Source organism: Halichoerus grypus, chromosome 2 (assembly GCF_964656455.1).
Source record: "Halichoerus grypus chromosome 2, mHalGry1.hap1.1, whole genome shotgun sequence".
Classification (NCBI taxonomy): Eukaryota; Metazoa; Chordata; class Mammalia; order Carnivora; family Phocidae; genus Halichoerus; species Halichoerus grypus.
The window spans coordinates 33,968,597-34,112,775 of NC_135713.1; the positions used below are offsets into that span (position 1 = coordinate 33,968,597).

Sequence of the window (144,179 nt, forward strand, 5' to 3'; positions counted from 1 at the left end):
TATTTTCTCCCATTCTTTTCTTTTTTTTAAGATTTTATTTATTCGTTTGACAGAGAGTGAAAGAGAGCACAAGCAGGGGGAGTAGCAGAGGGAGAGGGGGAAGCAGGCTCCCCACTGAGCAGGGAGCCCTATGCAGAGCTTGATCCCAAGACCCCGGGCTGAGCCAAAGGCAGACGCTTAACCCACTGAGCCACCCAGGCACCCCTATTTTCTCCCATTCTGTAGCTTGTTTTTTAATTCTCTTAATCTGAACCTGGTCTTTTGCAGGTTTTCTCATTTTGATGAGATTCAATTTATCACTTTTTACTTTTATAAATCATGCTATTGGTGTCAAGCCGTGCCCTAGACCCTGAAGATTTTTCTCTTATTTCTTTTAAAAGGTTTTGTGGTTTTGTAACCGAACCAACAGGAGTTTGTTCCTTGGTGAGTCAGAAATTGCACCAGGTTGAGTTGTGGCACAAAGAAAACTTTCATTTGTAGCAAATGAGATCATAGGGAATGGCTTCCAAAGCTGTGACTCCCTCAGAGGGTGAATGGGTTCCTTTGGGTTAGGGTTAGGATGAATATTTAGATAGAGAAGCCTTGCCATCCTGCAGAGAGGAGGGCATAAGGTCATGCCTGCGCCTTCAGGAAACATGCCTATACACACATTGTATGTTATGTAAATGAGGCTGAGGATCCTCCTGGGGCAGAGATTGTAGTATTATAATTAGGTGAAGGTAACCGTAGGTCATTCCCTAGGTCAGACCGTGGCCCATCTGCACAGGTGTGAGCCAGGTTTAGCTCAAACAGTCTTGGTGGTCTGGGCAGCGGGGAGATGATGTCAGTGCATTTGCCATCACCAGCTGGGGGGAGGGAGGGGGGTGGTTTCAGGTTTCCTGTGCCTGAGTCTAGAGGAAAGCCTGAAAGAAGAGCTTAGGGGAAAACCTAAGACCAAAGTTAGTGGGTACAAACAGGTGGGCAGTAAAGACCAGGTCTTGGGGTCTAGCGGGTGACAGTTTTATTTACATTAAAGTCTGTATTCCATTCTGATTTAACTATCATATAAACTGTGAGACTTAGGTTTAGGTGGAGTGTTTGTTGCCTATGGATGTTCAGTTACTTCAACACCATTTCTTGAAAAGGCAAATGTTCCTCCATTGAATTGCTCTTGCATCTTTGCCAGAATTAAACTGGACACACTTCTGAAAATCTATTATGGGCCAGACCCTGGGCTATCTTCTTTACAGTAGTTTTTTCTCCTCTTTACAACAACCTGCAAAATCGTTATTTAGCATCTGTTCTGTGCCAAACACTGTGCTAGTTTGGAGAACTGAGAGAAGAACAAGCCTGCCTAGAATGCTTTACAGAGGAAGAGACAAGCATGAGCACGTCTGCAAAGAATAGGGAGAACAGGGAGAGCTTTCTAGACTGAAGAAAAAGCATGTCAAACAGCTAGAGGGTGTAGAACAGCTTTGTACATTTAGGAAGCAGTAAGTATATTACAGCTAGAAGGAGAGGAACAGGAGAGAATTTTCTCGTGTTGAGTTTAGAATACCTGTGGATATCTCATTGGAAATAACCAGTAGGCAATTGCCTACATGGGTCTGGAGCTCAAGAGAGAGATTTGGGCTGGACACTAAGCTTTGGAAGTTGTCATAGTACAGTTGACATTGGACTGCCAGGGGAAAAAAGTATTAGAGTTAAAAGAAAAGAGGGCCAAGGGAACATTTGAAACATTTGCACATTTAAGTGGCAAAAGAACTGAGAATGAATGGTTAAGGAAGTAGGACATTCTACTAGAGTGGTATGTCCACAAGCAGCAAAGGTGAGAAATTCTGGTTTTTGCTTTTCTGTTATGGGTAACATCTAGCATAAAAAAAGATCTACAAAGAGATTATGTTTCACAAGACTGCTTTAAAAAACTGTTTATTTGAGCTAGAGTTTTCATCAAAATGCAATATCTAAAAAGTTGAATATAAACATGTTAACTGTATTATGGAGTTTTATAATCAAGTAACTTGAGAGTGGTAACTATATAACATATAGTTATATATGTTTAAAAACTGAGGGAAAAAGGCAATTAGGTCAAGTCTTTTTTTTTTTTTTTTTTTAAAGATTTTTTTTTATTTATTTGCGAGAGAGAGAATGAGAGACAGAGAGCATGAGAGGGAGGAGGGTCAGAGGGAGAAGCAGACTCCCTGCTGAGCAGGGAGCCTGATGTGGGACTCGATCCCGGGACTCCAGGATCATGACCCGAGCCGAAGGCAGTCGCTTAACCAACTGAGCCACCCAGGCGCCCACAAGTCTTTATTAAGAAAAGCAAAACAAGGGGTGCCTCGCTGGCTCCGTCTGAGGAGCGTAAGACTCTTGATCTTGGGGTTGTGGATTGGAACTCAACGTTGGGTGTAGAGATTACTACAAAAAAAAAAAAGAAAGAAAGAAAGAAACTTTGAAAAAAAGCAAAACAAGTATATTAGGAAATTCTTTTAGTTATTAATACAAAATAACTTCCACCTGAATTTCCCCAAAATAATTTGGATTTCCACTTTAAACTCAAGAACTGGTAAATCCACGTATGTTTTTAAAAAAACAACAAATAACTACTCCTCTTTATATTGTAGTACCCTTACTAACACAGAATGCCCCTGCAGTGGGTTGAAGAGTGTCCCCCGCCCAAATTCATCACCACCCTTATTTGGAAATACAGCCTTTGCAGTTGTAATTAGTTAAGGATCTTGAGATGAAATCATCTTGGATTTTAGGGTGGACCTTAATTCCTCTGACTGGTGTCTTTATATGAGAAAGGACACGGAGATTTGGGCACAGAGAGATACACATAGAGGGTGGCAATGTGGTGAGGAGGCAGAGGTTGGGAGTCTTGTGTCTGTAAGTCAAGGAACACCAAAGGATTGCTGACAACCAGAAGCTTTCTCCAGAAGGTAGGAGAGAGGTGTGGGGCAATTTCTGTCTCAGAACATCCAGAGGAATCAACTCTGCTGACACCTTGATATCAGACTTCTGGCCTCTAGAACTCTGAATGAATGCATTTCTGCTGTTTTAAGCCACCCAGTTTGTAGCAATTTGTTACCCCTATCTCTCACCACCTTCCTGGGCCCCCAAAGGTATCAGTAGATAAATACTTTTTTATGTTCTAAAAGAAAAAAAAAACATAGATTTTTTATCATTGGCACTTACTATATGGGGAGAACAATATCCACAAAGGTTTGCTGAGTTAGTTCTAAACAATTCTTTTTTTTTTTTTAGGATTTTATTTATTTGACAGAGAGACACAGCGAGAGAGGGAACACAAGCAGGGGGAGATGGAGAGGGAGAAGCAGGCTTCCCGCGGAGCAGGGAGCCCGATTCGGGACTCGATCCCAGGACTCTGGGATCATGACCTGAGCCGAAGGCAGACGCTTAATGACTGAGCCACCCAGGCGCCCAGTTCTAAACAATTCTAAATGCAAAGTGGTGTTTTTTTTTTTTTTTTTAAGATTTTATTTATTTATTTGAGGGAGAGAGAGGGAGAATGAATGGGGGGTGGGCAGAGGCAGAGGGAGAAGCAGAATCCCCACTGAGCAGAGAGCACTACATGGGGCTTGATCCCAGGACCCTGGGGATTACGACCTGAGCCAAAGGCAGACACTTAACCGACTGAGCCACCCAGGTGCCCTGCAAACTGGTTTTATTTAAACAAACTGCCAGTTATTTAGCTTTGTGCTGGCTATTTAATGTCAGTTTTCCTCGATCCTCTCCCAATTAATGTTGAACGGTGTAAGTTCATTTAGTCGGTTAATATTTGTTTCCTAAAATCAACACAATCTTGATTGGTCTGTTGGGAAAAAAGGGCTGAGATTGGGGTTAGTGATGATTGCCTTAAAACCAGTCAAGTGTCTGCATTATTCAAAATCCCTGGAGTCTAAGGAGTCTAAGAATACTTTCTCATTGGAGTTGTTTACTTTGCTAATATTTACTTGTAAAAGGGAAGCTTGAAACCATAAACTACTGATAACTGTTTAACATAATAATCATAATGAAAACACATTTAATTGACCCATCTCTGGCCTGGTTTTAACTGGATGCAGGGTTTTGGTAATGTGTCCTCTTTAGGATTCAAGTGGTTTTTATTTTATTTTAAGATTTTATTTATTTATTTGACAGAGAGAGAGGGAGCACAAGCAGGGGGAGCGGCAGGCAGAGGGGGAGGGAGAAGCAGGCTTCCCACTGAGCAGGGAGCCTAATGTGGGGCTCCATCCCAGGACTCTGGGATCATGACCTGAGCTGAAGGCAGATGCTTAACCAACTGAGCCACACAGGTGCCCCTAGGATTCAGTTTTTGATCGCATATCTTCTCAGGCTCAGTCTACATTTTGATTTTTGGCTATTGGTCACCTCTCTGGGTTGAGGCTCCAAGCAGACCCTAATGGTGTGTTACACTCCTCTAAAGATTTTATCTTTTTTGTTTCTAATAGATTAGGACTCAATAGTAAATACTATCTTTAAGCGTTTGTGGGTACAAAGTCTCCTAAATTTCAGAGGGTTTAAATTTGGATGTGTTTAAAATTGGATCTATTCAGGGGTGCCTGACTGGCTCAGTCAGTAGAGTGTGGGACTCTTGATCTCGGGGTTAGGTTTGAGCCCCATGTTGGGTGTAGGGATTACTTAAAAATAAAATCTTAAAAAAAATAAAATTGGATTATCCAAATTTAAATTATTTATTAAATATTTATTATTTAAGTTTTTATTTATTAACTTAAATTAAGTAATTATTAAAGTAACCAAATCATAGACCAATCTGTAATGAAAATTTACATATATGTGAAAGGTATCTTTTTTTTTTTAAAGATTTTATTTATTTATTTCACAGAGAGATAGCGAGAGCAGGAACACAAGCAGGGGGATTGGGAGAGGGAGAAGCAGGCTTCCCGCCAAGCAGGGAGCCCGATGTGGGGCTCGATCCCAGGCCCCTGAGATCATGACCTGAGCCGAAGGCAGACGCTTAACGACTGAGCCACCCAGGCGCCCCTCTTTCTCTCTTTTTTAAAAAGATTTATTGATTTGAGAGAGAGAGAGAGGAGAGAGAGAGAGAGAGAGAGAGAGAATGGGCAGGGGAGGGGCAGCTGGGGAGGGAGAGAAGCAGACTCCCCTCTGAGCAGGGAGCCCAACATGGGGCTCAATCCCAAGACTCTGAGATCATGATCTGAGCCAAAATCAAGTGTCGGCCACTTAACTGACTGAACCACCTGGGCATCCTGAGAGGACAGGTACTTTTCTAAATGGGGGTTGGGGGCAGAGAAAGCCAAGGACGAAGAAGCAGATATCAAAGTGGACAAAGCCCTCACAAAACCTAAGAGGGAAAATAAAATTTTTGCAAAAATTTTATACAAGGTATTTTCTAAGATTCAGAAGCAACTAACTTACAAACTTTTGGAACTTAATCCAGTTTTCTTTGGGGACTCCTATGAATATTTTGTAATTACTATGTAGGAGATTAGGGCCTAAAACAGAACCTTCCAAATGACAAATGTTTTCATCTGGAGCAATGGCACCAAGTTATGTTCGACAAATGAGAAGAATGAATTTTAAAAATTATCATATACTTACTGTTTAACGGTAAAAGTGAAAAATGGTATGTCATCTTTGGATTTGTTCTGATGTGAAATAAGGTGAAATTAAATAACCCATTGAGCATTCATTTAAGCCAGGGTTTCTCAGTCTTAGCACTGTTGATGTTTGGGACCCGATAATTCTTTGTTGTAGGGAGCTGTCCTGTGTAATGTTGAGTGGTTAGCAGCATCCCTGGTCTCTACCCATTAGATGATTTCCCTTTGCAGTGTGACGACAAAATGTCTCCAGACACGGTGGGACAAAATTGTCCCCAGCTGGGAACCACTGATTTTTAAGTCTTGAAAGAGAAAAGCAGCAAACCCTTGCCCCCAGTGTTTTAAAACAAGTATTTGTTTTCCCCAGTTTTATTGAGATATAATTAACATGTAGCACTGTATACATCTGAGGTGTACAGCATAATGATTTGACTTACATATATCATGAAAGGGGCTTAGTCTTAATCCTTATGAATTACTTCTGCCTCATTGAAACTGCCATATCTTGAACCTTTCTCTATGGTTACATTTATCACAGTTCATTATATTTTTTATTTTTTATTATTTTTAAAAATTTATTTATTTGAGAGAGAGAGCATAGAGGGGAGGGGCAGAAGGAGAGGTAGAGAGAAACCCAAGCCAACTCCGCACTGAGCATGGAGCACCACTCAGGGCTTGATATCATGACTCTGAGATCATGACCTGATCGGAAATCAAGAGTCAGAGACTTAACCGACTGAGCCACCCAGGCGCCCAAATATTTTATTTTTTTAAAATTTATTAAGAGAGAGAGAAAGAGAGAGCACATGAGTGGGGCAGGGGCAGAGGAAGAAAGAGAATCTCAGGCAGACTCCCTGCTGAGCCCGGAGCAGATGCCAGACTCATTTTCAAGACCCATGAGATCATGATTTGAGCCTATGCTCAAGAGTCCTATGCTTAACTGACTGAGCCACCCAGGTGCTGTCCCCCCACCCCCATTATATTTTCTAAAATACGAAGCTTGTGTCTTTTCCCGTCGGTGAACTCTTTCGGGAGAAGGGCAGTATTTTCCCTTGACATCCTCTGGATGTCAGTGGAAATTCATTAGTTGAATGACCTTTTATGCTGGTTAAACACAAGAGATGGATGTTCTTTTTTTTTTTTAATTTATTTGTCAGAGAGAGGGAGAGAGGGAGCAAGCACAAGCAGGGGGAGCTGCAGGCAGAGGGAGAAGCAGGCTCCCCGCTGAGCAGGGACTTGGATGATCTTGACCTAGAGCTGAAGGCAGAAGCTTAACCCACTGAGCCATCCAGGAATTCCAGCACAAGAGATGTTCTTAAAGGAAGGGTTTCTCTGAAGTTTCTTTTTCTTTCTTTCTTTTTTTTTTTTTTTAAGATTTTATTTATTTATTTGAGAGAGAGAGAGAGTGAGAGACAGCATGAGAGAAGAGAGGGTCAGAGGGAGAAGCAGACTCCCTGCTGAGCAGGGATCCAGGGACTCCCGGATCATGACTTGAGCCGAAGGCAGTCACTTAACCAACTGAGCCACCCAGGCGCCCACTGAAGTTTCTTTTTAAGGAATATCTGTTTTGCCTATCTTAAATATTTCACTTAAAGTAAAAAGCAGTGATCATGCTGACACTTCATGATGATTGAGCTTTGGGTAAGTGAACCATTTTATATTCCACATTTGATTCTTCCCACTTTTAATCAGAAGACACCTGCAGACTGACAGAGGTATGTGCAAAGGACAAGCAGGTCCTTATGTTTTGGGGTCCTTTAATAGTTTTGCGGCCATCAACCCAGGCCTTGTCAGGCCACTTCATGTCCACCAAGGGCGCTCTCTAGCGCTGGATATTAATACTACCAGCAGCACGCGGCTTTCTCTGGGCCCGCTGTGGGAAGACCAATACGTAGATGTGTGTTAATTTTCGGGCCTTGACATCGTTTCCGAGGAATTTAACTCCACCTCTTCGGGCAGAATGGAAAAACAGCGCCCTCATTCCCGCCCTTCACAACCCCTCGACCTCCTCCCACTTTCCTTTTGGTCCTCTTCTGTTACAGAAGTTCTGATTTTTCCTAGAGAGCTAGAGGAAAGGTACCAAAAATGGAGTTATATTATCCTTGTATTTGCTCTAGTGGAACACTGGAGAGGAAACCACACTTTGTAACTGGTTCTCCAGCTCCAAATGTAGCCCTGAAAACTTCAGCGCCGGCGCAGGGCTCCAGGTTTGATTGACAAGGACGCGCCGAGGGAAAGCGCGGAGGCGGGGCAGGGGGCCGCCGGTCGAGCCCGAGACAAAGAGGTTTTGGCTGCCACTGAGGAGTGAAGGGCCCCTTGGGGTAACTAGCCTTTGCGCTCTAAAGGGGCGTTTGGTGAGGTCGTGTTCTTGTCCGGAGAGAGGGCGGCAGGCGCCGGGCCGAGCGGGCTGAAGGGCCGGGTGGGGAGGGGGCACGGGGTGGGCGAGGGGGCGGGGTGTGTGTGTGTGTGTGTGTGTGTGTGTGTGTGTGTGTGTGTGTGTGTGTGTGTGTGTGTGTGGTGTGTGTGTGTGTGTGTGTGTGTGTGTGTGTGTCGCCGTCACGTGGCCTCCGCCGCCGCGGGGTTGGGGCTGTTCTTCCGGGTTGGAGGCTCAGAGCCTTGGGGCCCGAACCCGGGTCTGTCAGCGCGGCGTCCCCAGCCGCGCGCGCCGCCCAGGGCCGCCTGGCCTCCTCGCCAAGGTGAGCGGCGCGGCGCGGGCAGCCGGCGCGCGCGATTGGGGCGCAGCTGGGGAGGGGCAGCGGGACTCGCGGGGATTGTCCGGGCCCCCGCCGAGGAGGAGACCTGTCAAGGAGCAGAAGGGGGCGGGGTTGGCAGTGGCCTGGGTGCGAGGTGCACCCGGGCGCCCGCAGGCCAGAGGCTTGCGTCCGGAAGGAGAACCTCGCCTCGAGGGCCCTCTTTCCTGTCTCTTGCTGGGGCGACGTGGAAAGGAGTGGGCGGGTGCTTGGGGAACTGGGTACTGGCAGGGGTCAGGGAACAGGCAGCTGTGCAGGTGCAGATCTTGGAGCTTTGGCGCGCAGCGGGAGTCGTACGGGGTCATTTCGGCCCGCAAGATGGGGGGAGGAGGAGAGGTCATAGAGGACTTTTGATAGAGGGTGCACCTAGAGAAGTGGCAGCTGGACGCCCCGAAATTGCGCTTGAACCTTGAGGGAATTCGGGGTCGGCGATCAGCTGGAGACCTAGGAGGTGGCGAGCGAACGTTGTGAGTGTGTCTGTCTGTGCCGGCTGGTGGTGGTCCGGGCAAACTTCAACCGGGCAGAGTGGGGCCCGGGGTTGGCGACCGGGAGGAGACAGCGGTGGGGGCCGAGCTGATTCGAACCCTGGAGGCGGAATGTCTATTATTCGGCCTTGGCCAATCGGCTTCAGGGGAAGGTTATAAATAGCGGTCCCGGCCAGTTGCCAGCCACGCTGCAGTTTAGTGGCCGAAGGAGGGGCGGTAGTTTGGTGGAGGTCACACTGCCTGCCAGTCTAAGCTTCTGTAGGGTATTGTGTCCTTGGTTGGTATGCTCTGCTTTAAAAGCGTGACTTGTTTACGGTTGCAGGCGTCCTTTATTCGCCCTGTGGTGCAGGGCAGTCCTAGAGAGATCGCCTTGTAAGGAGTCTTGTAGGACAGACTCCGTTTGGATGGGACTTGCATGCTTTTATTTAAAATGCTCCCCTCTTCTCCATCACACCCCTTTGATTTGCATACCTGGCTGTTTTTTTTAAAATTTTATTAAATGTACAGTTTAGGATTACTTTCTTATCAACAAGTGTGCTCAGGCTGTTTACCTTTGCTGATGGAATCAGTTTTCCGCAAGGATACACAGCATTTCATTTTCAAAGGAAATTTCCTGAAACTCTGGAGAATGTGTTCCTTAGATACCTAGGTTTCAAGTTACCTAGCCCTAGTTATTCATTCATTCAGTCAAAAAACACTTGCTGTTTTCCTATTTTGTGCAAAGCACTGAGCCAGATGTAATACCAAAGTGAATAATAATAGCAATTAAAATACTGTGTCCTTTTAATCCTCACAACAGACAGGTGCTGTTATTATCCTCATTTTAAAGGTGAGGGAATCAGTTTCAGAGGAGTTAAGTGAATGACTTGCCAAGGACACAGCTAATAAATTACAGAATGGGGGCTTACAACACACAGGTCACCTTGTTAGCCTCTAGGCTGCCCTCTCTCCCTGCCCTCAAGAATTTTAGTACCTACTGGGGAGAAAGTTGTCCGAATAACTTACATTACAGTGCTGTATCAATGATATACTAATTTTTTTTTTCAATTTTGAGTTGTAAAGCTTTCCCCCATTGCTTCAAAGTCATAGAAACACATGGATAATAAAGTAGCAGAGGGCTTTTTAAGTTAAGAGAGGGACAAATGTGACAATTAGGCTAGTATTCTGTGTTCGATATAAACAAGTACCTGTCTGTGATAACACGGTTTCAAATATTCTCCGAATATCTTTCAGGGTCATTTGTATTTGATTTAGGCTTAGTGGTAGGGACCATTCTTGCCAATAAACTACTTTCTGATCACTGTTCTGTATGTTCATAACTTGCAGTAAGTGGAATTTTTTGGCAAGATCGGCCTCTGAAGGCCTTGGCCTTAACTGATGCTTGATGCCAGGGATCTATTCAACATCAAATTCCCATTCTCTAAGTAGGCAGGACAGTTTTTCCAGATTTTATGAAATAGGACTTCAGCTTTAAAGCACTGTAAAATCTCATCATAAAAGTTTTAGAGCCTAATGGGGTCTAACAAACGAGCTTTCCTATGCTTTTATAGATGAGCAGACTGAGATGCAGAGAGATTCAGGAGTGAGCGGCAGACTTAGACAACACACAGGCTCTCTTATAGCTAGCTTTGTTCTTTCCCTGATGGGGTCTGGGTAAACCTCATCAGCCCCACGAGAATGGTGGTTGTTGGGGAGGTGGATGATCCAAGAAGAGAAACTAGGGTAAGTGGGGAGGTTGGGATAAGACTAGGTCATTGGTCGGGGTGCCTAGGTGGCTCAGTCGGTTAAGTGTCTGCCTTCGGCTCAGGTCGTGATCCCAGGGTCCTGGGATCGAGCCCCACATCGGGCTCCCTGCTCAGTGGGGAGCCTGCTTCTCCCTCTCCCTCTGCTTGCCACTTCCCCCCGCTTGTTCTCTCTCTTTCTGTGTGTGTCAAATAAATAATAAATAAAATCTTAAAAAAAAAAAAGACGAGGTCATTGGTAATGGTAGGACAAATCTCCCTCAAGGCAAGAATTTTTTATATCTTTGTATCTTTTATATATCTTTTATATATCTTTGTTTCTCCCTTGTTCTTGGCATAGATTCTGTGAATGTTTTGAATTCGGGGCTGGATTTCAAACTGTTGCTCTCCATTCTCAGCCATGACTAACCCTAGAAGTGACCCATGAATAAATGAGGAGAATATTTATGGGATTCAGGAATGCCTGGGATTGAAATGAAATGACATGTGGAAACACTGAAAATATAAAACCTATTCAAGTGCAAAACATTGTTCAGATACATTTCTGATTGCATGCCTGAACCCATCTTGCATGCTTCCGCTTCCTTAGCTTTTTTCACATTACGCTCTCCATCTCAAATGAGTTTCTTTTCTTTTTTCTGAGCTCTGTAGGAATACATAATCTCCTTCTTTGATCCCTCAAAGAACTTTGGACTTCCCTTACTCTGCTTTGTAGTGTTATTACTTGTTGACTTTTCTTATCTCAAAGTGTGTGACCTATTCCAGTTTGATTCTACAGATGCTTCTAACGGCTGTGCCTCTGACTCAGCCCTCTATACGTGTTTGTTGAATTAAAGGGCATTTTAAGAATAAGCACCATCTGGATTAAGGATTTCCATTCCCAGTGTGGCTTTCTGGTATTTGTAAGAAGTTGCTTCAGGGAGTTGTAGCAATAGTTCTGAGTAAGCTAGACCCTTCTTCCTCTGGACGCTGGAAGAATGTTTATGGAGTCTGCTGGGATTGGGTGCTGGACCCCAACAGGGCCCACACGATGGGGCAGAGCTTAAAGTAGTTGGTGGAGTTAGCTGAGCTTGACTGATAGAATTCCAGATCTTCTGCTTCTTCCTGATTTTGAAGGAAAGAAAAGAAGGATGGGGGAACATTGGGAATCGAGGGAATGGTGGGGGTGCCTTCAGTGCAGCCCTGGGGATCTGCCATGGAGAGCAGTGGAGGTAACCACTGAAGCTTAGGTCAATAATAACAAAGGTCAATGACACTTCATCCGGCCCAGTTAGAGCTGGTAAAGAAGTAGCCACTTGTGAGAACCACTGATGGAAGAGTTCCTAGTTACACCCACACCTACAAGCGCAAACTTATGTGATAATGGCATTTTTCTTTCTTTTTTAAAATTGGAGTCAGGGCGCCTGGGTGGCTCAGTCGTTAAGCGTCTGCCTTCAGCTCAGGTCATGGTCCCAGGGTCCTGGGATCGAGTCCCGCATCGGGCTCCCTGCTCAGCCAGGAGCCTGCTTCTCCCTCTCTCACTCCCCCTGCTTGTGTTTCCTCTCTCGCTGTGTCTCTCTGTGTCAAATAAATAAATATAATCTTTAAAAAAAAATAATAAAATTGGAGTCATATCTCACACATGTTTAATTTTCTTGAGATGTATGTGCACTTAGCAAACATGCATCTCATGTTCACTCAGTCTCAATTCAGGGGTCTTACAGGATAAGCATCTTGCTGCACTGAATGGGTTGCCAGTGTTTTCTGTACATGGTGGCTAAATAGCTTGCTACTATACAGTATTATAGACAATTTAAGGGAAATTCAAGGATAACTGTGCAATTTTTGCTGTATGTGCAGATTTAGAAGATAACTTTCATGTAAGATGTGGTTGGACTCTATAGCAATTTTCTTTTTCAGCTTTCTAGCTACATTAAGGATCAATTAGACTTAGGTGATCAAGGCTTAGAATTGAATAGTGGGTTTATAACCACAATTTAAGTGGGAAAATGGATTTCAAGTTTTACATATCTGAGTCGGAAACAAAGTTTTGAAGCATCTTCTGCTAAGTAAAGGACTTGGCAAATGAATTCATTGTAGATGCCCACATAAAACTTTATATTCCAAGCTCTTTGAATTAGTATTTTTAAAAAATGTTTTTGATGTTCAAATGACAAAGTATGTTTTTCTTAGCACATAAATACTTTATTTTTCTTTCGTTTTAGTGATTTACCCTCAAGGAAATTTGGGATTCAGAAAGTTGGGAGCTCATACGAACATGGCGAATCTACTGAAAACCGTGGTGACTGGCTGTTCGTGTCCTTTACTTAGCAATTTGGGGTCCTGTAAGGTGATACCTGGGAAGAAGGATTTTTTACGAACATTTCATACTCATCAGGCTCTTTGGTGTAAAGCTCCTGTAAAACCAGGTAAAGTCTCACGTCAGTGTATGTAAATCAAACCTTCAAGTCGTAGGAGCTAATAGATCTCCTGATGATTGATAAAAGGAAAAGTCATGCAGTGTTACAGCCTGGTGTTTGTGAGTCATCATTTTGCATTAAAAAAAGAACACTAAGGAGTGCTTTTTAAAAATATTTTCCATGTATAGAAGTTCCTGATTGTCAGTGCTAATAGAGAAGAAAAGAAAATAGAAAAAGAGAGAAAAAGAGAAATGATAAACCAGTTGAGTTGTACCGGGGGAAACTATTGCTCAGAGTAACCATTTCTCCCAGCAGCTCTTCCTCTTTCCTTGTCAGTATGGAGGAATTGTAACATACATTGCTCATCTCTGCTCAAGAATTAGCAACTAAGTATATGAATTAATCTGAAGTAGTGCTTCTTGATTTAGTAAATGGCAACTTCATCTCAGTTGCTTAGGTCAGAAACCTTGGAGTCATCCTAGATCTTCACAGTTGGTACGGTTCAGCTCTACCTTGTATCCGGAGTCTGTTCTTCTCACCATCACCGCTGTTATCTTCCTGTTCCACGCCACCATCATCTGTCACGGGACCACCATCATCTGTCACGGGACTGTTGTGCTCGTCTTCTAAATGTGCTCTATGCTTTCTGCCTCTGCTCCTGCTACAGTCTGTTCTATACGTGACAGCATCATCTTTTAAAAATGAAAGATCATGTACTTTTCTATTCAGAATTTGCCACAGTGTCCTAGCCCATGCAGAGTTAAGAGCTGAAGTCTTTCAGTAGCCTACAAGGCCTTCCCTGCTAGGATCCCCATGCTTCTGTTCTAGTGTGCAGGCCAAAAGGAGAAGCTAAATAAGGGCTTTCTAAGCTGAGTGAGATCCCTTTATGCACTTTGCACAAAGACCCTCCTAGGACTGTTTATATACCTCATCGGTCAAAACTCAGATAGGTGGCCATTATGTGGTTGTAAGGGAGACTTGGACATAAAAGAGGTCCTTTGTTCTAGATGGCAACATATTCCATTAAAATCGGCATTCTGTAACTAAGGTGGAAGAACAGGATGGACATTTGGTGGGGGGCAACCTAAAGTTTTTGCCACATAGAATAATGCCCTTCTTTTTACGTTTGTAGGACTCTGTGCATTCAGGATCCCGACACCGCTATGCTTTTTGAGTTCTTATGTCTGTCTTTCATAGAATTCACAGCCTCTTTTCTTGTTCTCACATGACAAGTGACTGTTGGCCAGGTACCTGCCCCTGAGAGTCCTCAACTTTATCTTCAGATTTTTATTTTAGGTGTTCTAGAAAGCCAGATGATCCAAGCGTGATAAAATTGTGTATAAGATAGAAGTAAGTAACTGCATTGAGGACGTGAGAATTGTCCTTGTGACTAAAGGCTGGACATCAAGATCTCTGTATTGACTATGCAGGAGACTTTTGTTTATTCAATTTCTGGCTCTTGACTATTTCCTAGATAATCATTTTTTATATCTAAAAGATAATGATTCTATTTAAAATGTATAACACCACAATTTCATTACCACATTGAGAAGCATGAAAAGTAATCCAGTTAGTATTCATACTTAAAAAAAGTTTTTTTTTACGGTTGCCTTATCCAAATAATGATCCAAACAGGATCCACATGTTGTATTTGCTTGCTACATCCCTTCTTTTGATCTCTATGTTTCCTTTTTTCTCTTTTTAATTTATTTGTTGAAGAATGTCGTTGTTGCCCTGCAGAATTTCACGTTCTAGGTTTGGCTGGCTGAATTCCCTTGGTCTTATTAAAACCCAGTTTCTCTGTCCCTTGTATTTTCTGTACCATTTAGCTAGATCTAGAGGCTTGATTAGACTCAGATTTGTTTGTTTGTTTTTTCTTTTTGGCAAGAATACTTCATAGGTGATGCTGGGTGTATGATCTATTGCATTACATCAAGAAGGTTAATCAGTGAGTTTAGATGTTGTTGGTATCCATCTATTAGGAAGCGCCCATCCCTGTTTCACTCAAAGGCTATACAGACGTTTAATGATCATTAACTAAATCCATGGTTTTATGGGGGTTTTTAAAATGGTGATACTCTATCATTTTATCTTCATTTATGAGCTAGAATTTTTCTGTAAAGAGAAACTTTCCCTCTATTATTTAGTTACCCTGAGGTTGTGGTGCCAAGGTGGGATAAATGCTTGATTCTGTCCCATTATTTACTAGTTTTGGTAATAATGTCTTGGTTCCCTTAAGTATTAGTTTTCTATTTCTGCTATAACAAGTGATCACAAATATATGGGTTTCATACAACACAGATTTATTGTCTTGCACTCCTGGAGGCCAAAGTCTGGAATGGCTCTCACTAGGTTTATATGAAGGTATTGGTGGGGCTGTATTCCTTCTGGAGGCTTTAGGGGAGGTCTTTTTCCTTACCTTGTCCAGCTTTTGGCTTGCATTCTTTGGCTCGTGGCCCCCTCTTCCATCTTCATAGCCAGCAGCATAGTATCTTCACATTACTATTTGACTCTGACTCTTCTGCCTTCTTTTTCTACAGTTAAGGACCCTTGTGAGTGCATTGGGACCACCCAGATAATCCAGGATAATCTCCTTATTTCAGGGTCATTTGATTAGCAACCTTAATTCCATCTGCTCCCCTAATTCTCCTTTGCTGTGTATCCTAACATATTCACAGGTTCTGAGGATTAGAATGTGGATATCTTTGGGAGACCAAAGACTAGTTGACTAGTGAAGCTTTTAAAAAAATACTTATTTTTTGAGTATCATAACTAACTCACTTGGATGTGTTTTATTACATTGCAATTAATTATTCTCTTTCATGCTCAGATTGTTTCCTATTTGGCCAAGTGGATGCCCTTTCAGGTTGGCTCCTAAATCTGTTTGATGGGACTTCATTTGTCTTTGGTAGCTTCCTTGGCTTATGGTATATAGGGCCTAGGTAATTTGAGATTGTCAGATAAGTAAACCCAAAATGTGTATGTGATTTAACTTTGCACATCAATCCAGAATATTTTCCCTCTTTCTATTATTTTCCTTCCTCTTCTTCAAGTAGAGGGTAAGATTCAGCGTATGTTTGCCTTTGGTTTACTATCAGTTATTACCGTTTATCGATTATGGGGTCTGAGACTGTGATCAAGTGGTGGTATTTTTAGGTTGACTTCATTTCTCTGAGGCCTCGCTCACTTAATGATTATTGTTATTCTGTGGAGATAATTTAATTTTTTTATTATGTATATCTAGAGTTTAGGTTGTTAGAGTAGATTTCCTAAGCTTTAGTAAAACATATAAAAGCAGATCTTTATTTAAAAAAATCTATTTATGCCCTCATGTTGAGTAAAACAGAAGAAACTAATGTACTGTAGTTAAAGCTGTTCAGAACCATCTATAAATACTTTATATATATCATGCAGGCTCTTTTGGGTTGCAAGGAATAGGATCCCATCAGGCTATATTTTGTGATGAGGGTTTATTGTATGTGATCTTGGGAAGTACAGAAGCCCAGGAAACTCTTCATTTACTTCTTGGAAAAGTGGAATGTTCTTCTGAATGTCATAGCTGTGGCTCATCTTCCCTCTTTGTATCTCCACTCCTGATCTTTCTACTACTATGGCTGTATACCTCCCTTTGATTACCTCGTGGTTGCTTACAAATAGCTTCTGTACCATTTACTCCCTTGTCCTTTTCTGTGGGTCACAGACTCCCTGAAAAAGAACCTGAATGGGTTGGGTCATCACTGGCCAACATAGAGTGTCCTTAGATAGTTCCTGTGTAAGTCACGTCAGAGGTTGTCTGGCCTGTAGACTATTATCTTTGACCCAGCTGTTGATCCCTGGTCTAATCAGTGGGGGCCAAGAATGTAGGGTCTCATGATACAATCTTGGAAATCTATGAGGAATTGCATTGGTCAAATTGCCAGGAAGGAAACTCTTGAGTGTGGCAGGCCACCAAATTATCTAGTATAGGCTTGTTCTTCAAAACAGCAAATTACTTCTGTCTTCCTTAAAGGTAAGGACAAGGAGACCATAAATCCCAGAGGGTTAGTTTGAAGAGTGGAATTTGCTTGTTGATTGATCTCTCACAACCCATTTTTTCCCCCTAAGGATAAACTATTCTAGTCATGTGATTTGAAGAGAGCCATTTGGTTAAATGAAATATTTGGAATTTTCAGGAGAGGTGGCAAAAATATTTCCCATGATTGATCAAAAAACTCAATTATGATTATGAAGCGGGAATATTATTTTGAGCAGCAACTTGTATGTGTGGTATATTTTGAACAGACTGCCTATTTTTGTTTTTATGTTGTTGTATTTTACTAATTTTTTTTTTTTTTTTGCCTTTGTAGGAATTCCATATAAACAACTGACTGTTGGTGTCCCCAAGGAGATTTTCCAAAATGAGAAACGGGTGGCATTGTCTCCTGCTGGGGTTCAGGCCTTGGTCAAGCAGGGTTTCAGTGTTGTCGTGGAATCAGGTGCTGGTGAAGCTTCCAAGTTTTCTGATGATCACTACAAAGCAGCAGGTGCCCAGATCCAAGGGGTGAAGGAAGTGCTGGCTTCTGATTTGGTGGTCAAAGTAATTATTCCTTTCCCCCCTCATTTATGGCATGCCAACTTTTAAAAAACTTTTCATAGGAAAATTAAACTACTCTATTGTTATGTCTCTTCATATTTTCAAACAATGTCTTTCCTCAGAGAAATGCTTGTATGTTGTGAATATTCTTCATATTCCAATAGAACTTTTATCAGGCAATGTGATCCATGTTTATCTATGAGGGGAGAAAGTGATCTTCCTTTTTACATTCGTCATATGGAAATTCCCTTCTTATTGGCTAGGGAGAATTTGCACTTCCTGGTTCATATATATCCAAAATACCTACAGGTGAGTATTTAAGTGCTACTAGAATAGAACAAAAGGCATGGAATTCCTCCTGGGACTGAATGTACCGTGATCTTCTGATACATGGAAGGAACAGTGATGTAGCTGTGATCTTCTGATACATAGAAGGAAGAGTGATGTATCTGACATAACTGCTATTTCTAGAGAGGGCAGGGCTGCCCTGGAGAAAGCAAGAGGGGCCTGAGTAGAGAGTAGCCTTACCTACTTTAATAAAAGGTCTTAATATACAATAGCAATCAATGTGCTGAAGAACTTTAGATGTAAAATCTGAAGCAAAAAAAATCATATAGAGAAAGGAAGAGATTGCATCACAAGTCTAGCAGAGATAATTACTAGAGGGGAGCATTAACTTAAATCCTAAGCATTCTGCAACCAAGACAAGGAAGGAAATAGGGATTGTAGAAGCTTGATCATTAGCCTGAAAGAAGCTCCTTACTTTTTCAGGAAATACCAGCTTTGTGTGTGTGTGTGTGTGTTTGTATATTAATTTCTAAGGTGAATCAATCACATAATTGCCTTTTTTTTTTGCATAAACTCTACTGAATAAGTTGGGTAGGGTTTTAGTGATTTTTGCAGAAGACAAAATTTTTTGCTATAGATGTTAATAGTAAAATTTATGGTATGTAGGTAAGTTGTAATTCAACTCAAGCTTTTAAAGTGTTTAGGTTTACAGATACTTGGGGATATAACTTAGTATAGTAAAAGAGCTTAGGTACAAAAATAAGTATAATCCATTCCAATATATGCTCTAGGGATCAAAAACTTTTGAGATGACCCACAGTGAAGGGTTGGTAGGGTACACATAAGTTTTGGAAATGCTTTGTGTTCCTATTAGAGATTCACAGTGTATATGAGCATGTTAAAAGCACTGAGAAATCCTACAATATAGAAACTTATATAACTTTACACTTGCATTAATAAACTGGTTGGCTCTGGGACCTAATTTCTGAGTCAAGCCTGTTAATATCTTGAGCAACTAGGGATCCAGAAAGCACATTCAGGGAAATATCCTATTGACTTAAATCACTCAGATGCCAACAGTTTCAGCTGAGATTTGATAGGGGCCAGTAGAATTAATTCAAAGTTGTCCTCTAATTTTTACTAAATCTATATTATAGATTCTCACTGAGGAAAAATAGACCTTGCCAGAGAGTCTTAATTAAAGTCCAGAACCTTAATTAAAATCACATGAATCACCAGAGCAGCAACTGACATGGGAGTAACAAATAAAGTGTCTTATAGGTAAATTGAGATGAAATGCTGTGGAATGAAAATATTGACCCAGTGTTTGTGTTTCTGTTTCCTTTTAAAACATAAGTCCCTGAGCTATTGCTTTCTGGGCTTACTTGCCTAAGAGCGCTATTGCGAAATAAGAGCTAATGAAAGGATACATGTTAATTGAAGATTGATTTTTAAACTTGGATATAAAACACATTTTAAAAGCCAGCCAATGAATCTGCTTACCTGAATGCCTGCAGGAACTTAGGAAAAGCTGGTGATAGTAAAGCCATGTTCCGAGCCTTAAAGACATTGAAGTCGTTAAGGTCCCTGAAAATGGCTGTAAGAAATTAAAATAACATCGCTTCTTGGCCTTTTGGCTAAGATCAAGTGAAATTAAAAAAACAAAACAAAAGGCACATTTTAAAATGTGGGATTAAAAAAAAATTGGCTTCGAAACGTGGACATTTGAAACTTTCAAACATATGGTATGTGCGTTCATTGACTTATTTGATACTTCTTCCTGGAACAAAATTATATTATAGCTTTTTACTTAAGCCCAATTCAGCAAGCCTACTAGTTTGAATTGTGCTCATCTAGAAATATTCGGCTGGAATTTTAAGGTGACATAGATCTATACATACGACAATGGAGAGTTTAGGTTAAAATGTTCTTAACTTTTTTTTTTTTTAAAGATTTTATTTATTTATTTGACAGAGAGAGACACAGCAAGAGAGGGAACACAAGCAGGGGGAGTCGGAGAGGGAGAAGCAGGCTTCCCGCTGAGCAGGGAGCCCGATGTGGGGCTTGATCCCAGGACCCTGGGATCATGACCTGAGCCGAAGGCAGACGCTTAACGACTGAGCCACCCAGGCGCCCCAATGTTCTTAACTTTTTGCCACTCCAAATGTTTGTGCTTGCCAAAATTTGCAAGAATTGAATCTTTGAACACACAACAAAAACTCCCTGCCCGTTTATTCTAATATCTCTTAATCTTACCAGAATAAAAGCTCAGATATATAAATAATGTACTCAGAACAGTTCGTAGGTCATCAATCAGGGGACAGATGGCAAAGATCTTTGTGTTCCTTGCCTTGTTTAGGAATTTAGTCAGAAATTTATTGCTGAAAGATTACTTCTGGAGTGTTATTTCAATCATTGCATATTATTTAAATTGTCCTGTTTACTTAAAAATATGATTAAGATATTTACATTTTTAATCAGTGACGTGACTTTTTTTCCTCAGGTGCGAGCCCCCATGGTTAATCCAACTTTAGGTGTTCATGAAGCCGACCTTTTAAAGACATCAGGAACACTGATTAGCTTTATTTACCCAGCCCAAAATCCAGACTTGCTAAATAAACTTTCTAAAAGAAAAACTACAGTTTTGGCAATGGACCAGGTTCCAAGAGTCACAATTGCTCAGGGATATGACGCGCTAAGCTCCATGGCCAACATTGCTGGGTATGTTGATTCTTTTCCATTTGAGTTGAACAAAAGCACAGCGGTACTCTAGAAACATGCTCATTATAGCTCTTCTCTCTTACAGGGATTTTACTTGTAATAATTGTTGGAGATTGCAGCTTTTTGAGAGTTTGCTTATTTTTTTATTTTATTTTATTTTTTAAAGATTTTATATATTTACTTGACAGAGAGAGAGAGCACAGGTAGGCAGAGCAGCAGGCAGAGGGAGAGGGAGAAGCAGGCCCCCTGCTGAGCAGGGACCCCCCCCCCCGATGCGGGGCTCGATTCCAGGACCCCGGGATCATGACCTGAGCCGAAGGCAGATGCTTAACCAATTGAGCGACACAGGCGCCCCGAGAGTTTGCTTATTTTTTAAGGCTCATTTTATTATTTCACAGTTATAGGAAATGACTCTTCATATTGCAGTCTGCTTTATATCCTTTTTTAGTCTTCATAGGTAGAAGCCTTATTTCCTTTCACCAGAGCAAATGATTGTGAAATTATTTGTATGAGGAATAGACTCTCTTCTGTATATGTGTGGATATGTGTGTATATATGTATATATTAGGTTGAAATGGCTGTTTTTTTCAAGTTTTATTGAGATATGACTGACTTATAACATTGTATAAGTTTAAGGTATAAACATAATGATTTGATATATCAATATATTGTGAAATGATTATCACAGTGAGTTTAGTTAACATAAATTGCTGTTTTTATAGGTAAAAGATGGTTGGATATTGGCAGTTTTATATGGTTCAACCTAACATATATATATATTAGCATTTACCATTTTAATTAGGTTTTGCTTAGGTAAATTCATAAAATATTTAATGAATAGGGAAAATGTCTAGACTTGAGGAAGTTTCATCTGGTGTCAAACCCCATATTGCTAACTGAGGGCTAACTATGTCCTCTTATCTTTGCCCGCCACTCACGCATTCCCAGGGTACTGGTTGGAGTGCTTTGTTGAGAGGAGACTAAGGTGCATTCTGCTCAGAAGAATGTGGCTCAGACTGAGTAATTGTGCCTGCCCTGGGGAGGGGTGGGAGTAGCTGTATGAGTTCAGCGTATTGCTGACTCTGCCTAGAGAGTGGGAGAAATCTGGAAATAGATGATGCTTATGAAATCAACTCCTCTAAGAGACTAGTTGAATTAGATTTTAAGCATGAAAACCATTGGTAGTGACAATTTGCTAGTATGAATGGGGCACCAACAGATGAAAATGGTTAAATAGTGCTTGAAAGAGAGCCTAACTTGAATAAAGCCTTTTACGGCCTGACACATGAACTGAAGGTTTTCTTAGGTTTTATATCTTAGGTGTAGCATATCAAATAGGCCAATAGAGCAAATGGATTCTACTTTGGGTTTCAACTGTTCGTTTTTGATAGAAAAGCAGAAAACAAAATGGACAAGTTAAAAACACATTTTGTTATCCTTACTATAATATGGCAAATGGTTGATTTGGAAGACATTTTTTTGTGATATAAAGTATACACCAAAGGACAAAATTTTTGCCATATTATTTAGTTCGTAGAAAAGTTACATTATGTATTATGGGACTAAAATTTTTCTATAGAAAATGTACAATATAATGTTTTAAGAGTGTTGTTGATTTTGTCTTGTGAAATGCATATATATGAAAGGTTATCAAAGTCAGTGGCTCTAGATCAGTGGTTTTTAACTGTAGAATCTTTTGAGCAAATTAAATATTATGAGGCAATATAAACAAATCCAGTAAGAGCAGAGTGGCCTTGCTTGAATCGAGGGATGGAGGGGTGTCCAGAAACATGTTTATTCTCTACCCTACCTGGAATGGCCCCAGAGCTGGCTGAAATTTGAGCCTTTGGGGATCCATTGGGCACAATTTAAAGAATTACTGTATTATGTCCTGAGCTGATATATGCAAAGGGCATAGTTTGAGGTCAATCTTCAAGTATGCTTATCCACACAATATGTGATAAATCATTATCTAACTCAGGCACATAGCCATGGTACAGTGAAGACATGCTCCTTCCAGTTCATTGATGTTCATTCTGAGCTTTTTTGCTCTCATCAAAAAAAGGGCAAACTGTTACCACTTTTTCCCACCGTCAACGTTTTCTTATACATTTCCTGTGTGATCCATCTCATTTTTGTTATTTTCTCAGTATAGCAAATGAATCTTTTAAAATATTCCAATTTCTTACAGCGGCCTTTGAATCTTTATTATGTTTGCTTTTTGAAAATTTCTATCACTTTGATTCAGAAGTAAGACTAACAACATAATCTCTAAAATATTGTTTTCTTGCTGCAATATGATTTAACTTAAAGTAATAGTGGTTACCGTTTTATGCTTTTGCATCCATTATTGTATCAAATATTATTTTATAAAAAATAGGATCAGGGAAAGGTTTTATTGTCAGCTAGCAGGTAGATCTTATTACATAGTTGCATTATAATTTTAATTATATGTATGTTATCAAGTGAGAATGTGCAAAAGTGCCTTTTAGGTATAAAATGATCTGAAAATCAACTTAGTCTAATATGTTAAAAATATCCTAGTAAGGAAAGATGGTGTATTTTACTAGTTTTTGTTGCACAGAGTGTTTCTTTGGCCAGAAACACTAATATTTACCAAGTATTTATTGTGGCAGGCTTTGTGCTAAGCGCTTTACCTGCATTATTTCATTTAGTCCTTGTAACAACACTAAGAGACAGATGCTCTTTTTGCGCCCACTCTATAGATGAGGAAACCAAGCATTAGAGAATTATAGAAAATTACCCAAGGTCACAAAGCTAGTTAGTGGTAGAATTGGGACCTGTGCTGAGGGCACTCTGCCTCAAAATCCCATGCTTTCAACCACTGGTGGTCAAAGGAATTGTTTTTCTGAGGTTGGAATTTTATTATGTACAAGTATATAGCTACATCTAATTTCTTTTTCATTTTGAAGTTTTTCCCTGTTATATAAATACTACATCATCATCTAAGAACATTTGGACAGTAGAGTGAAGTAAAACAGAAAGTTTGAAGTATCTGTAATTCCAGCACCCAAGGAAAACCATTGTTAGCATTTTTTCGTCCCAACTGATCTTGTGCAATATTCGTTGTGAAGAGGTCAGGGAGCGTCCTGGGTAAGAGTGTGCTTCTGGAGGCAGGATGCCAGGGTTAGGCTTCTGGTTCTGCCATTTGCGAGCCGAGTGACTAGCAAGTCTCTGCATCTCTCTGTCTCTGTTTACTCATCTACAAAATGAAGGTAATAACTGTACCTTTCCACAGGATTGTTATGGAGGTTAAAGGAGTAGGTTTACATGAGACACTAAGAACGGTTTTTGACACGTAGTGGGTACTACAAAATATTAGCGATTATTCTTTGACTATTAAAGAAAGTTTAATTGGCGGGGGGGGTGGGTGGGAAGATGAGTTAGCCTGGTGATGGGTATTAAAGAGGGCACGTTCTGCATGGAGCACTGGGCGTTATACGCAAACAATGAATCATGGAACACTACATCAAAAACTAATGATGTAATGTGTGGTGATTAACATAACATAATAATAAAAAAAAGTTTAATTGGCAACTTCGGATAATATATGAGTCTAAGATCTTTCATTTTATGGAAATATTTATTTATTTTTTCAGTTATAAAGCTGTTGTACTAGCATCAAATCATTTCGGACGGTTTTTCACTGGTCAGATCACAGCTGCTGGAAAAGTTCCTCCAGCTAAGGTAGGTAAAACTTTTAATGTTTCTTCATATTATGAATTGATTAAAAATGAGAGTATGTGTAGTACTAAAATATAGTTATTTTAAAAGTTTTGTTCTGTGTTGACTTCACATTGATAACCCTGTGCATGTACACGGTGGAGCCTCGAGGCTGTTTACAATTGCTTGACAAAAAAGAATTTTGACGTTTCTGGAAGTTCTAGTTTTTTTCTGTTTTTGACTTATTAACTTGAATTCTTAAAGGGGTTTTGAATAACTCATTCGGGGTAGTGTGTTTATTACTAATTTTTAAAAAAGCTTCAAGATACCATTCAGTAAGTTCTCGATTTCCCAGTGTTGTGACACTTGGTTCATAGGAAAGATGATCTTAGTTCAGCAAATTCTCGATTTTCCAGTTGTGACATTTCACTCATAGAAAAGATTGTCTTAGGTTTTTGACTTTTTTTCAAAAATGGGTTAGGAGGAGGGGTGAGGGAAGGGAGGTGGCATAATCTGGGTACTTCGCAGAAGGAAAGCGTGTGGCTTCTTTAATCTAGACTGAAGGCAGAGAGGAGCAATTGAGCAGTGGGGATGGTTAGGTGAAAGAATAGATTACATTGTAACCCTTCAACACTGCATCCACTAAATGACAATATAAGCACATCGTCTGGGTAGAGGAAATAGGACTGAAGAGTATGTCTGTAGGTACAGGTTTCCTTGGTGCTTCCTGCTCTTAAGTACTTTGATATACAAACTGAGAACTCATATGAAATCAATCTCCTAGAAAAAATGAAAAAAAAAAAAAAAGATACTGGCAGCTTTGAGGAATCTAGTGATATACTGCTTTAAGAACAGGCCAGCTGAAGAAAATGGCAAGTGGTTTAAGTGGAGGCCAGAATACATAACAAGGAAATTTAGCAAAAACAACAGCGATGTGATATGTGAAGTGATTGCCTTTTTTTTTTTTTTTTGAGTTTATTTATTTATTTAAATCATCTCTACAGCCAACGTGGGGCTTGAACTCATGACCCGGAGACCAAGAGTCACATGCTCTTCCTAACTGAGCCAGCCAGGCGCCCCTGAAGTGATTCTGTTTGACTTCTTTGTCAGGATCATAAGAATAGGTCTGGCACTCATGGTGGCCAGAAGTTGAATGCTGTTTTTAAACTGGCTGAATGCTTTGATGCACTAACCGACTACTCAGTTTTGGTTAGACTCTTTTCCTGAAGTATGTGGAAACTGAGAGGAAAGCTGTGAATATATTAGAGATTAAAAAATGAAACAAGGGGTGCCTGGGTGGCTCAGTCAGTTAAGCATCTGTCCTCGGCTCAGGTCATGATCCCAGGGTCCTGGGATTGAGCTCCGTGTCGGGCTCCCTGCTCAGCGGGGAGCCTGCTTCTCCCTCTCTGCTCTCCCTCTCTCTCTCTCAAACAAATAAATAAATAAAATCTTTAAAAAAAATACAATAAAAAGTGAAACAAAAGACAAGAGGCTTAAAGAGAGGAGAATCAGTCAGCCTTTAGAAGGTAGAGAAGAGACTGTCTTTACTGAGAATTTATTTTATTATGTTATGTTAATCACCATACATTACATCGTTAGTTTTTTACTGAGAATTTAAATTGCAGTTTACAGGACTGTGGTCATGTGTTAGAAATAGTTTTCTGGTATTGAAGAATTAGACACTAGGGGGGCTTATCAATGTAGATTGAATAATATTTTTTGGGGGTTTCCTGTAAATATGGAGGGTTCTTGTCTAGAATGAGCTAACAGCCCATCATTTGATGGCTTACCATATGTCAGGCACTGTTCTGGGAGCTGTGGAATCCAGGAAACAAGATCCCTGCCACGTGAAACTTACACTCTAGTAGGGACCACAGTGAGGCGATAAATACACAATGAATTATATAATTTTAAACATAAAAGAAATGATGTGATAGTGAGTCAGAGGGGCAAGCTGCTTTTGCTAGGGTGATGGGAAGGCTCCTTTGACATTTGAGCTTAGACCTAAAGGATGGCGAGAAAGGAACCAGGTATTTAGGATTTCAGGCACAGGGCACAGCATCTATGAAGCACTGAGATGGAAAAGAAAAGTATAAAGAAGGCTATTGGTCTGGAGTGTGGTGAACAAGGTGGAGAGGGATTTGAGTTGGTGGAAAGGTAGGTTGGGGCTGGATGATACTGGGCTTGCTCAGATTCTCTTACAGATGAGGGAAATGCCTGATTCAGGATTGTTTTGGAAAAACCCACTTTTGCTTCTGTGTCTCTACTTTCACATAGAACACTTCTGACACTTTTCCTCATCAAATGTGTGGGGGTTTCTCCACACCAAGCAACTCTGTGACACCAGCAGGGTGCCCTATAACTTAATTCTAATACCGTCTCCCTAGAGATAGTGTGAGATCCACAGGTTAAGGGCTCAGTCCCCCAAGATGCCTTCATCTCCCTTCGCGCGCCAACTGCCAGTCTAGTTGTTACCCGTTTTTCTGACAGATAGACTATAAATCATTCAGAGATCCCCATGACCCCGTCCCTGGGTTCAGTTAATTTGCTAGAACTGCTCACAGAACTCAGGAAAACAGTTTCCTTACCGTTTACCAGTTTGTTATAGAAAGATATGATAATGGATACAGATGAACTTACAGATGGAAGAGATGCCTGAGGCAAGGTATCTGAGAAGGGGCATGGAGCTCCCATGCCCTCCTTGGACACACCTCTCTCCTTGCACCTCCCTGTGTTCACCAGCCTGGAAGCTCTTCAAACCCTGTACTTTTGGGGTTTTAAAAGGAAGTTTCATCACATGGACATCACTGATCACTAACTCCTTTTCCAGCCCTTCTCCTTTCTCTGGAGAATGGGAGGTGGGGCTGAAAATTCTCAGCGGCTATCCACAGACTTTCTGGTGACCAGCTGCCATCCAGGAGCCTACCAAGGGTCAGTTTGTTAGAACCAAAGATACTGCTATCACCCCCGAAATTCCAAGGGATTTAGAAACTCTGTGTCATGAACTGGGGTCATAGACCAGGTATTAGGACAAAAAATGTTCCTAGTGCTCTTCTCACTTAGGAAATTACAAGGGTTCTAGGAGTTCTGTGTCAGGAACTGGGGACAGAGACTAATATATATATATATATATATATATATTTACTGTTATCTCATGAGGATTTAAAAAAATCATCTGGAAGTTCTGTGGGAGAATGGTTAGTAGGGGGAAGAGTGAAGGCAAGATCTGTTCGGAATTGATTGCAGAAGTAGTGCCCTGGGAAGGGAGTGGCAACAGAGGTGTGGAGAAGGGGATGGATCTGGGAGATCTTTGAGGGTTGACACCAAGAGTACTTGCTAATGGATTGGAGGTGGAAACGTGTGCAAAGAGAAGCCTCAAGATGACCTTCCTGTTTTGGCTTGAACAGTTGTGTGCACAATGAGTGCCCTTAAAGGAGATGGGGAGGCTAAGCGAAGGAACAGGTTAAATGACAGGAAATCAAGAAAATCCCTTTTTTTTCTTAAGATTTTATTTATTTATTTATTCAGAGTGTGAGCGAGGAGAGGGGCAGAGGGAGAGAGAATCTCAAGCAGACTCCGTGCTGAGTGTGGAGCCCGACACAGGGCTCGATCTCATGACCGTGAGATCGTGACCTGGGCCAAAATCAAGAGTCAGAGACTTGACCGACTGAGCCAACCAGGAGCCCCGGAGATAAAGAACATTCCTAAAGGTCATTCCTTTCCCACGGCCTTTCCCTGTTTCTTGAGTTTATGTTTGTGGTGTGCCAATTAGCAGTCAGTGCTTTGGATTCCATCATTTAATATAACTGCCATCTGGGAAGGTGTTTTTTTTTTAAAGATTTTATTTATTTATTTAATTGACAGAGAGAGAGAGAGAGAGAGAGAGTGTGAGAGGGAACACAAGCGGGGGAGAGGGAGAGGGAGAAGCAGGCTTCCGGCCGAGCAGGGAGCCCGATGCGGGGCTCGATCCCAGGACCCTGGGATCATGACCTGAGCCGAAGGCAGTCGCTTAACCAACTGAGCCACCCAGGCACCCCTGGGAAGGTTTTTTGACTGCTTTATTGCAGATACTAAGTAGCTTGCTCAAGGTCACCCAGAGCCAGGACTGGTAGTCGAGTCAGGACTTGACTGTGACCCTTAATTTCTGTGTCTTTTTCTTCACCCCATGCTGCCCGGAAAGAGTAAATTGCTGTTGTAAGATCTACATAGCTTTATTATTGTGTGATTATGTCTTTTAAATGATTGGTTTTTTGTTGTTGTTGTTATTTCTTGGGTCAGGATAACTTGGTTCTAGTCCTGTGATTTTTACTTATTTTTATTTCACATTTTCTCTTTTTGTTGCTTTTTAAAAAAGATTTTATTTATTTGAGAGAGAGCGAGCAAGCAAGAAAGAACACAAGCAGGGAAGAGAGGGAGAAGCAGACTCCCCACTGAGCGGGGCTCAGACTCAGCGCTTGATCCCAGGACTCCAGGATCATGGCCTGAGCCGAAGGCAGACGCTTAACCAACTGAGCCACCCAGGCGCCCCTTATTTCACATTTTCCTAGTGTGGAGTGGGGTGGGTGCCTTTGAGCCCAGAGCCTCCTTGGTCCTCCTTTGTCCCCTTTTCTGTGGAGTAACCCTCCAGCCCCAAACCATCACCATCAAGATGAATTCACATGATCTCGAAAACACTCTTTATGGGTCACTGGAGCATGGGTTGACTTGGCTTCTTAATTAAAGGCAGAAGGAGATGTGGACATGATGGGTAGGTGGGAATTTATAAGCTTCACTGTTCCTGTGGGTGGCTTTTTTTTTTTCTTTTTCTTTTTACACAGCCACAAGGAGTTGCCTCAATTGACTGGGAAGTATAATAGGACTTTTTTTCTGGAAGGCCCATTCCAGACTAGAGACAACACTGCTCTTATTGTGTTTCTTGGAAGGCGGGGGAGACTCTTGTTTCTGAGGAATTCTTTGGTTTTCTTGGCTCTGACCCTTCCATGGTTAGGGAGATTCATTGTGTTGCTGTGGTGCAGTTCATTCATATTGGTTCAAAATTACATAGTTGGTCACCTGCTGTTCTTTCAGAAGCATTTGAGCTCAAAATACAGGGTAGAGTGGATATTTCACCAAAGTTGTACCCATCTTTGAAACTTATTTTGACATTTTATGAACATAGAGAAAGCTTCACATCTGAGCGGGGAGAGCTAGCTAGAATGCTACACTGGGAATTTATTTCAGTACGCGTAACTTTTATACACTGGAAAAGACCTGGTAATCTTTAACATATGTAGTGCTCATCGGGCTGTATGTGGCTTCCACACAGAGATGCTGGTTGTCTGACTGTTTTTAGTGAAGGTTGTGGGCCTTTGCCAGCAAGTGTTTGTTTGATAAATTTGTAAAAACGGTGGTTCCGTGAAAGCGTCGCCTCTCCACTCAGTGTATTTACCGAGGGCTTTCACCACCAGCACATCTGGTGTCTTATTGAATTAACTGTGTGGCACCCTGTGTACCAGCCGCTGACAGTTCTTAGCTGATGGTTTTTCATAATCAGTTGATAATGAACTTTATTTAAAACACACCGTTCCGCCTTTTCCCCTAGATTCTGATAGTTGGTGGTGGTGTTGCTGGGCTGGCTTCTGCAGGTGCAGCCAAGTCGATGGGCGCAATCGTTCGAGGATTTGACACCAGGTAAGTACTTCACTAGTGATTGCTGTTAAGGTAAAAACATTTTGTTTCAGGTGGATATTATGTTTTCTTTAGAATTTATAAATGGAAGTTGCACATCAAAAACTGCTTTGTAAGCTCTTTACACTTTTTATTTCTACTTTTTCAAAGGTAACTCAAAGTGGAAAAATATTATCTAGTGGGGAAAAAAATTTAAGGGCCTAGACTCAGTACAGCAGAAATAATTTAAAAGCAGAGGAATTGAAAATGAACAACTCGCATTCAGTTTTGTTTCTTCATGTGGACTAGCAGTGGGACCAGGGTTAATCCTAGCCCGAGTTTGTAGTGTGTTGCTCTACCATGTCCTATTTCTGTTCAGAATGCATTTACAAATCAGGTAGGACGTGAACCAATGTGTCTGTGAGTTTGAAGAAAGAAAGTAGTATAGGAGATATTTTGGGGGCACCTGGCTGGCTCAGTTGGTAGAGCATGGGACTCTTGATCTTGGGCTCGTGAGTTTGAGTTCCACATTGGGCGAAGAGTTTACTTTAAAAAAAGTCAGGATTGGGGATATTTTGGAGAACAGACAGGGGGCAGAGAGGTGAGGGGTATACTCTGCATTGTATGGTTGGAAGCAGATAAAGCTGATTGGGCAACAGTAGAGTCCCTAGGTGAAAGTAGTCAATTATGTTCATAGTATAATACTTTAAAGCAGACATATCAATGTTTTCTAGACTCCTTTAAAGAAAAGTTTGATTAAAATTGTTCTTCATTTCAGAAGATATTAGTTAGTGGATTTTATTAAATGCTTATTGAGAATGGCTATCATTTATGTGTATGAATACTATTTCGAGGTTGAAACATGTAGTTATTATCAGCTGAGACCAGTAGAGGAATGATACCCTGGCTAATCTTGAATATAGAATGATCCAAAAAAATTTGCATTATTCAAAGTTGGAAAGAGTGTTTGTTTCTGGAGTAAGGAATGTTCCATAGAACATGGTTTCCAGGGCTTACCTGGAGTTTAGAGAAGTGATGTACTGATAGAAAGCTGTCCTGCTGACATGAGAAAAGACATTTTTGAAGTAACCAGGATGTAAGACAAGGATAGCCAGAGTCAAGCTTGTCAGTAGTGCTGTCTTTTAATTTTTAATGTTTGCTGATGTGAAGTCTTCGAAGACAGCCAAACCCAGAGAGAGGAGGTTGTGCAAGTTTTCACTGTAGCGACAGTAAGTGGCATTAAAATGGAAATGTGTATACTTGACTTAGAGATGATTTGAAACTTGGTGTTGGGTCAGCTACTGAGAATTTATTAGGTATTTTGATATCATTGGTTTAGATTGTGCACACAGCTGAAAGCTTGAGGATGGCTGTTGCTTAACTCCATTTACCATTTATTAGGATAGCTCAAGCATGCAATGAAGAAAGATGTGCCTGAACGGACATAATACTTTTCTAAGAATTATAGCTCATTATTCACTATTTTGAGACTAGGGATTGGTATCATATATAAATATGAAATCCAAATGTATTAGAAAACACACTTAATTATAAATTCTTGTTGGAAGACTGAATAATATATATTTTCAGATAAATATCCTAAAAACTTAAGGACAACTCATTGCCCAGTGATATTAAAGGGGTGTGATTTTTAAATTTTTTCAAACAATAGCTAAGAGAGTCCCCTTGTAACAATAGTGAGCATCCTACCGAATGCCTGTATTGAGAAGTTTAGAAATATAATAGCTTTACTTTTTTTAATCTTTCTTTGTGTGTGTGTGTGTGTATGTGCGTGTGTTCCAATAAAGCTTTATTTACAAAAACAATTGGCAGGTCAAGAGCTGTAGTTTTCTTCGGACACCTGTACTAATGCTTACTCTCTTCCAGGCATTATGCTATACGCTTTCTTTGTTCTTTACAAAACTCTATGATGTAGGGATAATTAGCCCTACTTTACATATAAAGAGATATAATCAATTTTATAACATTCAGTTTCTTTTCTTATCATAAATATAACACATGCTTATTCCCCCAATTCAGAAAAATATAAAAAAGTACAAAAAGTGAAAATAAAATAGCCTATTCCCTGGAGAGAACTATTAACATCTTAGTATATGTTCCCTTTTCTACACGTTAATTAAAAAGATAATTTTACTAATAGTATTATTTAACTGGCCTTTTTTTACTTAACAGTAGATCGTGAAGATCTTTACTTACCTACAAATACACTTAATGGCTGCACAGGATTCCGCTGTGTGGAAGTTCAGTGACCTATTTAATTAGTCCTCTATAAATGGACATTTTTACTGTATATAAACAATGCTGCATATATTGTCTATGTAAGAACATATGTATTTGGAGAGATTTCATTATTTTCTTAGGATAAATTCCTAGAAGTGGAATTTTGAGGTAAAAAATATTCAGGTCTTACATTTTGATACATTATAATAGTTTTAAATGATAATTATTTTGAAGGCAAAGATTCCAAAATAGCATTTATGGTTCCGATTATGCATGGTCATTATTGAAAAATACAGAGAAACATTAAGAAAGAAACTAAAAATACCTTTTATAATTCTCCCAGCTAGATATAATTGCTAATGATTTTTTGGCATCATTTCTCACGGATATTTATGTAGATACCTTTTGATCAAAATTGTGACCACTCACACACACGCACACACACACACATCATTTTATTTTATTTATTTTTTATGTCATTTTAAAGTTATCTCATTTTAAAGTTATCTTATTTCTTTAAAAATAGTACACATTTCTAAAACTTTGTAAATAGCAGTATCCCTTTGGCTGTAAGGAATAGAAAACAACTCAAACTGGCTTAAACTCTGAGAAAATGTTTTAGCTCTGCTAAATGGAAACTCATGGGAAGGGCTCCCTTTTTCACACTCACGTCAGCAGTGCACTGGTGCTCTCTAGGACCAGGTTCTTTCTGTCCTTTCTGTTGTCTTCAGCGTTGGCTCATTCCCCTGAGTCACAAGTTGGCCTCTGCAGGCAATCTGGGCCAGAAGTTTCCTTGCTCAAGCCAGCAGAAAGGGTGAGGACCTCTTGCTCAATCCTGTCCTAACTTTTGTGTCAACTCTCTGACTGTGACGGATGCTCGGGACTGGTAGGAGAAGACCACAGTTTCCCCAATTTCCCCGATGGCCAGAATTACCTGCCGCTCTTGCTAAAAATAAGCTTCTGGCCTCTCTGCTGGCCCCTGGGAAGGGGCCTGCGAATTTGAAGTTTTAACAAGCGCCTGAAGTAATCGTCATCAGGGAAGTTTGGGACTCACTGTAGTGGGATGGATGTTGGCAAGTTAAGCACACCATCCACCACAGAGCTGAGATCTTTGTTGGTTCTGGTTTTCCAACCAGTACACGGTGCACGGCTAGTGTTTATTTATTTATTTTTGTAAGATTTTTTATTTATTCATTGAGAGAGAGAGAGAGAAAGAGAGCACAAGCAGGGGGAGCAGCAGAGGGAGAAGCAGACTTCCTGCTGAGCAGGGAGCCTGATGTGAGCTCAATCCCAGGACCTGGAGATCATGACCTGAGCCACCCAGGCACCCCTAGTGTTTAATTTTTTCAAAGTGAATGTATTTTTACATAATTTAAATTTGTTGGCTCTTTATACCTTTTGTAGGTTGCTTTTTTCAAACACAATTTAATGAGGACACAGGACAAAAATCACTTTGTTAAAATACTTCTAAGAGTCGTGAGAGAAGTCCCCAGAAGTCAGAACATTTACAAATGAAAACCTCAACCTGAGTGATTTGAATGAGGTCAAGTCTTTTTTTTTTTTTTAAAGATTTTATTTATTAATTTGACAGAGATACCTTGAGAGAGGGAACACAAGTAGGGCGAGTGGGAAAGGGAGAAGCAGGCTTCCTGTGGAGCAGGGAGCCCGATGCGGGGCTCGATCCCAGCACCCTGAGATCAGGACCTGAGCCGAAGGCAGATGCTTAACAACTGAGCCACCCAGGCGCCCCTGAGGTCAAGTCTTAATGTAGGTCAGAATTCACATCATCATTGACAGTGGGGCCCCAAGAAACGAATTGATTGTTGGAGTTATCGGTAGTGAAATTCCTTTTTTAACTGAAGTAAGTAGAAGTTGGAATTCCCTATAATTATTATTCTTTCAGAAAAAAAATTTTCATAGAAGTGGCACATACTTTTGGAAATAACTGAAATGGTCCAGTCAGAGATATCAAAAGAAAATCTCCAGTTTTGCGTGTATACAGTTTGCTCTTCTTAAAACTCGACACCCAAAAAACAAACAATCCAATTAAAAAATGGGCAGAAGACATTAATAGACATTTTTCCAAAGAAGACACACAGATGGCCAACAGACACATGAAGAGATGCTCAACAGCACTGATCATGAGGGAAATGCAAATCAAAACTACAATGAGATATCACCTCACACCTGTCAGAAGGGCTAAAATCAACAACACAAGAAACAATAGGTGTTGGTGAGGATGTGGAGAAAGAGAAACCCTCTTGCACTGTTGGTGGGAATGCAAACTGGTGCAGCCACTCTGGAGAGCAGTATGGCGGTTCCTCAAAAGGTTGAAAATAGAATTACCCTACGACCTAGCAATTGCACTACTAAGTATTTACCCAGAGAATACAAAAATACTAATTCTTTTTTTTTCAAAAATACTAAATCAAAGGGATACATGCACCCCAATGTTTATAGCAACATTATCTACAATAGCCAAATTATGGAAGCAACCCAAATGCCCATTGACTAACAAATGGATAAACGAATGGATGTGGTATATATATGTATACAATGGAATATTGTTCAGCCATAAAAAAGCATGAAATCTTGCCATTTGCAACGACATGGATAGAGCTAGAGAGTGTAATGCTAAGTGATATAAGTCAGAGAAAGACAAATACCATATGATTTCACTCATATGTGGAATTTAAGAAACAAAACAAACAAGCAAAGGGAAAAAAAAGAGAGGCAAACCAAGTAACAGACTTTTAACTATAGAGAGTGAACCGGTTACCAGAAGGGATGTGGGGGGGTTGGGAAGTGGGTGAAACAGATGTTGGGGATTAAGGCGTGCACCTGCTGTGATGAGCACCAGGTGTTGTATGGAAGTGTTGCTTCACTATATTGTACATGTGAAACTAATGTTACACGGTATGTTAACTAACTGGAATTTAAATAAAAAATTAAAAAAACCCCAAAAAACCCCCAAAAATGTATATGTAAAAGATGATCCTGATTTCTATTAAGGGCCTAAAATAACCACTGCTTTCCCTTCAATCATTACCAGAGCTGCAGCTTTGGAGCAGTTCAAGTCTCTTGGTGCTGAGCCCTTGGAGGTGGACTTGAAGGAATCTGGTGAAGGACAAGGAGGATATGCGAAAGAGATGTCCAAAGAGTTCATCGAAGCTGAAATGAAACTCTTCGCTCAACAGTGCAAGGAGGTGGATATCCTCATCAGCACAGCACTTATTCCAGGTATGTCCTTAAGCCATGCTTATCAGTAAAGCACTTTGACTAATGATATTTTAGAATGAGAGTGAAAGTTGTTTAACATTTGAATTTCTTTAAGTAAAGATTGATTTATTTTCTAGAAAGTAAGAAAGCACATGATAGGCAGAAAGTACAAAAATCACGGTAGCCCCTAGATGAAAATGATCATTAATAGTAGGATCTATTTTCTTCCAGTCTTTTTTCCATATAGTTTTATGTAACTGTGTTCATAGATCATATTCTATATACCATATTATATTCGTAAGCAATTTCCTTTGTTTATATCATTGATAAATTGTTTTTTTTTTTTTTTTGATAAATTGGTTTTTAATTTATTTCTGTTCTCTTTGTTAAGATACTACGTTCTTATTGTAGGTCACTCAAACAGTACTGAAAAATATGAAGAAAAAAAATACAGACTTGCAATTGCCACAGAGATGACCATTATTAATATTTTAATCATTTTTCCATACATGAGAGAGAAAGAGAAGGGGACTTGGTGTGTGTGTGTGTGTATTTGTGGAATTTCCGGTATATGTTTTTTACTAAAGGATATGACACGTTATCACTTTTTTAATGATTTCCTTTAGCATGTTTGGTCTTTGCAACCAAATTGCAAGCTCTTTGATGGCAGGAATTACTTTTCAGTCCTTTACCACATCCTCTTTTAAAAAGATTTTTCACTCAATAGATGATTGATGCCAAACCAGTAAGCACTTATTAATCAGTAAACAGTAGCTTGATCTAGCAAGATTTGGGAGTGAAGAGATCCTCCACCTTTTATATGCTTAACCCCTCCTCTTCTCCCTTCCCTTCTGTTATTGAATAGTGAATACCATGCTGACTCTACTATTTTCCTTTCTGAAAGGAAGTGGGTCAGATAATGAGAGCTTACAGGGTTAATCGTTGCTTGTGTTAGATCCTACTAAAGGAGCCTTGCTTTCTCTAGGGGACAGTGGAAAATAAAAGTTGCGTTGTCATGAGGTCATGGGAGAGGAGAAGTTCTCTTCTGGCATCTTCCCCCAACCCCCTGTCTGAATAATCTACATGCAAGGGCAGGAAGTTGATTGATATCACATCTATGAGCTTGGGGGAAAATATGTCCCTCAAGCTCTTCTTTCTGTCCTCTGTTTACCTGGGTGATACCAGATAGGTGAGCTGGTTTCTCCAGACACCCACATCCCACCAGAGCTGGCGAGATGAAGCAGACGGGATGGGCTGGTGATATAGGCCTAGCCCACAGAAGAATCTGTGAGTGTAGAAATGAGGCAGGGTCGGTTACTGGAGGTAGATGCGGATCAGGCAAGCCAGGGACTCATGGTGCTGTTGGTGAAATCTGCCAGCTCTGATAGGACTCATGAATAAGCAGTGGCAGGAGAGCACCTAAGGATTTTGTCCTTTCCTTTCGTGGCAGTGGTTTGTGGCCCAGCTGTTGCACAGGTGGCTTTGAAGGAGAGATGGGGTGGCCTTTGCTGTAGCCACCACCAACTTTGGAAGTTAGCTGCACCTTGGGGAGAGGTTATGAGCTGACTAGATATAACAAGTGGCCAGTAGAGGGTGCTAAAACATTTCCTCATGGAGTAAATGATCTGGAGGGGAAGCTAGTTTTAGTCAGGTCATGCTCTTATTGGACATAGGATAATTTGGACGTAGTATATAGAATTATTATTTGATGATAAAGCCTAAAGTAAGCGGTACAGCTCAAGACTTCTTATATAAAATACATACTGACTTTTAGGGCCTACTCCCCCCAATAATATCTTATTTTTTAAATCAGGGCTTTATGGTAAGTGTACTTTAGTAAAAGGTCAAATTGTGTAATAGTCTTAAAGAGGATTTGTTAAAGACATTTTGTTAATCTATTCCACCGAGCCTCTCCTGTTTTCTGTCTTTTCTGAAGCTGTGATCTGTTCAGAGCATGTACAAGTTAGAGGAAGTCCCTGACCAGTGGACTGGCCCAGAGGAGGCACTCAGAGGGCTGGTCTTTCCATTACTTTTTTTTGAAAACCAAAAAAAAAAAAAAAAAAAAGGAAAAGTTAATGAGAATATTATAAGGAAGAAGGTGATCTTTCTGAAGATCTTACATATCCCTGGGGGACTGAGACCTGAAAGTGTGAGCATTTAAACAAAAAGATGAAAACATTCTATAAAGTCACAAATGCCCTTTGAAAAACTGTCCTCAACATTGTACCTTGACTGGTTTATGTCCTGAGCCTTTGCCTGCGTCACCTGGTGGTGTGTTGAGCTCCTTGGAACAGAAGCTCTTCTCAAGTTTTCCTTGAGTGGTTCCAAAGGGGATTAAGTCAAATGTCAGAAGTCGTCCAAGCTCACTTGCTGGGACACAGGTGCTGGGAAGGCTGCACGGAAGACCGGATGGGGATAAGGACACCGAGAGGGGGACATGGGCAGTTAGCTAGCTTTGGGTAGCAATCTTATGGAGTTGGCAAATTTTTGTTCCTCCAAGCTGCACTCAGTCCTTGGGCTTGAAAGAACAATAACATTGTATTTATGTAGATTGTACGTGGAATGAAATATTCCTGGAGCTTGCTAATTATTTTGCTGGTATTTTGTACCACATACTTGTGCTGTCATCTGGACTCCCTGGATTGGGGTGGGTGAAGGGCTAAGGGCTAGAGTGTCACTTAATGTAGGTAGCTTCAGGACAGGGCTGACAGTCCTGTTTTGTGGTGCTCTACACGCATGGAAGACTCCCCAACTTTCCTGTCTGGCTCTTTGCCCTTTGGGGCTATTATTAAAAAAGTAAGGCAGTCCTGCCCTCTGGTCATGTTCAGGCTGTGCTCATAATCTTTTCTCCTAAATTTTTTGAAACTCAAGATTTTTCAGCATCTCTATTGTTCTGGAACCTTTTTAGGGAGACTTTACATAAACTTGGAGTATTTAATCAGGAACAGACTGAATCAGGTTGAAAATTGGATCGGTAAGTTAGGGAGGGCTGGGGTGGGGTGAGGAGGAATCCTAGTGGTTTAGCACTGCCTCTGTGGTAGGCATATTTCACCTAAATTCCAGGAAGAATCAGGAGTACTGTGATGCACATGCTAAATCTACTCTGACAGAAACAACCTTCTCCATTTAAAACCTTCCTGATGACTGCCTCACTACAAACTTGTAAGCCTCATAGGCTCCTCCAGCTTTCCTGCCCCATCCCTCCCCCCACTCAGGTCTTGCCCTTATTTTGTAGTTGAACCATAGCTCCTGGGGAGCCTGGGGTTTTGTTTAGCAGTGATGGCAGTGACTTGGACTGCTTGGGTTCCCAGCATCATTGGATAGAGTCACCTAAAGTGATTAGGCTTGGGTCACAATCCCCACATGCCATGCTATAAAGTTTAGGCTCCTTGGTAGGGTATTGGTTGCCTTTTACTTTCTAGTTCTGATTTAGCCTTTGGGCTCGTGTTAAACTGATTTCTTACTCTCTGGGCCTGATTTCGGTCATGCTGGCTGCTATTACCTTTTCAGATAGGCTAAGGACTTTCAGGCCTTTGCACATACAGTTCCTTCTCTTTGGAATGCCATCCCTGCCCTTCCTTGCCTTTTGAAATCCTGCTTAACCCAGTTACCACTTCCTCCATAGTTTCTGCTTTCTCCTACTCAGCCATAAATACTCTTCTTCCTGCATTCATGGCACTGCCTGTGCCTGGGATTCCCATAGTTCCTGGTCTTACTGCCCGGTAGTGGTCCTGTCTCCTTGGGCATGCAGCACAAGTGTTGGGCTTTTTTCTATCATGGTGGGTCTGTACCATAGGGCATCATATAATTCTGGGTGCCTTCCTTAGGTCTTCGTTCCTACAGTCTCTTATTTTTCCAGTGCTGTCCAAGGAATGAGAGAGCGAACACTTTGTTGGATAGGAACACTGCAGAGGCTAACTTAAGACTGGGAACCTAGCTTTCTTAAATTTTCAGAACCAGCATACTTGCCAAGTTTGCAATTTGAGGTGGTTACCTAGGCCTCTCAGGAGATAGAATTAGGAAGTAGTAGCAGGTCTGTCCAGGAGTTAGAAAGTGTCTATCAGTCAGGAAGGAAGATATTCATTGCTTGATTATAAATTATAATATCTTAGGCCATATATACTTGGACCTCTTTTTAGGTACAATCCAGATTATGGTAACAGTACTTTTATCTACTAGATAAGGTCTGTAGAATATACCCTATAAAGGACCCTTGTGATAATTCTACATGACTCTGGAGAATTGGGAGGGGCTCTTTTCCCCAATATGCAAAAAGGCCATATACATATGACACCAAACTGGAGAGATTTTGCCATCGCCTGGAAAATCAGCATTGGCTCTCCATCTGACATTACTTGTCTTTTTGAAATCTATCTATCCCAAAGAGTAGAAATATGGCACACAAGAATACTTCTTCACAGTAATGTTCAAACTTGTTCTTTCAGGCAAGAGAATAACTGATAAAGTGATATACTCTCCATTTGTGAAACCCCACAAAGATAATATTGTTTTGATGCCTCAAGAGAGTTTTTACCTAAAGTCAATGTTTATTGTTCAGAGAAGATTGGTTTTCCTTCGCTGTAAGCATGATGATCTTACAGTACAGAGCTATATAGATCAGTGATTTCTAACTTTTTTTTTGAATTATTTATTGTGTTTTATTGACTGATCTAATTCATCGGTCATCCTCCCCTCCCTTAAATGTATCATATGGCTGTATGGAATTTTGTAATATTACTTCTACAAAGTTTCATTTGTTAGGAGAGTTTTGAAGGACAGAGAGAAACACTTAAATGTTGCAACATCAAGGGTTGGTAACCACAGGCTGTCTACACACCTCTTGGTAGCTTTCAGCACAAACAGGGCAACTTGTCATCAGGAGGAAGATGCCAAGATGGGGGAGTGTTCCATTACCATTTATCAGACATGACTTCTGAGAGTGTGTTTGAGCACACTTAGTGAGTTATTGGGCCAGATTTAACAAATGTTCTGCTAGGAAAATTTATGGCACAGAATTATATTCTGGTTTGGTCTGTTATTTCTCCAAAAGTATGTTGCAAGATTGGAAGCATTGTGTTCCTGTCCCTGGCAGTCCCTGAGTTGAAAAGGATCGGGAAGCTGAGGCCATCTCTGGGGAAGAGCCCCGGACGGATGGAGTTACTGCTTGCAGCTAGTGCGGCCCGCCACATGCATTTCTGTATTATCCTTCTTTCCGCTTTCCCCATACTTTCTTGTGCCTCAGTGTTGAGGTGGTCTAGCTGCTCTAAGAAAGCAACGCAAAAGCTCAGACATTATGGAAATGTACTTCTTGCTCAGTTAACAGTAATTGGTGGTTGACACATTGATGGACAACTCTTCTTCACGTGGTCCTCTGGGGATTCAGGTAGGACAATGTTCCCGTCGCCATTATGAGGCTCTGAAGGGCACCCTAGGCCTGGTCTCTCCTCCAGCCAGCCAGAAGGGATAGGGACATAGAAGAATGTGCATGGAATGTCTAGAAATGGCACATACCACTCCTGCTCACATTTCTTTAGCTAAGACTTAGTCACATGGCCAAACTTGTGAGGGAAGCTGGGAATTGTTGCCTGGCCTTGTGCCCAGGAATAACAGAACATTGGATTAGTTTGCTAAGGCTGCCATAACAAAATCCCAGCTTAAACAACAGAAGTTTATTTTCTCACAGTCTGGAGGGTGGTGGTCCCAGGTCAAGGTATAGGCAGGTTTGGTTTCTTCTGAGTCCTCTCCTTGGCTTGTAGATGGTTCTCTTCTTGCTGTGTCCTCACATGGTCTTGGTCTCTTTTTGTATCCACATTTTCTCTTATTTTAAGTCTATCAATCAGACTGGATTAGGGCCCAGCCTAATTGCCTCATTTTAACTTAATCACCTCCTTAAAAGCCATATCTCCAAATATGGTCATATTTTAAGGTACTAAGGGTTAAGGCTTCAACATATGAATTTTCTGGGGACACAATTCAGCCCAAAACAAACATGGATTTTGGTGAACAGCTAATAGCCTTTTCCTTTTTCTCACCTTGTAATTTTATCTGCTTATGTTTAATCTATTCACTGGGGATCAGATCTTGGATTTAGAGCCAGATAGAGTAGATTCAGATTCTAGTTCCATTGCCTAATAGCTAGCTGATAGGTCTCTCTGAACCTCTGGTTCCTCATCTCTGAAAACGGGGTAAAATTTTTATCTCATAGAGCTGTTTCATTGAATAGATGAAGAAAAAAATCCGGTGTAGGGCCTGACATATAAAGCATTAGCATCATTCTCTTTTCTGTCATTGGTGATGCCTAGTCTTATTATTTTTTTTTTAAGATTTTATTTATTTATTTGAGAGAGAGAGAACGAGCGTGCGCTCGGGTGCATGAGCTGGGGGACGGGTAGAGGGAGAGGGAACGAGAATCTCAAGCAGATCCCTCACTGAGCGTGGAGCCCAACTTGGGGCTCAGTCTCATGACCAGAGCCGAAATCAAGATTCAGATACTGAACCAACTAAGCCCTTGACTTTTTTAATAGGAAGAATAAGGTCTGTAGAATATACCCTATAAAGGACCCTTGTGATAATTCTACATGACTCTGGAGAATTGGGAGGGGCTCTTTTCCCCGATATGCAAAAAGGCCATATGCATATGACACCAAACTGGAGAGATTTTGCCATCGCCTGGAAAATCAGCATTGGCTCTCCATCTGACATTACTTGTCAAGACCTTCTCAAGAACTGTATGGAATGTATAAGACGGTCCCTGAAAAATTGAATTTTCTGAAGATACGCATTTCATTAAACCTCTTTTGTCAATTAATCTCATTCTGACCTAAGTTGAGTAACCTGGGAAATAAACAGTATTATTTCTATTTTTAAAAATAATCTTTTAATTATTTTATAAAACTAGTAAAATCAGAATGTGTAATAAATATTCACTGCTTCAACATGAGAGACAATGGACTCTGAAAAACAAACTGAGGGTTCTAGAGGGGAGGGGGGTGGGGGTACGGGTTAGCCTGGTGATGGGTATTAAAGAGGGCATGTACTGCATGGAGCACTGGGTGTTATACGCAAACAATGAATCATGGAACACTACATCAAAAACTAATGATGTAATGTATGGTGATTAACATAATAAAAAATTTAAAAAGAGCAAAAAAAATTCACTGCTTCAATTTTTAAGGCATTTTGGTAGCAAAGGTACATCTAAATGTGTTGGAGGGAACTCAAAGAATGTTATAATTTATATAAGAATATTATATGTTTCTGGGACACCTGTGTAGCACAGTCGGTTAAGTTTCTGCCTTCGGCTCAGGTCATGATCCCAGGGTCCTGGGATCGAGTCCCACACTGGGCTCCTTGCTCAGCGGGGAGCCTGCTTCTCCCTCTGCCTGCCGCTCCCCCCTGCTTGTGCTCTCTATCTCTGACAAATAAATAAATAAAATCTTAAAAAAAAAGAATATTGTACCTTTGTGTTACTATTTAAATATGGTAGACTGTTTTGTTTTTTTAAGAATTCCCATTGCTTATGGAGCCATGGTAAAATCTTGACTAATTTTGATTTTTATTTATACAGAATTTTGCAGCTATGAGAGGTGAATTATTAAGATAATCCTTAAAAATTTTTATAAATGTGTCCTTTGATAATTAGGTAAAAGCTTGTTTTTAGTTTTCTTCTTTAAACAGATCTTTAGGGATTTCTCTAATTTGCTAAAATATGCTGTTGACTAATCATATTTCGTAAGTATTACATTTAGAAATATCTCACAGTATTCAATTTGTAAAAGCCAAGGTTTTGCTGGCCTTTCTCCCTGGTTCCTTATACAAATAATTGTGCAGAGAAAATTTTTCTCTAGTTTCATGGATAGAACTCACATATAAAGTACTCTGCTTGACTCTTTAAGCTTGGGTCAGAATCTCTGTTCGTGAATGTAGCTTTGTAAAGCTTAGCCAGTGATAACGTAGATGGAGGGGTTGAATCAGTATGTTTCTCCATGCACCATAAGGCTGGCTAAATCACAGACCCAGTAGATGATAGGTCAGTGGAGCAAATATTCAGCAGTTTCTTGCCACTTCCTGTGTATTACATAATCAATTACCTGTTTTTCTCATAGGTATACATATATGTATAAAAAAAACCTTTTGTCCTTCTCTGTAGCATTTTTATAGCTTAAGACCCAATGCTTTATTCCCATCTGTGATTTTGAAATTCCGAAAGAGCCTTTGATGTATAAATCAATTAGGATGACTTTGGCTGCCAGCAGCAGAAATTCCAGCACATTCTGCCTTAAGAAAGGAGATAACTTGGGTTATGTATCTGAAGGAAGTCCAGTCCTAAGTGTGGGTAGGTGTGCTGACATCAGGGGGCTTTGGCTGTGCTCCTGTATTCTCTTACCTTGCCCTGCTCTGTGAGTTGGCCTCATCCTCAGTGCTAGAGGTCAGTGGCGCTTTGGGGCCTCTGATGTGCCCAACACAACATCCAGAGGATAAGACAGGTCAGTTCCAATGGTTCCCTCTTGAAGAGCAAGGAAACTTCTTTTTCAGAAGCCCTGAGCAAACTTTCCCTTGTTCTTATTGGCCTCCATTGGGTTAGTGCCCATCCCTGAGCCAATTTTCATGGAGGCAGGGCAATGAGTTGCCCCTTGGCTTACATCTGGATTTCTGACCCCGTCACTAATAAGGTGACGAGATGACCTTTAGGCCAGCCATGCTTGCATCTGGAGTGGTTTCTGAGGTCATTTTCCTGAAGTTCCTGGACTGTGTGGAGAAAATGGAAATCAGAGTAGTGACAAGAGGACGAACGAAGTGGGTGCTGTTCAGTGCAAAATTGTGTTCTCTTAATAATGACATTTCTTTATGTATAAATGCTATAGTTCATAATGTCTTTACATGCTGTATTTTCCATTGAGTAAATGTATAGTATTGCATTACGTTAAAAATTCTCCTTGTCTTGTTAGTGCTTGTCCATGAAAATCTATTTTGGTTTGGATAAATATATTCTGTAATTTGTATTTTTAATCTCTTTGCTACTATACTGTTAAATATACTATGATCTTGTTAAAGCAGAAGATTTTTCTTGAGCTTGTCTAATTTGATGCCTTACAGGCCAGGAAGTTAGGAATTTCTCCATCCAATTATATGCTATTGAATAATTCCAGTAAATAATGCTAAATGTTCTTTAGAATCATTATAAAATTTTGTGGTAAATCCATTTCATCTTGATGTCTTGTTTTTTTTTTTTTTTAAGATTTTATTTATTTTTTTGAGAGAGAGTGGGAGAGAGCACGGGTGGAGGTGGGTGCAGAGGGAGAGGGAGAAGCAGACTCCCTGCTGAGCAGCGATTATGATCAGAGCTGAAGGCAGACGCTCAACGGACTGAGCCACCCAGGCACCCCTTGGTGTCTTGTTCTTAGTATTTTTAGTGGTTTCCTCTTAATTTTTTGTTTATTTGTTTAGTGTGATTAAAGTTGTCTGTGAGGGCTTGATTCTTTTCCCAGTAAGGTAGAGTCTGAGAATTTATTTATTTCAGATGATCATATTAGGCCTGATTCATTCAATGAGGTATAATGTATTGTAAAACTTTCTGGTGCATCTCTTCCCATTGGTGTTTAGTTTAAGCTAACTAACTCTTTTTGAATTTAGTCTTGCAGAGAGGCCAATGATATATTCTTTTGCTATATATCCATAGTTGTTAAAGCTATTTTTTTTCTTTTTCTTTTTAAGTAATCTCTACACCCAACGTGGGGCTTGAACTCATGACTCTGAGATCAAGAGTCGGACTCACATGCTCTTCCAAATGAGGCAGCCAGGTGCCCCTAAAGCTGTTTTTAGAAATGAGTAATTTTTCTAGAAATTTCTTTTTTTTTTTAAAGATTTATTTGTTTTGGGGGGAGAGAGAGAACGAGCATGAAGGGGAGGGGCAGAGGAAGAGGGAGAGAGAAAATCTCAAGCAGATTCCTCCCTGAGCATGGAGCTGGATGCGGGTCTCAATCTCACAACCCTGAGATCATGACCCAAGCTGAAATCAAAGAGTCGGACGCTTAACTGATTCAGCCACCCAAGCGCCTCTACCAGTTTCTAACTTTAGTACTTTTAAAACTTCATCTTAGCATTCACTTAATGAGGAAGTACGTGAGTATGAATTCAATCATATTTAAGAATGAATTTGTATGGATCACAGCCATACATCTGTACATCTAGGAATGATGCACAGGTGAGGCATTTTTTCAGCCTACAGTCAATTCCTGATGCACACAGAGATTCAAGGATACCTACCGTAATCTATGCCATCCCTACTCATCCTAAATAATGACCAACCAATTAGGAAACTATGAAAATTTTTAGATGACTGCTTTAAATACCTCAGCTATTTTGGATAATAAAAATGTTCATTAACCTTTGAATGTAGCTTCTTTCAGTCCTAAAATATTAGTCTTCAGAGCTATAGGGAAAATTTTCCTTCCCTATCCAGCCTGCATATGGTAGGCACTAAATATTAGTTGAGTGAATGAATAAATATTTGAATGATGACTGTGACTACACGGTGTCCTACCATTGTCTTGGCTAAAATATGGAAATAAACATCCCCAACTGGGAGGGAGCAGAATAATCTTACCAGGGAATGTAATGTCCAAGAACAAGAAGGAACCAAGAAATATTTCATGAAGTTGGACATCATGCCAGATCTCTTACCCACAGTTTGCACTGTGCCAGGAAATACATAAAAAAAAATTTATCTCCTTGTTGATTTTATTCTATCGTATTTTCTGTTGTCATAGTTGTTTTGGGGGGGAGGTGGTTTGAGGAAATGTAACAATTTTGGTCTTTTTACGTACCTCATGTTTTACAGATAAAATTACAAAATTAACAGAAATGAGCAGTCAAAGGGGAAAGCCCAGTGGTGCCTGCTTAAAAAAACAAACAAACAAAAACTTACCTGCCTTTTAAAATTAACTCTTCTTCTTTTTTTTTTTTTTTAAGATTTTATTTATTTACTTGAGAGAAAGAGCAAGCGAGAGAGAGCACGAGTGGGGTGAGGGGAGTTCGTGGAGGACAGGGAGAGGGAGAAGCAGACTCCCCTCTGAGTGGGGAGCTGGATGTGGGGCTCGATCTCAGGACCCTGGTTAACCGATTGAGCCACCTAGGCACCCCTTTAATTAACTCTTCTGACTTCTACAGTTATGTCTTGAAACACCTGATATGATCATTTGATCTTTTATTCTTATATCTAGAATCTATACCAGACTGTCTCTGGGGTATATGGGACATCTCTTTATATTTGAAGGATTTGAATTAAACATTGGATATATTCTTCTCTTTGTTTTATGTTGTAAAAATCTTCCCTTTTGCTGTCCATCCCTTAGTTAGGTCTCTATCTCATTCTGTAAGTGTTTTAGAAGCACTTTGAAAGGCTGTCCTAATGAGTAGCTTCATTTGCTGCAGCAATTTTTAATTGATAAGAAAATAGATTGGTCTAATGGCATTTTTAAGTTGTTTTAATTCTTCTAGTACTTTTTTTTTTTTAAGATTTTATTTATTTATTTGAGAGAGAGAGAGAGCACACGAGTGCGTGAGTGGGGGAGGAGGAGCAGAGGGAGAGGGACAAGCAAACTCCATGCTGAGTGTGGAGCCCGACTCAGGGCTCGATCCCACAACCCTGAGATCATGACCTGAGCTGAAACCAAGAGTCAGATGCTTTAGGGCGCTTGGGTGGCTCAGTTGGTTAAGCGACTGCCTTTGGCTCAGGTCATGATCCCAGAGTCCTGGAATGGAGTCCCACGTCAGATTCCCTGCTCAGTGGGGAGGCTACTTCTCCCTCTGACCCTCTCCCCTCTCATTCTGTCTCTCTCTCCCTCTAACTAAATCAATAAAATCTTTTTTTTAAAAAAAGAGTCAGGTGCTTTAACTGGCTGAGCCACCCAGGTGCCCCTCTTCTAGTACAACTCTTAATTTATGTCTTCAACCTAGAGAAGAAACTGGTTGTGATTATGCAGGAGTACTTTATTATTATTATTATTTTTATAAAAATAGTATGTGACTTTTGGAAATGCAGTAAAGTACAAAGTAGAAAATAAAGATCATCTGTGATCTCTCTACTCAGTGAAAAATACTATTAACATTTTAGCCTTTTTCAATGCATTTTTATCATGTTGGATCAAGATATAATATCCTTCTCATTTTTCCCATTTAATACTATATCATAAGTTTTCTCCTTCATGTAACATGATGAGTCTTTAAGAAATCTTTGTATATATGTTTTAATGGTTTTGTAGAATTTTCTTGTTTTAATGTACCACATTTTATTTAATGGTTCCCCCAAAGTTGGGCTTTTCACTTAATTCCGCTTTTTGTCAATTAAAAATAATGCTCTAACCTTTTTTCTGTGTTATTCCAGTGTGTGTGTCTTCATTTATTTCCCCAGGATTAATCAATTCTTAGAAGTAGAATTACTAGACAAGTGGATATCAACATTTTTGGCCAGTTGCTACATGTTGGTAAATTATGCTTTCCTGAAACTTCTGCATAGTTCATAATCTCATTAATAGATCATCCAGCTAATTGTTTCATTTCAACATTATTTTTTTTTTTTTAAAGATTTTATTTATTTATTTGAGAGAGAGAATGAGAGACAGAGAGCATGAGAGGGAGGAGGGTCAGAGGGAGAAGCAGACTCCCTGCCAAGCAGGGAGCCCGATGCGGGACTCGATCCCGGGACTCCAGGATCATGACCTGAGCCGAAGGCAGTTGCTTAACCAACTGAGCCACCCAGGCGCCCTCATTTCAACATTATTATGATTTTTAAAATATTTTATTTTTAGGTCATTTCTACATCCAATGTGGGGCTTGAATTTATAACCCCAAGATCATGAGTCCCATGCTCTACTGAGTGAGCCAGCCAGATGCCCCCATTATTATGATTTTTTGACCTTTCATTTTGAGAGACAAAAAAAAGTATCTCACTTCTTGTAACTTTGATTCATATGAGGATGAACTTTTTTTTTTTAATTTGGTTGTTACCATTTCTTTTAGAATTAACCATTTGTATTTGTTTTTCATGTGTTAGGATCTTAGTGTTTTGTCTTTATTTAAATTTTTGTGGGCTTTTTATTAATTTTTTGTCATGTTGATTTTTGAGGACTAGAATATATACGTATTTCATATTTAAATCCATTGATGTTTTTCTCATTTTCCCCATTGCTTTAAATTTAAGAAATACTTTTTAATTCAAAGACTAGAGAGATATTCACCAAGGTTTTCCTTTTTTCTTTTTCTTTATGGGTTGATTCTCTCTCTCTTTTTAAAAATTTTATTTATTTTAAGTAATCTCTACGTGGAGCTTGAGCTCATGACCCCAAGATCAAGAGTTGCATGCTCTTCCGATCGAGCCAGCCAGGTGTCCTGAAGGCTGATTCTCTTTTATAATTCATTCTGATCTATAGAATTTAGAGTTTAGTTTGAAGTCTGATATTAGGTTTGGGTAGATTTTTTACCCCTGATACCTAACTGATCATCTTATTCCTTTTGTTCCTTCCATTTTGTGATGCCACATTTATCATATATTACATTTTTACCCTAGTAGGCCATCAGGGTAAGATAGTATTTTGAAATTGCCTTCTTAGTCTTTCCTCCTCTTGAACTATTCTTTTGAGGATTTGCTCATTTGGAACTTTCATGTACTACCCTGCTCCTCTTTTGGCTCTATTTTTTCCCTTCTGTTTTCAATTTTCATTTCTGCACTTTTAGAAATTTCAAAAAATTAATCCACATGTGAATGCTTAAAGCCAGCTGCACTGTTATATTCATCATCATATTCCCTGTAGCTTTATTGATTTTTTTAAATTATAAAATTAAAACTAGCTCTTATAGAAAATTTAGGAGATAAAGAAAAGCACAAAGAAGAAAATATTCTTACCACTCAAAGATATCCTGCTATGGCTAAACGTTACACAATGTAGAATTTACTAGAAACTATATAGTATAGTATTTTATGTATGTATATAAATATATATGAAACATTCATATATGTGTATATAAAATTTTTATTTACCTTATGGCAGCAGTCTATACATACTATTTCATTGTGTGCATTTTACTTATAATAGTTTCATGTATTCTAAATATCCCTCCTTAAATAAATTTTAACTCACCCTCTAGTTATTTGACTAGATAAATTACTTTGTGTGAAAGAATAGCCTACCGTTTCAAAAGTGATTAAATTTCAGACAGACAGTATGGACAGAACACATATTATCTTTGTTAAGATGCAAGTGTGTTTATGTGTGTGTGTGGTCTGTGCATTTAAAGTTGTGTCAGCTATTGCATAATTGTTTTGTGAAGGTTGAGTGAGTAAAATCAAAGACAAATCGGCAGTATATCTGGTGTTTTCTAGGGAGCCTAAATGGTTTTGGCCACATGAGGTCTTGTAAAGTCAGTAGGGTTATAGTCCAGGAACTGATCCTTTAGCTCTCACTGGGTCAGAAGAAAGAAGGAATCCAGAACTTTTAGGGCAGGAGGAATTAGTTGGAAGCCAAATCAAATTTGTGAAGTTGATGGCGGTAAAGTTGGTGCAGTTAGAAGTCAAAGGGGGTGGACCTGGATCCAGAACGCAGTTTAAGGCATGTCAGCCTGGTACTGGAGAGAACAAGTAAGGTGTGAGGAAAGCTGTAGCAAGCAAGAGGCTGGTTAATGGAGAAGAGGCTGTGGACTAGAGAAGAGGAAGGGGGATGATCATAAACACCTAGAAAGTACACATTAGCACTTTAAATTTGCCAGTTTATGTGGATGCGACCATATGATCCATAGCTGTAAATTACTGCAGAGCTCAGCAGCGTGACCTTTTTTGGGGGGGCGAGAGTCCTCAGATGTATGTTGTTTGCATCCCCAAATTCTCATGTTTGAGTAAAATTTAAACATTCAAGATGGTTTTGTTGGACTGTAGTGGGGAGAGTAGAGGAAAGGAATATTTCCAGAGAATTTTGAGAAGTGATGAAACCACCAGGACTTCAGAGTGTTGTCTTTGGGGGAAAATATCTCCTCATTCTTGCTCTTTCATGGAGACTCAAAAGATTATCCAACAAACCACGTGGCAGTTAGCCCTGCGTGGTGGGAGCAGAAGGTCCAGTGGGGGTAGTAATGAGAGAGAATGGGAGAAAGAGTGCTTATACCCAGTCAGGAAGGCCTTCAGTTATAGGAGGCCGTGGGATTTGGACTTTATCTCGGAAGTATAAAGTTGGCTTCGAGAAAGAGGGAGGTACTATATAAATACCCATTTGTATCTTTACAACTTTTTTTCCCCCCATATGTGCTACAAATCTTCATTTTTCTCTTTTGAATCACATGTATGCCAATCAAGTAGATTGAAAAACAGATTATTAGAATGCAAATTTTATTTTATATTAATTTTCCTTTATAAAGTCGATAGTGTTTTTACTAACATTCTGTAAAGACAGAGTTGAAAACTTTCTAAAAGAGGAGATAAAGATACTTAGGCTATTAACTCTCTGCTTTCCTACTACCAATCTCACAAGTTTATTTCCTTTGTCTTTTGGCTTAGGTATATATTGTTCTATGAAACTTGAACACGGTGATATTCTGACAATGTGGGCCCTGTTGAACTAACTAATATGGGTTAGCTTGAAAAATCCTTATGTTTGGTGCTTTATCTTATGTAAGAATTAGTGAATGAATTTAAAATGGGAACTATCTCAACTATCTCATGACTAGAGTGTTCCATAAGAACAGTGATCTTTTCTGTTTATCTACCAGTATATTCTGAGCACGAGGTATAGGGCTTGACTCATCAGAGGCAGAATAAACAGTGTTGAGGGGGGAATGAAAGTGTATGCATGATTCCCAATCCCAATCCCAAACTGGGATTTCCTATTGTTTTCATTTCGTGGCATTTCCCTTTCTCTCCTTGAAGTTATCCTGTGATAAATGAAGGTAGATTAATATATGTGGGAAAAAAGTTTGTTAAGATGTTTGGAAATATTCCATTTTGTAATTCATAAATTACTATTGACTATTCCCTTGCATTTGTGATCTTTATGAATTGTCCAATTCAGGTGCACATAGTTTTCTTAATAGCTTACTATTATGCATTCAAAAAGAAACAGGCAAAATGTTTATGTCTTCATGAGTGGTCCTGGATGTAAACCAGTTTGGAAGAGCAGTACTAAGTAAGCAAATGGCAAGATCCCTCTGCATATTGGCTTTGCAGTTCATACTTACCATATTTCTTCCTGGGAGGATGACCAGTTTCAACTGCGTGATGGACTTTCGGGGTATCTTGAAAGAGTTAATATTTCAGATGTTACATTTTTGAGTGTCCAGAGACTACTGTAATAATTAGGAAATAAAGTTAAAAAGTATAATATAATTTGTACTGTTCTCTTTGATTTTATCAGGTAAAAAAGCTCCAGTTTTATTTAGTAAAGAGATGATTGAGTCAATGAAGGAAGGCTCAGTTGTTGTGGATTTAGCTGCTGAGGCTGGCGGAAACTTTGAAACCACTAAGCCGGGAGAACTTTATGTCCATAAGGTATACCAAACAGCTTCTTCTATCTACGAACCATCTCCCATGTCTTTAGTGATTTGAAGGGAGTGTTTATTCCTTTAAGGTATTCAGAGAAACTGAGGCCTGAAAATTTTTAAAATTAAAAAACAGGCACATCGAAAGCTCTTTTTGAAATCTGTATTTGTTTGTGAGATGTGTATATATTTATAAAGGTATGTAATTTCACAGCTTAGCCTTGACTATGACTGAGGAGTGTCCTAGAAGGAATGTGAACAGATAGAATTAGACCTTTCTGATTGTATTTTTGTTCATGTAGGGAGTTACTCACATAGGCTACACAGACCTTCCCAGCCGAATGGCCACGCAGGCCAGCACCTTATATTCCAACAACATCACCAAGCTCCTGAAGGCCATCAGCCCTGACAAAGATAATTTTTATTTTGAAGTGAAAGACGACTTTGACTTTGGTACAATGGGTCATGTCATTAGAGGAACTGTAGTGATGAAGGTAAGTAAAGAGACCTGTTCCTTTCTGAGTTTTCATTAGAAATGTGTTTTAGGATTTCTGTTTATGGAAGGATCCTATTTTGGAATTGAGATATAATCTAATAAAGGGTTGATGTGTTGGGTTTATACCAATAAAAAGTGTTTAGAAATGCAGAACGATTTAAAGAAAAAATCACAAAGGCTTATATACACATGAACTCATCCGAAATATGCATTGCTTTTGAAAAACAGAAGCAAACCAAACAAAAAACCAGAACTGAATAAAATAAAAAACTTTCCCCTTGCCACCTATTTCCTTTTAGAGGATTGATCTATGTTTTTCCATATATGTTCTGTGCACATAGAAATTATGTATCCATGCATAACAAACATTCTATATTTATATACACATATGTATTTATATAAAGTAAGTTATAAGTGACATGAATTTATTTAAGATTATATATAAGGGGCCCTTGGCTGGCTCAGTCAATAGAGCATGCCACGCTTGATCTTGGGGTTGTAAGTTCAAGCCCCACATTGGGTGTAGTGATTGCTTAAAAATAAATCTTTTAGGGACGCCTGGGTGGCTCAGTCGTTAAGTGTCTGCCTTCGGCTCAGGTCATGATCCCGGGGTCCTGGGATCGAGCCCCACGTCGGGCTCCCTGCTCCACGGGAAGCCTGCTTCTCCCTCTCCCACTCCCCCTGCTTCTGTTCCCTCTCTCGCTGTGTCTCTCTCTCTCTGTCAAATAAATAAATAAAATCCTTAAAAAAAATAAATCTTTTAAAAAATTATATTTAAAAGAACAATCCCCCCCCCCCCCAGGAGAGTCACTACCTTCTGTGTTTTTGAAATGCTGGATTGACTGTTAAAAAAATTTCTATTTTTCTAATTTCTATTAGGATGGCGACGTGATTTTCCCTGCTCCCACCCCGAAAAATATTCCTCAAGGTGCCCCAGTAAAACCGAAGACAGTGGCTGAGCTGGAGGCTGAGAAAGCAGCTACCGTCACCCCCTTCAGGAAGACGATGACTACGGCTTCCGCATATACAGCAGGTGAGGACCCCGTTCATGAGGGTTGAGTCCTGATTGTTTGGATTTCGTAAGAAATGCATTAATTGTCAAAATCAGTGAATGAGATCCTGTTGTCCTCCTTTGGATTCCATGAGGAAGTGGGCCTGTTAGAAGCAAGTTTTCGTAAATGTGTTACTAGCCTCACCTCCGTGGCCTTGGAGACCGCACCGATGGATGGCTGACCCCAGAGATGCAGGTGCTCGCTAGATACTGGAATGAATGTGTGTGAAAGCATAGACGGGCTGATAATGCTTTTCTTTCATAGAAAACATTTAAAATATAGCTGTTAGGAGTTTTATCTTACATCAAATATATCGAGTAGTGATCTGTGTCAGATTGTGTTGGTGTTAAGTGCCTGTAAATATGGTTATTTATTTATCTTTACGAGTTATAAAACATCAGTTGTGATCATCTGCACGTTGTGTAAGACTGGGGAACCACATGTTTGCGTTGAAGAATAAACGGTAGGAGACAGGTATGGCCCTTGACCGTTTGTCTAACAGCCTAAGTTCTTCACCTAGTAAAAAAAATTCAATTTTTAAGTTTTCATTTCTTTACAGTTTAACACAAATTCTTTGCTTTTTAGTTCGCCTTCATGAAAACATTAAGCAGTCACTGTAAAATAATGGTAAATATTCATTCTGGTTATGAATTGTTAAGAGTCTGAAATAGGGACATTTGGTTTTAAATTGGTTTCTCTCTCATCGAATGAATTAAAAATATTTAGATCTACTTGGAGCCAAAGCAAAAACCAAACAAAAGCAAACTATAAAGAATTAAGGACCAGCACCAGGCACACAATTCTTGTAGCCTCAGCATTCTCCAAATTCCCATGCGAGCCCAGATGTTTGAAAGAGAAATATGTAACTCTCCTTGAATAAAGAGCAAGTCTCAGCAAAATGACTTAAAGCCTCTAGTTGTGAACATGGTGAATAAATGGGGCAGTGTCCCTACTTGCACTTACTTGTTTAAAAAAAAAAAAAAAAGAAACCAGATTATTATATTGTACCTGGAGAGGATTCTTGGAAGGATTGTAAATTTCCATTTCTCTTTGCGATTCGTGAGGAAATACAGTGCGGCATGTATGATGGTTTATTTTTCTAGGTTTCTGTCTCATTTGTTAAGTGAAGGTTTATTGCATTTTAATAGATACGACATTAGCATATTTTAGGGAATAAAAGAATGTCCTTATATTTGTTTTTCTTTACCTTAAACTTCCTCCTTTATAATAAAAACAAGCATTTTTCTTTTATGTGTGTTAGGAATCTATTTGAATAGCATTCTCCAAAGAATATGATTTGCTTTCTTTTCCTTTTCTTTTTTTCTCTGCCTTTCTCTTTCCTTTGTTACAAAGAGTATAGAAATAGCATAGTTGACATTATTAAATATACTATAGAAAAGACATTAGTTTACTAAAGAGTTGATAAAAAAAACCCTTTAGATAGGTGATTTCTATCTTAGATGCCCAACAAAAGAATGGACTCCAGATTATGATAATTTAGTGCTGCTTGATTAATGTGGTCATTTATTGAATGCTAGGCATTGCACTAAACACTTCATATGCCTTAACCTATTTACTCTTTACAAGACCTCAGTGAGGTGGGCATATTATTATTTTCTTTCTCCAGGTGAGGACAGAGAGGGTTAATAATTTTACAGATGATGAGAGTATAGCACAGAGAAGTTAAGTAACTTGCCTGAAATCTCACAGCTAGCAAGCAGTAGACCCACAGTTTGAACGAGGCAATCTGGCTTATGAAAACATATTTTTAACCACAACTCTATACAGCTTCTCTGATGTTTAACTAGAACACAAAACAATATTCTGTCTACTCTCCCTCCAGATGGTTAACAGGCCATGTATTGGAACCCTGGGCATTTTATATTTGGGTAGGGAAATATAAATTAAAACTGCAGTCTTATTACATGATCTAAAGTAAAATTAATGTCAATTCCTAGATGTTCTAGCTGTGCCACTTATAAAGAAATACTTCATAACACGGGGAAAAAAAAGTACCTTACTCAAGAAAGTTGAATTCCAGCTCCCTGGTCCCCCATTCACATTCTGTTTTTACTGACCACTAGGTAACCCTTCCTTCTGTTGCAGAACAGCCATCCACATGTTTGCTATTAGGGAAGGCAATAATTAAAGATGTATGTTCAGAGCTGACTGTTTGTATTCTGCACATTCTTAATTTAATTTGTTTTTTTTTTTTTTCCTTTTCTTTGTAAAATCCTGTTTGCTGACTTGGTGTTGAGGCTGGAGCTGACTGCCCTGGCCAGCAGTCCGGTCCAGCTTCAGGAGCAATTGCAAAACCTCTGTCCCGGGGGGTGGGGGGGTGGGAGGTGGAGGCCATATGTTTTGGGGAGGTGCTGGAGTGAATGAAATCCTTCCTACTCTTTTAAAATCCTTCTTCCTCAGCCAAAGCTGAGTGACATGAAATTGGCTTCAAAAAAGTCCTGTCTTGTAAAGGTCGTGTCTTGCCCAAGTAGAAAATGCTTTGGTAGATCCTGTGTAGGTCTGTAATTCTGGAACAAAAGCACTTGTATAAACACATGTGGCATCGTCAGTGAAAGTCAAAACAGGGAAGAGGACAATGGGGAAATTGTTATTAAGGTGACTCATAAATTTTACTAGATCTTTACAGCTTATTTTATTTTGGGAGATGGTGGTCAGGAAGTTGAGTTTTGTTCATAATACCTTTAACCTCCCCTGGCCCCCATCATGAAATGTGTAAAAAATCTCATTATTGGCAAACTCCATATCAGGTGCAGAATTTAAAAGCATTGACTGTTTCACATGTTTGTGTGTGGGTGTGCGTGCTTTTAATCTTGAGGTAATTGGAGGTCAGCTCATACTCTTCTCTTTCTGTAGGTCTCACTGGGATGCTGGGTTTGGGCATTGTGGCACCCAATTTAGCCTTTTCCCAGATGGTGACCACTTTTGGCTTGGCCGGCATCGTGGGCTACCACACCGTCTGGGGAGTGACCCCTGCTCTCCACTCACCACTGATGTCTGTGACTAATGCAATCTCAGGTTTGGTCCTCTCTTGTTTCCCCTCATTTTAGGTTTTCATGGGCTTATTCAACTCTGCAACTGCTTTCAATGACGTTTCCAAAGTCTTTGTTTACAAATTGTATGGCTTGGCCTCTTGAGGTGGTGGTTGTGGTGGCTTGGGCTCCCTGAGGGGGTGAGGGTGGGTCTAGAAGTGAGGGGCCCAGCAAGCTTGTCAGGCCTTGGGGCTGCTCCCATTTCAAGCAGGGCAGGGCCATTCTTCTTCCTTTTGATAGTAATTTCCTTTAAAGAAAGGATTCCTCTGATATCACAGAATTGTAATTGTAGCATCCTTTAGGGGCTCTTAGATTCATCTAAACATCTAGCCTAGCAAGTCTGTAGTAAGTAGGCCATACCTGTCATCAGATTCACTCTGAAGCCTTTGGAACAGGAAACAGCTGCCCAGGCAGGGTAGCCGAGCATCAGCCGAGCATCAGGCTGGTGGTGCGAGTCTTCACAGTGGTCCGCGTGGCGTCCACACAGCTGCCCAGGAGCTCTTCTCTTTGGCCCCCAGTGATGCTCAGATCTGAGGAGTGAGACCCAGCTGGGACAGGTGTGGGCCGGTCCTGGCTTGGAAGCCTCATGCTGCCAGGGCTCTAGGCACAGCTGCAGGGGGCTCTGCCGGGAGCGTGGCTAATTCCAAGGGGCACCATACTCTGGAAAGCTCAACGTCATGGCTTTGCTATCATATTTTTCTAGTTCATGCATAGATCCTTCCAGTTCAGAAGCAGTTTATCCACCCGCGGTCCCTTGTTACCTCTTGTCCAATAACATTATCGATTTAGATCTTTATCAGGGGAACAGAGCTAGAAAGTTAAAGGGAGGCCAAATTCTTATGCAGAAGGAGAAAAAGTTTTGTTAACTCTTTGCCCACAAGAGTACTTCAGTTACAATGGTGTGGGAGGACTTTCTCCGTTGTGTCTGTCCACGTGAGATCCTACAGCTGTGACACTTCATTTGGCCTTGTCTCTGTAACCATTCACCATCTTGCTTCTTTCTTCCTAGGGTTGACTGCAGTTGGTGGGTTGGCACTGATGGGAGGACAATTGTATCCTTCCACAACTTCTCAGGGCCTTGCTGCTCTTGCTACATTTATTTCCTCAGTCAACATTGCAGGTATGATGGCAGTGGTGGTGAGAGAGCCCAGAGTGCTATTTAAAAAAAAATTATTTCAGCAAGCTCTACACCCAGCATGGGGCTTGAACTCACGACCCCAAGATCAAGAGTCGCCTACTCTTCCAACTGAGCCAGCCAGGCACCCCCTAGAGTGCTATTTTTTTTTTAATATTTTATTTTTTATTTATTTGACAGAGAGACACAGTGAGAGAGGGAACACAAGCAGGGGGAGTGGGAGAGGGGGAAGCAGGTTTCCCGCTGAGCAGGGAGCCTGATGTGGGGCTCGATCCCAGAACCCTGGGATCATGACCTGAGCCGAAGGCAGATGCTTAACAACTGAGCCACCCAGGCGCCCCTAGAGTGCTATTTTTAATGGAAAAGTGAGAAGCAAATATAAATCCATATAGAATAGACATTTGGACTTTTTTAGACATTTGGATTTTAAGAATTTAACTGTGCCTTTAAAAATTATTTCACTCAGACCATAAATGCTTTCTGTGAAGAAAAATTATTTTGCCCATTTGTAATTTTTAGAAACTATTTGATAGAAGAACACCCCCTTCCTCAGTGCCCCAAAATAAACAAGCAAATGATTGTCTTGCTGCAAGGTAACTGGAAAGTTATTGAATGCATAGTTTTGAATTAAGTTGACTTATAGCTATCACCATAACATCTGTAAATGAGTATACTTTTAAGATAAAATTTTAGCCTTTGCCTTATCCTAGCCTGTGTTTCTGAAAACTGAAAGCCTAGCATATCACTTGTGTAAGCTCATTTGATGCTATTTTGTAGCTAAAAATTAGTTAATGTGTCCAAGAAATCCGGTGCCTGTTGATGTGGCATTTTTTTCTTTTATCACTTATTATAGGTTTAACAGAGTAACCTATTTGAAAAAAAATACTAGCCTTTGATCTTTTGCATTCCCAAGCTGTTTGAATGCCTATTTACTTGTAGTCAGGCAGAAATAGTTAGTTCTGTACTCTGATTGCAAGTTTTCTTCCTGAATATAGGGTTCCCCGCCTTCAATGAAACTGGCTTGAGTGATAGAATAAGTTTTAATTTTGAGGTTCTAAAATGTTACTTAATATATTTATCCCTAGGTGATAAAGATGTGCTTAAAATAGAAAAATTGTACCAGTTTAAAAATCATGTTTCTCAAAATACCTCTTTCTGTTTCATATTTACTTTGATAAGGCGGCTTTCTGGTGACCCAGAGAATGCTGGACATGTTCAAGCGTCCCACGGATCCCCCAGAATACAATTACCTGTATCTGCTCCCTGCTGGAACCTTCGTTGGAGGATATTTAGCTGCCCTCTACAGTGGTTATAACATTGAACAAGTAAGAGGCTGTTTTGAGAATTTTTATTTTTGCCACCGTGCTTTCTTTCCAACTAGATTTAATATTATCATTACCAAAATTCAGGCTCTACCAAGCAAATACAATAATAACTCTAGAAACATCTTGGTCAAATAGAGCATTCCTATCCCCTAAGGTTCACGACCCTGAATTCTAGAAACAGATTTGCCTGCTACCTGAATGTGCTAACATGGGTTTACCTGTTTGTCCCTCAGGTTTTCTACTTGTAAAAAGTGTCAAAAGGTTGTTATGTACTTGGATGGATTGTTGTAGGGATACAGTGAAATAATCAGTAACAGAATCTGAAATTTTTCTGTTAAATACTATTAGTTCTTTTCCTACTTACTTTCTTCTACAAATTCAGTGCATCATCTCTTGTAACCAGGAGATGTTATCTCAATTCATCTAAAAAGACAGTGTAAAAATGAATGTTTATAAAAAAACAGAAATAATCAAGTTGAACTTCGGAAGTTTCATCTCTCAATATGATTATAATAGAGACTTAACTTTGTTCTGAACTCAGTATTTTTTATCACTTTTCAATGCCTACCACGAGATTGCAACTGACAGCAGAAAAATCATGTGTCCCTTAGTTTCTGCTGTTTACAACATTTCTTACTTGTTGAGTGAACAAAATCTTTTTTGAGAGGAGTTGGAGTGGTATGTCAGAGAAACCCATGTCTGAATCCCAGATTTGCTATTTTCTGATCATGTGACCTTGGAAGAATTATGTAACCTTTTCAAGCTTTGGTTTTCTCTTTTTGTAAAATGAGGGTGATGATTCCTTCAACTTCTGTGAATCTCATGGGACTGACTTGAGTAAAATGTATGTTATGGTCCCTGGCGTTTACAGCATCCGGGGTTGGCTCCTTTATAGTGTTTGGTCAGGTCTAGATCCCATCATAACTCTGTTTAAATTTAGGTACTTTTATATGCATTTGTGCATGCTATCAAATCCAAAAAGAAACCAATTTACATAAATGGTATAATTGCAAGTACAATTTAAGGTATTTAATTTATTAATATGCCTAATGGATAGGAAAATATATTGAAATATTCAAAGAAGAAGTCCGACTGGTCCCTCTATTGTCTGAATTTAAAATTGTTCTTAGGAAATCATGTTTCCTCAAGAGAAGTCCTCCCTATGCTAATAGACTGGAAGTTTTGATAGTCTCTCTCTCTCTTCTCTTCCCTTTCGTTTAAAAAGATCATGTATCTGGGCTCAGGTCTGTGCTGTGTTGGTGCCCTGGCCGGCCTTTCCACCCAGGGAACAGCTCGTCTTGGCAATGCATTGGGCATGATTGGGGTGGCTGGAGGCCTGGCAGCCACCCTCGGAGGCCTAAAACCATCCCCAGAATTGTTAGCTCAGATGTCTGGAGCAATGGCTTTGGGCGGTACCATTGGTAAGCACTTGGTGGAAATCTGCCTTTATGGGAACACATACCCATTTTTTTAGCATACTCTTTGGACATAGTTGATCTACTTACTCAATGTTAAATGTTTTAAAATGTTTGTATTTTAATGAGAATTATACCAACTATGATTCTTCACCAAAATAAATATATTAGACACAAAGTTATATTATTCATAACTTTCTAATTAATTTGTTGGATTTTATTTTCTATGATCTTGAGATTACCCATATTATATCTGTTTTTAGAAATACTGTGTAAAGGTGGGCTTTTGTCCATCTCTTCCCAACTCCATCTTTAATGACATACATTGGTAGCTTGAAATTGACCATGGTGGTTGCATTTACACGATGGAAATCAACAAATACTACAAATCTGGATTTCATTTATTGTTTTGTTGATTGTCCAGACCTAAGAAAGTGATGGAGAAAATATTAATAATGCAGCTTAAACTTAAAAGTGTGCTGTTTCTGTAGCCATTACATTGTGAATATCACAAAAATTGAGCAAATATTCTTCCAGTATTTGAAAACTATTATCAGAGTCAAGCTGTTGCTCACATTGTTGACAATGAGTGAGGTTCTCACATATATCTCGTTTCACTTTTGTCTTACTTGTTAATGCAAACAAAAATGTCAGCCAACATTCCCGTGGGGACTACACTCATTTCATCAGTTGCAAACACTAGGTTGGTGACAGATACAAGAGTTTGGCAAAAGTCAACAATTATATTCTGTGAAAGTCAATTGGCAATATGGGGTTTACAATAAAGAGTACCGTGTATTTTATTATTTGAAAATTATGTGCAACTTTATATCATTAAAAAATCTTGTACATATTTATATATGCACATGTTTTTATCCTGAGACGCTGGTGGTTGTATATTTACCAGTATAACAGTAGCTTTAGGACTCCTTTTATACTTCCCCAGGAAAGCTTTGTGTCCTTTCTTGATAGTCCCTGGAAAGGAACGAAGGAAAATGTGCTGTAGGTTCATGGCAGGAAAACCTCTAGACAAGATCTTAGCAAATGTTCTGAGGCACACCCCTTCTCTATTACCTACCTAGAGCCATACAGCTCTTTCAGAGTCTCCTCATTTGGACATTGACTACCCAGGTATTTGCATTTCTTTACCTTTGGACATGGCTCCCACTCACCCACCTGAAAACCCAGGCCTTCATATTCCAGCTGTTTTCTCCTGTGCTCAGGGAGCAAGTTTTGGCTTGTGGAGAAGAGAGCTTGGGTTATTCATGCAGTGGGGAGAAGGTAAGGGTTTGGGTGGAGCCTCAAGTAATCTGAAGAAGTATTAGGGGAGTGTTTGCAGGTTGTGTTGGAAGAGGCATGTGTTAGTGTTGTGTGTTTGGGTTTTTGGAGCTGGATCTTGGTTAGGTGTGTTGAGAAAACCTGCTATTTTGAAAGGGTATACATAGCCAGAGTCCTTACCTTCTGTATGGTCCTTTTAAGAGAATATTTAGCCCATACTAGGAAACAGATAAATACTTATTAGGGATAAGGATGGAAACCCTTAGATGTGGTCTTTTTTAAAAAAATTGAAGTATAATCGGGGCGCCTGGGTGGCTCAGTCAGTTAAGCGTCTGACTCTGGATTTCAGTTTAGGTGATGATCTCAGGGTGGTGAGATCGAGTCCCGTGTCAGGCTCCATGCTCAGCACGGAGCCTCTTGGGGTTCTCTCTCTCCCTCTGCCCCTTCCTGTATGCATGTGTTCTCTCTAAAAATAGAATAAAATAAATAAAATTGAGGTATAATTGACATAATATATTAGTTTCAGATGTACAAAATAATGATTCTGTGTTTGTATATATAGCAAAATAATCACAATAAGTCTAGTAAACATCTGTCACCATACATAGTTACAGAATTTTCTTTCTTGTGATGAGAACTTTTAAGATCTACTCTCTTAGCAGCTTTCAAATATGTGATACAGTACTATTAATTATAGTCAATGTGCTGTACATTATATCCCTGTGACTTGTTTTATAACTGGAAGCTTCACCTATTTTGCCCACCTCGCATCCCCTTTCTCTGGCAACCACCAGTCTGTTCACAGTATCTATGAGCTTGTTTTTTTTTTTTTTTTTTTTTTTAAGATTTTATTTATTTATCTGAGAGAAAGTGAGAGCAAATGAGCAGAGGGAGAGGGTCAAGAGACTCCCTGCTGAGTGCAGAGCCTGATGCAGGGCTCGATCCCATGACCCTGAGATCATGACCCGAGCTGAAACCAAGAGTTGGATGTCTAACTGACTGAGCCACCCAGGTGCCCAGGTTTTTTTTTGTTTTGTTTTTTGTTTTTTTTTTAGATTTCATATATAAGTGAGATCATATGGTATTTGTCTTTCTCTGTCTGACTTATTTCCCCTAGCATAATACCCTCAAGGTTCATCAGTATTTTCACAAATGGCAAGATTTCTGTCTTTTTTATGGCTGAATAATATTCAGGTGTTGGCTTTATTGTAGTTGCCTCTCAAAGGTCTGTTGAGTTTTAATTTCTCTTTGACTTTCGTTTCCCAACAGGATTGACAATTGCCAAACGCATCCAGATTTCTGATTTACCTCAATTAGTTGCTGCATTCCACAGCTTAGTGGGTTTGGCAGCTGTACTTACTTGCATAGCTGAGTACATCATAGAATATCCACATTTTGCCATGGACGCAGCTGCAAATCTCACCAAGGTCGTGGCCTACCTCGGTACTTACATCGGTGGGGTCACGTTTAGCGGCTCGCTCGTTGCCTACGGAAAGCTGCAGGGTAAGTGATGCCACATCACAGAGGGGTCAATAGCTACTGTTTACGGGGCTTGAGGGTCCGTGTCAGTTTCGGAAAATGACTATACGGTAGAACCTGTTAGGTGAAGAATGTATATAGCGCTGAGAGATATATAAAAGACCCTTCCTCCACATCGACATTGCTTCCCTTCATTGATCCTTACAGAGCTCACAAAGCTTTGAAGCGATTCCTTCTGCAGACAGCTAGTGCACAGAAATTGGGGTAGCGGGACTAGTTGACAATTGATAATACATGTGAACAAAACTACATCTTCCTAATCCTTAGTTAGGGATGCCTGTTCACAGAAATGAACTTTATACATTTTCCAGAGTAGAGAGAAGCTTGTTGAATAAGAAGCTTGTGTGATCACCATACGTACTTATTTTGAACACATACACATTTTTCGGCTCTGGCTTACCATCTTTTGCTACTTCTCATGGCTGAGACTAGAAGTGGGGGAAAGAACCCCCAAACCTCACAGAGGCTATTTTCAGTGTTTTCATGAATAAGTGAGTCTATAGAGAAACTAACTTGTGATATAAAAATCTGGTCTTTTCCTCTGAGTAATCAAGCCATTAAAATTAAATAGAGAACTTCCATGAAACTTAAAAATCACAAAAGAACTTCAAGCCTCCAATGCTCTTGTCTCATGCTTTGTTTCAAAAACAACTAGCAAACCAGGGCTCTGCTCCCTTGGGCTCAGTTGATAGAATCAGAAATGCTAATGTGCTAGGACTCTGTTTTGAAGTTTTAAATAAATGAAACCACACTTAACAACTTCTGTGTTTGTCATACGGGAAAAATGTAACTTTTTAAGATGCTAGGACAAAGAGTAAAGAAATTGTTGTGTGATCAAAGTAAAGAACAGTTAAGTTGAGCCATACTTTTCCTACTTCTGTTAACATTTGTTACATGTAAGAGCCCTAATTTGCTTTTATGTTTCAGGACCATTTTTTAAAATTCTGATATTTAATTTTGGTAGTTTAGGATTAAATGACATGCACTTAAGAGTGTGTGTGTGTGTGTGTGTGTGTGTGTGTGTGAGAGTGTGTGAGGGGGTTTTTCATGACATATGCTAGCTTCTGACTGACTTGCGCTTGGTCCTAGGTATCCTGAAATCTGCCCCTCTCCTGCTTCCTGGGAGGCACTTACTTAATGCAGGCTTGCTGGCTGCTAGTGTGGGTGGAATAATCCCATTCATGATGGACCCTAGCTTTACCACGGGCATTACCTGTCTGGGCTCTGTGTCGGCTCTCTCTGCTGTCATGGTAAGAAGTTAGGGGTGGAAAGCACGTCCTCAGTGAGGAACTGGCATATTTTGTTAGATTGCAGTCTAACCTATTTCTAGCTCTTCAAGACCCTTGATGGAATAAACGTGTTTTAGAATGATGTTACATGTGCTTCTTTTTAGAATCTGGAAAATACAGAAAAGTGTAAGAAGAAAACCACTCTTTCTGTCCACTGAATGGTTCCTTTCAAAGTTGTCGGGTGCCATCTTTATTGCTCTGGGGTCTTTTCCCTGGATCAATGTGTTGGTGAATGGGAATTTTAAAAAGCCAAGTGTTTCAATTCTATTCATTAGGTGCCTACAAGGCCCACAAAATGGTGCTTTGGGTTTTATGCAATAAGGGTCAGATACTCCTTGCCCGTTAGTTGCGCTCTCATTTAATGGGAGTTATGATACCAAGTTAAAGAATTATGTAAAATGAGATGTAGTTAATAAACCCTGTGTGTTCAGTGCGGGAGTTCAGGGAAGCATTTCATGATAGGTATGGTCCTCTTCTCCCTCTCTGGTTTTTGCATTTAGTATATTGATACATACAGTATTATCTGGGTGTCTATATGCTACAATATAGCATTTTATTATATCAGTGTAGGATGCTTTTGCAAAACAGTTGTTATTCACCGATTCCTTCATGTTTGTCTAGTCTGGAGTCTACATTGTAGACACTGGTTTATGTTTTAGGTTTTTAAAATAATTTGTAGTGCTTAGTACAAAATTAGACATACAGTAATTGCTTATCAAATACATACTGGCTGCTTGATTCAAGATTTACAGTGTTAAAAATGATACTTATTTTTTTTTAATTTTATTTATTTGACAAAGAGAGACAGCGGGAGAGGGAACACAAGCAGGGGGAGTGGGAGAGGGAGAAGCAAGCTTCCTGCCGAGCAGGGACCAGATGCGGGGCTCGATCCCAGGACCCTGGAATCATGACCTGAGCCGAAGGCAGACGCTTAACGACTGAGCCATCCAGGGGCCCTAAAATGATACTTATTTTTATGTAATCTTAAGAGGACTGATTTTGCCAGAGAAACTTTAGAAGTCTGAAAAGTAGGGGCTCCTGGGTGGCTCAGTCAGTTAAGTGTCTGACTCTTGATCTCAGCTCAGGTCTTGATCTCAGGGCTGTGAGTTCAAGCCCAGTGTTGGGCTCCACGCTGGGCATGGAGCCTACTTAAAAAAAAAAAGCCTGAAAATTAACTTAAAATTCTTTTTATAACTACTGACAATCCATTTTTTTTCTGGCTTATATAGCACTAGCTTTTGTTTTACTTTAAAGAAAAGAAAAATGGTTTTGATATTTTTTTTATCCAATAAAGCAGAATGTCTCAAAATAAAACCAACAGCACAGAAATGCAAAACTTTAAGAATTACTATTTTTGAGAAGAGGTGAATTTGATATTAAAGAGGTACTTTATGCTTATGAGAATGAGTAAGATAAAATATTTTGTGGACTATTTTAATTGCTTTTGACTTCATTAAGTAGTACATGAATACATTCACATCTTAAACTCAAAATACATAGGTGTTTGTGGAATAAAAAGCAAAAATCTTTCTCCCCATCGTTCTTTTCCCTTTCCTGTGTTTAGTGATTTGGGGTTGCACTAGAGAGACTTTGGATTCTGTTGTATTCCTCCAAGGAGTATTGATCATTATTTTTTATTTATTTGTTTTTGTAGGCAGCTAACTTGGCTGCATCAGATTTCAAATCTGGCTCCCTTATGGTGGGAGCAGCTGAAATCTGTTATTATTTTATCCTTAACAGGTTTGCTTGGAGTCTGCCCACATATGCATAAAGAACCAGAGTTTTGGGCAGGGTTCATACATAGAATTTGGGGCTCCCTCTCTTTAGCATGCTCCTCTGTAGTTTCCCTTTTCACTTTGCAGCTGCTGTAGTCACCCTAAATCCTATCCTAGGACCTTCAAACTAGCAAGACTATGGGCTTATATTTCGGATTTAGCTGTTTCTCTTGGCACTACCAGGGGCCTGCCCTTACATTAACGCCATAAAAACTGGGAAATTCACTCAGTGCTGTTACTTTTTTTCAAGTGCAGACCCCTCTCTAGTTTCTGCCTGCTTTTCATCACTGCCTGTTAGGGATTTAGGGATATTTCGGGGGTGGAGGGTTGGTGGTTCAGTGTTTACACGTGTTATATCTGTGGGAGAATTGATCAATATGGGAGGCACTTGGTCATTACCCCAGTGGAACTTCAAGATAAATATATATATATATATATTTTTTTTTTAAGAATTTATTTATTTATTTGACAGAGAGAGACACAGCGAGAGAGGGAACACAAGCAGGGGGAGTGGGAGAGGGAGAAGCAGGCTTCCCGCTGAGCAGGGAGCCCGATGTGGGGCTCGATCCCAGGACGCTGGGATCATGACCCGAGCAGAAGGCAGACGCTTAACGACTGAGCCACCCAGGCGCCCCTCAAGATAAATATATTAATTGGAAAACCAGAATGATTAAGAATCAAGATGTCCAGTGTCAGAGGTTTTATTTTTATTTTATTAATTTTGATTTCCGCTTTGGATTTCATCCTAGGGTGTGACTTTGACAGCTGCTATCGGGGGTGCGGACATGCCCGTCGTCATCACTGTGCTGAACAGCTACTCAGGCTGGGCCCTGTGTGCGGAGGGCTTCCTGCTGAACAACAACCTGCTGACCATCGTGGGGGCGCTCATAGGCTCGTCTGGCGCTATCCTGTCCTACATCATGTGTGTGGTAAGAAACAGGTGTTTCAACAAAAAGGAAATGGTGTTCTGAAAATAAGGATCTGTTTGTTACTTTATTTGCAGTAAAAAACGACTATGTCAGTTCTTATTTTTCTTCGGTAGAAATATCAGAGTGTTTCATTCTAATAAATTTCCAAGACCGCTTTTAAAGTCCCCAAGTGTAGATAATTAGGAAAATTAAATATCAAGATAAAAAATCTGACTCCATCTGGAGATAAGCACTTAAGATTTTGGTTTATTTCTTTCTATTCTGTTTCTTTCTTTACTGCATATCTGTGTATTTACTTATCTGATCATACTGTATACTATTTTACATTTTATTCTTTTTTCTTTCTTTTTTTTATTATGTTCAATTAGCCAGCATATTGCACGTCATTAGTTTTTGATGCAGTGTTCAACAATCCGTTAGTTGCATGTAACACCCAGTGCTCATCACAACACCAGCCCTCCTAATGCCCATCACCTGGTTACCCCATCCCCCCACCCACCGCCCTTCCATTTTATTCTTTTCTTCTTACTGTATTCTTACTATATTCTAAGTAATTTTCTTGTTTAAGCTGCTTTTTAGAGGCGCCTGGGTGGCTCAGTCGTTAAGCATCTGCCTTCGGCTCAGGGTCCTGGGATCGAGCCCCGCATCGGGCTCCCTGCTCCGCGGGAAGCCTGCTTCTCCCTCTCCCACTCCCCCTGCTTGTGTTCTCTCTCTCGCTGTGTCTCCCTCTGTCAAATAAATAAATAAAATCTTAAAAATAAAGAAAGAAAGAAAGAAAAAAATCAAGAAAACAAATACTTCCTAGCTTCCTTTTTGTTTCTACAAGAAGGCAAGAAGATATACTGCAAATAATTAAAGGTTTGACTAGGAAAGTTTTTCAAATGATAGATACTGTTTTCTCAGTGGTAGTTCTGAATGGCTGTGGAAGGGCGAGTGTGCAATGGAGTGACCTCAGAACATGACTCTACAGTGATTAATCCTTCAGGCAGAGAAAGGGTACTTCTGCCACCTCCCTTCTTTTATTACAATATTTAAAAAGCCCCTTATTTATAACTCAGAATTCCTCATATGTTTTAATTGAAAATCTCTTTGTAAATTGAGTGCTGAAGTTATCTTTTTATAATAAATCAGTTTTCTTTGGCCATTTTGTAGAACAAAGGATTTGATAGCCCTGAGGAAGAGGTTTTAAAATTAAATCTCCCCAGTCATTCAGGGAATTTGGAAAGGAGGTGGTTTGGGTCTCCTGTTTGAAAAGTTTCAGGCTTTGGGGTTCTAAAAAACAAATGTTTATAAAGAAGGAAAAATTTATTCAGTTGTATTAGAAATAGTTTTCTCTAAAAATGAACTTTGTAAAAAAGTTTTTTGTTTTAATTCTAGTGTAGTTAACATACAGTGTTATATTAGTTTGGGTGTATAATATAGCGATTCAACGATTATATACATTACTGAGTGCTCATCATGGTAAGTCATAAGTGTATTCTTAATCCCCATCACCTATTTCACCCATCCCCCCACCCACCTCCCCTCTGGTAACCATCAGTTTGTTCTCTATACCTGTTTCTTGGTTTGTGTCTCTTTTTTCCTTCGTTTGTTTTGTTACTTAAATTCCACATATGAATGGAATTGTATGGTATTGTCTTTTTTCTGACTGACTTATTTCACTTAGCTTCTAAAAATGAACTTTTAACTCTTAGTTTGACTTTGCTTCATTTGGTGAATTTAAATGATCAGCAGGGGGCAGCAGATTTTCATTATTACTTAAACTTGTGGTTGGTCAAAATTCTGATTTTAAAATTAAATGGGAGGATTTGAATTTTAACAAAGCCAGTGGCCTGCTGATATGGGGAAAGGTGAGGACCTGTGTCTAGTTCTTGGAGTATCATTACAGGTGCCTTCTTGCCTTTACTGTTTTTTTCTTAAATGGTTTTACTTAGGTTTTTAAATGTATCAATAGTATATCCCAAATTTGTCTGTGTCTTTTTTATTTCCTCCCCCCTTCCTCTTCATCGAGTTTCTTTTATTATTATTGGTTCTAGTAACTACAGACACTTACAGTAGCAGTTCTTTGACAGTAACTAGAATAAGGTAGTAAGAGGCACTTGTTGAAAATACTTTTTTCTGTGTGTACTTCTGTACCTATATCATCTTTCTCTTATTCTTTCCTTTCATATTTCTTGATCTGCTTTCTATATTTTTGTTTTTTTCCTTCTATTTCCACTGCCTTAGGCATGTCATTTATTGGCAACATAGCATAGCTATTTTTTATTCCTGCGCTCTATAATAAAGTGTTCTTGTAGCTGTCCCTGACTATACGTGTCACACTGGATCAGATGGATGCTCTGTTTAAAATAGCAACTTGTATTAATTTGGATTCAAAGACAGCTGAAGCTTTAATTTTTTAAAAAATACTATGCAATTACAAAAATAAAAGATGTTTAATGTGGGAAATTTGGAAGAAAGTAGAAGAAGATAAATCATTTGTAATGCCATTACCACTTAACTCCTAAAATTTAATATTCTAATTCCAGTCTTTTTTCATAAGCATATGTTCGAATATATTCTGAATTGTTTAATTATCTCACTAATAATTAGTTTTTTTTTTTCCTTCAGTGTACCTCCTTGCGCATTTTGATTATTTCCTTGGGAATGGAGTAAGGGCTTTGTGTTGGCTGTCGATATCGATGAATTGATTTCCACAAAGGACTCTCCAGGCTGAGCTCTCACCAGCGATGTGTGGGGCACTTGTTTTCCTGCACGCTCTCCCTCCCTTCGTCTTATTACAAAACAAACAAGGCAACAGCAAAAACCAGCCTGCTGTATTTTTTAATTTTGAAGATAGAAATTTTCTTTCCTTCTAAATTGCCCTGATTTTGACTTTTCCCAGTAATCTTCACTGATTCTTGGCTTGTGCTTCTTTATTACAAGAAATTGTTTCTTCATGGCTGGTGTTTTAGCAGCTCAGAGTGGTTCATATTAATAATAAAAATGAAATAGCCACATGTAATTGGGCATAGTAGTAGGCATTAACATACTGTAGGCATTAACACTGGGTGCTTTACAAATATAGCTTATTTAATCTCCAGGCTAATTCTGGAGGTAGAAAATATTCTCATTTTACAAGGAAGGTATTTGAAGACGCCATTGATTATTGGCCTTTATGTTTAGGGAGGCTAACCGAGCCCCTGGCACACTCATATGAGTATAATAATTATTAAATGAACATTAGATGAATATTTGCTTGCTCATTTCATATCTTGGAATCTTCTCTGGATAGGTCATGGTAACAGATGTCCTGCCATATATCAGTATCTGTTAATAATGCTAGTATGTTTAGCTTCAATATTTTATTATTTATTGAGGAAACATGCAAGTCCAAACCAGAACAGAGTGGTTTTATTATGTGAGAGGGAATGGAATGCTCCCCGAGTGGCTAATCAGTAATCCCTAAAATTGCACTTTTGTTCTGACAAAGAATTCTTTTGGGTGTCTTCTGAGCCGCATGCTTGTGGTTATATAATATCCAAGATTAAACTGAAAAATGTCGGTAGTGTCCAGACAGCCCCCTCAAATGAATAATTTGCTTTATGTCAGGTGTCATATAGACATTAACCTCTTCATGATTTTACAGTCCATTTACTTGAGATAGTGTCCAAATTGCCTGGGAAATAGAGGGCTTGCAAAAATGGGACAGCATTTTCAAACCGAATTTTCTGATTTTTGCACTTTGTTACTTGTTTCCAAATGAAAATAGAACAGAATGAAGTGGATCAAAGCCAAACCAATAATAATTTTTTTTTTTTTTGCTTTGCAGTCAATTACTCAGCACCCACAAAGCATTGAAATGAGAGATGATAGTAAATAGAGTATATGTTATTATTGCTTTGGTTTTGTCTATTTTATGGCCTTTCCTTTGTTTTCAGATTTTTTTCTTAGAGTTTGCTTGGAATTATGTGAATTAAGGGTCTCTTTAATGTAGCATGCAATTTTCATTATAGGGCTTAATAACTTAAAAGGAACAGTCTTGGACAGTGTTGTGAATACTTTGTCTTGGAAGCTGGGAACTCCTCAATCTGTGGATCAGTGGTCACAGGATAGTCTCATTAATCACTTAAACAAGCAAAAAAAAAAAAAGAACAGAACAAAGTCCTAAACCCTAAACATTTGTTGAAAATATGATGTTGCAATGGTAAATTCAGAGATGAAAAATAATTTAGTTTTTAAGAGACCACATGGAATCGGCTTAATGGTGATATAATTGTGGCTATGTGTTCAACAAGTTGACTTTGATTGTTAAACTACTGTGTGGTTCCCTTTTTTTCTCCTGAAGATGCCATTAGAATAGTGGGTAAACATTAATTAAATGTCCTCAGAAATTCTTTTCTTCTCCTCCATTCAGTTTTATAGGGAGAGAAGAATGGTTCCTTATTTATTTATTTATTTAAAAGCTTTTACTTAAATCCTAGTTAACATACAGTGCAATATTGGTTTCAGGAGTAGAATTCAGTGAGTCATCACTTCTTTACAACACCCAGTGCTCATCACAGGTGCCCTCTTTAATACCCATCACCCACCTAGCCCATCCCCTGCCCACCTCCCTCCATCAACCCTCAGTTTGTTCTCTATTTTTAAGAGTCTTTTATGGCTTATTTCCCTCTCTCCTTTTTTTCTTTTCCTCCTCCTTCTATGTTCATCTGTTTGTTTCTTAAATTCCACATGAGTGAAATCATATGGTATTTGTCTTTCTCTGACTTATTTTACTTAGCATTATGCCCTCTAGATCCATCCATGTTGTTGCAAACAGCAAGATTTCATTCTTTTTGATGGCTGAGTAATATTCCATTGTATACACATACCACATCTTCTTTATCCATTCATCAGTCGATGGACATTTCGGCTATCTCCATAGTTTGGCTATTGTAGATGTTGTTGCCATAAACACCGGAGGTGGTATGTGTCCCTTCGAATCTGTATTTTTTGTATAGAATGGTTCCTTTTAAGCCAAGTTAGAATAAAGTGGTCATATTCTTGTATATCTGTCCCTCTACATCATGTCCCTCTGTCATCTGTCCCTCTGCAGGACTGTGTGATGCAGGTGATGGAGCTGCTTTGTGGGTTTGACTTTTTTAAAAGAAGTTATTATCTATGACAGAAATACATCAATGTCTGAAATAGTCCTTTGAACCAGTTTTTAAGGCAAACATTTGGTAGAACATATTTCTGGTAATTTAATTTCAGAATCTTCTAATTCAAAACTAGAAAGAATTTGTCAAAATCCACAAATATTGAATGTTTGGAAGTCTCAGGTATGGCTATTTGGATTTTCAGTAGAACTTGGATTTAAGTACAGGAGGTTGGGTTAAGAATTTACATCTTCATGTCAGGTTGGGATTATATACCTAATTAAAAGCATTATTGATTTTTCTGACCCTCTTATCTCTTCATAAATATGTAAAGGTATTCTGAGGGTATTTATTTTGTATGTAATAATCTTAGACCAGTTTACTGGGGTTTGGGCTCTGTAAAGTGTGAATGCTGTGTCTGAGAGATGAGCTTCGGTCAAAAGGACAACTTAAAAAATTCTGACAACATTTTGATTCATCATGTTTATGTTATTGATATGCTGCCTTTAATGGCTCTTTGTTTATCTTCTCTGCTGCTTTTTCCTCCCTGCCTCTACCTCTGTCCCACTTGAGCAGTGTAGGTACCTGCCTCCACTAAGATGGTAGCAGGCTGGGCTGTCTTTGGATGGATGGTCATGATTTTTTTTTTCTCCCAGTGTGTTACTTGTCACTGAAAATCTTCAGGTGCTTTTTGTTCTTTAATAATAAAGTATTGTCTTTTTTTTAAAAAGTGATAGATTAACACTTATATAGCTTTTACATGGAATAAACAATGGATCAATGATTATTATAGCCCTTAAAATAGGGTTTAATAATTTTTTGGATTTTTTTCTGAAGTGAGAAATCCAGTTTATGATCATGTAAAATGACTGCTTTCTTCATTTACAGTGATTTGAATTCTTAAAAGGCATTTGGTTACCCAAGCCATCTAGCTTCTTGTCTTGTCTTTTACCACCCCAGTTCCCAAGGTCTACAGATGAACTGTTTTAGAAACACACCTGCCATTGTCATGTTTCAGTTGTCGCATTTGTGTGGCACATTGTTGGATGATTGTAAATGAGCATGCCTTCCTCTGATTTCTTTTCTGAGATTATTTTTCCAGTTAAAAGGGCAGATGTAAGTTTTAATGAAACAGTGTATGAACTTACTCATCTGCCTTTTTGGAAGTAAATATTTTAGGAGCCTAATGATGAATCTAGTCACTTCTGTTACAGCTTCCTGGAGCTGTATGTAGTTGATTTGGAAAATAAGACCTTATCAACTCCCACATTTCTTTTTTTCTTGACGACAGAGGGCAGCAGACTTCTAAATGCCGTGGATCGCACTTTCCTTTCCTTCTTTTAGCCTCTTGACAGCTTACAGCTGGTAGCAGGATTCACCTGAGACATCTGTAGTCACCTTGGAAAATTTCTCATAGATACCATTCTCATAGATACCATTCTCTTTTACTCTGGTGAAATACATGTGAATATGGAGGTAGAAGTTGCTTAATCAGTACACGGACAGTAATAACTGGATCTGAATTTTTCATTAATTTCTTAATATTATTGGTAATTTTCCATTAAATTCTTTTTTAAAATTAACTTTTACTGAAAATATATCTGTGTACAGTTGACTTTATAGATGTGATCTATGTGATTTTTTTAGATGATCAAATAAACCTCTTAAAATGATTATGAATATCATATTACACAGGGTTCATACCACTTTCAAAAAGTTATGTGGATTAAACTCTCACAGCTAATAATTTTGCTCTCCAGGCAATGAATCGCTCCCTGGCTAATGTGATTCTCGGAGGCTATGGTACTACTTCAACAGCTGGCGGAAAACCCATGGAAATTTCTGGCACACATACAGAAATCAACCTTGACAATGCAATTGACATGATTCGAGAAGCTAATAGCATTATTATTACTCCAGGTAAAAAAAAAAAAAAAAGAAGCAAACAACCTGTAATTGCTATTGGAATTGATTATGTTGATACAGTTTCTTATAATAGGAAAAAAATTGAATTGGAACTTATCCATTTTTGAAAATGCAATGGAAACATAGAAGCAACCCTATGATTACCAACTAAAAAATGTTGAGAATCCTCAGCTTAGGGTTAATATTTTGGGGATCACATAGAGATTTTACAAATCGATGTGGTAGGTTCTAGCCATGTCTTTCTGTGATTCTGTACATAATGTTTTAGTCATCTTTGAGTTTTGGTTATTTGTTCCTCATTGATAGTTTTTGGAATTATTGTCAATATTAAATTAGATATAGTATATGAAAGTATCTAGACTCAGTGAATGCTAGTAAATGTTAATCTCTTTCTTTTCAAAAGTAAATATTTAAAAAATCATTGATAATCATGTGGTTTCGAATAAGATGAGGTAACATGGCCTAATAGAAAGAACTTGGTCTGGGAGTGATAACACTTCACTTTTGTTCTTAATTTTGCCTCTAACAATTGACCTGACATTGACCAAGTCATTTAATCTCCCAGCCTCAATTCCCTAATTTTTTGAGGGTTAGCTCCATTTTTCTTTAATCGTACCACAGAATGCTGTGGTATTACAGGTAACACTTTGGGTTCAGATTAAGATTTTAACTCTATTACGCTATTATAAGAGTTTTCTATAAAGGAAATCTATTGATTTGACATGTGGGTGGTTTGCTGGTTGGTTATATGCTAAGATATAAATACCAAACACTAGCAGAATTGAATGTTCAGGTGCAAGCCTTCTCAATTGGGGCAGTATCATTTTCTAGAGGCATTTGAAACTTGTGGATTTGGGTTTTTGTCTCACAGATGGGGCTGCTACTGTCCACTAGTGTGTGAGAGCAGACACACTAAATATGTTGTATTACCTGGGACATTCCTGCATCATGAATGGTCCCAGCCAAGGTGGCGTTAGTGTTACCTGGTGAGAAACACAATTGGAGTGTAGAGGTGGAAAGACGTAAAGGGCACACTCTTTTTTTTTTAGACATTTTCCATCCAGGGAAGAAGTCAGATCAATAAATAGTGCACGGTGGGTTATGATAAGGGCTAGATTAGACTGTGTAGACACACTTTCTTTTTAATCATGAGGAACCTAAGAAGCATTGTTAGGATGTGAGGGTTTGTTTTGGGCCTTGAGGATAGATGGTGTTGGGCGTGGGGAAGGCAGAGGGAACAGCTTGAGCAGACACTTGGTATTTGGAAAACTGGGGGGTAGAAGAGCGGGGACAGGTGAGACTGATTGCACAGGGGGAGCGGACAGAATGTAGGGGTTAAAGAAGAAGGAAGAAGACAGCAGTTTGTGGTCACACCTGTAATAACATCAGAAATAGGGAGCACTGTTGGGTTTTTTTGGCAGAGGGGGAAATTTTTAAGTTCTTTTTAGGAGACATTAAGTTTGAGGTGGAGATGGGACAATGGACATGCCATCCTGGAGCTAAAGGACAGGCTGAGGCTGGACACAGATTGGGAGTCATCAGATGGTTCTTGAAGCCATGGGACAGGCCAAGACTCCAACTGATGAAGCCATGGGACAGGCCAAGACTTTCCAAGGAGAGTGTGAGGGGCAAAGCCAAGGCCCTGGGGAGTTTCATTGTTTAAGGGAAACAGAAGGAGATCTATTCAAGGATGTCAAGGAAGAATAGTAACAAAGTGAGGAGGGGAACCAGGGAACTGCAGTCTTCTCAAAACTAAGTATGAAGATGGTTTGAAGCCATTTACGTGAGCCACAGGCGCACCCACACACGAAGTGTGTGCATACACAAGTGTGTGTGCGGTGTGGTGTGTGGGGACGGAGTGCCCAGCAGTATCAGACAAGGCACAAGATTGAGGAGGGACCATTAGATTTTGAATCTGAGATTTAGGCTAATACTTTAAAAAGGCCAGAAGTTTGCTTTCATGTCTCATCCTGTTAGCGGATTGCCTTCCTTGGCATAAAAATATGTCTTGATCAAGGGAGAAATTATTATTCATAAGATTTCCAAATAAAAATCACCCTCTTCTGTGTGCTTCATGTTCTTTGCAGGCTATGGTCTCTGTGCAGCCAAAGCGCAGTACCCCATCGCCGACTTGGTGAAGATGCTCTCGGAACAGGGCAAGAAAGTCAGGTCAGTGCGTGTAGCACGAATCTTGTGAGGTGTGTGTGTGTGTGTGTGTGTGTGTGTGTGTGTGTGTGTGTGTGTGAGGGAGAGAGAAAAGGAAAAGCGATGACTTGCATCTGGATGATTTTCTTACTTACAGTGGAGTTGTACATATGTAATCACAGGTAAAGAAACTGAGTTTTAAAAACCCTATTCTGGCCTTAGTCTGGCTACCTCGTTTTGCTGTCTCTAATACCACAGAACCTAAATACAGGCTCATTTTAGAAAGGGAAACTATTATACTGAATTCCAGGATTTTTACTAATGCGGAAAAACAGAAGTTCTGTTTCTGGTTGGATTTGGGGAAGGAGGTCAAATAAATCATTAGAACCACATTGAGTTGTCCCTTTTTGGTTTTTGGTGTTCACACTGACTGAAGAAAAGTATCTCAAATGAGAGGTCTTTGAAGACTGAGTGAGACCCGGTGGTGATCCTGTGGGCTGGTTAATGTCCGACTGGGTTCGCTCTCATATTCTCTCATATTCACCAAGACTGGTGCAAATGTTCTTTTCCTAACACTATACACTTTCTGGAATAAGAATCAGGGTAGTAGCTGTGCCTGCCACTTGGCATTTGGGCACTAGACTCTGTTCTTGGAGGATCTTGAGCAAATGGAGAATTTGAGAACTCTGCATTTCCAGATTATTCCCCATGACCTTGGATAAAGGGTTTGAGGGATGTAAAGATGGGGTCAGTGGGTGACAGACCCTTGCAGTACTTTGCATCGGTCCTGTGCACCTTTGGATCCCTGTCCTGGAGTCCGTGAAGGGACTGTCTGGAGTTGTCCCTGGGAGTAGATACCTGCTGCCTCTTTGCTAGAGAAGCTGGTTCTCTCGCAGCTTCTTTGACATGGTACCATAAGTCAGAGAGACAAGCTAACTCTATTAGTAAATATAATTCGTTTGTTCACCAGAATGTTAATGTGTGTTGAAAAAACTGTTAATGTCTATTAATGAAAATTCCTTTTACATGTCTATCTTACACTTTTTCTGGGACAAATGATAAGATAATAAGCTCAACCATTTGCCCAGAACTAGTCATAGTGTCTTTGCAAGATGGGGTGCAGAATCCTGAATGTCCCAGCTATTAATAGTGGTGAAGAGACTTACATGATGAAATAAGTGGATCTGACATTTTATTTTTTTATTTTAAAGATTTACTTATTTGAGAGAGAGAGAGAGAGAGAGCACGAGTAGGAGGGGCAGAAGGAGAGGGAGAGAGAATCTCAAGCAGACTCCCGCCGAGTGCAGAGCCTGACGCGGGACTCAATCTCACGACCCTGAGATCAGGGCCCTGAGATCACAACCTGAGCGAAAACCAAGAGTCTGGTGCTTAACTGACTGCACCATCCAGGTGCCCCAAGTGGATCTAACATTTTAGTATCAGCTGCATTTTCTCTCTTCCTTCCTTCCCTCTCTCACTCCTTCCCCACTCTGCCTTCTTGTGGTCTGTAGTTAGTGTTTTTCATATACAGAGTCAAAATACTATTTTGTGGTAGGACCAGCTTTTCTGTGATGTAGATGTTTCCATGTTTAGTATAGTCTTAGAAAATTGAAGATAGAAGATGAGAAAAATCACTGACTTTTTAAAAAAGATTTTATTTACTTATTTAAGAGAGAGCAAGCGCATGAGAAAGAGAGAGTGCATAAGCAGGGGGAGGGGGAGAGGGAGAAGCAGGCTCCCCACTGAGCAGGGAGCTGGATATGGGACTCAATCCCAGGACCCTGAGATCATGACCTGAGCTGAAGGCAGATGCTTAACCAACAGCCACCCAGGTGCTGCCCTGACTTTGTTTTTTGATTTTCACATATGAGTCTCATTTTTGGTCACCATTGCCCGTTTTCTTATCTGGTATTGTACAGGGCTGCCCTTTTAATCAGGCGCTTGCCACTTAAAGCATTTGCAGACCTACATAAGGAAAGGATGTGTCAAAGAATCTTTTATGATTTTCCTAAAAAGAAGTTGTTTTCTTTATTCAGTCCACATGTAAGAAGTCAATGTATTAGTAATGCCTTCTATCACCACAAATGTTTAGGATATGAGTGGCAATCTTAATGAAGTAGAGAAAGATGGCTTTCCTGTCTTAGTTATCTTTTGGGAAGGGAGTGATTAATCTGACATCCCTCTCTAATACCCATTGACCAGCCTATGTTAACCAGACATCTTGGAAAATCGGTCCAGAGTGAGGTGGATGCAAAGTTGGGGAGCATCATGACTGTAGGGTAGCTTGATGGAAGCAGGATGTGAGGGGAAAAGAATAAGAGGGATGGAAAAAATGATCTGGAAAGAAAAGGGATGAAACAAATTAAATCTCAGTTTCTGACCTGATTAAAATTTGATTTTGATCCGTGAGGACATAAGATAAATTGCTGTTTTAGGATGACTTCTGTCACCCTGTGGGGGAAAAATAATTACTTAAGATTTATGGGAGATATTTAATTAAACATATATAAATAGTATCTCAGTTATAATTTGTGCTTTATTGAAGTAATTTTGTGAACAGGATGTCAGACTTGATGTGAGAGAGCGTTCTGTCATTTCACATAATTGTCATAGTTTGTTCAAATAGTTCTTTTTTTTTTTTTTTTAAAGATTTTATTTATTTATTTGAGAGAGAGAGCATGAGGGGGGAGGGTCAGAGGGAGAAGCAGACTTCCCGCCGAGCAGGGAGCCTGATGTGGGACTCGATCCCGGGACTCCAGGATCATGACCTGAGCTGAAGGCAGTCGCTTAACCAACTGAGCCACCCAGGCGCCCTCAAATAGTTCTTTAATAATAAACTTATTAATAATTTATTATGTAGGATCAGAGTAAAATTGTTCAGTCTAATTTCTCTATTTGTGAGTTAGGAAGCGTTAACCACTTATATTGATCAATTTCATATTAAGATGAAATTATATATTAATAGTTTTTTTTTTTTACTGTGATCTGTTGAATTTTCAACATGGCTATGTAACAAGTTATGCAGATTTCATGTTTGAATTAAATGGAGGATTCTAGAACTATTGCTAACACAGTGACAGTAGATTATCCTATTTGTCCTTGCTAGTTATTGAATAGGGATTTTTTTATTTAAAGGGAGTCATAGAAACTGTTGATTTTGTCTCATGTGCATCGTCGTCTTTTCCTCGGAGAAATGCATATTTTCTCAACAGAGTTAGGAATACGGGTATCCATAGATGCTACCTTTTTTTTTTTTTTTTTTAGGAGACAAATGTCTGTTTGCACAAGAGATGGCTGCAGGGTTACCTCGTATTTTAATGAAATAAATCTGTATTTACAGTTTGCAGTAATTTAGTCCTTTCATCACCCTGTGGAGCTCCCACGGTGTTCATTGAGCACAGCTGCTGGGCCTCTCGTTTTAGTAGATCTTTGTGCCTTAGGACCCAGCATGCCTAGCATCCAGATGTGGTGACATATTCACACACATCCCCCGTGGAAATGTGCCAGTGTGGACATACGATTGTCATCAATTAGTTATGCCCAAGTGGTGCCAAGAAAAATTGCATCTGTCATTGAGTCTGGCTTCACGGCCCATGATTGATTTAGAGACACTCCTGTTTTCCTTTACTTTGGCTATAGTCATAACATGCTCACCGGGAGCTGAGATTACATAATGAAGCACATGACATTTCATGACAAGAGCTCATGAGTGTTCATTGACCTAGACTTTCTTTAGTGGCCAGTATATTGTTACTTCCCAGTTGTCCAGAACACCTCTGTAACTTACCTAACTTATGGCTGATCTCTAAAAGCATTTTATTATAAAAATCTTACACTACGAGAGTGTAGACATTTTTTCTCTTTATTTCCCAATCTTTGGATCCATACAATGGGCTTTTCATTATAAAGCAGAAATAATGTTCCCACTGAGTAATTCTGAGAAAGAGGTGTAGTTTTTTTCTTTTTGCAATTAATCACAGTTCGATTTTCTTTTCAGAAAGCATTATTGCTTGGATTATCACGGAAGTCTTTTGAATTTATGAAACCACATTTCAATTTCTTTGATTGGTTAACTGACGTTATACATTGTTTTATGTTAATGTTCAACTATATCTTCCTATTAATAATTGGTTGATAGAAATTTATTTTTATCAGGTATTGAGATAAAAGTATGGAGATAAAAGGATGCATAAGTCCAGTTGCCTCTCTCAAAAGTGTATAGTTATGAAGAAAACAAACCTATAAACAAATGAATCAGTGAATGAATTCCATTTAATGTGATAGTGTGCTAGGAGAAATAGAGTAGAAGGAGGGTCGGAATGCAAACGAGAGTAGTTATTTGTCCAGCGGATATTTTAAACCTTTTATGCTACTTGTAACATGAGTTTCTTTGCAGGTTTTTAAAAACATTTAATCTTTTTTTCATTTTCTGTCTAAACACATCTAGCCGCCAGTGGTATTTATGGTTTAATAGTGTTTTACAGTCTCGTGTGGCATGGCTATAGGTTTAAATATATGTTAGTTTTGCTTAGGAATCCACTCTTTGAAGATATTTCAGGATGAGATATTTTGTCAATCTAACTGGATTTTCTTTTTTTTGTGGGTTACATGTAATTCAAGTAAATAGAGCTCAGTCTTCTTAGATTTATGTTTTTTTTTTTTAAGATTTTATTTATTTATTTGACAGAGACACAACGAGAGCAGGAACACAAGCAGGGGGAGTGGGAGAGGGAGAAGCAGGCTCCCCACTGAGCAGGGAGCCCGATGCGGGGCTCGATCCCAGGACCCTGGGATCATGACCCGAGCTGAAGGCAGACACCCAACCGACAGCCACCCAGGCGCCCTTAGCATTTTTATGACAGCTTTGCAATACATTCTTTTTAGACGTGACTATTCATGGTAATGACCATTCACTGAACAACTGATTACATAGTGTTTTGTGCCAGGCACTTCTAGGTCCTGAGAATACATCCGTGAATACACAGATGAAAATTCCTGAGCCTGTGAAGTGTACATTCACTGGGAGGTGATTTAATAGGCTTGAAAATATTCTGGCTTGGAGATACTTACACCCCATTGTGTCTTCAGCTCAGGTGCTGGTGCAAAGGATGACACATAGCTGTAGCATAGACCATTGCATCAGAGTTTCAGAGCTATGACCGGTACTGTTAGGTAATGAGTTAGCCAGTGCTTCAGGTTGTCTGAAAGAATATGGTGTGTTTCTTTGCATTTTGCTCTGAGCCTACCTTTTTGAACAACATAGTGGTAGGAAGGTGGGTGTGGTGGGAGTTATTTGTGTCATTAGTCATATGGGTGAAACTTTCGGTGGAAGAGAGGAAAACCAAAGAAAGTATGTGCATTCACTCACATCTGTGTTCGGCCTATTGTATAGAATTGCCACTAATTTCTCAGCTCAGAGGTGTCTCTTGTGCTCTTAGAAAGCAACCCTGTTCCTCCCAGATCCTGACTGTTGGCCAGAATTTGGCTTTGGCTTTCTGTTTATACTGTTCACAGCATATTGGTGTGGCGGAAGGAAAGCCTGTGATTTAGATGCTTTGTACAGCCTCTGCCTTACCATTCATTCTAGGACTCATTGCTCGGTCTGTCTTGTGACGGGAGTTCTGGTGGTCTGAGGGAGAAGCTCACTACTGATCATGGCCTCTGACCATCAGGGTGTTTTTCGGCTTCTTGCTCTAGTATTAGTCATAATAAACTCTGAGCTGAGGTTCTTCAGTGAGGATCACGTAAACATGGTGGAGTATAAATAAATAAAAGCCCATTTCTCATTTCATGTTCCAATTCTTCCATATTTTGCTTACAGTTTCCATCTTATGGTGCTTCACTGGCCATTACTTTCCAACAGCATCATGAAAGTTATTCAGACAGGAAGAAGAAATTATGCGTATTTTTTTACCAAGTCTCTGCAATATGCCAGAATATAATATTTTAGAACATGAGTGGCCAATAGAATTTCAGTTTTTTCTGTGATACCATTCTTCATAGTCTTGTTGGTTATTTTGAAATAAAAAGCGTGTCAGTTGTCATACAGTTTCTATTCTGGGCTTGGTTGCTGGATTTGGCTCAGTGATGGAAAAGCCAGATTTGGGCACAATCTATAAAAACATCCTCGGAGGGGAACGGGCGGTGTTGTGATGTGGTTCTGCAGAGGGCTCCATTGATGTTTGCACTATCATCTGGCCTGATCCTCTTTAGATGACTTCTCACTCTTCTGGTGACCTCAGTGTCACAGGCCACATGCACAAATGGAAAATGGGACTGTAGCCTTTTGTTAAACATTTTCTCATTCACAGTCATAGAACAGGTTCTATTATTCTGTATTAGAAAAACTGTGCCCCTGAGATATTTTTGTAAGCTCTTTAGCATTCATAATTTTTTTTTTCTGAAGAAGGGGAGGCCATAGATAAACACCAGATTTCAGATCAGAGTAGCAGGTCAGCCCTGATTTGCCTTCAAAAAGAAGAATGAAAGGTACATAATGTTCTCTAATTCTGGCTATTGGAATGTTCTGGAAAATTAAATGAACTTTTTTTTTCACATTGAGAATCTATGAGTTCGTCTGAACCACTGCTTCTAAGGACTTTCACAATTTTAGAAAGGTGGGTGTCTGTCCTTAAGAAGCCTCGCCAGAAAGTTGATTCCACAGCCTTTCTCATTAGTCAGCTTTTGTGGACAGCAGTAGCCTTGTCAGGAGGGTTTTCCCTACTTCCATTACCATGTTTCTCTTCAGGTGGATAAGCTGACCCTACCGAGCTGGTCCCAGCCTTTCCAGCAGTAAGGATGATTTGTGTAACATATGCCCTGCTTCATGTTTTATGTTTTTATTCTAAACTGCATTTACTACAGTTATTTATTTTTTTAAAAAACTTCCTTATGCTTTTAATCAGTGACGTGTAGCTGTCAATCCGAAGTTCTGATCAGAATTTGATAAACCAAAGAAACCTGCCTTTTCCGGTCCCACCATATTTTTCACAGGTGAAATGCACAATTAGATTACAAAAATAATTGAATATAGTAACAGACCTTTTTTTAAAAAAGATTTTATTTATTTATTTATCAGAGAGAGAGCACAAGCAGGGGGGAGCAGCAGAGGGAGAGGGAGAAGCAGGCTCCCCGCTGAGCAAGGAGTCGGATGCGGGACTCGATCCCAGGACCCTGGGATCATGACCTGAGCCGAAGGCAGACGCTTAACCGACTGAGCCACCCAGGTGCCAAGATCCTTTTATTACCTTCACAGGCCCTCCTCAGAACGGAGTATTGCCATGTGCAAACATAGAATACAAGAGTCCTTAAGGTGTATGTAGCCCAGACCAGGGGCTCTTCCCTGCATCTGCAGTGGGGCTCCCAACCTGTTTTGTGACAGAATACAGTGCACACATATTTGGTGTAATTCTAAATAAAGGAGTCCTGCCTTAGGAAGTAGTTAATTGGAGAATCTTTAAGGTCTATTTTAACTTTTTTTTATTTTTATTTTTTAGGCTTTTATTTTAGTTCCAGTTAACATACAGTGTTATATTAGTTTTAGGTGTACAATATAATGATTCAACATTTCCATACAACACCTGGTGCTCATCACAAGTGCCCTCCTTAATCACCATCACCTATTTCCGCCCCCCCCCCACCTCCCCTCTGGTAATCACCAATTCTCCATAGGTAAGAGTCTGTTTCAGTTAGTATCCAAAATATATGAAGAACTAATAAAATTCAATACCAAAAAACCAAATAATCCAATTAAAAAATGGGTAGAAGACATTAATAGACATTTTTCCGAAGAAGACAACCAGATGGCTAACAGACATAAGAAAGGATCCTCAACATCACTCATCATCAGGGAAATACAAATCAGTATTTATAATAGTAAGAGGCAGCAAAATGGAGAAAACACTCTAAGTACTGTAGAACGAGGCCCCGTTGTCACTGTAGTTTCTTTGTCTTATGGTTGAATTGGGTTACTTGGCTCTTCTTCATGTTTTACTGCTGAACTAAATCTGGATATTTCCATAATGCAAGAAGGAAAATGTAGTTTATTTGAACAGTTGTGGTAGGATCCATGTGGTGAATGTTTTATACTCTTTACTAGTCCCACATGTCCTAGAATAACTGCTGTAATGCACCCTGGTCAGGACATATTGTCTCCATGGCCTGCAATCATGGGAATTCACATTGTTGTGTCCCCTTTAGAACATGTGGTGTCTGAAATCTAATGTGAAGTTGTGAAAAAGTATAAGAATGGGGTTTATATCATCATGTGTTCTAAAAGAGGCTTAGAAAATGTGGTGTTTTTTGAATTGCCTCTTTACCAAGTTTTATCCAGTTCACGCGATATTTACAAATCGCTCTTGTATTCACTCTTAATTGTTTTTGTTCTTTCTTGGGTGATTTAAAAGTCTCTGAAGATCAGGTTGTTTTATTTGAGTAGATTATTCCACTTTTTTTGAGCTGTGCCTGAGTCTATCTTTAATCAGGGACTGAGGCCTTAGTTTTTATTATATAATGTGTCATAAAAGACTATCATTTTCATATTTGAGAGAGCAAAATAACAAAAAGTGTTGAAATTTTTCTTGCTTCAAGGTAAGTGAAAAGATTATCCTGACTTAATAATGATATTTGTTGTATCTGTCAGTTGAGGAAACAATACTTTTTTGCCTAATAGTATCTGTGGAAGGGTTAAATGTGGCCTTTTGGAATTTGACTTTATCAAATAAGTGCATATCTGAATATAAGTTATGAACGTGTTCCCACTGAGTCCAGTATTCACAGTTACTGGCCTCAGACTATATTGACTATATAGTTTTCTTAGTCTTTTGATGTAGTTGTGAATACAAAGAACTTCTGGCTTTTATTGGACTATATTGATATTTATTGGAATTTTAAGGTAAAAATTAGAAAACCAACTCAGAAAATGTTGACATCAAACCACCATTTGTTTTAATGTAAAAATGTGTATTTATTTTTATATAAATGATCATTAAAAGGTGCATTTATTTGAAAAATACACATGAGCATTTGTATCACACAGATGTACTTGAATAGAATATTATCATTGAAGGTTAATTTATTAAAGGCTCATTACACTTGGCATTGGTCTACAGTACTTTGTATGAAAAACTCTTTATATGAACTGTCTCACTTAAATCTCGTGATAATCCTCTGAAGAGGTTTATTCTCAATCCCACTGTGCACAGAGGAAAGGGAGGCATACAGAAGTAAACTGTCCAAAGGTTGTGAATCCAGGCAATGGTACTCCAGACCTTTCACAGCAGTTCTTTACTACTTCCCTAAATTTCTTTCTCTAAAAAGAGATGTAGAACGTTCATGAGTCAATGCATCTCACTGGGCACACTGTGTTACTTAAAACCCTTTCCTTCCTTCCCTCCCATTGAGTCCCTAGAAGGAATGCCAGGTGCTGTGGGTGCTGATAAATAAGACACGTTACTATGTTACTATGATGTTACTATGTTGCAGCGCATCATGAGGAGGTGCGTCAAGAAAGAGTTCTGGGAATGTTGAAGATCTTTCTGTGATCTCATTTTAGTATTTATTTTCCTTTTGCAGAATCTTGTTGTGGACAGGGACAGCTGATTCTGCTTTGTTAAGCATGTGTACAATAAGGGTAATTTTCATGGCTCAAAGGCAAGAACTAAAAGGCTAGTAGGCTTTGCATTTTCAAATTCTGGATATTCTTCATACGATGATGGAACATTGATGAGCTTTGGCCATCAGTTCCTGGAAATTGCTGGTCATGGCCAAACCAATGTCTGGTATAATTAACTTTAATACATACTTTGGAGATTGGCCAGTTACATGGGCCAGAGCTGTTATTAACTCACATTGACTTATCAGTGTACACATATATATTTCTACAAATTCAGTGTGTTCTGTTATTTCTCTCAAAACACTGGCATTTTCTTGTAAGAGCCTTGCGTGTGTTTTTCTCCAACATTAGAGCCTTAAGGTTTATATAATAAATTATTATGCCAACAGATATAAAATGATTTGTCCTTTGGGATATTCAACATAACATATTGGTTAGCTTTGTGATTATTTACCCTTCACAACTAGCTCAGCAGAAATAATGTCTTTATGCACTCTGTAGCTAATCAAATATTACAATAACAACAAATACATTTAGAGGTCTTTGATTTCTAACTTGGCCCAAGACATGTCAGTTAAAGCATAGAGATGATGGCCAGATGGATTAATTTAAAGATAAGCAAGGGCAGTATTAAAAACAAATTAATTAAGATGAAAAACTTACTGGAGTAAAGGAGGGATACAGAATTGCAATCCAAAAGTAATTTACATAGTATATATTGGATTATTCAGCTAAAATAGAAACCCTAGTTCATGGAATTTTAGGACTGGAAAGGAAGTTTGTGGTAGGCTGAATAATGGCCCCAAAGAGTCCACCTACAATCCTCCAAACCTGTGGACATGTTACTTCACGTGGCAAAAGGGGCTTTGTAGATTTAAGGGGAGGATTTTGAGGTGGGGAGATTATCTTGGATTATTTGGGCAGGTCCATGTCATCACTAGGGTCCTCAGAGAGGAAGGAGTCAGAGAGAGTCCTAGAAGAAATCATAAGAGAGAGTCAGAGACAGAGGTATGACAGTGGAAGCAGTAGTCAGAGGGATGCAGCCACAAGCCAAGGAATGGGGGCGCCTCCGGAAGCAGAAGGCAAGGAATGGATTTTCCCCTAGAGCCTCTAGAAGACATGCAGCCGTGCCAACACCTTGATTTTAGTGTAGGAAAACTGATTTTCTGCTTCTGACCTCCAGAACTGTAAGATAATTAATTTGTGTTGTTTTAAGTTACTAAGTATGTGGTAATTTGTTATAGCAGCAATCAGAAACTAATACAGACCTTAAATATCACATAGTACAGTGACTGCAAGTCTTCCTTAAGTCTTACAAATCAGGTTTTGGGAAGAGGTTCAGACCTGCGGGAAGGAGGAAACACTTATTGGTGATCAGTAAGATTGGAAGATTATGAGAAATTTTTGGTGTTCAAGATTTGTTATTCACATTTCAAAAGAGCACAAATGAGTAATTCGTGGCAAATATAGTACCACTGGCTTGAGGTAGAGTGGTTCTTGGTTCTTGTAGTTCTGGAAATCCTGAATTTCATTGCTGTCTCTTACTAGTGGTTAAGACCATTGCTTTAAATCCTCCCCAGTCCTCCCTTAAATGAAGGGCTGTCTCAGCGGCCGCAACCGTCTTGATTATGTCCATTGCCAGCCAACCATCCTTTGTGTATGTGTGGGAGATGCTCTTTTTTTTTTTTTTTAAGATTTTATTTATTTATTTGACAGAGAGAGAGAGATAGTGAGAGCAGGAACACAAGCAGGGGGAGTGGGAAAGGGAGAAGCAGGCTTTCCGCTGAGCAGGGAGCCCGATGTGGGGCTCGATCCCAGGACCCTGGGATCATGACCTGAGCTGAAGGCAGACGCTTAACGACTGAGCCACCCAGGTGCCCCTGGGAGATGCTCTTAAATCCTTTTTGTACTGAACTGGTGGATGGTACATCAGCTCACATTGAGCCTCTCTCTTCCTGACCCCAGAAAGGAGATGGAAACTTTCCCTAACTGGGGCATTTGTTTTTAAACAGTTAACAGAAAGTTTTTTTTTTTTTTTTAATTAAAAAAATTTTTTTGGGGAGCGCCTGGGTGGCTCAGTCGTTAAGCGTCTGCCTTCAGCTCAGGTCATGATTCCAGGGTCCTGGAATCGAGCCCCACATTGGGCTCCCTGCTCCGCGGGAAGCCTGCTTCTCCCTCTCCTGCTCTTCCTGCTTGTGTTCCGTCTCTCACTGTGTCTCTCTCTGTCAAATAAATAAATAAAATCTTTAAAAAAATAAAAAAAATAAAAAAAATTTATTTTATCCCCATGCTTTCCTGTGCATTTGAATACATTTTCTTTTCTTCTGTTTTATGAAAATGAGGACGATTTGGTTCACTTCTGTTTTATTTGGTCTGCTTGAAAATCATGTTTTGCCTTTTTTTGAGCCAGTTGATCTTTTTTCACTTAGAGTGTGTTATTTTCTAAGTCATTAGATGTTTTGTGTTTCTCTTGCACCTTAGCCAAGTACTCTCTAATCCTTTTAAACCGTAGCTTCCAGAACTAAATTTGGTTGTTTAGTTTTTTCATTGGGTCTAGTCAGTGATAAAAGTAAGAGTACCTTTTCATGAATGTGAGAGAACCACCCTGCCGTTGTTCACAAAATCAAGCACCTTTGAAACTTCCATTCATCATGTCTTGTCTTTTTTTAAATTCATGCAATCAGCAGGCTTAGCAGTATATTTTAGTTATTTCAATATAATGCACTTTCTCTCTAGGTCTGTTTTTTTATATTCATGCTTAAAGTGCTATATTATTATTATTTTTTCTTTCTTTCTTTTTTTAAATAGGCTCCATATCCAACATGGGGCTTGAACTCACTTCTCCGAGATCAAGAGTTGCATGCTCTTCCAACTGAGCCAGCCAGGAGCCCCTAAAATACTATATTATTATTAAAGTATTAAAATGATATTTATGTTCATATTTGAGGTTTAGTAATAATAAGCCCCATTTATTGAGCATAAGCTTTGGTTCCTGGAGAATTTTTTAAAAAATATTTTATGTTATTGCCACTGTACAAAATACTAAATTTTAAAGTAGGTACCCCAACCAAAGAGTCCAGTTGACATTGCAGAAATGCTTGCTCCGAGACAGTGTGAAAAGAGCCACAGTACTGAATACGGTTTACATTACCACATGAAGAGTGGGAACATAAATTGTCAGTATTTTGCCTTACTTCTTTTGTTTTCAGGAATGATTGAAAACTCTGGCTTGGTATAGATTATGACATTAGGATAACAATGTGCTGTTTAAAAAGAAAGCAATCTTGTCTTTAGAGAACATTTTAAAATTGTACTCAAGTGTCGAACTGCTAAAATCCCCAAAATGACAGGAGAATTTGTGGTTGAAGAACTTAAAATCTTATGAGGTGGTGAGTTTGGGTGACCATGGTCTGGAGTGAACTAATGACTGCCCTTAATTTTATTTTCACTAGAATAAAACTACAGCTAGCCCACTGAGGGGGAAAGATGATGAAGTAGTTGAAAGAGATGAAATAGTTCATTCTGTCCAGGTAATTTCTAACTCCCACCCTGAGTAATTTTTCAGAATAGACTTCCCCAGCATTCAGCAGGTGCTCGTAAAAGTTATACATTGTGGTAGATACTGAGACACATTTTTCTCCTGTGTCTATTTGTTCATGCAGATATTTATTTTGTTTTATAGCTCTTAGCATTGTTGAAACTTTCTGGGCTCTCAATTATTCTCAAAGAACACTGTGAATTGGATTTTTGGAACTCCTTCAAGCAGAGATAAATAGGTATTTCTCAAGCCTGTTCTATGCAGAGTTTTCTGTAGCCCTTGGCAGGATGTGGGCTTATGGTAACAGCTGGTTACTACTCTGTGGGAAAACTGAGACACAGAGAGTCCTTAAGTAACCTGCTCAACATCAACATAACTAGTAAACCGGAGCTGTTAACTAAGCAAAATACCTCTCAAGTTGCCTGACTATACTACTGTATTATATAGTAGTTAAAAGTTCAGACTCTTGAGGCAGAAAGACCTGAGTTTGAATCCCAGCTTAACTGTGTACTGAGAAAGTTGTACAAATGGAATAGCACCTCATGAAGAGCCAGCATTAGCCATTGTGCCAAAATAGATCTACATTCTTGCTTCTTTTTGTTAGGTAGAGGAATGCAGCTCTACAGCCTTATATATTTCACTGAGGACTGGGCTTGAATCACTTGCTCTACATTCTAATTCTTGATGGAGGTTTTTAAAAGATGATTAGGGATAGAATGAAACAATAGATGAGAAATCATTTGTAAATTGCATTACAATAGGAGAGCATGAAGTTAAGTATTTCAAATGAAGTTAATTTTTTTCCACCATAAAAAGTTGTACGTTTTCCTCCTTTTGGCAACTGTGAAACTGGGAAGATCCCAGCTGGGCCAAGGACATCGATCTCATTGGCTTCCTAGCCCTTCGAAGTTTTCCCGAAACCCTTCAATGACATGGTTTGATCCCCCCACAAAAGTATACATTCTCATAGAAAATTGGGAAAATGTATTTAAAAAAGAGGAGAAGTAAAACGATGATCTCTTATATAACTGCTTAGAGGTAACTGTTTAGTTTCCTTTTAGCCCCGGTTTCTGTTTTTGTTTTTGTTTTAACATAAATTGTTATTTAGGAACATTTAGTGATTCCCAGAAGGAAGATGATATAAAAGTGAATTTGATAAAAGAATACCTGTCACTTGATGTCTTTTTTCCCTCCCAATTACAAGACCCCTAATAATTTAGGCTCTTCATTATCACTTTTAAAGATGTAGAAAATCAATTATCAGCTATTTGGGCAATATAGAGGCCATTTTAAAGCTCTTTTCAGGTCTACTTTTGGGGAGGTGTCAATTCCTCTGTTGCTTTAATCTGTTCCTAGCAGAACCTGTGTTAAAAATGGGGAGGCCTGATTTGGCAGTAGTTACCGTGAAAAGTAACAGGGCATCTTAAATGACCATAACTTTTGTATGAGCCAGCAACGTGTTGTGATGGCTGTAAATGCCAATGCAGACTTGGGCATTGTCAGTAAAAGATCTCAGGATGGGATTTTCTTGCTGTGCCCTATGCATCTAGATCACATCCAGCATATTGTATTCACTCTGGGGGCCTGAGGTTTGAGCTGGATATTGACAATGTAGAAACAGGTGACTAGGACAGCAGTGGGTCCTGTCAGCACTGAATAGTTGAAAGAATTGAGGATGTTTTGCTTAGTAGGCATCCTAGGAGCGCTCAGAGGAGTCCACATATGAAAGAGGGAGTAGACTCATTAAGGCTCCAGATGGCCAAACTACAGACTTTGGAAAGCAATGAGATGGGGGTTCTCTTTGGCTGAATAGGAGTGTGTACGTTACATGTGTGTGTGTGTGTGTGTGTGTGTGTGTGTGTGTGTGTGTGTGTGTGATGTAATTATTGGGATTGTCTAGTAATGGAATAGACCTCTGGAAGGAGTAAGTTTCTGGTTACTGAAAGTATTTAAGCTGAGGTTGGATGGATCCCTGCCAAGAACTACCATAAAATGCATTTCTTCTCTGGATTCACTCACTCACTCACTCACTCACTCACTCACTCACTCCCTCCCTCCCTCCCTTCTTATTGAGCCGTGCCTATGTGTCAAGCATGGTGCTCAGTGCTGAGGAGACAGAGATCAATACTGTGGGCAAGAAGCTGGATTAAATAACCCCAAAGATCCCATTTTGGTTGCGGTTGAAAGAAATTGCTTGATGCTTCGATTTCTTTTGCCTTGATAAAAGTGTGGAGCTCTGATGTGTGTCTTACTCTCTCTTTGAAACACTCCAGCATGTTGCTATCACATTTCTCATGGGATGCGGAGTTATGCTTCATATCACTCTCAGAAAGATTGGAGGCCTTTAACTCCTGTACATGACAATATTTTATTTCTCCAGCTTTGAACGTGGAGGTTAAAGTTGAATGTGGAGTCAGCTTTTGATGGAATAATGTTGATTTTTCATGGCAAGTGTTTAATTCCAGGCTGACTTACATAAGTTTTTAAAGATGCAAGATTTATCAGAAAGTATCATGAGAGAACATAATGCTTATTAAATGTAAGGTGATATTATTTACTAATGTTGGAAATTCATTGTACTTAAAACATAAGAGTCAGGTTCTAAGGTTACACTTACTTCTTGAGAGGAGTTATCATTTGTGTATACGGAGAGATTAAACCTCCAACTTCAATATTTGTAGATTGATCATATATCTGGATTAGTTCTAGCCCCTCTTGTAGAGATCAGATAGTACCAGGAAGAGCTGAGGTGCCAAGAACAAAGTGTGCAGATTTGGAGGTGATGTTGGGGTCTCTGTACATTTTGGCCCATCATGTAAGGCCAACTGTTCATTTGTTTTATGTCTAGGTTTGGAATTCACCCAGTGGCAGGCCGGATGCCTGGTCAGCTTAATGTGCTGCTGGCTGAGGCTGGGGTGCCATATGATATTGTGTTGGAGATGGACGAGATCAACCATGATTTCCCAGGTAAGTAGTGGGGGCGATGGTGAAGCTTGTTCTTCGTCCGAATAAAGTGATACCAGTCTTAGGACATAAATTGTGGGATTACTGAAGACCTACTAGTCTGATGAAGAGTAACCTGCTCCTAGGAGGTGTGCAGTTGAAATGAAATAAACGAAAGACAGTACTGAATAAGGTACAACAGGCTTGTGAGCGGCATGGGTAGTTTTGGGGCCTAGGAGGAGATCGGAAAGGTGGTGAAAATCTCAGGAGGCAGTGGAAGAGGGACTCTGAAGAGACCTGGCTTTGGGATCCAGGTTCTGACTCCACTTTTGGAACTAGATACTCAGCCTCAGGTTCCTCATTTATAAAATTGCTTCTATTGATAATTTAATGTCTAATTCTTGTCAGCATCTGAGATTTTACTGGCTTCCAATTGTACCAACTCATGATCAAGAAAGTAGTTTTCTGTTTTCCTTTAAAGTACTGGGACTTCACTAGATAAGGTGCCGTACTTTATGGCTGTCGTTGGGTAGATGTTGAATGTTAATGACATTTGGCTCAAGATCATGTTTGTTAAAATTAAACCGGTTCCCTCTGGCAAGTATCCACTGTAAACTTAAAAAATACTGTTTATTAGAGAAAAATAATGAAGTTGTGTGTATATCTACATTCACATGGCATTTTTGGCAAAGTTCTAAGGTAATTTATATTATAGTCCTTAAAGAGGGAATTTGGGCCATTTTATGCCCCTTTTCAGATTTCACTGTTGCTAAATTATGTGTGAAACCTGCCAGTTCCAGGAATTATGGACCCAGCTTTTAATACAGTACAGACCCCTTAGACCATTTTCTTTTAGACATCAAAATAGCATCTTATGGGGGTCATTTTAAAAGATGAAAATGGGATGCAAATCTTATAATATAACTGGCAAGATCATTGTGAGATAATAAAAAAACTGTAAAGTCAGATTAGGCAGATCCCCTGGGGGGAGGGGAAGCATAATAATGCAAGCTCGTCAGGGTGCTCAGGCTGAGATGCAGGACCTACTGCTTTTTAGCTGTGTGACATTGGCTAGGTTACCGAGCCTCTCTGATAAAGCTCTTTGTCCGGTGTCTGGCACAAGTGTGCGTCCTATAAATATTACCTTCTGTTATTGTTTTAAAGTCCAGATCACTATAATTTGCCTGGAAAAAGTGAAAATGACCCATTTGAGGTTTTTATTTACTCTTTTGTTCCTTTATTATGTAGACACTGATTTGGTTCTTGTGATTGGAGCTAATGACACTGTGAATTCAGCAGCTCAAGAAGACCCCAACTCTATTATTGCAGGCATGCCCGTCCTCGAGGTCTGGAAATCAAAGCAGGTAAGGTTTCAGACTTGTGTTTCATTCTAATAATCAAATGTCTCCTACAACATGCACCCAGCGCTGTCCTGGTTCACTTGGTGAGGAGCACCAATGCCTTTTGGGAGCCCCAGGGCTAGAGTGGGTGTAGGGCCCAGCTCTCCATATCCAGCTTCTGTCTATTCGGTGGTCACCAGAGAACCCAAGTAGATGCCCTGGTCACCATTTGAACTAGATGATATTATGTGGGTGGATTAACAAAATCTGTAACCACAGCTGAAAAAAGAGCTGTGAGCTTTTGGAATGAGCCTGGCTGACTTCCAGATAGAGTCCAGTGAAGCAGATGGCTTCCCTCTGGGACAGTGAGTCAGTATCATCGCCTTCATATACGAAGACGAGCACATTTTTTCATTTAATTTTTTTGAAAGGGAATTTGTTGTTGTTATGGAGTGTCCAGAAGAAAGGTGATTTAGAAATCCAAACTGTAACATGGCATAAGGAAGCAAGGCGTGCTCACGCACATCACCTCTGTGGAAGCTAACTGCTGGGTTATAGAGAGCTCAGAGGCTTGTACGTTTCCCCTGCCCTGGCGGAGGACAGGTCTCTTTACCACTCTCAGGTCAGATCTGCATTTTAACAGTCATAATTATGTAATGTACCTTTCCCTTTAATTTTGTTTCTTTTTATTGTAAATATGTGAGCTTGAAATTTGTGGTGGGTGAGATATGCACTTGTTCATGTGTAGATGAAAAACTATTGCATTGGTCATCAATATTTGAGAGTTTGCAGAATGCATTATGGTACTAAGGCTGTGTGAAGTGTAAGTAAGTTTATATTGCTTTCATTTTTGGATAGATTACATGTCCTAGACTACTATAGAAGGGCTTTCCATTTCCTTAAGAACTAACTTGATATTTAACTGAATAGCACCATCCATAATTCATGTAATTGTAAGTGACTGTGACACATCAATATTAGAGATAGCCTTACTTCTTCCATTTTGCTTTGTAGGAGCATAATATTAGTTATTAGCTCTGTCTTGTGACAGGCTAGATTGTTCTTTGGGCTTTTGTCTTGGAACCTTCTGATCTACTTTAAAGTGATGGAATAAGAATCACACCATTTTCCCACTCAGCTACATTTATCTTAGGATTTGTAGCAGAAGTTTATACGCTAAATTTGTTCTCTTAAGCCCATTCAGAGAAAGATACTTATTTTTCTGACTAGAAAATGTTACATAGTCTTTATGGAAGAAAAGCACTGAGAAGAAAATCTCTTGTAATCTTATTATTCATAGATAAACTATTGTTAACATGATTTTTGTCTCACGGATAGGAGTAAGGGCAAATGAAAGTTAATACAATGTAAACATGCCTTTAGAAAGCACTCCCTGGGGCACCTGGGTGGCTCAGTTGGTTAAGCGACTGCCTTCAGCTCAGGTCATGATCTTGGAGTCCCTGGATCGAGTCCCACATCGGGCTCCCTGCTCGGCAGGGAGTCTGCTTCGCCCTCTGACCCTCCCCCCTCTCATGTGCTCTCTCTCATTCTCTCTCTCTCAAATAAATAAATAAAATCTTAAAAAAAAAAAAAAGAAAGCACTCCCTGGAATTGTGTAAGACTGTTGAATCACAGACCTGTACCTCTGAAACAATACGTTATATGTTAAAAAAAAGAAGATAGTAGGAAGGGAAAAATGAAGGGGGGGGAATCAGAGGGGGAGACGAACCATGAGAGACTATGGACTCTGAGAAACAAACAGGGTTTTAAAGGGGAAGGGGGCGTGGGGGGATGGGTTAGCCTGGTGATGGGTATTAAGGAGGGCACGTACTGAATGGAGCACTGGGTGTTATACGCAAACAATGAATCATGGAACACTACATCAAAAACTAATGATGTATTGTATGGTGACTAACATAACGTAATAAAAAAATTTACCACCAGAAAAAAAAAAAGCAAGCAAGCACTCCCTGTGTATTGTAGAAGTCTGTATACTCAGGAGTGAGTAGTGATATGTGCTTCATTCAAAGCTAGGGCAGGGCAGGGTCGGCCTGTCAGGTCTGTTAAATACGCTCACTCTCTCAGTTCATCTTTGCTCCTTAGGTCATCGTTATGAAGAGGTCCTTGGGTGTTGGCTATGCTGCAGTGGACAATCCGATCTTCTACAAACCTAACACGGCCATGCTTCTAGGCGATGCTAAGAAGACCTGTGATGCACTGCAGGCGAAAGTGAGAGAATCCTACCAGAAGTAAATTTTAAAGACCAAGCTGTTGTCTGACGAAGCCACTTCTTCCGTTGTGGGAACAGGCAAATAAAGTAATCACTCTATACAGCTGATAGACGTCTGTAGCAAAGCTCTTGGAAGAAAAAGAAGACTGAAGAAAGCAAAGCAAGCAGGGAGATTTTTCAGGAACAGTGATCCCTGGATGTAAAAAAAAAAAGATTGAGAATTCTACATGTCTTCCTGTGCATATTTTTTGTGTTATGAATTCCAAAAGTATTTTATAAAAGGAGAAAGAACAGCCTTATTTTAGTTCTAATCCATTTGGATTTTTTTTTAATTCTTCTGCAGTAGTCAGAGTGTTTAAGAAATTAAATCTTTAGGATCTTAGTACTTACATTATATACATGGATCTGAAAAATCTGACCCTGTAAACATTACAGCTACCTTCATTTATGTTTTTTGCAACAAATGTTACTAATTTGAAACTTTTGTCAACTTCTGAGCTATCCTCTTACCATTTGACCATAATCTGAATTAACCATATCAAATTGGCTTCAACTTTTCGAACTGTACTTCCAATTCTAGGGTTCAGGGATGTATTTTCTGACTTCTATTTTAATACATTAAAGGACTAGATAATCTTTCAGAGATGCTAGGAACAAATCATTTGCTTTGTATGTTTCATCAGGACACCAATGAAACATATAATTTGAAATCAGTATTGTATTTTTAAAAATCCCATTTCCAATCAGAGATCTTTTTTTAATTTCAATCAATTTATACTGTGTATTACTACATTAAGTGCACTTGAATGGAATTCAAGTATTTGACTAATCAAATGAGTTCATCATGTTTGCATAGAGATGTAGCAATTGTCTCTGGTAACAAAGGGCTAAAGTGAATAGTTCTGCCTGTTACTAACATCTGGGGAAGACTTGCTACTATGAAATAGATGAAATTAATCAGTCTCTTAACTGTTGGCAAGAATTTTTTATCCAAATCAGAGTGTGTTTTGAGGTCTTATGTAATTGATGACATTTGAGAAAAATGGTGGCACTTTTTTTTTAGCTACCTATTTGTTTATCTAAGCACCAGTAAAAATCATGTCTTTTTGCAGTAAAAGTGTAGATTTGCTTTGTGACTTTGCTACTGTTCCAAAAGCTCCTTATAGGTGAATGTGTGAGGAATACTTGGAATATCTGCCTATTTAACGAATTTGGTACTAAGTTTCTCGAAACAATTATAAACACATAAAAACTATTTCTAAACCAGAAAGAGAAATAACTGGTGTGAAATTTTTTACTGCTATGCTCGTGTTTACTCAGTTTACAACTCACAGTATCTGTTGGTTTGGTAGTCAGCTTCTGTTTTGCTGTGCCTGAGATTAAAATCTGTGTGTGTGTGTGTGTTTGTGTACATATGTTTTAAAAGCAGGAAAGACTCCTTTTTAATTTTTAAGTGGTAAATGCAATTTGCTACTGGATCTCAGATCATTAATAAGCTAAAGTCTGAATTATATCATGAAAGTTCTACTAGAAAAATCTAAATAGTATCTTTATTTATGTCCTTTTCCCTTTCTCAAAGTAGTAGGTACATCTGGAAAGCAGCAGCTTGGATTTTTTGTTGTTGTTGTTTTTGAGATAATTCCTGCATTGAGCTTGAACTAAAAATAATTATACTTGGATTTATTTACTTTTGTTGTTTATAGTAAGTATTTTTAAAAGTACGAACCTCATTCTTTGCTGCTCACTAGTCCTTGGTCATTCAGTTGTGTTAACTGAATTGAACCAACATCCAGTTGTTTTTTTTTTTTTTTTTTTACTTTATTGGTTAGGCTACTTAAATGAATTTGGATACATAATTTCTTAAAGTAATACTCCTAAAAGTTGGTGGCCTTGGATTATTTATGGTAAAGTCTAATATCAACAAAAATAATCTTCATCCATCCTGTTTTATTACTCTTTTTTTCTGCTAAGTCATACAACTGGAAGGTCTGACTCCTTTTTTATTCTTGTATTGCTCACAGTATATATTGATATTCAACTAGAAATAATTTTTAAAAAAATCCATTGTACCTCAGAGGCTGTTACAAAAAAAAAAAAAAAAAAAAAAAAAGAATTACACGTAGGCAGTGAAAGGCTAATGTTGATGTGTCTTTTAGGCCTTTTTAACAATCCTTTTTTTCCTCTTGTTTGTCATAAATTGGGAGTTTGTGTTTAAAGTTATGCATCTAAGTAAAGAATGTATATAAGTAAATGTATAAATTTTAATACATTATATGTATGTTTCTGTCTAACTGTGGACAGTTTTCTGGCATATAAATCTTTTTATCATTCTCTATTTTTTCTAGGGATTGGAATAGAGAGGAGTGAGAGAGAGAGGACTAATCTTTTTCTGCATTGGGCGTTTCTGGCATTTATGGACTCAGGGAATAACAGTTAGGTATTTGGTAATGAATCTGGATAGTGGGCCTTGGCCTTTCTGAATCGATCCAAGTCATGGCCCTAACTTTTAGATTTTGCTGTTTTGTCATCCAACACAAATATGGGATATATTATGTATCAGTCAGCTTTAGGGTTTAGTTCAATTTATCCTATCCCAAAGCCTTATTATGTATAATTAATAACTCATAACCCATGTGTTCATCTGACTGAGAGGCAAATTTTCAAGTCCCTTAAGGCATAAGTCTTATGAGTTAAAGCATTTTAGAACTGGAAAGTTGGATAGCTCTTTTGGATAGCTAGGGGAGATAGTTCAAATGTCTAATTTATAGCTCCTGCCAGTTTTTGAGAGTCTTTGCCAACAAATATTATTGGGTCAGAATGGTAAAAGAAAAAAAAACAAAACAAAAAACCAAAACCCTATACTCCAGAGGCAGCAACTTGACATTCCTGCTGCTCTTTAGATTCTCAAAGGAAATAAGGATGAGTTTAATTAACAAGGAGGGGAAAAAAAACTTTAAGTGAAACTTTTAAAGTGTTAGTGTAGTAAAGGAGCAGAAATTTTGAAGCTCTTAAGATTGTTGTTCTTAAACTTTTAGAAGTTACATATTGGGCTAAGGAATTAAATTGTTCACTATTTAAGTGGTTATATAGACATTTACCATGGTGTATACTGTAATTCTGGATGGAAACCTTTTGGATAAAATAGTGATGGAGATGATGAGACAGTAATTAGAATGTTGAATATTTGAAACTCTGACATACAATGATTAAGATAATGGTAGAAAAAGATAGTTGGATTTGGGTAGATAATTTATTTGGGGAAGAATGGAAAACCATATTGGATAGGTAGAGAAAGGCCAGTTCAGGATTATGGAGAACTTTAAAAGCTGGAACTCAAGTAGTGGGAAGATACTACATCTCTGTTATGTTGATTGTGAAAGCATATGACTACCTCATTCTATATAAAATATTTGTACTTCATATTCTTGCCAAAGATCACAACTTTGAACTCTGTTTTCCAGTTCTTTCCAAAATCCCATTTCTGAAGAAGAATAACTAATGAAAAGATAGCCTAAAGGATATGGAGTCCAGTTTGCCCCTGGATATTTCAAATTTTGCTCAGAGACCAAGCCAGCCCTTCAGATGTCTGGGTGCTTGGGCTGTGTTGTGTGGGTCATTGTGGATAACAACGACATGAAGGGGCTGGAATGGAAGGTGGGGGGAGAGTGATCTAGCTCACCTCAGGGGATTATGAGTGTGAGAGAGGTACATGTGTCAGCAATAGAATGGTGGGGAGTAAAAGTGGTTGTCACAGACTTTGAGAAGAATTGAGGTGATGTGGATTTGGGGTACACAGGTGACACATGGGAAGATGGTGGCTAGTTCCTTCTCCCAGTGATGGAGAGATGTGAAAAAGGAATTGAGAACTTAGGGCAAGGGGTTGGAGGTGTTCCTATTTATTATAAAGACAGAAGAGTAAGATCTAAGAACTTTCTCATCCTCCTTCCTGTTGTATTTGGGAAGATGAAAAGCACAACACAAAGTGATTTGATGTATAGGGAATAGTAAAAACCCGTGGAAATGGACCATTCAGAAATTCAGATAAGGCCATTTTTTCCCCCATCCACCTACTTTGTTTTTGGCTTACCACAGGAAAAACAAAACTTGGAAACTTCTCCAGTAAGGCGTAGAACTAGATTTAGCCAGTGAACTTTTATCTAAATCAGCCCTTCTCTGGACCCGATTTTCCAAAAGCCAGTGAACCGCTGTCAGCCAGCTTTGCCTTCCCCCCCTTCTTTCTTCCAGTTTGGGAGTGCACTTTCTACAAGAGTACAGTGCTTACACTGATGGAGCAGGGTCTGTGCCTGGTGAATTCCATCCAGACCTTGGGATTCTAGTCCTCTACTACACACACACACACACATGCTGGGTTCAAACTGAAAGGTCACCTCTAAACCTCTAGAGAAATGGGAGAAAGTCTGACTGGGTAACTGCCTTGTGTTATGTCAGTAGGGAGATAACTCCTTCCCCAGAGGGATGAAACAGAATGTCATGGCTTTATCTTAGAATGTTTTGTCACTACTCTGAGTTTACTGGAACACTATGCTTCAGAAATCAGTCCTAGAAAAGGCCTTTAAAAGCTTTCAGGGCTTTACTGATTCGTGGAAAATTTTGTTCTTGCAAATTATAGCCAGCTCTGTGGTTTTGTCCCATTGGGGTATCTATGAGCATGGAAGCTTAGACATACTTTAGGTCCACACCCTTGTGTCTGATTGCGGATAACTGCTTCATTAGTGTTGGGTGTAATTATAGTAATTTGGAAACATGCTCATATAAAGATTAGAATCATCATTGTAAATGAGACCAATAGAACATTCAAAGACTATGACAAAATCTTATGAAAATCTTATCCTACACGGAAGAATTTTAGAGTACTGTACTGCTTTGGTCCTTGCTGTCATGCATCTCACCCAGAATACTGTCTGTGTAAGCATCACGAATGGGTGGGTTTTAATGGTGAATACAGGAAAAGTAGTTGGATGATGGCATCACTATGAAAAGTGTTACTGTTTTCTACATAATGAATCACTTTTGGTAATGCCTACATTTCTGGAGGGTCTCACCTTTTGCTAAATTAAACATAAAGGCATTTTAATAAGTATGTTACCATGGGTGTGGGGGGGGGAGGGAAGGAAGTGCATTTTTATGTGTGTTCCACATGGAATTCTGTTTAGGACTCATTATCTGGAAGTTTATCTTAACCTTTTTTTTTTTTTTATTCCAGATAGAAAGACTCTGCCCTCTTACTCATTTTATTTATTTATTTATTTATTTATTTATTTATTTTAAGATTTTATTTATTTATTTGACAGAGAGAGAGACAGCGAGAGCAGGAACACAAGCAGGGGGAGTGGGAGAGGGAGAAGCAGGCTTCCTGCCGAGCAGGGAGCCCGATGTGGGACTCGATCCCAGGACCCTGGGATCATGACCTGAGCCGAAGGCAGACGCTTAACGACTGAGCCACCCAGGTGCCCCCTCTTGCTCATTTTAGTAGCTCAGTGGGTAATAGTAACAGCAGCTACTAGTTGATGAGTGCTTATTTTGTGCTAGGCACCATCTTGTTCGCATCCTGTGAGTTTTCAGGGCCTCCTACAATAGAAGATGGCGCCCTTGACCTGACGGCAGCAGGGTCCACTCAACCACTCTTGATGTTTGTCAAGCAGAAATAGCTAAAGACAAGATGGCACTCACAAAAGGGAGGAACCATGTCATACTAAACTATTTAAATATATTTTTTTAAAAAACCCAGTTGAAATTTCAGCCAGAAGATGCCAACCACTTACAAAATGACATGAAGAAATGTGACTTTCGGGGAGGAAAGCAGTGCCGGCTGTTTTCACACACGGCATGACAAAAGTTGCTGCCTATCACGTCATGATTTGTCTCTCCACCCATTCTGTCTCCAAGCTGCCATCTGCCTCGTCCACAAAAGCTTAAATCCTGGGGTTGCTTCTTCCTTAGGAGCAGAACCAAGGAAGCTTGGAGCAGATTTTCCAAAACCCTTTTAGGGTTTTGCTCTCCAGAATCATAGCTACCACACCACCATGTCTGCTTTGACCTCTCACAGCTTCCTACCCAACAGCCAGTCAGTCAGGCCACAGCTTTTTGCTGTGAATTGTCACCTCCCAGGCCACAAACTCAGATGTACCGAAATATGACTTTATTTTCTATAACTGAACTGAATTCCTTTCGTTTAAAGCAATATAGAATTGGAAGGAAGAAATACACAAGGTGGAGGACATGATAATCTCAATGTATTTTGGCGAATTTCTCCTACGATTTATATTTGGGGTGAAACTTTGAAAAGCCTTTGTATGAGAACAGAATATTAATGTTATTTCTACAAAGAAAGTAGTAAGTGCTCTATTTAAATAATTTAAAGTGAATTGATTAGAAAGCTTCAAGCAAAGAAATTCTGAGGACCAGTTTTCTCCTGAGATTAACAGAATTATGAGCTTCAGAGACCTTTATTTTAAAAAATTTAGACATTGAGTTGTTTTGGGGAAGGTTTTTCATTTGGTCCTCTGCCCTGTGAGGAATGTAAAGTGCTCTGTCATCTAATCTATTAGTTTATCAGTAGTACTTTGGTATTAAATCTATAGCCAAAGTTGAACCATTCATTCAGATCTGGAGCACATCTGAAACAAAGACAGAAAAGTAAAAAAACAGCTCATTTGATAATTATTGTCTTTTTAAGAACACAAGTCAGCATTTATAGCCCATCTAATTTTTTTTTGTACCAATGAAATTTTTTTTTTAAATAATGATTTCTGTGTATGTTATTAATTGTAATTTTCACTGGGGAAATTGGAGCACAAAGCATCACAATGTTCCCCTAATTACGCTGTGGCAGATGGAACAACAAGAACTATATCTTCTGCCAATTAACTATATTTGTCTTCTTAAATTACAAGTGCTTGGTCATTTCAGTAAATATCATGATTCCTATTTTACGCATAAACTTTTTGTTCCTCTGGAATAATATATTTTCCTCCCCCTGCCCACCGGAAATAAAGAAATTGGAACAAAATGGAACAAAGAAGATAATATGTTCAAAAGTGCCATGATTTAATATTTTCATGCCACCACTTGAGTATGAATTTAGAATAGATAGCAAGGGACAGCAAGGGGCAATCAGGTAGAGAGCTTAGCATAATAGGTGTTTCCAATGTACCAGAGTCTGGAGGATGAGAGGGCTTGTCCAGGTGGAACAGAGGGTGAGAGGGGGAAGTAGCCCCTGCTCAGCCTGGGGGAGATGGGGAAGAAAAGCTCCTGAGAAAAGAGACATTCATGAGGGAGCATTCATGAGGTGGGTGAAATCCAAACTATGGTAGTTCTTCTAGATTCCAAGTGGAGGGAGGGGATGGCAAAGGAAAGAAGAATCCGAGATCATTGGCATGAGAATTTTGGAAGGGATGTGGAGTAGGGAGTTGCAATTTAAACTGGAAGAAGCCATAAAAAGAGTTAATGGTAGCACTAATGACATTTTCTAGACTACAAGGTGTTGTAGGAAATTGCTTATTCTTGAAATGTCTTGATCTATTCCCTCCACCATTGACTCGGTTGGGTTTCCTGTCTATAAAATATATGATCAAGTGGCAATGATGAGCCTAGCTGTTATTTATTTTTTGCCGTGTGCTGTGCCAGGGAGCAGATATATGTGGCATGTTCCCTTGCAGTGAAGTATGGGGTGCAAAATTATAATTTGGTGGAAGTGCAAAAACTAAATGATTTGCAAGTTATGGAGGTAGCTCACAGAAGAGAATGATTGTTGCCTGGATAAGAGGAGGGAATTCTGGGGAGCTTTTGCAGAGAAGCATTCTGGAAGCTAAATAAGAGACAGGCACATAAGGAAGGAACAAGCATTTTTTAATTTAATTTAATTTAATTTAATTTAATTTTTTAAAAGATTTTATTTATTTGAGAGAGAGTAAGTGAGAGAGAGAGAGAGCACAAGCCAGTGGGGAGAGTCAGAGGGAGAAGAAGACTTCCCACTGAGCAGGGAGCCCGAAGCGGGACTCAATCCCAGGACCGTGGGGCCATGACCTGAGCTGAAGGCAGATGCTTAACCAACTGAGCCACCCAAGTGTCCTGGAACAAGCATTTTAAATGGAAGAGATAGCATGTGAAAATTCACTGAATCAAGATTTTTCAAAGGAAATAATTCTCTTCAAATATGTAACACAACACAGATTTTTAATTCATAGTTATTGTTTTAAATAAAACTCTGGTACTAGAGGACTGTCATTTTCCAGGTTATTGTGGGGAGGATGCTTGGGGTCATGGCTCTTGGAATAGTCATTGTTTTTAAAATTTTTTCTACTGCCTTTCAATAGTCATTTGTCAATTTTGGTACTGACGAATCTCTCTTTCCTCACGCTGCTCTCACAAGTAAAATAAAAAATAACATTGCCAGTATTTTTCACAATCTGTTCCTTACCCCATCTTTGTCAGAGCACCCATGAAGGAGGGACTCTGACTTTATTCTTTGTGTTACAGAAGGCTCAGGTTACCAAGAAAGAGTGGATTCAGTTGAAACTGGGCAGTGGTATCTTGGTAGTGCTAGTTTTCTCTACCTTTTCTCAAGGTTGGGACTTTCTTTGACTTTTGGGTTGATCTCAGAAGATCAGTCTATCAGGCAAGAAGCAAGCCTGTTTCTGTGGTGACCATAGTCAGTGTGGTTTTGTGTCAGTTTACCTAATCTGCAAGTACGGTTCCTAGAATTTCTTTCCTTGTCTGATTCTAGCTTAGCCCCAAGAGAAATTGCATGAAATTTGGGAGAACAGGCAAAGCGGTAGCCATACCACTCTGAAGGCTTGTTCAGGGCCCCCGGGTACCGCTGCAGCTCCGTGGGACTCATCTCCAGGCCCATTTGTTGACCTTGTGCACCAGTTGGGACCCCAGCTCCTCTCACTCCTGTTGGATCCCTTTCTTCAGCTTCTCAACTTTCCGGGCAAAGCTTATGTACATGGACTCAGGAAGCTCACCAGCTTCTGCAGGTCACCCGTGTTGTTAAGTGTGAGAAGACGAGGTTTCCAGTTTGTCTTCACTCTCTCCCACTTCATGTTAGGCTGTCAACCCTGCTCACTGATGGTCACTTTAGGCCCCTGACCAGAAACAGAGCCAATGGCCTTTCATAGGCTTTCACTCTTCCCCAGCATCTACAATCATGTCAAGTTGCATTCCTAGTAAATCTCTTCTTTCCTATCCCTCGTTGTGGTTCTTCTTCCCTGATTGAAACTTAACTGGTATAGGTCCTTCACAACACGTCATGATGCTAATGTAACTGATTTGTGATCATTAATGGTGATAAGGAATTAGGATGGCATAAGTAATTGAAATTACAGGTAGTCAAGTGTCTTATTTAATAATTTCAACCATTTCTCCTAACAAATATCAAAATTAGATGACTCACATTTCACCACCTTTGCAAATGGATTGAATGATGAATTCAGTGAATGATTCTTTCATATGGATTAATACTTTTTTCCAAAGAGCACAATCTAGTGCCGTGGGGGATTAAAACCCTTGTAAAAGCTATCTTGTTTTTGGCATAGAGTGGGGGTGTGTGGAGAGAATGTTTCCAGGGACGATAAAAGGAGCAGGCTAAAAATTTCCATGATGTTTTTGTTCTAGAATATGTACACATACAGAGAAAGATGGACACCATTTTTAGAAATTCCAAGAGCTCTTGTTTTTGCTTATGTGAATCAATCCTTCTTTGACTCTGGGCTCCACCACATGCCTTGCTTTGGCCAATGGGCATTAACAGGTGACACACAGAGAGAGGCTGGACAAGTGCTTGTGCATTGGGATTTGACCTTTTGGAAAGTTCCTTTTTGGGAGCTTGTGGTCATACTATAAGGAACCTTGGGCTGAATCATGAGAGGCAATCTGGAGAGAGTTTGGAGGATTAGGGGCTGTCTTGGACTTAGCAGCTGAAGGCAGCTGCATGAGCAGAATTCCTAATAAACAGAATTCTGTGCAATAATAGCTTGTAGTTTGGGGGTGGTTCATTATACAGCCATGGAAGATTGAAACAGCTATGACAAAGTATTAATAACAGACTTTGTTCCTCCTTTTTTTTTTTTTTTTTAGAAAAAAACCTATGCATCAACTTAGTTCTCACTATGGCTCCTTTCCCCCTTTCCTTAAATTCCTTCTTATTATGTTTCATCGTCTCCACTTCCCCTTTCCTCGTGCGAGCATGGGTGGTCATTTTTCCAGGTGGCATGAGTTGGGAGACAGTTAGAAACCCTGTTTACTCCAGAATATCTTCCTTCTCAGTCTGTCCTGGTACTTGAAACTTCAACATTATTTAAATAATGATTTTTTTTCCTTCTAAGCTAAGAATTTCCATCTCCAAGGATGAATGCGCAACTATCCGTGGACACAGAACATCACTCCCCATCATTCAGCATGGAGCCAGGGTTCATTTGTTAGTTTGCTCTCCCAGGAAGCGGCTGAGAGGAGCTGGCCCTGCCTTGCCTGAGGGCCTTGTCCACACATTTACATCAGTCTGCAAGGCTTTCTTCTTATTTTGTCATCCAGTTAACTACTTCTCTTCCTTCAGTGCTTGACTCCGTTAATACTTTCTTATGGAAGTGTCCCAGAACCCCCTGATTAAGTCTATTCTATTCCAGGTGCTCATAGAGCCAAATGCCTTCTTCAGAGCAATTTCAATTTAACATTTTTTTATATGTAATTATATTATATTTATACCACCTGGGGCGATAAGCTCCAAGGAGATAGAGATCCTGTTGATTTTTGCGCACTGGAGTATTCTCAATACTTAGAATATACTCTGACCCATGGAATGTGTTCAGTACGTATGTGTTAAGAGAATGAATGGATGGATGGGTGAACTGAGATTCTAAACAATTGACTTCTCTTTTACCTTCTTACTTTAGACATTTTTGTGCCTGGACTGGGTGTTTTAGCCCTATTGCAGGCAAGAAAGCAGGCCCATGGCATTCTAAAAGCTCTGCGAGGTGTTTCAAGAGGGGAAATCAAAGTTAAGAGTGCTATCCTGAAGCTAAGTCTTACTAGAGCATTGTGGACTTCCTTACAATGCCTTATCTGTTTAAATTCTTACCCCTGAATAAAGACCTTCTCAGAAGAAAGAAAACTAATAAGAGTTCACATGAGTACTAGCACGCCTTGTAAAAACATCACTGGGCTGCCATAAATATTCCTGTTTTTCCATGCAATAAGAGTTAAAAGCTTCCCTTTCTTCTATAATTGAACAATTTTGGATTATTAAGGAAGAACTGTAATGCTTTATTTTAATTGAGGTACAACTGACACATAACATTATATTATTTTCAGGTGTACAACATAGGGATTTAATATTTGTATACACTGCAAAGTGATCACCATAGCAAGTCAGAACTATAATGCTTTAATACACTTTGTAGTTCTCACATTTATCTTCATTAAAATATGTAATAATTAAACAAAATCATTTATAGTGGGTTTACTAATGTGAGCAGAAAAAAGGAAGTGTTGGAGCTTTATGTTTTATTTTAACATTGCTATTCTGACTTTGAATGGGTTGAGCAAGAATGGCAATCATGATTTAGCCAATATTCAATTTATGAATAGCGTTTTTATAATCCTCTGAGGGTTGTGAAATCAAAAGCTTCTACTTTTATTTCCTTAGGGATAACTGCTGTTTATTTTTCAATTTAGAATATCTGGGAAGTAATTGACCTGGAGAAACATTTCTCAAAATGTGGCCCTAATGACAGGTAAGAGGAAAACGGTTTCTTTTCTTTTTTTAAATTTTATTTTATTATGTTATGTTAGTCACCATACATTACGTCATTAGTTTTTTTTTTTTTTTAAAGATTTTATTTATTTATTTATTTGACAGAGAGAGAGACAGCGAGAAAGGGAACACAAGCAGGGGGAGTGGGAGAGGGAGAAGCAGGCTTCCCGCTGAGCAGGGCGCCTGATGCGGGGCTCGATCCCAGGACTCTGGGATCATGACCTGAGCCGAAGGCAGACGCTTAACGACTGAGCCACCCAGGCGCCCCACGTCATTAGTTTTTGATGTAGTGTTCCATGATTTATTTTTTGCATATAACACCCAGTGCTCCATGCAATACATGCCCTCCTTAATACACATCACCAGGCTAACCCATCACCCACCCCCTTCCCCTCTAAAACCCTCAGTTTGTTTCTCAGAGTCCATAGTTTTTCATGGTTCGTCTCTCCCTCCTATTCCCCCCTGCTTCATTTTTTTTTTTTCTTTTATTTTCTTGGACATCTCTGTAGCATTTGACAGCATTGACCAGCCACTATGGAAAATGTCTCTTCTCTAGGATACTACCACTGTAATTAACATAGTCTATGAGCACATTACCTCTGTCAGAACACCTGTAATATTTTATTTCCCTAAAGTCTACGTCTGCTGGAGAGTGAGCTTCTTGAGGGCAGAGATTGTCCTTGATAAATGGCTAGGTGAATATATTAAAAAAGTCATTTTAGTGTGATAAATGAAAGGGGGGAGGAAGAAAGTAGTGCATGGACTGATATAGAAAATGAAATGTCAAAACTACCCTGGGATATTGGTACAGTGAAATGTGCCACTTTCTGCTGTCTTAGGACCCATAGTCTTTGGTAGTAGAAAGGCCGATGGGAATTGGAAATAGAAAGCAAGCTGATTCTCAATTTCTAAAAATTCAAAACAACAACAAAACTTGGACTGCATATTTTTGACCTTAGCCATAATGTTTGCATTTCACAAATCTCATTCTCTTTTAGAACAGCGGTAAAATGGTGCTCGTTCGGGCTTAATTAGTACAGATTAAATCGTGATCCTCAGCAGGAACTGTTCTGTAATTATTCTGCTTCTTCACCAGATGGTGCTTGTGAGCCAATTAGAAAAAGATTGGAAAAAGATTGGGTTTATGGTTTATTCACTGAAGGGGAAGCAAGGGGAAATTTGTGAATTAAATAGAATAAGGCTATGAAAAATTAGAAAAATTCAAGACAGCCTTTTAGAGTTGTTAGAGTACTTGGAGAAAATCTCATCTTCCTTTTCGGTAAAAATATTAAGCTCTTGAAAGAAAAAAAATACTCATTAGGAACAATCACCAAATTTTGAATGTTTTGTGGGCTAACTGTCCAAGCCTAGTGAATTAAAAAATTCTCTTTCCTCTCCTTAAAATGCAGCATTAATCTTTGGCTGGAAACAAAACCATTTAAATTGTTACATGTGGAGAGTAATCATTCCATTTCATAGTGTTACTTTGTGAAATGGGTTATTGTCCAGATTTCAAATGGCGTGATAGGCAGTATTCCTTTCTTTTCATTTAGAGGCTTTAAAGTGTAGGAGTTGAAAGAGAAGTCTCTGGATTCATACTACTTGACTTTACCCTAGATCTGCCCCTTCTTAGCTGTGTAATCTTGCGACTTCACCTCTCTAAACTTCCTTTCCCTCATCTTGGAAAATGAGGGTGCCATAGTTTCCACCTTATTGGATTGTTGTGACAATATATATAAAAGACTTAATATGGTGCCTGGCACATAGTAAGCCCTCAAAAAAAGTTAACATTCTTGACATTTCTCATCATGTTTCACTTACCAATCAAGACTGATATATTCCGAGTCACAAAACAATCATGGAAAATGTCAATTCAATTAAGTTTACATTTCTTTCCTTTTTTCCTCATTCCAGTATTCTAACCTATTACCACTCTGCCTTTATCTATGAAACTCACTTATATTTACCAAGTATTTGTTTCGGGGACAAACTGTCCCTTCAAGCTCAGTCGAGACATTTATGTTCTTGCTCAGGGGCCATGCCAATCTTCTCTGTATCATTCTGATTTTAGTATATATGCTGCCGAAGCGAGCACAAGGCATTTATGTTCTAATGTTTGGTGGTTGGGATAGCTTAGCTTCTTCTAAACTTCAGGAAAATACGGTTTCGTTTTCTCGTTACAGTCCCTGAGATTGAATGATTGCGGTGACTGACAGCAAACCTCTCCCCAAGGAGCTTCTGTTGCTGACAGAACCTGAAGGATGCTATGGTGGGTGGCAAGTATCACAGCAAAGCAAGAAAAGAGTGTGAGGAAGAAATTATTAAAAAGAAATAGTATTCTTCCCCAAATGGTAGCAATATGGACGTGAAAAAGAAAAGGACATACATTTGAATGGATACATCCAAAACTGGAGAAAGGCTATGTCCAGGTCTAGGAAGAATCAGGAACAAATTCACCAGTCACAGTTTTTGTTTACACTTCTATGTGTAGTGTACGTGGACCCCCGTGCCCCAACTGACAGTTATCATCATGTGATAGGATTGATAGGACCTGTGTCCTTTGTGCTGAAAACTAGGAGATGATCTGTGAGGAAAATGTAAGTGATTTCTTGGACAGACCATGATGGCCAGAAGACAGCCGGTATTTACCAAGGAGTTACTCTGCTAGGGGCGATGGTAGGAATTCTTCTGGAAGTATCACGTGTTAACACTCACCACGACTCCACAGAGTTGCCAGTGTTATCAACCCCATTTGTCATTATTGCCATTCTTCCCATTAAGGAAATGGGTATTTGGAGACGTTCAATAAATAGCTTTTCCTAGATTGCATAGTCAGCGAATGGCAGAGCTAGTAATCAAACCCCATGCCATCTGACTCCAGAGTCTCAGGATTTTATCCATTATCCTGAGATGTCAGTTCAAACGAAGACATTGTTTGAATCGATTCTGGAAGTATAGGCAGCACCCTAAAGGACACATTTCCTAATTGGTCTTCCCGCTGAGACATTAACTTGTCAACATAGGGCATTATCCTTCATTAGTTCCCCGCTTGCCTGGGTTGTCAAAGAATCAAACTGTCCTTCCTAATTTGAAGATGATACCACCCCATGTGTGATGTGGCTGAGAAAAACCAACAGCTGACAAGCAGTTCTTTCCACATCATGTATACATGCACATTGCTCTCTGGTTTGTGGCTCAAGCCTCTGCTGGCAGAGCCCTGCTTCTGTATTTTGTTCTGCCAAAGTGTGGTCAGCTGAAGCTTAGTTTGAAAAAGGCTTCACTATCACAGAGACTATATGCTCCTCAGGGCATCGTCTGTTCCGGTCCCTCAGCCCCTCCTAGCTTTGCCTCACCATCGTCTGGATAGAAGGATCATCAGAAGTCTCCTGGCTTCCCGGGTTTTATGTGCAAGACCTGTTTGAACAGTGTACCGAGACCCCTTTTAAATACATGTGTGGTCCATTAGACCTGAGTTGTGATGATTCACTATTTCAAGGCTCGTGGACAGAATGACCTGCCAAACTTGGTTACTGAGTCTTGCCATTTGTTTTCTCAGGCCCAAGATACTTGCTCATTGGATGGGAGATGGTGGCCATGTGTCAGAGTTACAGGGAGGTTTGGTCACTCTCCCTGTTTTAGAAAACTTCACTGTGGTCAGGTGCTTGACTCCTCTTCCAGGGCCCACCAGTCTATAATTCTTATCCAGTCACCCTACAACCAATTGTCCATGTAGAAAGACAGCTGGTGGCCGGGACTGGGGGTGAACTTGGTGACAACGGGTCATGATGGCTTGGCATTCACCTGCCGAGAAGGCAGCTGCAGTGAACTCATCTCCTTTGTACAGTATCATCCCTTCCCCTCCTCCTCCTTCTCTTTTGGGATCACATTTACTGGCTGCATACTGCAAGCTAGGTATTGGGTTAGCCAGGGTTTCTCAACCTCAGCATCTTTAATATATTAGTCCAAATAAGCCTTTGTTGTGGGGGGCTGTCCTGTGTATTGTAGGATATGAAGCTGCATCTCTGATCTTAATCTCCTACGTGCCAGGAGCAGCCTCTCATCCTCTCCCAGGCGTGATAATCAAAAGTATCTCCAGACACTACAAAATGTCTCGGCGGGGGGGTGGTGGGGGGGTGGGTTGCAAAATTACCCCTAGTTGAGAACCACTGGTCTAAGGATATTGTTGAATTTAATCCTCATAATAATTCTATGGAACAGGTAGAATTATTATTTCCCATTTTACAGGTGAGGAAATGGAGGCTTATAATAATGTTAAGAATTTGCTGAGGGTCATACAAAGAGTAATTTCTGAAACTGAGATAATAGCACAAATCTGACTTTAAGTCCTGATGTCTTTTACCTCTGTGCCATACTAATTACTATTATATGAATTTGGGGTTCTTTTATTTATGCAGGAACTATGCCCTCTGAGAGTCTGCTCCCAGATCATATTTAACTACTTTTAGTCCCTGCATATATTTTATTTTTTCAGTATTCTGTGCCTTTGCACATGCTGTTCCTTCTCCCTAGATTAACTTTGCTGCCTCTCTCCATCTAAAGAAAGCAAATTCATCTTGTAGCCTGAGCTCTAATGTCACCTCTTATATGACCCTAGACCTGGTCGCTGTACATATACCTACCCACTCCCACTCCCACAAGTTGCCAGAGTATTTTGTAGTTACAGGTAGAACACGGATGTAATTTTAAGTGATCTTCTAAAAACATAAAATGGAAAGAAATAAGATCGTATTCTAAGAGTTGAAATGTGTAATAAACACATACTCTATCAGATTAGAGATTTACGAAGTTACTTGAAAGAGACCAAACTGTCCCTGGTTTAAAAACTTGGGCTATTTCCTTATAAAAGGATTGCTGTATCCAACAAAAAAAGTTTGTCCATTAGAATAGGGCTTGGGCTCATAGAAATAAAGACAGAAGCACCTGGTGATGATGTCTATCCCAGCACTGTCCAGGGGTAAAGTGTGTTCTGTCGGGCCCACGTAAGCACCCGGTCAGTCTGCTGGTTACACTGACTGTGGATATTGGGACAGCAGAGTGGTAGAGCCTGGTTTTGTTAGGTGTTTGACCCTTCACTACACCGTTGTTTCCCCAAGCATGGAGCCCATACCACAGGGCATAGACAAGATGATGTAGGTAATACATGCATGTCCTTAAATAACATAGACTCATTTGGTGAAAATGTGATCATATTCTGATACATGAAGCAGAAAGTTTCTTGGGGCCAGTGTGTCTTGAATGTCTTTAATACGAATCTCCCTTTTAAGCATAGAGAGAGCAGGACTCGCGCTCAGGTCCCTTTGCATATAATAATTTCTACTTAAATTTAATATTATTACTTAGTGTCCATTTATTCTTGTTTCTATAATATGTTTTGTTCAATCAGTCAAAGGCAAGTTATATTAGTTTTCCATTTAAAGTAGTGATTTAATGTTTCTTTTAAAAGTAACAAATTAATGAAATGAATCAATTTCTTTTTAAAATTTAAATTCGATTTATATTGGCATGGATGGAACTGGAGGGGATTATGCTAAGTGAAATAAGTCAATCAGAGAATGACAATTATCATATGGTTTCACTCATATGTGGAACATAAGAAATAGTGCAGAGGATCATAGGGGAAGAGAGGGAGAACAGAATGGGAAATGAATCAATTTCAAGAAAAAAATGAAGTAAATAGCCAGGTAGTTGTGGCAAGAAGATATGTCAAAGTCAGGTGGGATTAGGGTGACCAACTCATCTTTTTTTTTTTATTATTATGTTATGTTAATCACCATACATTACGTCATTAGTTTTTGATGTAGTGTTCCATGATTCATTGTTTGCGTATAATACCCAGTGCTCCATGCAGAACGTGCCCTCCTTAATACCCATCACTAGGCTAACCCATCCCCCACCCCCCTCCCCTAGTGACCAACTCATCTTGATAGGAAAACAGAACGTCCTGAATCCCACTTCAGTCCTGTGCAAATTGAGATGGTAGGTCACTCTCAAGTAGAATACAAAAATGTTTGGTGTTTCACAAACACTGTATTACTCATTCAAATTGCAGGAAATGCAAGTCAGCCCAGATAATTCTAATGAAGATACGTACAGAGGTGTGGGCAGGTTAAGGGAGCAAACTAGATCCCGAGGTGGTCCGCAGAGACTAGCAACAACTGGAAACCATTACCTATCTGGAGGCTGAAGATGCAAGGGGGAGGAGGTGGTGCTTCCAGGCTCAGGGCCCAGGCAGTGGAGCTGGAGCCTAAATGGTGAGATTCCCTGTGGTCTTGAGGGATGAGCTTTCTGCCAAGAGAAGTGGAACCAAGCAAGGAGAGACCAAGGAAGAAACATCCCAACTTTTCTCTTTTCCCACCCTCTAATTTCCTCCTGGTGCCTCTCAAAAGCTGAACCCAAACTGAAGCCTCTGGCAAGGAGGGTAGGGGCGTGCATGCAGCCCACTGGGGCTAGCCTCTCTGGACATGGTGCAAGGCAAAGAAGGACCAAAAAGGAAGATGGAGCAGAGGAAAGGAAAGGAACAGAGGAAAGGAGCAGAGGAAGACCACATAAAATTCCAAATTCATTAGATCATCTTCTGGTATGGTTTGCCATGTAGATACAGGGAGACAATAGGCTGGTCGGCCTGACCCATAAGTATTTTTGGGTTTTTTCTCATTAAATGTTAGTGAATCAGCATGTTGGTTTTATAAACCAGGCTTCTGTGAGCTTTGTCAGAGTAATTTTTCCTGAGTTTGATAAACTCTGGGATACTGTTGGAATAGTGTTTCTGAGAAACAAATAGATTCCGGGTGTGGTAAATCTACCAAGCAAATGTCACCTTGCGCTAGATTGCATGAATAGTCCACTGGCCTCCCTCAGACAAAAAATACACCCTAACGTCACAGTTGGATGAGCTCTACTCCTTTCAAAAGTATTACAGTTACCTCAGTTTTAGCACTCTTTGGGTGACCCAGTTGCTACTGGTACTGAATTTCTCACCCACAAACCTGTCTTTCTTGTGAACCAGATTGTATCTCTCACTACCCAACACATAGTGGTGGTTAGATCTGGAGTCCTTAGTGTGTCATATAAAGTTTTTCGAAATTTGGCTCTTGATTTCCTCTTTAGTTTAGCTTTGCACAGTATACCTTTTTTGATAACTTTACTTTCAACTTTTCTACGCCCTTATGTTTTTGACCTGTTCTTTGTAAATAGTTTATTGTTTAATTTAATTTTTAAAAATCCAGCTACATACACACACCCACACACACACACACACAGGCACACCACCACACATGTATCTATTTATAATTACATTTATTTCTCTATCTGTATATATTGAAAATTATGAGTTCACACCAAAATTTATTAATTCCAATCTGATTCTATTTTTTCTCTTTCTGTATTTATGACTCAAAAGTGAGAACATTTACCCTAAATATATTTACTTATTTGACCAACCCCCCTGTTGGTACCCAGATTCCTAATGCTGCTTGTGCACCCTCCCTGGTGGATGCTCTTGGTACTACCCTGGAGCTCCAATATGTCATGCCCACCTGCCCCTTTTACATAGATCCTCGTTCTGCTTGGGCTTTGACACCCACATCCAGCTGTCTCTCTGCATGGGAACCTCTTCTGCTCAGATTCTTATTTCCCCTTGCTGGGCTGCCCCCATACGTGGACATCCTCTTCATCTTTCTTAGGTCTTGACTTCTGCAACCTGGTCCCTTACCTGTATAGACACACTCCAGTGTCCAGACAGTAATAATAGTATGGATATCCTTCTTACCTCACTTGGATTCTGATACTCCTTGGCCATACTCCCTTGTGAAGGTTCTCTTCTCCTTGTTTGGGCTCTTGAGCCTAATGCCTCATACCTGTTGGTTCTCCACACCCATGTGGGCTCCTTTATCTTTCACAGGATACCCCTCTGTTGGACACCCCACATCAGACCACCCTATTGCACGGATGTCCTTATTATCCCGTTTGGGCTCTGATATCCCTTGCTGGACTCTTCTTTCATCCTGGTCCTCTTTGTACTATGCTTGAGCTGTGACCTCCTATCCTGGGCCACTAGTCTCTATGGATGCCCTCCTCACCCTACTTTTCCCTCCCTCAAGGCTCTGACTCCCTATGACAGGGAACCATCCTTTGGGGACGCTCTACTTACTCCACTCAGGGCTATGATGCCCCCACTCTGGGCCACCACCACTCCCCCAATCAGGGGGATGCTTACCTTGCTCTGCTTCTTCTAATGATCTTAGAACCCAGTTTTTAGGCAAGGAGAGGTAAGGAATGAAAAGAACAGGAAAGGAAAGAGGAAGGGATGACTTACATTTTAAAAAAGATCACTCTGCTATTCTGTTGAGAACAGACTAAAGTTGAGCAAGGGTTGAAGCAGGGATGCCAAGTTGGGAAGATAATAATCTCTAGGTAATATGTCAGTTGTTCTATTTAGTATGTGAGCAGTGGAGGTGAGCAGTCATCATATTCTATATTTATTGTTGAGATAGTGCCAACAGGATTTGTTGATGGAATGAGTGGTTATGGGGTGTAAAGAATCTAGGATCACTCCAAGGTTTCTGTCCTGAACCAGAAGAGAGATGGAGTTGCAATTCATCAGAATGGGGATTACTTGGAGAGGAGTAGGTTTAAGGATTAGAAATCAAGATTTCAGGTTTTGGCATACTAAATTTGAGATGCTTTTAATCATCCAAGTGGACATATTATGTATAAGAGACAAGAGTTCAGGGGAGAGAATGGGGTTGGGGGTCATGAAGGTATATATGGAATTTATAGACTTGAGCTCACCTAGGAATGAGTACAGATAGAGAACAGAAGAGGGCCTAGTACTCCAACATTTAAAGTTTTGAAAGATAAGAAAAAAATCACCAAATAAGAATAGCCCCTAAAGTAGGAAAAGAACCAAGAGGGAGTGATGTCTCATAAGCCAAGGGAAGAAAACGTCTCAGGAAGAAAACAATGCTGCTGACCCAGTAGACAGTAAAACTGGTGATTCAGAAGAGAGTAGGAGAACTGTAGAAGCCATGACCTTGATTTAAATGAGAGCAGATGGGAACCATGTTCAAGTGGAGGAGTTGGTCCCCGATGGGACCATGGGCAGTTCACCGTTTCCAACAGGCAGGAAGGCAGGGGAGATAGAGTAGTAGAAGTGGGGGAGGGAGGAGAACATGTGGAAGGTACTGATGGCTTCTATTTTCTGATGCCTTCTATTTTCTCTGTGAAGTTGGAACTAAGGCCCAGAACTGAGAGAGAGGAGGCCGAAGAAGTGTTCGTAGTTCAGAGACGTGTGAAATAGATTTCTAGGACAGTAGAACTGTGAAAGGACTACGGAAATGAGAATTTCCAGGCAGTATCAGGGGATCTTTGTAGGTAACTGGAAATAAGTGCTAAGTGAGACCTATTGTATGGTGGTTTGCTTGTCTCTAGCCACATTGGGTTACTCAGGCTAGACACAGAGTAGGCGGAGAGTTGGATTTTGGTAGAATAGAGATCTGTGAGAGGGGCAAGGGAGTTGACTTTGAAGAACCTAAAAAATACTAGGCTACTAAATGTTGCTCATGTAAAGCTATCAGGTTTTTAAAAAAATTTTTTAAAGTTTTATTTATTTAAGTAATCTCTATACCCAATGTGGGGCTCAAACTGAGGACCCCGAGATCAAGAGTTGCATGCTCTTCTGACTGAGCCAGCTAGGAGTTTTGTATTAAATTAGTAGATCAGAATGCTCTTTAAAGTTAACATGTTAGTCTTTTGGCAAATATTAACATTTTCAGATTTGGCTAAAAAAACAAAATAAAACATAACGCTCCCTAGCTCTATCTATATTGTTGCAAATGACGAGATTTCGTTCTTTTTTTATGGCTGAGTAATATTACATTATATATATAAACCAGTCAGAGAAAGACAAATACCATATGATTAAAATTTTAGTCTTGTGTGAAATCAGTTGATTTATTCATTCATCAAAGGTTGTCTATATATGTGCCAGGGTCTACGTTAAAGCACTGGGGACACACAGATGAATGAGACATGATCTTTACTGGTTTGGGGCTTGTATTTTTTTATTCGAAAAATAAAATTAAGAGTCTCTAGAGTAACTACGAGACAGAATCCTAAATGCTAATAGGTGATGGGAATCATAGGGAGGATTCTAGATCTGACTTACTGAGCGCTTATTTCAGTTCTTCTATGTAGTAGCTATGTGAACTCCAGAAAGTAACTGAACTTTTCTCAGTTTCCATGTTATACAATGGGCATAATAGTATCTTCTTTACAGAGGTGTTACTAGGATTATGCTATTTAATGCTATTTTAGAAACTTAGTGGTGTTATTAGCACATGATGATAGCTAATATTAGCTATTATTGTTATTATTACTACAAACGTATACAAAGTGTTTGGCGAGTGCCTAAGAAGAAGCAACTAACTGAAGGCATAATTACCCAAGGAGCTTGTTCCTTAAATGGTAGGTTTGCAAAGCAATATGCCTACTCAAATGATCGTGCATTAGAGATGACCTCACTAATAAATTTATGAAGTTTTATTATAAAAAATGGGCAATCAAATATTTACATGACACAAAAATTTTAGGGGCGAGATAATGGATGAGCACACAAGGTGGGCATAGCCATGGGAACTGCGCAGAGGCTGGGCAGGAACTGAGAAGCAATCAAAGTGATGTGGCAAATGGACCAATGGAAATTTCATGAGTGATAGTAGGAAACAGAGAACTGAAATTTCCACTGACCAACTGTTCTTTTCACCCAAGGCATTTTCAGTAATGCAATTTTGGCTTTTGTAAGTTGAGTTCGAGATCTGTTTCTACCACATCAGAGGAGGCATGTATTCAGCATTGATAAATGATCCATCAAGTGTTCATGTCTTGTTATGCATCTGAAATAGTCTCTAAAATAGTTTGTTGAATTCCCTTTTCCTAGTGTGGTAGCAAAGTCATTTTAGAGCCTCCCTTCTAAAATGGTTAGAACAAGGGCACCTGGGTGACTCAGTCGTTAAGTGTCTGCCTTCGGCTCAGGTCTTGATCCCAGGGTCCTGGATTGAGCCCCGCATCGAGCTCCCTGCTCCGCGGGAAGCCTGTTTCTCCCTCTCCCACTCCCTCTGCTTGTGTTCCCTCTCTCACTGTCTCTCTCTCTCTGTCAAGTAAATAAATAAAAATCTTAAAAAAAAAAAATGGTTAGAACATTTCATCAATCTAGCTCATATAACTGTAATAGCTATTACTTATTTAGTCCTCATTATGTGTTTTACTAAACACTTGTGTGTGTGTGTGTGTGTGTGTGTGTGTGTAAAGTTTTCTTTAATCCTTACAATAGCTTTGTTAAAAAGGCATTTTCATATCCACTTGACAAATGAAGGAAATGAGGCCTAAACGGTTAAACAGCCTGTCCATGGGATGGACACCTGGGGCAGGGATGAAAGCAGGATTTGAATGCATGTTGGCCTGACTCCAAGATCTATGTGTGTTCTATGACTCAGAAGCATTTTTCAGGAGGTTAGTTTTTATCAATTAAAATGGCATAACAGCACCTTTCCAGCTGATCTTTGTGTCATAATTTTCTTTTCTCAATAGTACCAAGTATTTCATAAAGGGATTTAAGATGTTGTTTGGGGATCATCTGATAGTGTTGTTGTTTGCACATCCAGCCTGCTAGCCCCGAAGCATCAGAGGATTACAAAATCGTCACATACTCTGTGTATTCTATTTCTAATCAGATCCTTCTGTGATGTGGTCCATAGAGAAAGCAGTGGTGCCAGAGAAGGTTTGTAAATCCAGTTTATGAATCTTGGGAATGTCTCATTTTTCATTCAGCTTTGATATCTAAATATTGTCATTGTTCTGGAACATCCGCATTAAGGGTCCTGACGAACACTTCTCAATCTGATACAAGTTAACTCAATATTACCTTAACCCAGGCTGGCCCTCAGTCAAATGCTTTTATGATGTCACTCGCTTGTGGAACCAGCTGACACACATTGCCTATTAATTTTTAGGGCTGTATTCAATCCTTTATTTCCTCGGCCTAGAGGCAATGTAGAATTGGGATACTTAGTGAGTAAGAAGGATGGAAGATGAAACAGAGCATCATCTGAGTGTGTCAAGTACAGGAGATATATACTTCTTAGACATATCAGGGAAGGTCAGGTAGACAGGTTCTGGGTAGAGCTGTTGATGATTGACAATGTCACACCTGAACTTGACCATGAGTTGTTTTTTTTTTAAGATTTTATTTATTAGAGAGAGAGAAAAAAAAAAAAAGACAGAAAGAATGCACGTGAATGGGGGAAGGAGCAGAAGGAGAGGGAGAAGCAGACTTTGTGCTGAGCCTGGAGCCCCATTTAGGGCTCCATCCCACAATCCCGAGATCATGACCTGAACCAAAACCAAGAGTCAGCCTTTAACTGATTGAGCCACCCGGGAGCCTCTTGACCAAGAGTTTTAAAAAATCTTTGTATTCAGGAAATTTTCAAACATCCATAAAAGCAAAGATAATTAGTACTGAACTCCAATATATCCATCACTCAGCTTCAACAATTGTCAACAATTTGCCAATTTTATTTTATCTCTGCCCCCATGCCTTGACTTGTTTCCCTTTCCCACCAAGGCCTGGGAGCAAATTCCAAACTTTACATCATTTGATCTATAAATGCTTCAGTATGTATTGCTAACAGATAAGGGCTTAAAAATATCATCACAATACTATTGTCATACCTAATAAAAATAACATCAATTCCTTAATATAATCTAACATCTAAAATCATTGAAAAATTTCCCAGTTTTCTCAAAAATATCTTTTCTAGCTGGCTTATTGGAAGCAAAATTTAAATAAGGCCTAATTTACATTTACTTGAAATGTCTGTTAAATTTTCTTCAATCTGTAACAGGTTCTCTTCCCCGCCACCCCCTTTTCCATTGATGCCATTAATTTGTTGAAGACACCAAGTCCTGATGCTATCGAATGTCCCTCACTCTGGATTTGGCTGACTGTGTCTTCATGGCATCCTTTAGTTTGTTCCATTGTCTCACATACTTTCTGTAAATTGCATGTTAAATTGGGAGACAATAATATTCAAATTAAAAAAATTGAGACTACTTCATAGGAGGTGCTGTGTACCTATTGCATCACACGAGGAGGCACATGATGTCAAGTTGTCTTACTCTTAATGATGCTAACACTGGTGAGTGTGTTCAGGTATTTTCAGCCTGATTCCCAGCTTAAAGGTTCCCAGCAACATTTACCTAATGGTCTTAGCAGCCATCAATGATAATTGCGTAGTTCTGTCACTCTTTTTACAAGAGAGTTGGTATTCTTGCCCTCATCAAGTTGGTTGCCCTCAGAGTTTGGATAAGTAGTTAATTATTTCCCTATATTATTGATTTATTATTTCAGAATAATGAGTTGGTGCCCTAGAAGTTCAATGGTGACTGAAGAGGTGATTGTTGTAGTTTTCTTTCAGTACTGATAAACTCATGGATTTTTATATATTTGATATGTTGTTTTTTTTTTTAATTCCAGTATAATTAATGTACAGTGTTATGTTCGTTTCAGATGTACAATTAGTTTCAGGTGATTCAACAATTCTATACATTACTCAGTGCTCATCATGATAAGTGTACTCTTCATCTGCATCACCTATTTAACCCACCTCCCCTCTGGAACCATCAGTTCGTTCTCTATATTTGAGTCTGTTTTTTTGTTTATCTCCTTTTTCCTTTTTTTTGTTTCTTAAATTCCACATATTAGTGAAATCTATGTATTTGTCTTTCTCTGACAGACTTATTTCACTTACCATTATACTCTTTAGCCCCATCCATGTTGTGGCAAATGACAAGATTTCATTCTTTTTTATGGCTGAGTAATATTCCATTGTATATAGTTACCACATCTTTTTTTTTTTTTTTTAAAGATTTTATTTATTTGACAGAGAGAGACACAGCGAGAGAGGGAACACAAGCAGGGGGAGTGGGAGAGGGAGAAGCAGGCTCCCCACTGAGCAGGGAGCCCGACGTGGGGCTCGATCCTAGGACTCTGAGATCATGACCTGAGCCGAAGGCAGACGCTTAACGACTGAGCCACCCAGGCACCCCTTTTTTACCACATCTTCTTATACAGTCATCTATCGATGGATACTTGGGTTGCTTCTATAATTTGGCTATTGTAAATAATGCTGCAATAATTAACACAGGGGTGCATATATCTTTTTGAATTACTGTTTTTGTATTTTTTTGGTAAATAGCCAGTGATAGAATTACTGAATTATATGGTAATTCTATTTTTAATTTTTTGAGGAATCACCATATTGTTTTTCACAGTGGCTATACCAGCTTGCATTCCCATCAACAGTGCACGAGGGTTTCTTTTTCTCCACATCTTGGCCAACTTGTTTTTTCTTATGTTTTTTTTTTTTTTTTTTTTTGATGCTAAAAATTTCTGTGCTTTGTGAGAGGCCTCTTCAGCCAGTGGGCTCATTTGAGTTCATTTCTATGTCCTTATGGCATGTCCCCAGTGTTATCTGACAGCTTTCTTGACCTCTGGCATGACAAGTTCCCAGGCTCATCTTGTATATTACTTGCCCAACCTAGAAAGTGATGTTTAGAGATCTGGGTGTTAGGTGTGCTCATTACTATTGACTTGTCATTTTTCCCAGGCCCTTTCAGAGGTACTTAATAAATATTTATTTTTTAGAAAGAGAAAGTAAATTATGAATTCATTGTATTTCATATTCAAATGTAAGATTATAGGGTTTTTATTTAATCACTTTTATATTATATTATTATTATTATTATTATTGTTATTTTTAAAGTAGGCTCCATGCCTAGCATGGAGCCCAGTGTGGGGCTTGAACTCATGACCCTGAAATCAAGACCTGAGCTGAAATCGAGAGTCAGACACTTAATCAACTAAGCCACCCAGGTACCCCAAGCACTTTGATTTTACAGGTACACCTCTTTTCTCTTCTACTGAAGCTTGATTTCTAATCACATTAATATGTTACTTATTTACTTTATCCAAATAAATGTAATATTGGAGTTATATATAACAGTTCCAAATAATAATGATATTATCACTACTAACAATAAGACATTTAAATGTAGTTTAAGATTTTTTTCTTTGTCCCTTAGGATCTATTCCTCTATTGATGTATAATACAAATACTACATTTTAAGATAATTGAAACAATCCTTCTATCTGTGGTTATGCCATTAATTTCATATTTGGTTAGGCTTTTATTGACTGATTGATTTCTTATTTTTAGGTTTCTTTTTAATTTGGAGATTGCTTTTCAAAAAATATTTCTGTTCTTGGTTATGAGAAACATTTACATGTCCAAAATCAAATCCCCAAAACAAGGTATATTCAGGTAAATCTGGCTTCCATCCCTGCTCCCTTCCCCGTTTGTTCCTCTCACCAACAGGTGACCCTTTTTTTTTTTTTAGTTTTTAGTTTGTTTTATTTCTTTTCAAAAATATAAATAAATACAAATATACATTTGTGTATTCTGGATAAAGGGTACCATACTATAAAAACTTTTCTGGATCTTGTTTTTCCCTTTTAATATATTTTGGACTTTTCCCATAGCCTTGAGAAGGGATTACATTGACCAACTTTTAAATTTTATCCCATGATGTGAGTGGTAAATGATACGTTGCAGTTTTGATTTACATTTCTCTTATCATAGGTGAGACTGAGCAGACATCCATTTGAACAGGATCATTTGCATTTCATTTTGTATAAAGCATTGGTTCTCAACTGCAGGTGATTTTGCTCCCCGGGGACATTTGGCAATATCCAGACACATTTTTTGTTGTCACAACTGGAGGGCAGTGCTCTTGGTATCTCACAGACAGGTCTTATAGTTTACAAGGCAGCCCTCTCACGACAAAGGATTATCTGCCTGAAAATGTCAGTAGTGCCAAGGTTGAAAAACTCTACTGTAAGTATATCTATTGATTATTTCTCATATGAAATTTTATTTCTTGTTTCTTCCTCATTGTTAGAAATGCTCTGTGGGGTTTGTTGTCATGTTCACAACGATTGATACTCCCACCTATTGAACTTATTCCCATGAGACTTGTTTTGGTCTGTAGAGCAGGGACTGAAGTCCATTCTCAGTAGATGCTTTAAAGAACCAGCCTATGGTTGGACATGCCCTTCTCTTCTTGCCTCTGCAATTGGGAAAGCGTAGGTGGAGATGGCGCCTCCATCAGTTTGGGTCTCCGAGGCAATATGATTATAGAGCTTCCCGCTGACCAATAATGGACATGCAGTGTGAGTGAGAAATAATGTTTGACACCGCTGAGATTTTTCAGGTTGTTTGTTACTACAGCAAAATCTAATCTATTTTGGTAGATATAATCTTTTCATATTGAGGATATTATTAACGCTTTGTGATACAAAGTGCAAATACTCTTCTCAGTTTGTCATGTGTGTTTTTACTTTGCTTATGGAGTCTTTGCCTTCTAAAAAATTGTTATTTTTAAATTTGTAAAGAATGTAGTCAAATATATCAAAGTGTGAATCCAACTCTCACACCAAGTGAATTAGGGATCTAAATATGATAGTAATATCATTTATATATAAATACTATTATTTATAATAGTATTTTAATATTATATTAATAATAATATTTAATAATTATTATAATGTAAAAATAATATAAATAATAATATTATTATATTTTGGGTATTGTGGACATTGCTACTATAAATATTGGGGTGCAGGTGCCCCTTTGAAGCATTAGGTTTGTATCCTTTGGACAAACAGTGCAATTGCTGGGTCGTAGGGTAGCTCTCACACCTGCCCTGGGCTGAGGCCAGGCTGCTCCATGGGTCTCTTGAGCCCTCACCTGCCACAGAGCATCCCAGGTGAAATACAGCCCATGTACAAAGCCATAGGCTAAAGCCTGTGGAGTTGTTTTTAAGAATCAAATTTAACCATTTTCATAATTGGTCCCCAGAGGGAGGCAGAGTGCCCGCTTGCCTCTTCTAGACTTATCTTCTCCATTTGTGGTTTCCATGTCACTGTTCATAGAAACGGTACAGCCCAGCATCCTCAATCTTTGCCCTCGCCGGCAGCCTCATCACAGCACTGTGCCTCCCCCTGCTGCCCAGGCACGCCATTTCCAAGGGCAGGAGGCAGCCGTCTCCTGCAGCCCATCTTTGCTGTGACTGTCTTAGGTGATGAGTAACCCCCTCCACCTTTCCGCCCAACAGCTTCCTATCCCTGTCCTGCTACCTGGTCCAGAGTCTGGGACCTACTTTGTTTCTTTGTTATGTATGAACTTGTTTAAAGAAAATAAATATCTTCCAACCTTCAAAAAAGAGAAGAAAGTAAAATAAGATAAAATAAAAGTATGCCTTGGATTATTACCATTTTGATAAGGCAAGAAATGTTCTTATTGATTTTTTTTTAATTAGTGGAAAATCTGCATCCTTACTCTATTGCAAACTCGCCACAACACCCTAGACTCTCCTCCAATTAATCTGTAACCAAATTTTCCCTTTTGGAATAAAGAGAACAGATTTTGTTTGAGATTTTGGATTGAGGGATGAGAGGAACTGTAAAATGCAAGCTAGTGGGATGCTATTCTTCAACTCCTCTTGGTTAGTTTACATATTTTATAAACAGTTTCTCCTTAACATTTTCCTCTCTCAAAGCACATAATCTCTTTTTCAATTCTTGTCTCATATTACATTGCATGAGACAAATTCTCCACAGTACAGAACATTCTGAAAAATTGCTAGAAAATAATATGAGATATAATAGGAAGGCAGCTATGCTAACCACTATACCACCAATGCAATATGAGATATAATAGGAAAACTGAGACCATATATTCTTAATTACATATAATCAAACGTATATAAAGAGCACAAACCTAGCCTAACTTTGTTTGTGAAATTGGGGTAAATGAAATCCTGTAGGAATTAACCATTTAGATTACAAGGTTTATAAATGGGTGTTCCTGTGAACCATTTCTGGTTTTAAAATTATCAACACAAGTGAAATTATCACTGGCAAATAGTTGTGGTGTAACCTGAATCCAGGACATTAAGCATTAATATTTTACCCATTTTTTTTTTCTGCAAACACAAAGCTTCCTCCCTAAGTTGGTTTTGCAAAAGCAGTAGATATGCTTTAAAATAGAAAATAATGGTTGCTTTTTGTTGCTATTTTATTTTTTAATTGACAGTTTCTACAAATAGCTTTTTTAATTAAAAAGAAAAAATTGCAAATACGAGTTTGCTCTCCCCACATTGTTTGAGGAAGTGGTGTGTAGGGCAGCATAATTATGATTTTAAGCATGGACCTTCGAGTGATGCTGCTAGGATCAAATCCTGAGTCTGCTCAGGAGCCAGGTCTCTGGCTATGTGACTTGGACAAATCAATAAGCCAATTAATCAGAGTTTTGACTTAATAGGGTTGACACAAAGATTAAATAACTTTTTAAATGCTTAGAGCAATGTCTAACAAATAGTAAACTCTATAACTCTTTGATAAATTTTTGAAAAAAGTTTATGTACTCCACTTTACCATCTTTCTCGGCATCTTGGTTCAGATGAAATTAAGTCAAAACCATCATAATAAAAGATGTCTTCAGGTAGGGGTTGGAATGAAGGGAGAGAGCCGACGCTAGGAAAGGCACAGTCTAGTATGCTTGCCGTAGTAATGGTGGAGGGATTTACAGGTTGATTTTTCTCAGATGAATCTCAAGTCTTTCCACCATCTGGTGAACCTACCTCTTTCCATCCACTGAATGTTTTCTGAGTCTGCCCACTAATAAGAAATTGGATTCTGCAAAGCTTGCAGTGGAGACAGCTCAATTTGCTGCCTCTGAAGGAAAGCCTGGGGAGCAGAAACCACCGTAAAATCAAGACAAGTCAGCAGATAGGCTGTTCCTTTAAAAATAGAGTTAACCGTGTCTACTGATACCCTGCTTAATGGAATCCTCAACCACTTCCCATTTCGTAGAATACTTGTTCCATACTAGTTAACTAGCACTTTTTACTGAAGCTCAAATCCATATGCAAACTATGAATACTTGGAAATAGGAGGTAATGGGAGTGTCTGTCTTTTGAATTATATTGGACTCAAAGGAAAATGAGAAACAATACAACTCAGCATCCATTTTCCATGCTTCCTTTTCATGCAACTCCCAAAAGAGAAAACACCCTTCACGCAGAGGGATATTTTTCTCTCTAGTCCTTGGTCTCCACTAATAGCTCTGCAGTTCATGCTCGGGAGACCACAAAGAGTGAAATTAAATGGAAACTCAGGCAACTGTGTGCAATAGTACAAATGGCATAATGAATCCTTAGGGCCATTACACAACTGTTTACTTTCATAGAAAATTCTGTCTATGCTTGTGGAGAGGATTTAGTAACATAAAGTACTAATATAAGATGAAGTGCATGCTAGAGCCAATTGAGGCAAAATGTCTCCTGCTACGACTCCTAAAAGACACGAAGTCTACATGTATTGTATCTATCTCATAGCGTTCCCTACTTAACCCTTTTCCTTTATTTGTTCATTCATTTATTCAACAAATGTTTATTTAGCACTTACTATGTGCTATGCACTCTTCCAGGGTCTGGGGATATTGTGGAGGATGAGGCATGAAGCTTACATTCTAACAGAGGAAAATATATAATTATGTAATGTCAGGTAGTGATCAGGGATTTGAAGATAAGTATAGCAAGGTAGGTGGCTATTTTAAGTATGATAATTAGGGAAGGTTTCTCTACGGAGAGGATGTTTAAGCAGAGGCTTGAATAGAGTATAGGAGCAAACCAAGGACTTCTGGAGAAGGGTTCAGGAATTAAGAATGCTAGGGGCAAAGGTCAGTAGTTGGAGGCTTCTTGGTGCAGTTGAGGAACAACAAGAAAGAGAATTTGGTTAGTAGGGTGAGTGTATGGAGAGTGTCAGATAATGAGATTGGAAAGGTGGCCAAGGACCAGATTATGTAGAACTTGGCTGGCCATGGACTTTGTTCTTTGTATGAATAGAAGTTGATGGAAGGTTCTGAACAAGGGAATGAAATAAAATGACTTACTATTTTCACAATTCATTGGCTGCTGTGTGAAAAGTGGACTGTAAAGGGCAGGAGTGAAAGCAGAGAGACCAGCTGGGGACCACTGCGTGGTTATAGGTGGTGATAAGGGATCAGGAGAGGGACAAAGGAATAGAAAGCATGTATGCATAATCCCTCACTGGTGTTCTATTTGGAGTAAGCTTTGTGTACTCTTAGCTCTATAGATTAAGCTTTTATATATATCTCCATGTACTTTCCTTCCAATTGCATAGTATTGTTTTAACTGGGCAAAGACAGAACATGAAACAAATCCCCATCAACAGAGAAATGGTTGATTAAACTCTGGCAAACACTTACTACAAACTGTTAAGCAACCTTTAAAAGGAATGAGCTAAATTAATATTTGGAGGGATTAAGTTTTTATATATCTCCATTGTACTTTCCTTTTAATTGGATAGTACTGTTTTAAGTGGGAAAAAAACCCCAGAAAATAAAATGAATCCTCATCAACAGAGAAATGGTTGATTAAATTCTGGCAAACATTTACCATGACCTATTAAGCAACCATTAAAAGGAATGAATTAAATTGATATTTGGAGGGATTTCCATGATATACTCTTTTTTTTTTTTTAAAGATTTTCTTTATTTATTTGAGAGAGAGCAAGAGTGCAAGAGTGAGAGAGAGAGAAAGCGCACAGAGGGAGAGGGAGAAGCAGACTCCTCGCCCAGCAGAGAGCCCAACATGGGGCTCGATCCCAGGACCCTGAGATCATGACCTGAACTGAAGGCAGATGCTTAACCGACTGAGCCTCCCAGGTGTCCCTTCCATGATATACTCTTAAGTGAGAAAAAAACAAAACAAAGCAATATGTATGTATGTAGCCTCATTCTTGAAAAACAAAGAGAATTCCCAACACCTATATTAGTATATATATATCAAATTATGTATATATACATACATATATTTTATACATGTGTTTATATATGAATATATGAGCATGCAGAGGGTTATAAAAATATACACGCAGGTTGTTAACAGATTGTTAACAGTAGTTACTTGGCCAAGAGCAGATAGGCTTTAAGTACTTAAGCAACATCTATAAACTTTAATGGCAGAAACCCTGAAGTAAGGATACAACCGAGTACAAACCAGATGGAATAAGCCTGCTGTGGAATACAGAGTAGAGGATCTCGAATTGTACCTGCATGAGTCCCTCTGTCACAGTAATTAAGGGTTATTACCAGTTCCTCAGGGAGGAGGAATTGGAATTGGATAGCAAAACCAAATGTACATTTTTTATGTGGAATTTTATAAAATTATGCATGGTAAAATGTATAAAATTCTCATTTAAAAAGTGTTTTGGACATAAATTGATCTAAGAAAAGATTGAATTCACAGTCCTTTGCATCTTTAGTATATGCGTGATGTAAGTGTACTTCTGAGCACGTTAAAGGATGAAATAAGTCAATGACTTCACAATGGTGCGTGCGAGGCGTGCGTGTGTGTTCAACCATCTTGAATGGCCAAGTAGAAAAAAAGGTGTACAGGTTGCTAAAGACAGACTTCATCCACTTGTCTGGAGTCTGCTCGAGAGAGAGGTGTGACCATACTAGGTACAGTTTTCTAAGCCAACATCATATACCTTATCTTTGGGGAACTTTTCTCCTCTATATTTTTGACCATCAACCAATAATTTTGTAGTGAAACCTGTGTTTAAGCAAGAACATTTGGTCTCTGTAGTAACATTTGGTAATTAAAACAATTCCTTTATTTGAACCTCCGTCACTGTGACGATGACTACACTTCAGAGGCATTCTGGGAAGAGGAGTGATTTCTTCACCTCCGGAACTCTAGTGTGTGACCATCATGGAGAGACTTCTCATTCTGGCTAGTATGGCTTGACCTACATAGCTCCCCAAGTTGAACATTTGACAGGTTAGTTCACTAGTAACCAAATGGTCCTTTTAACAAGCTTTGCTGATCACTGAGCTGTATTTCTTCATCTGCTTTGACTTTTAAAATGATTATATGTGAGTAGTATCTCATGGGAGATTGAGGAAAAGGAAGAGGTTTTTTTTACCTTTTAGAAAAGCTGTTCATTCAGTTTTTAAAAAATTGCCAGAAAACCCCATTGTTTACAAATTTTTCCATTGTGTTCTGTTTATTTGCCAAGAAAAATCTTGCACCATACCAACTTGTTTTAGTAAAACAAATGGCTCCTTTCACAATACAGCTCAGCATATTTGTATATTTACATGAGTTTTCCAGCATGCTTTGGGAGGAAAGATTCAGCTACATTTGTACATGTTTTGTTTTCCCTTGTGTGTAAGCTTTGACCTCCCAAACTAGCTCCCAGTGAACCCACAGGCCATGGATTAGTTGTAGGCATTTTGCTAAGCCCTCAGTTGGATAGAGTTTTGCTGGATTCCTTGAAACAAATAGGATGTTTTCACGGATCTTGAACTAGTTTTAATATCTGGGTGAATTAGGAGTGAAAGAATGACTGGGACTGTGCCCCTTGAGCCCCACCTTCCTGGGAAGACATGAAGCTTATTGACACTTTGTTGGCCATTATTTAATTTGTGTAGCCTATCAAATAGCAACTTGCAGCAGACTCATAAACATGGTACCAGCCTATTCAGCTTGTCTGGACTGGAGATCTGGTGCTCTCCATTTGGCCTTCTATGCTTCGCTGATTTTATTTCTTAATAATTTCATGGTTGGTCTATAAGTAGGCTAAGAAAAAATTTTTCAGAGGTTTCAAATAATTTATAATTCATATGGTGTATTTCTTCAAGGGGGTGAAAGATTTTCAACAACTCACACTTCTGAAACCTAGGCACTTGCTCATTGCGTGATCTTGGACAAATTACTTCACTTCTCTCACCTTTGGTTTCCCCCTTTTGTAAAATGTGGGTTTATAAAACCAATTTCATAAACCTATTGTGAGGACCAAATGAAATGACATAATAAACCATCTAGTGTGGTGTCAGGCGCATCAGCAGGTCTTTTGGAAATAAGAACTGTGGCTGTGATTATTGGTGTTAGGATTCACGGTGGTTAGGATGATGTAGGTTATTTCTGCTGCCACAGATACGTGGACAGGTGACTGAATCTCAGTAACAGTGAAGGGCACATAGGTAGGTTGTTGATCTGGTTCTTGATGCACCAAGCAGGCCTCTGGAAATGAAGTGAGAGGTTCTGCAGGTGTGCTTCAACGGTTCTGACCCTCCCAATAAAAAGAGTGTTTTATTCATAGCAAGGAGAATTTGGCCATCTTCTGTGACATCTTGGTTTGGGCTGGAACCAATCTTGAGGAAGTTTTGGAAATCTCAGGTCCACACTGTGAAATGAAGCATGATGTTTCCAACGACACCACTCAGCACATTGATGTTCCGTGGAGCATGACCACACTGCACCGCACTGGTGCCAAGACAAAGGCCAATAAAATCCACCTATGCCTTAGGACGAAAACTGTAGCCCAAAAGGTTGCCAGTGTTTTGGCCAGTATAGGAAGGTCCAAGATAAAGTAGCATAAAAGATGTCAAGTGGAATTTTAAAGCAGTTGAACTTCTCTCTAGGTCCAGTTTTCTAAATGTCCTGTTTGGTCATTGAGAAAGCAGCCATCAGGGAAGGGCCTGTGCAATTCTCAAGTCTTTGCCACTCAGGGGAAAAGTGAAAGCCACTCATGATTTTGGAAATCACCCTGCCATGTCAGAACATGTCATGCATAGGATTCTTTTTTTTTTTTTAAGATTTTATTTATTCGAAAAAGAGAGAGAGCGTGAGCGAGCACGAGCAGGGGGGAGGGGCAGAGGGAGAAACAGGCTCCCCGCTGAGTAGGGAGCCTGATCCCAGGACCCTGGGATCATGACCTGAGCTGGAGGCAAACGCTTAACCGCATAACCGACTGAGCCACCCAGGTGCCCCCATGCATAGGATTCTTGAAGAGAGTACTTCCACAAATAGTGAATCCTAGGTGCTAACCTCACAGTGCAGAGTAATAAATCATCCAAACTGTGGAGGAATATTGACTGTTCTTTTGGCAAAGGATGTAATTCCCCCCTTTCTCCCCCCACCCCCCGCTTATTCCAGTGATTTTTCTTCCATAGATGTGCAAGAAACTGCTCTCCAGCCAACAGAGAGCTGGGTCCAGATTACAAGTGTCATTTGATGGTGTCACTGCTCATCTGTCAATGTCATGAAATACTAGGATATCAGCTTTCAGGAGACAAATCCTGAATACTTCAACGTGGGGGAAATTTCCATGTCATGGTCCCTAACAGATAAATGTAAACTCCCCATCAAGCCACTCTTTCAGGTTAGCTTGAATATTTAGGAACTTGGGGACGAAAACGGCAACAGAGCTTCTTGGTCATAGCATGTGAAAGTGTTTGCTCCAGTGTGAACAAAGTCCACCTGTTTTTGGCACTGAAGGCTGCCCGACAGAGACTTCTATAGTCTTCATTTGAAGACTCACTGTCAGAGCCCTCCAAACCTGTGGCCTCATTCTATGAGCAGTGCTTTTGTTACCTGTGGATTTCGTAATTTACAGTAAATAATAATAGGAATCATCTGTGATACGGCCCTAGCAAGACAAAGGACATAACATGAATCTTATTTACTGACTTCCTTTCTCCCTCTCATTTTCCATCCCCTTAGTTTTTCTTTGATTTTTTTCCCCATATGTGTTTTAAAGTTATTTTATCTGGCTCTATTATAAGTTTCTTTTGAAGCTGCTTTAAATCCTTTCTGGAATAAGTCACACTACCAACAAACAAATAAAAAACAAATATTCATTTGTAATAATTGGACCACCCAGTTGAAATATGCTGGTAGTTTTTCTCCTTGAAAGGGTAATAGCATTGTTGTTTATTTCATCATTCCCCCTTCCTTTCTTTGAAACCATTATCCTGTGGCTTTGAAAATTCCCATGGAGGAACAAATAGTCCATTTGCTTCTAGAATTGCCAGCAAGTTCATAAGGAAATTGTATCAGAGGTAACTTGTGTATAAGGAACAAAAATGTATTTTTTTTTCCTTTTCTGCCTTTCCTGAAGCCCTACAGGTTGAGGCCTTGGTCAAACCTTAGTAGGTATTACATTGCTCAGGCAACTTCATCCTTCCATGAATGATGCCACAGCTCATCATGTCAAACTGTGAGCTGTCACTTGCCCGAATGTGGAATGGGTTGCAAAATGATGAAAACAGTACACCAACTTGGCAGATTTCAGGAAATGGCAGAAATTACAACGTGGTCTCACTTTATTAACTATTTTAACATTCACTTAAATTCAAGAAGAGGAAAGGGAGAAAAATGATTTACGTGCCAGAGATTAGGGTTGTAGAAGGAAAATGGAAATTGCAGAGGGTTCTCTCTTAGTTCATCTGCCAGACACCTGTAGAATTGCATTTCAATTATGTGTCTGGGTCAGGTAAAAACTGGCTGGTTTCTGACAATGGTCTTTCGGACGGGACATCACTGAGGAGGCAAGATGCTCAAGAGGTTAATGTTCATTTCCTATGAAAGGAACTGAGGATGTCAAAGTAAATTGGAAAGGATAGAATCTGGGCAAGCATCTGGGGCTTGGCTCACACTTCAGGAAAACGTTGTGTCTAGTGATTGCCCACAATTACAAAAAGCAGAGGAAGGGGGCCCCACTTGACAACAATCGAATTTCAGGAAGTTTTGCTATTGAACCAACATCAGGAGATGGATTTTCTTTTGAAAAAGTTCTCAATAAAAGTCAAGTCTTCCCTGAATTCATTATTCTAAAGACATCTGCATTTGAAAAATACTTAAAATTCTTCTCATATCAATGGATTTAAATGTTATTCACTAGTAATTCTTTGGGTCTTTGAAGCTTTTAGCTAAAGTTTTGGTTTATGAGTCAGTGTTACCTTATGTTATTGACTATCTGTTGCTATCTTTCATGTCAGGAAGCTCTTCATTGACTGAAACTATTTGTTACGATATGCCATGCATTCCTCTCAAAAGAAAAATTATTTTCATGTGACTTGCTTCATCCATCCAAGCTTGTTTATTTATATTCATTTTAGAATACATCATAAGAGAGGGGGCAGTATAGATAGTATATATGAAATACCAGGATAGACAATTTGATTTTTCTTATATTCTGTCCAAATGAATTCTACTCTTTTCTTATGCATACTCATAAATGTTATAACAATTTTTGAAACAGAAGTACAGATATTGGCTTTAGGAACTCTCATGGTGTAAGAATATAGTTTATTCTTTCTGGATTTGGGGGTGATTTTTGATACATTAAAAAGAAGAGTCTTACATTACTCTCTAATTTCAGAGCTAAGTCACACGTTTATTTAGCAATTATTTTCGGGAAAAAAATGAAGATTTTTTCCCCCTTTTCAGAGCACTCTCTAGACCCAATGTAAACTTAATACTGGTTAAATACCAGCGAAGTCAGACTGTAGGGAAATCAGTCTGACTTCCCTGAGGGAGGGAATCCTCATCATCAGTAAGACGGGTGATGAACGATATAGGTGGCTTTCTGGTCATGTGTTATACTGACTCATTTGTGTGTAAAGTGACTATAGCAAATGAACAATCTCACTAGTTTCATTCTACATAGAGAGATTTAATTCTTAGTCTTGTCGCCTTAATGATGAATATAGTCTGGTGTTGCTGACACCAGTATCTGTTCTTTTTATCACCCCGAGTCCCTCAGTGGGGATGGAGAAAGGCTTTTATAAAAGTATTTTACAGGACAGATCTTTACCCCTTAGAATGATCCATATGTTCACTAGCGCTCTTCTCAAAAGTTGCAAAGCAATGACGCTTGAAGAGGAGATTCAGAAAAAAAACACCCAACAACCCTATATTGCTTGCTGTGTTTTGCTTTTATATCATCCACCTCAGAGCATTTCTTTGGGCCTGTTTAAGTCTCAAGTTGTGGAAACATTGAATTCTCCATGAGTTCTGTAGAAGATGGAAGTATTTAAATAAAACTGTTGTAATTTGGGGGTCTGATATTTATACCACTCAATGAATATTGCTTTTACTGTATATTTAAACAATGTATTAAGGATGAGTGAACTGACCTACAGAGTGTCAGCCTGACACAAACCAGAGGCAGATGGAATGAGGGGCCCAGGCATTGTGTCTTCTCCTGGAATATTGTGCCATTTGCAAAAACACTGCATGTTTCACTGTTCACACAGTAAATGACCAGTGGTGAACCCTGAGGCAGAAATGAGTTAGAGATGTTGTGTAGGGGTGTACTAAAACTTGGTGTGAAGACCTAAGTATGACACATTTAGGAATTTCACTTTTGATGTTAGGATCGGAATGAAGAAAAGTGTGGAAGAATGTAGCAAGATTGAAAAACCGCCTTAAAGTATCTGTGAGGGAGAAATCTGTGATGGTTATGTAATGCCATTCTCTAAAAGAAGGAACATTTTTTTCATGTGAAAGTGTCACTTTATTATGCAGCAATAATTAAAACCTGACTCTTAACACATGCATACAAATGAGGCTGGGGAACCTTCTTTGAATCATTAAAAAAAGAAGACACCTAACTTTACAAACTGATAGATCTGTTTGCCAAAAAACATAGGTTCTCTCCTCAAATAATTTTAACCGTAATTCTTATTTGAAATGATCAGCTGAGATCTCATTTTTTTTCTGCTTGATGTGGGAATGGATGAAAGCTATTTCCAGCCCTCTCCTCATTTTTTTCTTAAGTTGAAGGGTTGGCTGAAGACCTCCATGATGTTTCCTAAGCTAGCACATGGACTTGGTGGGAAGCCGTCTACAATGTTAGGTCAGGAGACAGGGCCAGAAGAAGGCAGGACTGAAGGTTGAGTGACTGAGGAGAGCTTTTGGAATAAATCAGAGGTTAGAACCTCAGAGGTGAGGTCAAACTGGGCATCTCAGAGTTTGAGAAGATGGTTGGAGTGGACATTTACAGGTGCAAAATGAGTAGAGGTTACAGGCAAATCCATGGTTAGAGGATGCAGAACTCAATGTCTGCGGCAGCCTGGTGGAGTGGAGAAAGTAGATTTGCATTCAGGAATCCCAGGTAAGGTTTAGTGCAGAGGTTTAGGTGAAGCAGCTGAGCATAGGCAAGAATAATGACTTTAACTGCGGGCATTAGCCAGGCATCAAGGAAGAGACAGGGCCCAGGAGATGAGGGAAATTTCTCAAACCCTAAACAGTTAGGCAGGTTTATACAATATCAGTTTAATCTCAGGACAGGGATAATCTTTCTTTTATTGTTTTAAAAAGTGTTTTCTTGGGGTGAGCTTAACTAATCCTCTGTTGGGACTTTTCTGTTTTAGTAATTCCTTTTTTTCTAGACAAAGGAAAAGAGGAATAAAGGGTATGGGTTGCTGTAATTTATCCATGAAAAACTTAAAGCCTGATCAAGTTCAGGGGTGTAGGGAGAAGAATGAATTTATTACATAGGACCCAAGACTCATTTTCTGGTATTGGTCCCTAATCTTGCCTAGGAAAAGTGATGCTCTTGGATTACCCTGGAATTGAACTCCTGCTTTGTCTTGCATGATCCTCTATTGGTGGGGCATGACCCTGCTTGAAAAGATAGAACTCAAACAAGGAAGCATGGAAGATGGGTTGAATCTTGAAGGACCTTGGTAAGCCTTGCTACCATGTATGTTGAATAATCATGAAAGATCTGTAATAATCATGAAAGATCTGTAATATAGAGTTTGATAGGTCTAGAGTTTTCTAGTGACAGTTATACCTTTTAACCCACAGAAAACCATGTTCTACTCAACAGTAATGCTTGGCTTCGTCTGCAGAAACTTGTTTATTTTTTTCAAATTATGGGCCTACATAGAATGGATATTTGCACTGTTTTTTATATATAATTAATGATGGAGTTATCAAATAACCGCTTGGGTATGATAAGCATAGGTTTGGTGGAGAAAACTGGCTCAAGAATAAGGGATCGTGGGGATAGATTTGTGTGGAATGACATTGTGGGATGAAGGGTAGGGGTTGTTTTGGTGGTGAGCATCCTAGGAAGTATCTTAGGAACTAATGTAGTCTATGCTTTTCATTTTTCTCATGTTTATTTTGTTCACTCTAGGCTTTGCAATGATAAATACTAAGTCCTAGAAAGATAAAGAGAAGCTGTCAACTAATAGGGTAAGGTGAAGGTCTTGACTGGAAAGGATCTCTTTTAGAAAGCAGTATGTTTAACCAAGGATACATTCAGAAACATTTTATTTTTGGAAAAATATGCTTGAAAAGAAGGGGTAGTGATGATCTTCTCAAAGAACTATGAGAAAGATAGGCAGTTTAGAATAAAAGTTTTCACAGGGAACTGATACTAACCTGCTCTTAGGTGGAAGCAAACACATGGCCTAGAGGCCTGAGGTTTTCTATTCCAGAATCTTCGACTTTCTAACACAAGATATTTAGCTGAACTGTTGAAGGGTTAAAATTCCACAGCTGTCTTATTTATCTTACTGATCTTGGCTAAACATTTGGAGCCTTAGAAGCTCCTTTTATTTTCTTCTATGTGCTTCTTCTGTATGTGATATTTTTCATGGGCCAGCAGCAATATTAAGCATCTTAAAAGGCGTCTTCTTTATATCTTTCTTCAGATGGTTTGTTTCTCACTAATGAGAATTTCTTTTTTCTTGGCTGTGAATTTTATGGCTATTACATTTGTTTTTGGTATGTATAGCATTATTTGAATGATGATCTCTTGGTCCAGAAAGGCAAGAAAAAATGAGTTTATTTAGGGTTTCTTGCTATACAGTTGCCTTGGTTGGAAGCAAAGACAGTCATGGGTTACTTAAAGCCTAATTCAAGTATGGGAAGCAGTAGACATCTCATTCAGGGTCTCACTCAGCAATGCTTTGTCAGTGTGTCCTATTTCAACCTTTTTGAATCTTTCCTAGAAGCTTGTCTCTGATTTTAAACTTCTTTGGTTTTTCTAACTGGCTCAATATGGACAGTGTCTGGCGTACCCCGGGCTCAGTGTTAGTAGAACAAAGACATGGGAGAGTCCCATGTGACGGGGGGTAAAATCAAATGTAAAAGCCAGTCTCATAATATGTTAGATAAAAGTGTACAAGAATAAGAATATAATTTAAGAAAAGAGATCTTTGCCAAGAATCTAAAACAAAAATCCAAGACAGTGATAAATAGCTTAATACCAATTGAAATCTCAAGATATAATGGAAGGATTATCTAGCTCTTATGAAGTTTCGACCAGAGAAGGAGAGTATGTGGACCAAAAAAAATTGGCTTTCAGGTTACTAACTGTTCCCACCAAGGAAGGCCTATGTATGTGCATAACTAAATGGGACCCTAAGCCACTCCTATGTTAAAAATGATAATATAAAGAAGTAATTGGAAGAACTGGCCTAGTTATGTTCAAGGTGGGTGACCCTGCATGACTTTCCTAAAGGAAGTACAAGGAAGGAATCTGGATCCAGTCAAAAGAAGGTAAAGGAGGAAGTGATGAGGTGGTTTTATAGAAATATATAAACCCAAATCTACGTGATTGGGAAATTCTGAGATACTGGAGATCTGTTGTTTCTCCTGCTTCTCCAGTTTTAGTAGGAAACTAGTCATTTACTGAATATACATACTGCCTTATCTGTTCTTCTAATTGGCATCACTGCCTGAAAGAAACTATAGTAGGAAAAGGCAAAAGCCCATTCTCCTGGAGTTTCTTCTGGATTGGCTGAGTTTGGAGTAGTTTGTGAAGTCTAGTGGGTTGGGCCTAACCTAAGTATGGATTAGAAGAGGGACTCAACAATATCCTGGATGTTTACACTGACATTTGGAAAGCAAATGTACTTTCAAGATTCTAATGTTGCATTCCATATCGCACCTGATTTGCTTCATTATGGTGCCACCATCTGCAACAATATGAGTGACATTTCCAGATGTGATCTTTCAAGATTCTGGGATCTAGTTTCAATTATTTGATAGCTTTGGTTTTTTTGAACTTATAATTTCATGGTTGGTTCTTCATGGGATTTCAATGTTCCATGGACTTCGGTGTGGGACTTCTAATTTGTAACCTTTCTTAGTCACTTTTATCCTTGGGCCAAGGAGTGATAATAGATTAAGGGATGGGGAGTCACGTATTATTGGCTGAGTTCCCACAAGCACATCTGGGAAAAATCCACCCAAGAGGAAAGCTCAGTGCTTAAGCCCTACCAACAGAGCTTTAGAAACTAGCAGAAAGTCATTCCCTCCCATTTATCACTCTTAAAGTGAATCTATGGAGTACATATGGAAACTGAGATTCCTTCTTGGAATAGTGTCTGGGGTTACTCAGATCACTGAAGGGGGGCAAGAAATTTTCTGGTCTCCCAAACTCTGAAGCTTATAATGATACCTGACTCTTCTCCAGAGGTCCCAATTTCAACTTTTTAGGAGGATACTCTCCCAAACCATTTGAGTGGCACTTCATTTTTCATGACTTTTTTCCGTAGCTATTTTCCCATTGTTAGGCCCTTTACTATCTACTTCCTCCCAAATCAGGAAAGAAGTTAAAAGTCCTTTTGTTCTTACTCCTTCCTCTCTCTTTAGTTCTTAATTACATCACTAGCCATTTTTATGTCCTAAATACACAATGTAGTTTCTGGAATTGTGTATTATTGGGCTCTCTCCCAACAATTGATAAAGCAGGACCCAGTTTCCACTTGGTTGTTATTTCCTTGGATAGCGATGACTGCCTTTGATTGGCAGTCTTAAAGAGGGATTGTGAAGGATTGAACATCCAAATCCTAACAAGCTCCATAATCTACTGATTTCTTCTCAGAAATATATTCATTTATACTTAAAAAAAAAAACCCTCTTGTCAGAGATTGTCAAACTGAATCAATAGACATTCATGAATATCCATATTAGTAATATTTACCATTTCTTGAAGTTCCCTTTTATGCCAGGAAACTGTTTTCTATATATTCTTTCTAGTCTTTATAACAATCATGCAAGGTGAGAAAATTGGGGTTTGGAGAGTCAACAGCTAATAAGTGTTGCAGCTAGTGTTCAAGGCAGGACACCCCAACTTCATCACAGAATGCCATACTGCCCTGTGAAACTCTTCTACACAGAACAGATACAGAACTTTGGATTCACACACCATGTGTTAACTGCTTGGGGCTGCTTCGGTTCATTTGATGACAACTATACTCATACAGATTTCATTGTATCCTAGCAGCCTAAAAGAGTTAATGAGTTTCCCAAATGCTCTAGCATTTAGTTAGAAGGGAGAAGTGGCAGAAAGTAGAAGCTAGTAATTTATTCAGTATTTTCTTTCTTTTTTTTTTTTTTTAAAGATCTTATTTATTTGTCAGAGGGAGAGAGAGAGAGCACAAGCAGGGGGAGCGGCAGGCAGAGGCAGAAGCAGGCTCCCTGCTGAGCAAGGAGCCCAATGTGGGACTCGATCCCAGGACCCTGGGATCAGGAGCTGAGCCGAAGGCAGATGCTTAACCGACTGAGCCACCCAGGCACCCCTATTCAGTATTTTCTATACTGCCAGGCCCTTTGTTAAGAAATAGATTATCCTAGGCTCACAACTTACTCTAAGGCAGGTACTTTTATTCCATTTTAATAAGTGAGGTAACTAAGACTCTGAAAGTTTAGAACTTGTTAAAAGTCAAAAGCCAAAGTCAGTGGTGAGGACAGACAGGATTTGTACCCAAATCTGTCTTTAAACGTCATACTCCACCCTTTCCAGTATGTGATAGATCGTGTCTTTAAAAAATCATATTAGAATTTATTTTTATTTATTTTTATTTTTAAAGATTTTATTTATTTATTTGAGAGAGAGAATGAGAGACAGAGAGCACAAGAGGGAAGAGGGTCAGAGGGAGAAGCAGACCCCCCGCTGAGCAGGGAGCCCGATGCGGGACTCGATCCCGGGACTCCAGGATCACGACCTGAGCCGAAGGCAGTCGCTTAACCAACTGAGCCACCCAGGCGCCCTAGAATTTACTTTTAATTAGAATGATTTGAGATTAGGTTACACACACCATATCCCTTTATCTCCTCAAACCTTCATGTGTATATCTGAAAGAAAGGGATATTTTCTTATATAACCATGGTACAGATATCAAATTCAGGAAATTTAACACTGAGATGATATTTTAATTTACAGTTCATATTTCAACTTTTCCCACTGTCCAATAATGTCCTTTTAAACATTTTTTCCCTTTCAAAAGAAGATCCTGTCTAAGAGCACCTATTCCATTTAGCTGCTATGATCCTTGAGTCTCCTTTAATCTGTAACGATTCTTCAGCATTTCCCTGTCTTTCTTGGAACATTGACATTCTTGAACAAAATGGGCCACGTATTTTATACGATGCCTGTTAATTTGGGTTTGTCTGTGTATTTCTTCATGATCAGATTCAGGATTAGCACTGTCAGCCAGAGGACTACATAAGGATGTCATATTTTCCTCAAGCTATCAAATCAGGAAGAACATGTTTGTTTGCTTTTTGTTGGTGATGTTAATTTTTGATACCCTGGTCAAGGTGTTCTGTTTTCTCCACTGTATAGATAGTATTTTCTCTCTTGCAGAGAAACTAACAAGCAATCAGTGAGGAGACCTTTTGAGACCACACAAATTATCCTCCTTTTCATTCAAATTTAGCAACCATTGATGATTCTTACCCATACCAATTATTACTATGATCATTGGCACTGATTTTCAAATTCCTCCCCTCCCTTGACAGTTACCTGTTGGAATTTTACTATAAGGAAAAGCCCTTTCTTCTCCCCTATTTATTTACCTTTTTATTGTCAATATTGGCTTATGAATTCCTATTTTATTCAATATCTCATAATCTATTATTTAGCCTCACTTCTTTTCATGTTCGAATTATTATAGATTTGGCTATTTAGAGCTCTTTCAAAGTGGTATCTGTGTCCTTTTGATATGCTGTCATCATTATTTTGAGTACTTTCTTATTTTTTGGCCCCCAAAGCTATTTCAGCCTCATCTTGGTCATCTTGTGCTTTCCCTGATACCTTGAAATGGCCATTTCTCCTAGAAGCTCATCTTCCTTTAAGTGAGGAATGGTATTTAGGAAACAAGATGGGTACCAGCTATGCCGCTCACTGCTGCGAGGGTTTGTTTATTGCCTCTAAGCCCTGTTGCCTCACAGCCTCGCCAACAAAATGTATTGTTCAGTTTTTGAATATTATCAGTCTGATGACAAAAAAACAGCTTCTCAGTGTGGTTTGAAATTTGCATTTCTCTTTTTATGAGTGAACTTGAACACCTTTTCATATATTTAAGGAACTTTATAAATTATCTTTTTTGCTGAATGTTCTATTTGTCTTTTGCCCATTTTCCTAGTAGATGTTTTTCTCAATTAAAAAAAAAATTAGGAACAATTAGCTTTCTTTTTTTTAAGGAAAAATTAGCTTTTTATCTGTAATCTATATTGCATTTGCCATTTATTTTTAGTCTTTGATTATGATATGCAAAAGTTCCAAATTTACTAATCATTCTTTTATTGCATATTTTAGTTCTGACGGCCAATTCCAAAGTGCATCCGTGCATCTGTTCTCTGATACCAGCTGGGTGGCCTATAATTCAACTAAATTCTGCCACTATCTACCCAGAAACAGCATCAGATCCCACAGGTTAAAGGTTCAGATTACCCCCACCTCCTTCAGATGTCAGTCTCAAGTCCAGGTTGCCATCTGGGCTTCTGACCCACCAACTATAGATTGGAGGTTCCAACGACTCCCTCTTCGGGTTTGATTAATTTGCTAGAGCAGCTCACAGAACTCAGAGAAATATTTACTTACTAGATTACTGGTTTATTATAAAAGGATGTAACTCAGGAGCAGTCAGATGGAAGAGATGCATAGGGCAAGGCATGAAGAAAGGAGCTGTGGAGCAACGATGCCCTCTTCAGGAGAGCTACTTGGCCCAAAGCTGCACATGTTCACCAGCCCGGAAGCTCTCTGAACCTTGTCCTTTGCATTTTTACGAAGGCTTCATTACCTGGGCATGATTGATTAAATCTTGGCCACTGGTGACTAAATTCAACCTCTAGCTTCTCTCTCTTCCCCAGAGGTTAAAGGGGTGGATTGTAAATGCTAACCTTGAATCACGTGACTGGTTCCCCTTGACAACCAGCCCCCAATCTTAAATGCAGTCCCAAAGAAACCTCATTAACAAAACAAAAGACACCTTTGTGGCTGATTCCAGACACCTTTGTGATCTGATTCCAGATCAGTTTGGAGTTTATTCTTACATACGTTGTTAGGATTGGATCTAAGTTCATTTTTATTCCAAATGGCTATGCAGTTGGCCCAATATCACTTATTTTTTTTATTTTATTATGTTATGTTAATCACCATACATTATTTATTAAAAAGACCACTTTGTCCTAGTCATATGAGATGCTCCCTTTACCATATTACTAGATTTCCATAGGTGTTTGCATCTGTTTTTGGACTTTCTTCTGTATTCCATTGGTCTGTGTCTATTTATGTGCCAGTACTGCACAGTTTTACTTACAGGTAGATCATATTCTAACTTCATCTTCTACAGATGAGTAAACAGAGACTTAGAAGGTCAAGTGTCTTTTCCCAAATCAGGCAGCAGCACAGTCAGGGCTGGAAACTGGTTTTCCTGACTTTTGATAAGATTCTTTTCCTTCTCTGTGCTGTGCTGCTCTCATCTTTCTCTTCCTCTGCCTTTGGTGAGAACGGGAAATCTAGCTACAAGGAAGAGCCCGCTTTGTCTAGAGAGGAACAGCCGTGGGATTATGGTCTTCTCAGGACAGATTTATAGAAAGGGGCAAATGTCTTTTGGGAGAATGTAAAGCAATGCTCTCTATGCCACTAGACTGTTCTATGGAAAGTTAGACCTGAAAAGACATAGGGTGAGTAGTAGAGAAATCACAGAGGAAGCTGAGATGCAGAGGGGGTAAGTGACATGTCCAAGGTCACACAGTATACTAGTGACAGAGCTGTGGTTTAACACAAATGCCCTTGAATCCCTTCTAGCTCCTTGGCAATGATTCATCAGACACTTTTTTTGAACAACTACTTCTTTTAAGCTGCTGTGCATTTGTGTGTACATTCAATTTGACCTTGTTATATAACGTCTGGCACAAAAGGTTATTGGTAGCCTGCCTATATCCCACTTAAGTTGCTGCTGAAGTTTTTACCTAAAGAATGAAAAAATTGTTGGATGGGTTTGGAGAGACAATTCTTCTTATAAATAGTGCTAAAACTCCTTTTTTATATTGGACCTGTTCAGCTAAAATCTAAACAACAAAGACATTTGATTTACTGCAGGCATTAGGTTGGAGTGTTAAGTGGTTGTTTTAATTTTAGAGTTTTTATAG

The 144,179-nt window shown here is 39.3% G+C and overlaps 1 protein-coding gene and 2 non-coding genes across 7 annotated transcripts; 2 read left to right on the forward strand and 1 right to left on the reverse strand.

The window, feature by feature from the left end:
• The first annotated feature begins 7,573 nt into the window (after window positions 1-7,573).
• Window positions 7,574-98,106, forward strand: NNT (nicotinamide nucleotide transhydrogenase). 5 transcript variants are annotated; one of them, XM_078066704.1, is made up of 23 exons: window positions 8,553-8,802; window positions 10,371-10,542; window positions 12,767-12,970; window positions 17,308-17,537; window positions 20,326-20,543; window positions 24,164-24,251; window positions 29,809-29,897; window positions 35,167-35,354; window positions 51,731-51,864; window positions 52,157-52,348; window positions 53,230-53,383; window positions 56,277-56,438; window positions 57,462-57,572; window positions 58,767-58,912; window positions 60,138-60,333; window positions 62,875-63,108; window positions 64,234-64,394; window positions 66,958-67,137; window positions 74,018-74,177; window positions 76,271-76,352; window positions 92,328-92,446; window positions 93,671-93,786; window positions 95,866-98,106. In XM_078066704.1, exons 3-23 carry the CDS (start codon window positions 12,820-12,822, stop codon window positions 96,013-96,015), a joined length of 3,261 nt encoding a protein of 1,086 aa, XP_077922830.1. In that variant the 5' UTR covers window positions 8,553-8,802; window positions 10,371-10,542; window positions 12,767-12,819; the 3' UTR covers window positions 96,016-98,106. The 5 variants fall into 5 exon arrangements, with proteins under 5 accessions (XP_035923086.2, XP_035923085.2, XP_035923083.2 ...); XM_036067193.2 differs by lacking the exons at window positions 8,553-8,802; window positions 10,371-10,542 and adding an exon at window positions 7,574-7,661; XM_036067192.2 differs by lacking the exons at window positions 8,553-8,802; window positions 10,371-10,542 and adding an exon at window positions 7,783-7,906.
• Window positions 19,302-19,427, forward strand: LOC118519660 (small nucleolar RNA SNORA33). Its single transcript, XR_004909276.1, has one exon. It is a non-coding gene; the product is annotated as a small nucleolar RNA SNORA33 (small nucleolar RNA).
• Window positions 98,107-109,750: 11,644 nt separating the features above from the next.
• On the reverse strand, window positions 109,751-109,857 carry LOC118519659 (U6 spliceosomal RNA). Its single transcript, XR_004909275.2, has one exon. It is a non-coding gene; the product is annotated as a U6 spliceosomal RNA (small nuclear RNA).
• Window positions 109,858-144,179: the final 34,322 nt, after the last annotated feature.

Excerpts from the sequence above, each read along its gene's own strand:
- NNT (XM_036067193.2), top strand. The coding sequence starts at position 12,820 with ATGGCGAATCTACTGAAAACCGTGGTGACTGGCTGTTCGTGTCCTTTA. Across the intron at positions 12,971-17,307 it reads TAAAGCTCCTGTAAAACCAG|GAATTCCATATAAACAACTG; the intron begins GTAAAGTCTCAC and ends TTGCCTTTGTAG. Across the intron at positions 74,178-76,270 it reads TAGCATTATTATTACTCCAG|GCTATGGTCTCTGTGCAGCC; the intron begins GTAAAAAAAAAA and ends TGTTCTTTGCAG.